General features: G+C 42.8%; 4 protein-coding genes across 26 annotated transcripts; 2 read left to right on the top strand and 2 right to left on the bottom strand.

Annotated features, from left to right (window-relative positions):
- Positions 1 to 32,531: 32,531 nt before the first annotated feature.
- On the bottom strand, positions 32,532 to 42,115 carry COPS4 (COP9 signalosome subunit 4). 2 transcript variants are annotated; one of them, XM_061479940.1, is made up of 10 exons: positions 41,881 to 42,115; positions 40,644 to 40,723; positions 39,693 to 39,844; positions 38,332 to 38,435; positions 37,336 to 37,489; positions 36,042 to 36,192; positions 35,470 to 35,664; positions 34,041 to 34,156; positions 33,613 to 33,697; positions 32,532 to 33,091 (listed from the first exon to the last, which is right to left on the bottom strand). In XM_061479940.1, exons 1-10 carry the CDS (start codon positions 41,952 to 41,954, stop codon positions 32,958 to 32,960), a joined length of 1,245 nt encoding a protein of 414 aa, XP_061335924.1. In that variant the 5' UTR covers positions 41,955 to 42,115; the 3' UTR covers positions 32,532 to 32,957. The 2 variants fall into 2 exon arrangements, with proteins under 2 accessions (XP_061335924.1, XP_061335935.1); XM_061479951.1 differs by having other exon boundaries at positions 35,470 to 35,640; positions 41,881 to 42,114.
- A 170-nt stretch (positions 42,116 to 42,285) lies between these two features.
- Positions 42,286 to 82,418, top strand: LIN54 (lin-54 DREAM MuvB core complex component). Of its 4 annotated transcripts, none has more exons than XM_061479578.1 (14): positions 42,286 to 42,560; positions 59,884 to 60,602; positions 65,282 to 65,402; positions 68,209 to 68,354; positions 69,941 to 70,096; positions 72,357 to 72,573; positions 73,307 to 73,380; positions 73,527 to 73,724; positions 75,443 to 75,534; positions 76,770 to 76,841; positions 77,753 to 77,855; positions 78,047 to 78,184; positions 78,862 to 79,064; positions 79,603 to 82,418. In XM_061479578.1, exons 2-14 carry the CDS (start codon positions 59,919 to 59,921, stop codon positions 79,802 to 79,804), a joined length of 2,406 nt encoding a protein of 801 aa, XP_061335562.1. In that variant the 5' UTR covers positions 42,286 to 42,560; positions 59,884 to 59,918; the 3' UTR covers positions 79,805 to 82,418. The 4 variants fall into 4 exon arrangements, with proteins under 4 accessions (XP_061335562.1, XP_061335585.1, XP_061335568.1 ...); XM_061479584.1 differs by lacking the exon at positions 42,286 to 42,560 and adding an exon at positions 43,035 to 43,170; XM_061479592.1 differs by lacking the exon at positions 42,286 to 42,560 and adding an exon at positions 55,895 to 56,853.
- A 2,548-nt stretch (positions 82,419 to 84,966) lies between these two features.
- THAP9 (THAP domain containing 9) lies at positions 84,967 to 87,964 on the bottom strand. Its single transcript, XM_061464035.1, has 2 exons — positions 87,863 to 87,964; positions 84,967 to 87,593 (listed from the first exon to the last, which is right to left on the bottom strand). The coding sequence occupies exons 1-2, from the start codon at positions 87,962 to 87,964 to the stop codon at positions 85,596 to 85,598; spliced, it is 2,100 nt and encodes a 699-aa protein (XP_061320019.1). The 3' UTR covers positions 84,967 to 85,595.
- Positions 87,965 to 90,967: 3,003 nt separating this feature from the next.
- Positions 90,968 to 134,761, top strand: SEC31A (SEC31 homolog A, COPII coat complex component). Of its 19 annotated transcripts, none has more exons than XM_061479636.1 (30): positions 90,968 to 91,130; positions 91,401 to 91,620; positions 92,212 to 92,294; positions 92,813 to 92,936; positions 95,716 to 95,914; positions 97,220 to 97,315; positions 98,692 to 98,832; positions 100,119 to 100,261; positions 101,072 to 101,171; positions 102,429 to 102,590; positions 102,772 to 102,924; positions 103,538 to 103,777; positions 104,353 to 104,427; positions 106,746 to 106,796; positions 107,625 to 107,702; positions 110,127 to 110,202; positions 110,846 to 111,024; positions 112,953 to 113,079; positions 114,088 to 114,233; positions 115,852 to 116,025; positions 116,574 to 116,747; positions 119,365 to 119,457; positions 120,097 to 120,226; positions 121,228 to 121,581; positions 125,483 to 125,530; positions 127,266 to 127,324; positions 129,367 to 129,639; positions 130,023 to 130,142; positions 133,133 to 133,204; positions 134,177 to 134,761. In XM_061479636.1, exons 3-30 carry the CDS (start codon positions 92,216 to 92,218, stop codon positions 134,354 to 134,356), a joined length of 3,846 nt encoding a protein of 1,281 aa, XP_061335620.1. In that variant the 5' UTR covers positions 90,968 to 91,130; positions 91,401 to 91,620; positions 92,212 to 92,215; the 3' UTR covers positions 134,357 to 134,761. The 19 variants fall into 19 exon arrangements, with proteins under 19 accessions (XP_061335620.1, XP_061335724.1, XP_061335713.1 ...); XM_061479740.1 differs by having other exon boundaries at positions 91,401 to 91,641; positions 121,537 to 121,581; positions 125,483 to 125,521; XM_061479729.1 differs by having other exon boundaries at positions 91,401 to 91,641; positions 121,537 to 121,581.
- The last annotated feature ends 7,693 nt before the right edge of the window (positions 134,762 to 142,454 follow it).

Genomic DNA, 142,454 nt, shown 5'->3' with positions numbered 1-142,454 from the left:
AGGCCAATGAGAGCTTATGCCAACCATCAGAAATCTCCAACAAGCTCTGTTTTTCCCCACCTTTGATTCATTGTTACTCTTATGCCGCAAGGAATTGAAGCACTGTAACTAGTGTGCAAGAAAAAGGATCCTGCAAGTTACATAAAAACCACTCTGCTTTGCAAGTGGTTAACTACAGAAGGAATTGCTTCTACCTCCCAGCAGCACAGCCCCTCCTTACATAGGGCTATTGTATATGAAACAAACATGTAAACACTCTTCGACCTTAACTGTGAGAAAAAGTTCACGTAGCTCTTTTTAGACCATCACCAACTGTAAGGAAACCTACAGAGGAGGGAAGAGTACTTAAGGCATGCAGGATCAGTCAGTGAGCAGATGACTGAACCTCAGCATATCTTGGCTCAGACAGTCCTTGCACAGGTGAGTAAGCAGCACTTCTAGCTTCCTTTCAAGAGCTGCACAATTGACTCATTTGATGTAGAGGTAAAAGGGAATCTATGATTGCTAGAAACAGGCACGGACTGAGCAGCAGGTATGAAAACAAAATAGCCCAAAGCTCCAAACTTCGGATTTAGCTTTACATCAAACCTGAGCTTAATGAATTCACAGGGGAGAAAGTCTGCTTCACAGGCTATCCAGGCAACACAGGAATGGGCTTCTCTTTCAAACTTCCTTGCAGGATAAAGAAGATTCAGTCCCGGCCGTAGATAGGACCACATGAGAGAAAGAAATTGCCAGAAGCATATCTTGAATTAAAGTAACTTTTAAGTTTCTGGCCTGATCTGCTTTTGAAATCTTACCTTCTGATTGAAGCACAGTCATTTTGGTAACTAGGCTAATTCCCACCTCTCAGCTAGTAATGTTCAATGACGTGGCCAAAGCTTTAGGTTTAGTACCACAGGATTTACCAAAGACTTGGATTTTAATAGTTTGGGGTTAGATACACCAATCAAACTAACCAGCACTCTGGTCTGTACATGGTGGAAATTGGATATGTCTCTGTGTTCAATTAGCAGTTTCCCTATTCTGCTGCTAAATCCAAATCCTTCCCTCAAAATGGAGAGTAAAAGGTTTTTTGGTTGGTTGGTTTGGGGGTGCTTGGTTGTTTGTTTTGGGTTTTTGTTTTTAAGATTCCAAAAGATTAAGCCACACTTATATTCACCAAGCACAGTACTATTACCATACCACTATGAATAAGGAACCATAAGGGACTTAATAGAGAAGCATGAGATAGCATAAGCAGCATTCATTTTCAACTGTCAGATTAAGTGGCAAGACTGAAATACCCACACTGTCTTCTCATGCACTTGCCAAATGCTACCTGCAGATAAATTAGCACAAACTCCCACACCTTCAGCATTTAAAAGTAGACTGGGAAGCTAAAGAAAACATTGTGTAATACTCCTTTATGCTCTGGCAAAGGGAAGGGCATGATAGGATGGAAGGGTTGGATAGAAAACCCATTAAACTACCTAATTATGTTAGGTATTTCCTGTAGATATAATGACTGTGTAAGACAGGCAGCTACCTAAATAAATAAGCTTAAGTATGAGGTTCTTGGCAACTTCTGACAAACTTCCAAGTTCTTCCAAACTTCTCCTTAGAGATGATTAGTTTCTGTTCCTATCTAAGAAAATTATTAAGCCCTATTTTGCCTGTTTTCATATATTTAGGGAAAATGTTGTTCCCTTGGTCATATCATTTAATATTTTTCACACTTCTTCAGTTTGGCACCTGTAATAGCAAAATACTATGATACTTTCAGCAAAAATAGAGTATCAATAGTACATTTGCTTGAATACAGAGCAAATACAACCTACAGGAGCTACCTGAGTGTTGCCTGAACTTTTACCCTGTATCTGACTTGGAAAGAACAGACACATCCATAAATCTCAGAGCAGTAACCAGCCAGCAAACATTCAGAAAACAAGACAATGAAAGCCAATTACGTAACTAAGACAGAAGGATGAATTGAACCCAAGTCCTTGTGGAATTCATTACTGGAGATTCTGCCTTTGCTTCAGTACAGCCTGAAGTACCTTGAAGATTTAAAAGTCAAGCTATTTTTTAGACAACCAATTTATTTCCTTCTTCCCTACCATTCCCTTCCTATTTTAAGCATATAGGACCAGCCTCACTGTGAACAGTTGGGTGGAATGATTGACCTGAGATCACACATCTCCAAGGATTGTAACTGACAACCTCTATTCAGTCCAGACAGCCTCGTAACTGATAATACAGTGCCCTCAAACTTAGGTGGTGCACATATGACTTCTGGAGTTAACAGACACATCAGAAGTATTAGTGTAAAAGAGCAGTCAGGTCCAACAATTTAAGTTGGACAAATAACTGAACAGAAACTTGAGTACCACCATGAATGATTAAATGAGGAGCTGGTGTCCACTATTTACTGAAAAGACAAATCTCAGACTTCAGTGCCCCTGAAATGTAGAATATGAAATCCAGATTGAGTCATATTTTCGATCTCCAGCCCACACCAAAACAGCACGCCAGACGTCAGTGGTGAAAATAATCATGTGCACTTGCAATTTACCCCTACCATCCCTGTTACAAGTATTAATATATTATTTTAAACTTTATAGATAGCCACCTTCCTACAGCCAGGACTCACATTAAAATAACAGATTTTTTTCCCTGTCCAATCCATTCAATTTATGTCTGACAACCACTACAGTCACACACAATATTAAACTGACAAGCTCTTTCAAACTATATCAGAGCCTGAGCACTTCAAACAGATGACACCATCTCCAATTCATTTGTCAGTATCCTGCACCCCAAAGCAGGCAACGGAACCAATTACCACATTGCTGATAATCTTGCAGGCCTACTTTTTCTCCTGTTGCCCACCTCCAATAGGAGAATTAAATCTTACCATTAGGTACATGAAGTCATTTTAAACTTCATTTGCTAGAGCTTTAGCTGCGCAGTTGACTTCAGCAGATTAATAACCAGGGCTCTTGCATTCAGGTCTAGGAGAGAGCTCAATTTTTTAAGAGTCTCATTCATTGCACAGGATGAGCTACAGAGCCTCTGAAGTAGTCCATCATTTTGCCCTGAGGGCAACCATTCAGCTCTGTCTCTGCTGTGAGAAATATCAACTGTCACATAGACAAACACAGAAGGGATCTGGCTTCTCTTGCTGTTCCTTATCAAATTTTACTGCCTACAGAAATATCAATTTAGCAGACAGTTCATGGGGCAAGAAGCCTCAGGTTCCCCCATGAAACAAGCTCTCCTGATCTAAATATCGCTTGGGTTACGAAGTTGGAGGGTTCACCTTCCTAGAGTTCCTTAACCCAAGACACAGGCCCCCAGGATGCATCTGCACCAGAACAGATTTTGGGAGGACATCTCCTTGCTGGAGAGGCTGTCTTCCCTCCAAGAGCCCCTGTGTAATCTCCAAGGCCCACATCCAAGCAGCAAGCAAGGCCCATAGAGAGGCAGTTTGTTTCTCTCCAGTCCTTCTGCCTAGAGCCAGTTTGATTGCTACTAGGGGTTGCTGTGCTGTACACCCTACATGCCTCTTCTCCCATTGCTCCCTGGAGAGACAAAGATACCATTGTCATCATTATTCACATTCAGTTCCAGCCCCAAAACGTTCGCTGCAGCTTGCTCTCCAGACATTATCCCTGAGGCACTTCCTATGAAACTTCTCCTGCTTTTTTGTGGTCCCCATTCAACCGTCCCAAATTTCCATGTTATTTCTCCTCAGGCTTTGATCTACTTTTGACCAAGCCGAAACAATGGTGGGGAAACAAGATAAACTGGAAGGGTGCATCCATATCTGAAACATTCAAAGTCTAGTCATTTAAAACATGGAGAGACATTCCAGCTAGCATGAGACACAATTTTCTGACAGTAAAGCATAAACACACGCTATTGCCAGGGAATGTTATGAATACAGATATGCCCTCCACCCTTCTTTTTAGAGGAGAAATTATAAAGTATTGCCAGCACATACTCAGTGCAACCTTGTTTAGAGCAAACCCCAAAAATCTTTGTTTAGGCTTAGAAGGCATTTATTGCTCCTCTATGATAACAAGTTAAGTTAGACTAAATGGAAAGGTTTCCTTGGTACTAGCAGCAGACAGTTTTATATATCCATGTGAACTTGTATTTTGTTATTATAAACGATCTTGTAATTTTCATGCTAAGTATACATTAAGGAGGTTCATTACTTGCAAAAAAGAAAACACCAGTATAAGCAAAAATTAAGACTAAACTTGTCCGTGCTGCATTTTATTCTACCATCATGCTCCCTTCCGGTTTTGCAGTCCCCTCATGTTATGTCACCTAATTTTATAAATTTATATTTGTTGGCCTTTGCTTTACATTTCTCAGCAGTAGATCAAAATTTCTGGTGACAAGTTTTTATTTTTAACAACCATTTTTTTCTCTTGCCTAATAAAAAAGGGGGAAACATCATAACTCTTTTTCTCCACATCACCTCTGAACTTTTTAAGCAGAGCTTTTAAAAGAGGCAATGATGCAATTTAACAACAGAAATAGTCTGTGGGGAAGCAAGCATTCAAACGCATGCCTACAAAAGCATGCAAATAGCTACTTAACTTCAAATGTCTTATAGATGATTTGTTATCAAACTTAAACTTTCAAACTGATCTGCCTTCCTTATGTAACACTCATTTTCAATTGTTTCCTACGCAAGACTGTTGCCTGTAGCAGAAAGTGCTAGAACAGTCTGAACAATCACATTCTGTGTGTAAGGACCACAAAACAAGCTCAGCTATGATAGTAGAAAACTCAGCATCTTCACACTTGCTTAAGATACTTGTTCTCCACAAGTTGAGCTGAAATTGTAGGTCTGCAAGGAGTATAAGTGACAACCTGATAGACTATCAGCTGAACATGAGCAGCTTGTGCCCAGGTGGTCAAGAAGGCCAATGGCATTGTGGCTTGTATCAGAAACAGTGTGGTCAGCAGGGCCAGTGAAGTGATTGTCCCCCTGTACTCAGTACTGGTGAGGCCGTACCTCAAATACTGTGTTCAGTTCTGAGCTCCTCACTATGAGGAATACATTGAAACACTGAAGCATGTCCAGCAAAGCTGGCGAAGGGTCTACAGAAGAAGCCTTATATGAGGAGCAGCTGAGGGAACCGGGAGCTGCAGATAAGAAGGCTCATAATAAAGAAACAAAAATATATCTGTTTAATTAGTTTTCCCTGATATATTTGTTCTTTGGTATGTGAGGTACACTTAAAATTCTAAGTTCCTAAAAAGGAACCACTGAAAAGGCAGAGATATATTCATTTGGTCAGCGACCCTCCTCCTCAACCTCAGCTTGTCCCTCCCACTCTTGAGCAGCAGTGGGGATCCACCAAAATTCCCCTTGGTCCCACAAGCTTCCCCCACTCAGCTTTGGTGGCAGTTTCAACACAGGCGGCACAGAGGTCGCACCACAGCCCAGCCAGGGCATGGCTACAAACTGCAGCTCTGAAGTTTAGCTCTGGGATGTATCTGCCCCTGAATATTTACTGTGAAACCTGTTTTCCTTCCAACAAGAAACTACATGACTCCAAGGTTCAGATCTGCCACTGCATGTCACATTTCTTTAAATCCTCGATAAATTAAGCAGCTTTCTCTTGTGAAGTTAGAGAAATCTCTCAAAAATTCAACAAGAGGCAACAGATGAGAACAAACTTGTCTTTCCATGAAAAAGAAAAAGAAAAAAAAAAAGAAAAGAATGCTTGAACTGATGCGAGCTTAGTACTGGCTCAGGACTAAGAAGCAAGAGGCATTTCTGCATAGTTTCCAAACCTCACACATCTTGAGGAACTTGGCACAGCTCCTCATAAAACAAGCCTCGCTCACCGGTCACCTTCAAGAAAGGATAGGGTTCACTGCATCCTCACACTTCACTGGAGGTGTGGGGGCAAGCTGAGACTGGGAAAAACCTGGCCACAGCAAGTTTACAGAGGAAGCAGATTAAAGAAAGTTATGCTTTACAGTCATAAACTGTAGGAAGCACCTACAGTATGCCTCATCGGAGGCTTGTTCCAAAGCAAGTAAACTCCACCATGATCAATAAGCCCTCAAAATATCTTCTGGCCAATTCTTACAGGAAAAAAAAAGTAAACCCTTTCAAAGAGAATAGCCAAACAAGATGAAGAGCTAAAGGCTGCAGCTAAACGAGTGCAGCCAGAGGTAATGTGAAAGGCTGCAGTCAAGATCAAGAAATCTACTGAAGCATCTAAAAGTGCCATTGCTATGTATGTTATACGGACCACTCTTTTTATTCTTCCTCTCCTTTACTACTTCTTGAGTTGAAGCCAGGTGCTTCCTAAAGAGCTATCAGATTCTAGAACTGCTCCACTCAGATGAATAATAGATACCAGCTGAAAGGAAATAGTCTGAAATTTCAAATTTGCTTTAGCACCACAGCAGTATCATCTTCATCCATTGTCCCCACAAGTGAACATTGACTCCTGCAAAGAAGGTGTATATTCCAGGGGGAAAGCTTCTTCCTAGAAGTGAGCAGGATTAGTGATAAGTTTTGCTCTGCACAGGCCAGAAACCTTAACCTGAGTGCAGATCAGCTGATTTCCACAGATAGCAAACTTTCAAGAGTTTAAGGCCTGTGACAGCAGTTGTGAGACTGAAAACTATTTTCTTGTTAGTATTTATGCCATATTCTTTCCCACAGATGTGGAAGCATTAGGAGAAGGCAGTCACTCTCCCTATTTTACAGGAAGAAGAACTGATACAGGCTTGACACGCAATTTGCTTTGGGTGGTGTGGCTGGTCAGTAGAAGAGCTGGCACTGTCACCAAACCACACAACCTCAGAGTGATGTTTTATATTCATTGACCACCATGGCATCTCCCTTTCCTGATCCTGATGAAAGGAAAAAACTTAGTTTTCAAACACTCTGTTTTCATGCAAAATACGATCTCTTAAACTCTGAGAGTGCATCAGATTAATTTTATCTTCTGAGCCTGTCCCATACATAATTATGACAACAGCAAAACTGACATACACAGAGCATTGCTGGGTACATACACACAAGGCACACTCTCTTTATGATCCTCTTCCTGTTGGATATTAAGTATGCCTCACAGATGTCTTGTCCCAAACTAATTAAACTCCTTTATGAACAATGAAGCCCTTGAAGTGTATTCCAACCAATACTTAGTGACAAAATAACATGTTTTTTCCAAGCAGAAGGATAGCCAAGCAGAACAAAAAAAAAAAAAAAGCTTACATAAATACTACAGTGGTTTAGCCAACTTTCTAAAACACTAAGCCTTGCAACAGAGATCTAAGTGAGTAACAAACGTCAAAGGTGGTTTAACTACTAGGTCATTTCCTACTTTGAAAGATGCACAAAGATTTTCCTTTATCAGAATCGGCCTCATGAGATATAACCTCCAAGGAAAAATCCTTGGGCAAATATCCTTAGGTGTCAACATTTTCACCAGCCTGCATACCCAACCCACTTAAGACATTACTTACATTAACAGAACAATACAAACTTGTCCAAGCAGGAACTTGAACTGTGTTACTGTTCCTTTCTCAAATATATTCCTTTTCTATTCTCTTTGTAAATACCTGGAATTGCCCCAATCATCTGATACACCTTCCCCCAGCAGCAAGCAGGGAATGAGTCCCTCTCATAGAGAACCCCTTGTCTATTTGCAAGCAATTCTGGCCTTGGTTCATCTGAGGCATTAGTACAGGATCCATGGCTTCTGCAGGAGAAACCATGCTTGTCCTTGGGGACTGCTTATTATATGAACAACTTCAGCCCTCATTTCATCCACCAGTAAACGTCACACACGCACCCCAAACTCAGTGCTTGCATTCAGCATTAACAATACTTCCCAGCAAAAACAAGGATGAGTACACAACATCTGACTCCACAGGTCAGACATTCCTTGCACCCTTGAGATCTGGTCAGTAACTGAGGTACACGCAGATCTTTTTTTTTGAGAGGTGAAGATCAGAATCCCAGATTACTACTCCACTAAAGGACACATATTGGTGTCAGGTTTTTCCTCACTATGGTACAAATCTACAACACTGGGCATTTTTCAGCTTCCAACTCTGTCTTTAAAAGCAGTATACATCTTATTTTAATAATTTTGAAAAGCAAGACTTTAGGGGAAATGTATGACTTTAAGCCACGTGGCACTTTTCTCAGTCCAACTCCTTCGAGTTATCTGCACAGGCTGGGCTGACCAGATGGGCACTTGAGCTATGTTTTTGTAATCAGTTTAGGCCTGTACTGAAGTACAGCCCATCCAACTGCTTCTAAACAGAGGGAACTGTTTGCTGAAGTGGTGCATCTGACCTAAGAGTTTATCTCATCTACTTTTGACCACCAAGTTCTCCCTATGAAGTTCACTACTGCACAAAAGCTCAGACAAGGGTGCTCAGCAATACGGCACCGGCACAACCTCCTTTTTGGCTGGGAAACCACACTGCTCCCAGATGTGGGGAAAGGAAATCTAAGCATGTACTTGTCACATCTGAATGCAAACACAGTGGTTTCTCTTGGGAAAATTCCTGCAAAGTGGATAAAGGCAATTTTACAGAAAAGTCAGTTTCAACTTCAATTGTGAAGCAGTTGCTACTGTCCAGAAAGTAAAAGCTTTCCCTAACTGGCATTTCAGATCAGGGGCCTGTAGTTGGGAGAAGCAGCAATTGCAGTCTCTTGTCCTTTATCCTGCAGGATCCTTGCCCTTTCTTTCCCCCTTTTCTCTTTTGGCTTGTTATTGGGACAGAGACAATAAACTTCACCGAGTACAGAAACTCATGCTGACTCAGTAAACCATTTCCACAATGCCCAGTCAGCTTCAGTCCAGTTCTAGCACAGCACTACTCATGCTGCTCTACTGTTACGGTGTTGGGCACGCCAAGTTGACATGACACCAAGGTATAGTTAGTAACCCTGCCTAGCAGCTGTTGCATTCCTCAGAAGTTCAGGAGCACTTCTGTTGTTTTTTTTTTTAACCCACCTGGAAGCCAACAAGTTTCTTAAGGCCCAAGGTTCAGGTCTTGTCTCAGTACCTGTCTCAGCTAGAGTCTTGGAGACATCTGAAGAGCACCCAGCAAAGCACACAGGATTTAAGGTGACAGTATTTGGACATCAAACAGATAAAGCACCAAATAAAATCCTAGCTCAGGCTGAATAAATAAATGGCTGAGAGATCTCAGACCCGGATAGAAGAGGGTGTGTCATTTTTTATCAAAGTTGGTAAAGAGTCTCCTTAGATCTTAATATCTGTATCATGCCTAGATCTAGCACAGAATAGTTCAGATTTACTTTTCTTTGTGCCTACACACCCCTTATTCAAGAGTTCTGATCTGAAGATCTGCAAAGCATCCAAACTACAAGTGAGAGCAAAGGGGTTGAAGAGAGGATTAATTACTGCTGACAATTAGTGAGAGAGTTTAAGGTTCATTGACCATAGCAGTAGCCAGACTTTTTCATCTGGCTCAACCACTGATTCATGATCATACTTCAGAATCAAGTCTGAGCTGATGCCTTGTATACATTACTGAGTGATTTTCATGGTTGGGGATTTAAATAGTCAAGTCCATGAAGGGACATCCATGGCACTACACCATGCTGCATCCTGGCCAACTGTTACAGGAAAGTAAAATCCTTGATTTCTTCACGAGGACTGGACATTGGTGGCAATAGCCTAGCAGCCAAGTGCCTCCTTAAGTGGCAGTTGACAAAATAAAGAGGGAATGACCACAATTGCCACCATGCCACAGTCCTCCTGCATTGCCAAGCCCATGTGTAGTCTTAACTGAGGTGTCCAAAATCATGGAGACTATCTTTAAGGGGATTGAAATGAAGACTCCAGTACCAAAGTGTAGCTTTGAGTGTAGCTGATAAGGTCATCCTGCAACACAATTAGTAGGATGCAAGTGTTGGATAGATTATTTCCCTGTCACTTGCAGTGAAAAATGAGATAGAACACTTGTTTTAACACAGTACAATGCAGCCCTGCAGAAAAAAGTGTCATTCAAGTGCAAAAGGTGCCAGCTTTCAAACTTCTTCAACTATTGCTATAAGGACACCCTAAAGCACTCTATCAGTTATTGTGCATTCATCAACACAGGGCAACTGCTGTCACATGCCAGTGATAGATCAAAGTGCTAATCCTTTGTTAATTTATATTTGCTACGTTAAGCCTGCATGAATCAAGTGAAGCTCAAAGATATGCAGGGATGAAATCTTACTAGCAGTGTAAAATCTGACACAAATTTAACCATTTCCCTGCTCATGAAATGTTGATGAAATTTTTTTTGTGCCATTATTTTTATTCAAACATTACCTATACTTATTTCACCATTATCAAGAAGAAATAAGGCTGAATTTTTTAAGTATTCTAGCTTGCTCCTGAGATCAGGGAGGGGAGAATTAAAAAAAGATTACCTTGCTTTAGCCTGCAATATCTTCCAACTCTGTGCTTTGGTCACATATAGAACTAATGAGTTGGTGACCTGTTTTTCCTCTCTACAATTTTGTAACTTTACTAAAGGCTCACTGGTTTGAGAGTGCCCTGAGAAGCACTTGGGGGTGTTAATTGATGAGAAGCTCAACATGATCCAACAGTGTGCACTTGCAGCTCAGAAACCAATCATATACTGGGCTGCATCAAAAGGAGCATGACCAGCAGGTCAAGGAAGATGATTCTCCCCCTCTACTGTGCTCTGCTGAGACCCCACCTGCAATACTGCATCCAGCTGTGGGGTCCCCAGCACAACAAAGATGCAGACTGTTAACGTGAGTCCAGAGGAGGGCCACGAAGATGAACAGAGGCTAGAGAACCTCTCCTATGGAGACAGGCTGAGAAAGCCGGGCTTATTCAGCCTGGAGAATACTCAAGAGAAACCTTAGAGCAGCCTTCCAGTATCCAAAGAGGGTCTACAAGAAAGCTGTAGAGGGACTTTTCCAAGGGCATGTAGTGATAGGACAAGGGCTAATGGCTTTAAAATTAAAGAGGATAGATTTAGATTAGATATTAGGAAGAAATTTCTCACAACAGCAGCAAAGTCATGAACAGGACTTTTTCCTTCACTGTTTCAACTACACAGCAGATGCTCTGCTGGACTACACCTGCCTGCCTCCAGGGTCCCCAGTATCAGTCAAGTCAGCACTTCAGGCCTCAAACTCTTGAATAACAAAGACCATGAGTAACAGTGAGAGTGCACATTCATTGAATTCCCCACAACAGTTTCTAAAGGTGCTGTACTTGAGTGTATGAGTGGTGCTCATGTCCACTTCACTTAATTTCAGTTCTGGTATCACCTCCTTGGATGGATAAGGAGCTCCTGAGGAAAATTCAAATGAAAAAAAAGGCTTATAAAAGGTAGAGGCAAGGACAAGCGGCCTGGGAAGAGTACAGGGATGTTGTCCGGGAAGCTAGGGACCAGGTTAGGAAAGCTAAGGCACAGTTAGAATTCAACTTGGCTAGGGGTGTTAAGGATTACAGGAAGGGATTCTACAGGTACATAGCAAATAAAAAACAGACTAGGGAGAATGTAGGCCCCCTCAGGAAGGTCTCAGGAGAACAGGCTGCACAGGATTTGGAGAAGGCTGAGGTCCTGAATGACTTCTTTGCCTCGGTCTTCACTGGCAAAGGCTCTGACCAAACCACCCAAGTCTTGGAAGGCAGATGCAGGGACTGTGAAAATGAAGACCTTGGGCCCACTATACGAGAGGATCTGGTTCAAGACCATCTTAAAAACCTGAACATGCACAAGTCCATGGGACCTGATGAAATCCATCCGCGGGTCCTGAAGGAGCTGGTGAATGAAGTTGTGAAGCCGCTGGCCATCATATTTGAGAAATCATGGCAGTCAGGTGAAGTTCCTGACGACTGGAAAAAGGGAGATATAACCCCCATTTTCAAGAGGGGGAAAATGGATGACCCGGGGAATTACAGACCAGTCAGTCTCACCTCTGTGCCTGGCAAAATCTTGGGGCAGATTCTCCTGGAAGGCATGCTAAGGCACATGAAAATCAACAAGGTGCTTGGTGACAGCCAGCATGGCTTCACTAAGGGGAAATCCTGCCTGACCACTTTGGTGGCCTTCTATGATGGGGCTACAGAACTGATGGACAGGGGTAGAGCAGTTGATGTCATCTACCTGGACTTGTGCAAAGCGTTTGACACTGTCCCACACGACATCCTTGTCTCTAAATTGGAGAGACATCAATTTGATGGATGGACCACTCGGTGGATAAAGAACTGGCTGGATGGCCGCACGCAAAGAGTTGTGGTCAATGGCTCAATGTCCAGCTGGAGACCAGTAACGAGTGGTGTCCCTCAGGGATCGATGTTGGGACCGGTCTTGTTCAACATCTTTGTCGGTGACATGGACAGTGGGATTGAGTGCGCCCTCAGCAAGTTTGCCGATGACACCAAGCTGTGTGGTTCAGTTGGTACCCTGGAGGGAAGGAATGCCATCCAGAGGGACCCTGACACGCTTGTGAGGTGGGCTGAGGCCAACCTTATGAAGTTTAACCATGGCAAGTGCAAGGTCCTACACCTGGGTTGGAACAATCCCAGGCACAGCTACAAGTTGGGCAAAGAAGAGATTCAGAGCAGCCCTGTGGAGAAGGACTTGGGGGTGTTGGTCGAGGAGAAAATGAACATGAACTGGCTTCAGTGTGCGCTTGCAGCCCAGAAAGCCAACCATATCCTGGGCTGCATCAGAAGGAGCGTGACCAGCAGGTCAAAGGAGGTGATCCCGCCCCTCTACTCTGCTCTTGTGAGACCTCATCTGGAGTATTGTGTGCAGTTCTGGTGTTCTCAACATAAAAAGGACATGGAACTGTTGGAACAAGTCCAGAGGAGGGCCACGAGCATGATCAGGGGACTGGAGCACCTCCCATATGAAGACAGGCTGAGAAAGTTGGGGCTGTTCAACCTGGAGAAGAGAAGGCTGCGTGGAGACCTCACAGCATCCTTCCAGTATCTGAAGGGGGCCTATAGGGATGCTGGGGAGGGAACTCTTCATTAGGGACTGTAGTGATAGGACAAGGGGTAATGGGTTCAAACTTAAACAGGGGAAGTTTAGATTGGATATAAGGAGGAAATTCTTTCCTGTTAGGGTGGTGAGGCACTGGAATGGGCTGCCCAGGGAGGTTGTGAATGCTCCATCCCTGGCAGTGCTCAAGACCAGGTTGGACGAGGCCTTGGGTGATATGGTTTAGTGGGAGGTGTCCCTGCCCATGGCAGGGGGGTTGGAACTAGATCATCTTAAGGTCCTTTCCAACTCTAACCATTCTATGATTCTGTTCTATGGTAGTATCCATGGCTTGGCTCTCACCTAACAGGGATTAGGACAGGGCCTCAACAAAGCTTTCAGACCAACCAATTGACTTAGATATAAAAATATTACCAGAAAAAAAAAATGAAATGCCTTTTCTACCATCAGGAAATGCAACAGCAAATTGGATTCTTTGTGTCACTCTACCATGCATTACCAAGTAGTCAGCAAATCTCACTAATAACACAGCAACAACTTTTTTTTCTGATACTGTTGTTATTACATTTACATTAGATAATTAATCTTTTCTATGCCTGCACTCAGTATACTTGATGTATGGCACCACCCATTTTTGGATTCCCTGATTTCAAATTTAGAAGGAGTGGATCTGACCTCCCACATGCCAGGAACACACAATGTATCTCCAGAAGCACGGAACTGCTGTTTGCGCTCACCACCTGGATTTCTCCTTCATACCTAGTCTCAAGTGAAGAACAAACCTGGATTTTGTATTGTGGAGTATCTGATTCTGCTGTGACCCAGAGAAACTGTGCTGACCTTAAAGGTTAACAGTTGTAAAATCTCAGTTAAGTAACACCATTTGCTGTGAAAACCTTATGCTACTTTTTAATGTATATAACTGTGTTCAGGAAAAAATAGTGGGCACAGCCATTTGAAGCAAAAAAAAAAGAAGTGCAAATTATAGCCCTCTATGCACTGCTGATGTGTTTACAACTTAAAAGTTAACTGTTCTTTACAAGATGGCTCTCTGCAGACTGACTTTCTACTTCTTCTTGCTCAAATGTTATATTTGGACACTGTTTACAAGTTCACTTTAGATACTTGTTTACAGCATGAAAATAAATTCACGATGCAGACAGACAGGCTTATATAAACGTTCACTCAGATTTACTTCAGGAGAATAAATTCCGTGAGAGAAATAGGTGGCCTGGGAACAAATGGTGATTGTCAAACAACAACCAGGCTAGTATCACACAGGCAGCTGAAGCTAATTTTTTAGTCACCAGAAGGCAAATGCAGCATGAGGCTATATTTCCCGCCTCCTGTTTCCCATAACCACTGCTTTATACTTCAGCTTTCAGTGCCTTTCCTTGGCCCTCCCTTTCACTTGACACAAGCATCACTTCAATTAGCTACCCTGTTGTTATTTCATCCTTTTCTAATGCAACCATTCTTTCTGTATCTGTCTATAATTTGCCTTAACAGCAGTTAGTCATGTGGCTCTAGCAAAACACATCCACAACAGATAGAAAAAAATGTATTAAGCTACCCTGGCACCAAGAGGCAGTGAACACAGCCATTGCTTCTTGGTGCTCGAAGGTGTTTCTCCACTGGTAGTTTTACTTTTCTTTATAGATGTTTTAAAAGAGTAAAAAAGAATATAAAAAAATGCACACTTCCAAAGTTGTATATACAATAACTTGATACTAATATCAAGAATTAAAAACCCCTTAACAGAGCTACTAAAGTACATCAACTATACCGTGCTATACTTAGTAGCTGTATTGCAATATGCAGGCTCACTAAAGTCTTTCCACAAATTTGGTGTACATAAGTGACAAGGTAATTAAAAAGTTCTTATTAAAAATAATCAAGTGCAGCTCTAGCTCTTGGGAGAGGTCAGTTTGAGACACTACCTGGATTCCAATATATATCAAGTAATTCATCTAGTTCTCCACAACCTTGGCAGTGCACACTAACTGCATGATGAGTAAATGAAAAAAGTATGTCTCTGTTTTGGGCTGGTCAGAGGAGGCTCTGGTAATATTTATAGCAGGCTCAGTACATACACTCAGCACTTACTGTTAGGCAAAGCTGGTGAATGAAGAGTTTTGCTGCTTACGGAGTTTCTCTAAAACATCAATGTTTGTGAGAAAGGCTATTTGTGGAGTAGGGCCAAATTAAGTCTTCCTTGACTTAATTTACCAACCAGTCATGGGTATGTGTGAGGCAGATGCTGTTCTACCTCCTATTGCAAACCACTAGTGATGGGCACTATACAGTTTGGGAGCATTTTATATAAGAGTACAGACTACAGCTATCAAATAATTTGCCTTCTACTTACCTAATTCTTCAGATAAATTTTATACTGTTATAAGAATAACCAAAAAGCAACTCAAAACTCTAACATAAGTAACTAGCATTACAACTCAAGTGAACAAATCCAATTCCACTGCTCACTGACAAATGCCAGCTTGTTTTGCAGCACTTGATTACATGCCAAGAAATCACTTTTCAGTACAAAAGCTGAATACCCATATGTCCGTTTTACAGTTGAGTTACCTAAGGCATCAAATAAGCTAAAAGAACTTAAGATCCCAGAAGGAAGCAGGGTCAGGTTGCGGCGTCAATAGATATGAAAACAGTAGTCATTCTTCCAGCACAATATGAGTGCTCACTGGCTTTTGACAGCTGTCCTGCTTGCAGTGTCCTATTTTTCAAGTTATTGATGTAACATTTTCTCTGAAATACTTTCTACGAAAGGTTAGCATCTCCTTATTTTCATGTAAGAGCCCTTATTTAAATCACCTGACTTCAGAAAACCTTGCAAGACAATGGCAGCTCAAAACAGCACTGTGTTGTTGTTTTACTGCCTACTTTGCACTAGGTAAAATTATTAGGTACTTTATAGAGGGATTTTGGTCTAATGACAGTTTTGCAGTCTCAGTGTATTATGAATTTTATCAAATCTACTAAATTAACCAGAAGCAGTTTGGGATGTTATATTTATCTTTTCTCAGCTCTTATCTTTAATGATCCAAACTAATCTTTTCAGCTGGCCATGGTAGAGGCTGACATGTTACTGTAATGTTGGAAGTCTACCCACAATGCCTCTAAATGTGCTGTCAGAATACAGAATTATCTATGACCGGCATGCAGGGAAAAGCCAAAGAAAACTTATGTCAGATTTTCACTACTGATCACAAGCACTCAATCCATTGACAAGAAATGGCTGTCTGACTAAAAACCTCTCTGCAGAAACTGTTGGGGTTTTATTTGAACACAAAATTCAATCATGAGACCAGAGCAAGAGAGTAAAATCTGTTTTTTGGCTAGACCATCACATGTTTAGGAAGATCAGACATCTGTCTTGCTATCAATAGTGTGGGACTACAGTGAGCATGCAGGGATATCGTCTCCCATCATGTGCTGCCTACCAGAGCTGTTCCAGGAGGTCTGCAAGGCTCCAGTTAACCAAATGCCATTTGGTCCTGGCTGCTTCTGCATCCCATGTGCCTTTCTCTGACCATGCCCAAACTGTCCAGGACCTATCCTCACCAAGCTACCCAGCACCCAGATGGCTTTGGACAGGCATCCCAGCAGCAGCTCAAAGGTGGGATTACAAGACTGAAGAGCCTTACTTCTCACAAGCCATCAGCAGAAAATTAGACTTGGGGTCAAAGAGGTCTAACAGGAACATTGAGTGTGGCTCCCAGACTTTGCTTGTCTCTGGCCAGCAGTACCAAGAAGTTAAGGCTTACCAGCATCACCAATCTTTGCTCTGCCAGTCAATCCGCCCCATAGCATCAGCAGCTGTGTCTGTTTCAGCTTTAATTCCCTGTTGCCCAAGGTCTTGCCCAGGGTCCTAGATACAGACCAACAGCCACAGACTGAGAACCACTCCGCAAGCAGCGATGCATACATTTCACTGAACTAGCAAGTGCTTCTAGCTTGTTTTTCCAGTCTCAGATCTCCACAAGAAATAGCAGTTAATTAGCTAAAATCCATGCATAGGCAAGTTACATCTACTTCTCCAGAAAACTGTGGATGTAAACTATATGCAGAATCTACAGGGTTGATAATTAATAGTTAAAACATAAAACAGGCAGGAGAAGCTGATACTAAACCACAAAAAAGAGCTGATCTTACGGAAAGATGATGAAAGAAAGCCTAGCTAAAAAACTATGGTAGCCTGCTAAAAAAAGAAATACTAGGTCTAATGTTTGCCCTTTAAGTCATTTCAGGCTTACTATGGTAAATCTGCTAGTGTTGTGGCCTCTAGATAACCTGCCTAGTAAATCAAAGCAAAGTAGCACATAATTAAAAACTAGTCTGGTTCAGATTATAGAATATATACTTTACTTTCACAAGTAAGAAGACAAACCCTATAATTCACTTGACATTTCACCACTGTCTTGAAATATAGTCTTTCCACTGGCGAAAACAGAATGCTCAGCAGCTGTGTTATATTTTTTACCTAAATGTATACTTAGATCCATCATGTGTACAGTCTAACAGATTTGTAGCAGTTTTAAGGGACAGAGACAGTCCCTCTCAACTTTCATACAGGCAAGTTAAAAAAGCATGGTAGTAAATGGCATTTGTGTAGACAAGAGTAGTAGAGATCAGAAGGACACTTAATTAGTAACAACTTGTTAAGAAACAGCTTTTACCTTGTTTGAATTCTTCCATTCCACCCTGCGGCTGCAAGACCCCTGTGCTCAGGATCAGTATGATATTAACAGAGCAAGTTTCACAGTTAACATCCAAATGAGAAGCCCAACATTCCTGACCCTTGTAAGCACAGGGTTTTGTACCCAGTGGGATTACCAGGCATATCAATAAAGTTGCTGATCTGTGCCTCATGCACCCTGCCAACACAAATCCTCCCCTCTAACTCACAGAATTTCAGACACATCAGTAATCTAACTGGCTCACTTTCTACTGCCTTCCGAGTTTATTTCCCTGCTCCATCCATCCCATTTAGAGGGTGTAAGTGTTGAAGGCATGCTGTATCATTCTGTACAACCTTAACTTTAGCAGTACCAATTCCATCCATTATCCTATAGCTACATGCTTGTTAGACCTGTATAATAAGAGAAGAGGGAATAGTCTCTGCACATCTTCATCCCTTTATCACAGCTCCCATTCCACCACAACCAGAAAAGTCTGTTTTACTTCCCTCTGTCATAGATGACGCCAACTGTGATACATTTTGAAGGAGTAACACAACAGTTTCTCCAGCTGCAAGCACTGAGATAGTTTCTGCAAAGAAAACAAAGCCTTAATTTAATCCCAAAATGTCCAGTCATCATCCTCATTTCAGCTGCCCTTGGCACTGCCTGTTCTCTGCTACCTCATGACCCAAGGAAAGTCTATATTACAGTAAATAGAGATAACATTTTTCCTATTGTAACTATTTCCTATTGTGACAATATTTGTATTAGCATTGCACCCCAATCACAAGACAGTTCAGCTCACAGCCAGGGATCAGCGCCTGTCATATATCTTCCAACTTCCCCTTGACAAGGAGCTGCTGGGAAGATTTCAGCTGAAAATGAGCACTTGCTTCAGGCTTGATTTTGTAGATTTTCTATGTTGCTACCTCAAAGATCTCCTTACAGAGTAGAACTCCTCAATTCTGACACTGTCAGTGCTTTTGTCCAGTTCTATCACTCAGCATTTCAGGGGGGAAAGGATATTTATGTCATCTGGACAGACTGACAGTCCTTAACAAAATTTAGTTTCTCTAAAGCATAGTCCTGGGAATCACTGAGCACCTGCAGCTCTGCTTTCGCAATAAACTTTATTGCAGTCAGGAGCCAAAGGAACTTCTCTCTAAATAGGAAGTTACCATACACAGGATCTATGAGATTGTATGCATTGAAGAGAAGGCATTTCTTCCTGGGAATCACTGAGCACCTGCAGCTCTGCTTTCGCAATAAACTTTATTGCAGTCAGGAGCCAAAGGAACTTCTCTCTAGATTAATAGGAAGTTACCATACACAGGATCTATGAGATTGTATGCATTGAAGAGAAGGCATTTCTTCCACTGCTCCCTTAGGATTAACCATATACCTGATGTTCATACAGCCACAGGAAACTAACTGAGAAATAGGGACTCAACGTGAAGGAATCCCAGTTAAAGAATCAGCATCTTTGCAACAGGGCTGCTTCTAGATCTTGCAGTCAAAAGGGCATATACACATCAACAGGCACATTGAAGTTAACTTGCCTTGCTGTACTCTCTCTAAGAAGACTGATAGTACCAGATGCTATCAATAACATTCCACTGCTTTTTACTAATCACTGCAGTATAAAAAGGAAAATTGCTCCAAAAAGCCAGACATTTGAAGTAAGAGAAAAAAAAAACCCACAATGGCTCACTGGGTGAAGTGCATTTATTCTAGTAGGTCAGCTGCCTGTAAAAGATGAAATGGCAGTTTTCCATCCATTAGAGTGCAAGCTTGGATAACAAGGAAAGCATTGTCAAGAAAATCGTTACTACTCACAAGCTGGAGAAATAGCTAGGAACACCTCAGAAAACCACACACAGAAACTTATTCAGACAAGAGGAGAAATTGCTTTGCTACATTATCTCTGTCTCGATGTGTATAAACTAGCTTTTCTCCCTTTTAGTTTGAAGTGACAACACTAGTGTACTGTCACATGTTAGTTTCACCGATGCTGTTACCACCAACACAAGCACTTTTTCCATTCATGTGAGCACATTGGTGGCTCTTTTCGGTCTCTACAGAAGAGGTTAACCAATCGGAGTGACCTCAGTATAATTCTCAGAGGAACGATTAACCCTTGGGATCATGCAGGTCAGGGTGACGCTGGGAGCGCTCTGAATATCATTTGTACTGCCCAATAAATGCTGTTAAAGAGTGGCATAAACACCGAACATCCAAAGCATATTGGCTCCCTCCACAGGCAAGCAGGAAGAACAGCGCTCTCGGGGGCATGCAATGTCACGCATCTTAAAAGGCGAACCACTCTTCTCCGGTGTCCCTCACCAAAGGAGACTGGATGACTAGTTATCCACACAATACAACAGGTAGTACTGCATGAAAAGTGCCCTCACTCCCTGACCATCTTGCAGGCCACACGAAGATGGTTTGGGACAAGCCACACTTGTCTGTTCTCTCTGGTGTTCAGGAACTCTAATTCAGCTGGGCTAGTATTAGCTTATTTGTAAATTAAAGGCAGAGGACAAGGGTCCATGTCCTCCCATACCTGAACCACTGGCATTAAGGGGGTTTTGGACTGGGTTGCATTTTCCCCTCTGAGAAATACCATGGGACTCATTTGCTTGGACATGCAAGGACTTTGCATGGCATCCCATCACAGCTCCAGGCTACTTCTTCCAAGGTTTGTCTCTAAGCCTAGCGATCCTGAAAACCTCAAATCCCCAAGGGATCCTAAACTTTTACATAACTCTTGGCTGTGTTTTGTAATTTTTCTTGTCTAAACAGATCTTTGCAATACACTGCTATTTATTCTTTTCTAAAGAGGAATCAATGGAAAAGCAAAGACTAATTTCTGCCTCTGGGTATTAGAACAAAACACTCTGGCTGAGCCTTCTCTGAGGAATTTTAAACCCAGAAGGAGCCAGGGACCAGCATAATTCAACAGTTTGCCCTCCAATGTTAGGGAAATACCTGTAGGGCATTTTTCATCAAAGAAATATAAATCCCTGGCTAAGATGCTACATGTCTCTCAATTACAGGAGGTGGGGTGGTTAAGTCATCCACACAGCACAACAGGTAATGCTGCATGAGAAGCGTCCTTACTCCCTGACTACCTTGCAGGCCACACTAAGGTGGCAAGCTGTCCTAAACATTTGGCTGTCCTCTCTAGTACTCAGAAACCGTAATTCAGGTGGGCACAAGTCACCAGCAAGACCTCTGACGGAAGAAATCAGGTTTAAATTTACTGTGTTTAAGAAAGAATTTCTGTAGCCTTTGCTCAGCAACCTTTAGGCTTTTCCTGAGACTCCCAGTGCATTAGCCTGGAGTCTCTTGCGTTCACTGAGGTGATGCTTTCTCTATGTTAATACTGAAAATAAACCATATCACCACTGTGAATCACCGTGTGTCCATAGGAGCTTAAAACGTTTCAGCAGAGATTATGAGCAGCGAAGGAGACCACCTGCAGAGCACATTAAGAATGACCCATCTGACAAAATGTCAAGTGTCTGAGCATCAACCAGTTCTTGTATGGCTAGCACTCAGGTTTTATGGCAGCAGGTAAGTTGATCAGTGTTGTAGGAAAGGGCTCAAGAGGAGAGATGGCCAGGAGAGAACCCTTCCCTGAGCAGACTCCCACTGTCACTAATGAGAAAGGAAATCAGCTCCTGTCAAGCACACAAACTGCTGGTGGCAGGAAGCAACAGTCAGGTGAGAGCCTGAAAGCAATTTATAAAAGCTTATAGCAACAGGATGCTCTCTAGAGGAATTTTCATATACTCCACAGCATATTCCCCTATGCTGTTTTTTGCCACTTTTAGAAGTGCTTGTGTCGACCTGATGCAGCCCTTTACTAGCCAACTGCCATAAGGCCACAGCTACCCTTGGAGAAGGCAGCTCATAGATGTCAAAGCAACCAAAACCCTTATTAGCCATGCACAAACTTATTATGATATATTACAATCAAGAGATACGAAGGCGAGCCTTAACTGAGCTGAACTGAGAACTTACAAGAGGTTAGCTACACAAGCTCAGAATTCAGTGCAGTCTTTTTTGTCCTGGTCTTTGACACGTAGCTTGGATGTGTTTATGGTACAAAGCCTTTTGCAGCATGGACACAGAAGGTGAGCATAAGATTGAAAGGGAAATCCACATTCTGCTACCTGACTGTCATAAAGCAAAACCCACAGGAAGTGCCTTGCAGAGAGGGTTGGCACTGCTTCCTCTCCTGCTCTTCAACTTGGAGGAATTCCCATAGAATGTCTGATGGACAGAACAAGGTGTAATAGCAGCTTGCTGTGTCCTGCACACATAGCTTTTCTCCTTGCACTGGAAACTTCCACTGTGGGATTCAGCTGCTCATTAAGGAAAGCTACTCAGTTATTTCACTCACACAGGTGTGGAGATGCAGTTTAGACATTAGGTAGCTCTCCAGGTCACCACGCGTAGCAGCCATTTCCAGGAAACAAAAAACCAACTGCATGGAAAACATGAATAAAACATACCCCATGCAAACATACCACAAGCCAAAACAATACTGCACGTGATTGATTCTTTAAGACATGCCCGAAAACAAATAATCAGTTTAAAGAGTAACTTTTTAATGGGATGTAGATCAGAGAACATTTTAGGTACTAAACCCAATGCTGTTTTACAGCAGCCATTTGTGCTAATAAGTAATCTGACAGGATATTTCCACTTGGTTTCCTAACTAGCTTCTGCTGCACGCGCTTGTGATCCATTTCATCAGAGACTAATTGCTTGCTCAGAATTAGGCCCATGATGACATAATTCTGTGGAAGTAGTGTCAAAATATGCCCCAGCACCAGCTTTGAGAAGTACAGTTCTGCTAACTCAAGCTGGGCTCTCTCCTCATGGGCTACCCCTTGGAAAAAAAGGTTAAGTTACTCTCACACGTCTGTAGCACTTTGGGGCATGTTTGCAACTCAATGAATGCTACTGGGGAAAACACAGCACTCTGTGCACATGCAGGGCACATGTCCCAGCCACACACAGCTCACCAGACCCTGTTTAACAGGAATGACACAGAACAAGGTTTCTAACTGTACCTAGTATACAAAACAGTTAGTGAACACCCAAAACTAACAACAGAGAACATGATGTTTTCACAAAAGGCTATCTACCTGGCTGAGACTGAGTACAGCAGTTGCTATCTGTGTCCAGAAACAGTGAACTTCAACCAGCTTTCTGTCTGCCATGAGGCCAACACAGAAGATCAAAGTGCCTGTAAAGCTAGACTACCCTTTCTGAAAACCTGTATTCACCACCATGAGAACAAATAGTCAATTACAGAAAAAGTCTTGCCCTGTACAGTCTTGTTCTCTTTATCCCGATGACCTCATTTTCATTGGTCTGGGTTTTTCTAAATTAGTTGTCCACTTTACAAAGTATTTCACAGAGTTAGCTTAAAAGATTAAGTTTGACTTAAAAGATAAGGCCTACCCTTCAGCTCCCCCAGACACATTTCTTTAAGGGCAAAGTCTGCAACAGTTGCTCAGAAAGCAGTTATGATTGGCATCAGATTCACTGCCCAACACTGAATGCTAACTGCATTAAGTGCCCACACTTAGTGTAGAAGAATAGTAAGACAGGTTACCTGCATGAGATACACAGGTGCTGACAGAAGGCCTGTACACCCACTACAACCTAGTTAGATTTGCTGTGAGACAGAGGCCATGTTTAGTTTCTGAAGCCCTTCAAACACAAGACAACAGACTCCCTTCCTATGCACTGCATCCAACTTGCAGAACCCCTAAGCTGACTTTGTGTTTCTCTCAGGAAATCAATCCAGCTAAGTACAAGGGACTTCCCACCAAAATGGAATATCTCTTATTTTGTGAAAATGCAATCATTTGTTCTGCTAGCCCCAGCGGCTTAGAAATTGATTGCTATGTTCTGGTGAGAAAGAAGAACTAACCATTTGCATAGATTCTCTCCTGTTGCAATACAAGCTAATGCCACAGTTGATGCTGATAGCAGCCAGAAGCAATTGTAATATGTCAACAAAGGAAGGAAATGGCTGCCAACTCCACAAATGTGGGAAATGAAATAACTAGCTTGGAGGAGGACAGGGAGCATCATTAACTATCTTCTCCTTTAACTATCATAATGGTTTTAGACCCTCAGGAGCAGGTAGCAGCTGGCTGGTCTCTATCTCCTAGCATTACATTTGAGTGAAAATAAGCCACCAGAAAACAACATGACAATTACAGTACCTTAGTGAAAGAAAGGTCCAAAACCAGCCATCTGTAGGAATCAAGCCATCTACTCAGTGCACACGATAGAGTACAGAATCTGTCCTTAACAGCCTTATCTAAAACAATTAAATACAGTGTATATGCAAAGCAAACATGACTTTAACCACCTGCAATTCTGCCCATGCTTGCTCTGTCCAATTCCTACTTCCCTCCCAGCTTCCATATGTATAAACAGACCTAAACATCCAAGTGCCTTGTTTGAAGGATGGACAGGTGGGTTTGTAATAACCCTTCAACACAAGCCAGACCATTTTCTGCCAGACCTCTTCCTCCCAGCAGCAGCCCCAAGATGACTACCCCACACGCTAAAGCAGTATTCCTCAGCCCAGGCTGGTGCACACAGTAGCTTAGCAATGAGAGATCTGTTGTCACACAGCATCGAAAGCAGGATCAGGATAAGACCAGGTCTGTCCTTGGGCAGAAAGAGGAGGAACAATTGGCTATGAAATGAACTGCATGTCAGGACATGTAATCGAGTTGTAAATTGCCCTTTTTTAATTACAAATACACGAAAGTTCAGTGTGATGAAGAATCACAGCTGATAATCCAATCTTTCTCTTTTAGCAGTCTTTTACCAGGCTGGCTCTGAAGGGCTCTCCGCATTCATGCCAGGCAGCACTATGTTGATGGGATTTCAAAGAGCAGCTGCGAAGTCATGACCAGCACCACTATTTGTAGATTACGTTAACGATATGTCCAATGCCACAGGATCTGAGCTAACAGCAGAAGGCATTTCTGAACAACCCCACCATCCTTCTAACAACAGCCCCACACATGCAAAGTAGGGAAGACTGATTTGAAAAGTCACCCACCTGCCTTTTCATTTCCCCCAAGTATGCAGCTCTGTCATTCATCAGCACTAATAAGATGTCGAGGTCACTCACTATTCTTCAGTAGCAGACAAGGCACACTTATTAGCTTCTTACCTATGTTTAATAATTCTCCTCAAGGGAAAACTCAGGTGGTGAGGGGATTCAAAGGGTTATGTACCTGTATGTATTTTCCCATCCCACACAGTTCATCAAGCATTGCTGCTTAGTAGTTGTTCTACTTTTTTGAGTGTCTAAAACCAGACATCACTGACACCCTCAATATCATCATCCAGCTATTACCCTACCCACCCAAAGGTACCTGCATTCCCTAATTAGCTGTGGCTTGTGTCTGAAAGCATGCCAGAGATACCTAGTCATTTGATGACAGCACCACAGCTTCAGCCAAATGCCTGACATCCCAAAAGGGCTTTGAAACCAGAGACCATATCCCCAACAAAAAATCAGTTATTTGCTGAGGCCAAACTCCCACATATTTAGCTGTCTAACACCACTTTCCAACCATCAGTGGAGAAAAGTGAAAACAACAAGGATGATCCCGTATCCAAAAAGAGGAACACGTCCCACCATGCTGGAGGATGCAAGCATTTGCTAAACTCCCAGCACAATCACACCACAGGCTCCTCCTGGTTCCCCCTGCATTTCACCTTCTTAGCTTGGTACCTAATGCTACTGTCACATTGCTTCTGTTTGTTCATTCACACTTGCTAATGGCTTAACATACCATAATGCTTCCTGGGACCTGTGTTCACCATGGCTGCTTAACTCCCTGCAACACCAATGCTTGAATCAAGTCTGTTCTTCATAAGGCAAAAATAGCTTATTTCCAAAAAAGCCTAAACCCCCACATTGCTCACAATGCCCAGAGTGTTCAGGATAGCCCACATCTTCCCATAGAAAAGCACCACCACCTCCTTCAGCTGAGCACCCACAGAGAACCCAGGTACCTCTTTTCTCCCAGGCCCACAGACCCCCTCAAATACTGAAAAAGTAGAAACTATACGGTTACTTCTCAGCAAAGATGTGGCATGTAGCTACCAAGAGGTGGAAAACATTTTCCTGATTGACTATAGCAAGCCACAACAGGAAAACAAGAATTAAAGAAACAAGTTTCACGTGTGGCAATATGTACTCCAGCAGTTCACTTCACTTTTCAATCAAAGAATTTAAACATGTATTTCTTTAGTTAAATTCAAACTTACAGGTGAAGCATGATTACCTTATTGGAAAACTGAATGCAACCTTCTGCTTCAGACCCAGAAGTTAATGTACATACTACTTGATGAGCTTACTTGTTTTGTTGCCTGACCAAGGAAGTCATAATATTCTACTCTCTGCTAATCCTCCCCTGTGTGCTAATCTTTATTCTGCATGGAAGAAAAAAACCATCTAATCATAGAAGATGCCTTCAGGTTCAGGGAACAGCTATTGAACTCCATTATCAAAACCCCATAGATCAAAGATATCAGTCAGTGGCTGGTAAAGGAGACTTACAAAGGTAGGTTTAGATTTCCAGCCGCATCTTTCAGCACTGCTCTAAGCAAAATGAAATGTCCTATATCAAGCTACAGCTTTTGTTATATATATAGCTTATGTTCTAAAAAAGTTTGTAGAAAAGCCTTTAGGCTTTATGGTTATGTTGAGCAACTTTTTATTCAACACACCCCCCCTTTTACTGCCTTTTCTTCTCTGTGCTAAACGAAACCTATGAACTAGGATCAAGCTTGGATATATTTGGTTTTAAGGATTTAAAACTTCTTAGCATCAAAATAATCTGAACTCAATCTTTCTGAAAACAGTTCTAGTAGCTTCCTTACATGGCAGACTTGGAACTGTGGTAGAGAACCCAGCCTCCCACTACCATATACTCTTGAACGTTGCTGCATCAACTTTTTTTTCTGTACTAGCCTTCATTTAAAGCTTAAAACTATACCACACAACATCCGTGCTTTCAGTCCCCACAGTGCTGCACAGCGGATGTGAACAGACTAACACAACACAGGTGAGAACTAACAAGCACTGCCTTTTTCCATTTTTAATATATAATTTTTCTCAGTCTCCAAGTCTTTATGATTACTCAATGTATATACTTTTGCAAGTATACACATTGAGTACATACTCCGAAAGAGGCCTGGCATCTCACCTGGGGAACAAGGGGACTTGTATCTTAGGACGCACTTCACTTCCAAAAAGGAGATGACAAAAAAGGAAAGAGCACAGGCTTGGAGCACATTCAAGTGACATCTTACAAAGACTGTGGTACTTCAAAAAACTCTCCAACTGCCCCTTCCTGTTTTGATACACTACTGTAAAGCAGAAATACATAACCACAGTTACCTGTTTCCAGGTAATAAACGCACTAGTTCAAGGAACAAAAACCTAGTAATGTTATTCCCTATAGTGCTGGAGGTTATAAGGAGCCACAACAAAATACCATACCCAACATAGCTAAACAAGGCAGTGGTAACTATAGAAAGTTACTATTTCCCATTCATCAGAGAAGAGTAGTATAGCTAGTAGGGGATTTTAACCACACGAAACAGTTACAGAATACTACACCCTACAATTCCCTTCTAATTTTATAGCGCAGCAACTTGGCACTGCTGTTCATACATATAGCAGAGCCCAGCTAAGCAGAATATGATGAAGAACACAGTCTTCTTGCTTCCTGACCTTGAAAACACTCAGTAACAATTACTGCAAATCATTACATGATGCTTTAGTGGCACTCAGGTGTGTAACTGCAGTGCAGGTTTTGAAAGCAAAGCCACACCACCAGTACGTGTTTTGATTACAGAAAAGATCAGGTACTCAAATATCATTCTTTGAAGACAAAAATGGAAGCATGTTGTGTACTCTTAAGTGTAGAAGTTGCAATGCTGATTACAGCATTTGAAAGCCAAGAAAAAGACAACCATGCCAGCTGTCACGCCGAATTATGCAGTAACTGTTAATACATGTTGTTAATACATGCTTTCCTCAGTCATTCCCCAAACCATTCCATGCATGCTATGCTGTGAAAGTATTTTACCAATTACTTGCTTTATAGCATGGTAACAAGCAAATAGGAAATAGCACTTCAGATTTAGCCCAGAATAAGTATACTGGCAATCTGGTCATGGTAGTAATATTAAAGCAAAGAGCTTCTTTTTTCATTTAATAAAAAAAAAAAAATTAAAATAGAAATTAAATACATTTTGCATTAGTGAAAGCAAAAACCAGCAAATGCTGAATGTACATATGCATAAAAGACAGCTTTCTTTGCTCTTGAACACTGAAGTTTAGCAGAAACTACCAAACTTGTGAGACACATGGTCAGCTAGCTTCTTGCATCATTTCAGGCAAACAATGTAATTGAAGTGCGCTTGTATCAACTCAGCATAGTTGATAAACTGTTCCTTAAATAGGAATCACTCACTTAAATAGCCTAAAGCTATTAAGCAGCCTACTCTCCATTGAAGACCCACCATAAAAGTCTCCAGATTCAGAAACATCCTTCCCTAGAAAACCCAAAACGTAGCAATCAACATAAGAAACAACAAACACTGAGAACAAGGAAGTTTTTTTTTCTTCCTATAATTTTAGATAAAACAACTGAATAGTTTAGGGTGACATAAAAAAAAAAAAACTAATAATGAAAAAAGATACTAAAAAAAAAATGGCTATCCTCTTTCTGAAACAAAGAGCAATATACTAACCACACCTCACTATACTTAAAACATTGTTAGAATCAGTCTGCAAAGCCCAGTGGTAGTGTTTACCCCCTTATTCTGAGTGAAATCCTATTCCTGTCATTTTTCCCTCTGCTGGAGGGAAAATTTTCTGGTATCAAGTGATCCAATAGTCGACGTACAGAAGTAAGCCTGAGCCATGCATGCGGGAAGCAAGCTTTATAATACGTTTTGAGTACAAGTAAAGGCTCAGAAATCTAAAAAGCCAGGAGGTTGATCGATTTGTTCTTCTGTGCTTGCTACACATGAACACAGTTTAATCACAAAATGGAACTGTGAATGTGCTGGTAGTCTTCCACGAGGGCTAAGGCCTCTACATTGGTTATGTGCACTTCGCTCTCCATCTAGTGGAGAGCTGCTGGTTTTGGCTCACGCATTAAGGCAGAGCTGAAGCCAGAATGATACCCGGGTCAGTAGTGGTGTGTGAGCTCAGAAGGGTTAGCACTGCCCTGTTTACTTGTTCCGTTAGCTGACCACCAAAGACCATCTTGGTTTTGAGGCTACAGTTGGCCACTTCGGCTTCTCCTCTCAGGAGTGGTTCAGTAAATCTGTGCATTGCTTTCCAGAGGTCATTCCTGGCCCACAGGGAGAAAAACTCCACAAACAGCTATGAACAGCTGTTCAGCTTTTTAGAGCAGTCTTCTCCCTTAAGTAGCAAAATGAAGCAGCAAATGCCCTAAATTGGGATGTATATGAATGGCACACATAGCTCACCTCCAACTGCAAAGGGCGTGCTCCCAAGAGCAGAACTGTGTGCAGAGGTCAATGTGACTTGCTTTTCAATATATATATAAAAAGAAATAATCTGTAAGTAAGAAGAAAAACAGCAGGCTGTAGACTAATAATGACTATGTCTGTACTTCCCTTGAAGGGAGAAAAGGATTCTCAGCCAGTACCACTTTGAACTAGTAACAAGTAATTTCACTTGAAAATATGTGGTAAAAATACTCTTCAGCCTTGAGAAGGAACACCATTTATATCACCATTTTGCTTTTCCATTTCTGATGCTGTTGGACCAACATATGCAAGAATACTTGCATAGCAAAGAATAACATAATTGAGACTCACTTCAGTTTCTTAGTAATAGTGGCAAGGTGCCCTGAAACAAGACACCTCTTTATGAATCTAGACAAGTGTAGTAAATACAGCAAGTGTACATGCTCTCTGTGCTCTTTCCTATATTAAAGAATTTGATTTGATAGTAAGCACTTGCTTCTGTAAAATTAGTTGAAAAAACAGTGATGTGATATCACCTGGAGCCTGACCTCCTGAAACCTTATGAATTCCTTTCTTGAGGGATGCTGCCTTGTCATCCAACCCTGTTTTCGTAATCAGTTAAAGAATTGAAAAATGTGAAGTTGCTTCAATCCAAGGTATGCAGCCAGATATGCACTCAGATGAATGGAGCTTCCAGCAGAATGGAGATGACGAAGCACAATTAACCTCTGAAGACTGATGTTTTTTTAAAACATCAACAGCAGAAATGGAAAAAGAGTATCTAAATCTATTAAAATTCTGTGAATGTCAGTATCACTAAATGCTTCACTTTTTTTTTTTTTAAGAAAGTTACATCAAGATATTTACTAGTAGCAAATATAAAACTTTCAGGGTGCTCTCTTTCCTATGTCAGTTCCAGTAATAAGCAAATCCTCCTTGTTTGGTTTTGTTTAGGAAACAGCGGTTTCCTCTACAAATGTTGTTTTCCTATTTAGATGATTCTGAAAATGTTTTTTTTTCTCCCTGATTGGATCATTGAAATGAGGGAAATCTTGGCAATGAATATTATATTGCAATCAGGCTAAATTTCTGTGATTGCAAAACCATGAATTCATCTCTTCGTAGGAATCAACAGATGAGAGCCTGTGCATCCAACTTAACCCCAAATCCATAATAACGTAAGTTTCATTGATCACTGAAGCATTCCAGAGTAAAAGAGAATATAAACAAAGTCAAAACATAAGCAAATTTCTGGCTAAACAAGGAAAAAAATGAACCTGCTCTGAAGAAATGAGACAGAATGTCTGAGCCTCTGTAGAACTGCTACTAACAAAGGTTACACTGCGAATCTCAAGATGTAAAGGTATGACTAGTTAAGGGAGTGAATTTACCGCACCACTTAAAGTCTATTTTAATTATGGTAAGTCCCTGCACTTCAATGAACTGATCAAAAGCCTAATTACAATTTTTTTGATTATTTTTTCTGCTGATACTAGATTAGATTACTAAAGTAACTACTACTCAGATACTGTGTACAGAATCATAGAACCGCTTGAGTTAGAAGAGACCCTAAAGTTCATCTAGTTCCAACTCCCCTGCCACAGGCAAGGACACCTTCCACTAGACCAGGTTGCTCAAAGCCCCATTCAACCTAGACAGTATCTGTCTTACACTGTCCGCATATGTTTTGACTCTGTAGTTGCCTTTAAAGTAACTGGGAGAGTTGAGAGGAAAAAAGGTCATCTGGAAATAAAAGAAGCTAGCCAATGAACTGCCAAAGCTAGCTCTGAGCTTTGACACAGTTGCCTTGGAAAAAGCAGTACAGCAAAGATATGTACAGCACACTCAGGACTTGCTGATGGTCAGCTTGGCCTTAACTGCCATCTACCAGCATCTCTCCCATTGTCAACAAATCATTCACAGCTGCTGTTAGAGAGTAAGATAGAGGCTCTTTAGTAAGACATATGACCCTTGTGGGTATTTGAGGTGAAGGTCCAGTGCCAGACATCATTCCTAGTAGACAGAGACCCTTATACTGAACTATGTTAGCTCACACTGAAGGACAACAGCCACCCAACCTCTGTGTGTAATAAGGACCTGAAAAATCTACCCCTGCTCTTTTACTGCGAACTTTAGATGTCTAGAGCGGGCAGCTCCTTCCTGGTCCCACAGCTGCTCTGCCACCACTCCCTCTCAGAGAAACTAGAAGATGCTACCAACCAGGAGTAACTTACTTGGTCAGTTGTTTCAGGGCTCAGAAGTGTCACTTGCCAGGTTTACAGAAATGCATCTTATTTATGGATGAACCACCTGTCACATGGCTGATGGCTTTTCTAAATATCTAACAGCACTACAAACCTAAATTCTAAATACATCAACAGGATGGGGAAAAAAGACATCAACATCCTCCAAATTTTGAGACAAAAAGACCAGGATGAACCAAAGACTGAAACCTCATTAATAGTATTGTAACTTGACTGAAATGAAAAAGGAGCCAAGGTAATTCACATCAAAGCTGGAATTACAACCTGAACAGAATGACCTCAAAGTAGAACATAACCTCTAGACAGTAACAGCTATTGATGAAACTCTGCCTTGGCTCTCCGTTACCACAAAAGCTGTGAAAACCTCTCCAGCAAATCACACAAGATTCATACCTGGCAGACCGTAAGGATGGGTAAAGAGTACACAACTCCAGGCTCACAAAATCAGAGAGTCACTGTGATACCTCCTTCCCGTGCATAAACTTTTCACATTAGCCCCACTTATGCGATATCTTTACCTAGTTGTAAGTAATCTGCACAGTATTCTCCAGCCACTCGTTTCAGGTGTTTAATCTTCTGTAGTGCAGAATCCCTACCTGTTAAGTTTCTTAGACCCCCAGTTCCAAATAAACCACTACGGATACTTTTGTTAAATTACCAGTTCATGCTGACCTAGAAAATAAAACGAAGAGCATACTCGGCTTACCTCATTTGGCATGTGCTATGCTCTCATCACTTATCATGAAATTGCAACAGCAGGGGAAAACTGGTCTTTACTCCATCTCTCAGAACAGGTAACTGTGCCCTGCTGCACTAATGCATAAGGGTATTTTATCCAGTTAAGACTTCAGACTTAAGTTTTATGAACAGAGAAGGAAAAAAGCTGGTTTTCATTTAACACTTTCAGGGGCTAGAAATGATAATTCCAAAAATTCAACTTATTTCAAGTTACTGTTTAAAGGAAAAAGAAAAAACAAAAACAAACCCAGGTCCCTGCAACACATAAACCAAGAGGCTCATTCCAGCCTTTATTAGAATAATTACAACTAAAAGAAACATGGCACTTTCATTTTCACAGCAGAACAAGCATTTTATGAAGTAACTGGGTACAAAGCTATAGCAATACAGTGGAGAAAAAAATTAAATAAACCAAAACGAGAGTTTGCTGTAGACACCACAGCTGCTGTGTAAACCACAGCTTTCAGGACAGCAGAGTGCAATGCAGAGGCAGCAACAGCATCATTCTATGCTCAGGGAACCGGGGGACTGTCACACCAAACATGGTATCACCTAACTGTGTCCTAAGCCAGAGTGAAAGTAGAGGTGTGGAAATGAAGTGGTTTATTCATTTGGTTCACAGTCCTAATCAGTTTCCCTCTTCCAGCACAGCAGGTGGTTGAGTGCCTCCATTCAGACAATGGCTGTACAGTCACTGAGCCATCTGTGCCTCCATTGCCTGCGCTGTCCATTCTGGAGCTGTCTGACTTATCTTCTCCAGCAGGTTGTTAACCTGGAAACACAATGACTGAATCTGCTTGTCCCAAGTTGGCAAAGCTTCACGAGCTGGAAAAAAAAACAACAAAAAAACCCCAACAACAGCAAATATCAAACAAAAGCCATATAAAACAATGTAAAACTTAGTGATTATTTTGCCTTTTCAACTGCAACATTTTCTTCTACCACTGCCCCCACCTACCTCGAAGAGGAACACTCCTGGCAGCTACATCACACTAATTTTTTTATTCAAAAGCTATAATGATTTTGGCTGCCTGCCAGAAGCCTAACTCCTGCATTGCAAAGTAGAACTGAACAGGAAACTTCCTGGTGAACCTGCTCTTACATGGAGACTGATGGAATGAATTCCCACTTTCCAGCGGTTAAGAGAATGCATGGTAGGAAGGGTGGGCAAAGTGTGGTCCTCCGTTAAGGCAAACTCTGCCACCTCCTGGCCACAGCAAGAGACAGCAAGCTCGCTTCAGATAGAAGATATTAAGAAAGGCAGTTTTCTCACCCTGTGAGGCAACAACTCAAAAAGCTCACTCTGTGTGGTGCTTAAACAAATAAATTACTGTGGTGAAGCTTACTCTCAAAATGAACAATTCCGTCAATCTGATCAATGAATCCATTCATGCGACCCTCAGTTATCATCTGAGATGCTATCTTTTCTGCCTGAAACAACAGAAGAAAGATGTTAGACACTTCTTCCACTCTGAAACAAGTTTAAAATTATTAAGCCTTAATAGCCCTTATGGGTTTTTCAACATCTCCACATGCTGGGGTTGGGGACCCACCAACAACATAAATTATGAAATGATTAGACGTACTATCAGTGGTTCTAACTCCTCTATTGTTCATTCCACATCCTGTACCTTTCCTTCTCATAAGGTGCGCTAGATGTTTAATCTTCCTCATATTATTTCTTAATATTTAACTTGTTTACCTAATATCTACTACAGCTGTCTTCTCATGTCTCTGATGCTCCCCGTTTTTACAAGATGCAGAAAACTGATACCTTAGCTGCAGGGATCTCTAGTAATGCTCCAAGCTCTTCAAAAGTAATGTTATTGTAAAGTTTGCTTGCAGATAGTAAGTTGTGTTCAATAACAGCTCTGTCCAGGATACTGGAACCTTAGGGGTTAGATGAGGGAAAAAAATTCATTACTGTATGATTAAAATATTTGGTTTATAGTGTAGAGCAAATGGAAAACAAAGGGGTTATGTGTGCATAAGGTCCAGATGCATCTGCCTTGCATCAATGTTCTGCCATGCAGAGGAAAGAACAAAAAATGGATGGTGGATAACGTGGCTGATTTTAAGACAGGCAGCTTAAACCCCTTTTAATTTCCAGCAGAGCCCTTGGTTTTCCTACAGGACTCAGCATCAGAATTGAGGGAGTTTTACCTTCTGTGATCAGGCCCTAGCTTGCCAAATGGAAAGACTATCACATTCGGTTTATTCATTAAAGTACTTAGGAGTAAAATTAACCAGTCCCTTAGTATGCTTTTATGATGATAAACCTTCATGTAATTTCTCTCTTCTTGATTTAACAATTTAACTCATTTGCCCTTTAACCTTCAGTTGAAGATAAGCACATTATTAAATACCAACTAACCTGCATTCTTTAACTTACATGGACAGCCACAAATTGACCCAAGGAAAGGACTGCAGCTTACTGTTAGTAAGCACCTTTAATCGGTTTTCACCTCTGTGGTAGCACAGTTGTTTATTTGTCCTTAATCAATGAGCACTGTTCATTAGGAAGGATTTCCTGATTAAGAGGTGCTTCATGCTTATGTATTCTTCCACTTCAATATTCTTCTAATTCAGAAAATTGAGACCAGAATGTTAAAGATTTCAGTGAAGTCACTACTTCACATATTTCTCACTGTTCAGAGGTTCCAAGAACAGAGCTAATATGTCACTGAAACAGACCAGAAAAAGATTTGGAGAGTGCAAGGTCCAAGTCACCCCCTCACTATTGGTCATCTTCCAACCAAGTCAGGAAGCAGTCCAAATAAATTTATGATCTGTACAGACCATTTACGGCTTCATGCATATCACATGTTTCTAGGCATCCTATTTATAACAGTGCCTTAGAATTGGAGAAGTTCAAAAGGACAGAGACTCAAAGTATGAGGCAAGGTTAGAAACCCTGGAAGGTTGTCAGTGAAGAGGACTGTACATGGACAGAGAAAACACCATTTCACAAGTTATCTTCTAGAAGAATACTTCAAAACCTTAATAGCCAATCAGAAAGATCAACCATGGCTAAGAAGCTTTACTATTAAACTATACTGAGGGTAACATGTTGGGAAATAATTTTAAAATAACCATATAAGCAATAATAAATTCTTTTCCATCACACTTCTTGACTGCATTGGGCAAATCTAACTCCTGTGGATGATAGACCTAGCACTACAAGCCTTTAGAGAAATATGTACCATCAGCTGTAGTTGCTTTCTGGTGAGGCATTAGCATAGCTGCAAACTCTTGCAGTTGATTTCCACGAATAATTCTGTCAAGATACATTTTCTCCAAGATCCCATAGGCTGCCAGCTGCTGGCATCTCTCATCCTTGAAGAGTGTAGCAAGCATGCGAGAACGCTGTTGTCCTAGGAGAGTCAAGTAGAATCCTCCTAAATGACCACCGAAGTATTGAGTGTTTACAGGTAAACAGAGAGTTATCATGATTTTTTCCACAATAAATGCAATTAACAACAAAGCTCTACCAAAAAAGAAACTCTGCTGTGTTCAGTTCAAAAACAGTTTGCTAAAACACTGACCATCTTTTGCATCTTTAGCCAAGATGCCACCAAAGACACAGAACTAATCCAAATCTGAGTTAACAGTATGCCAATAGGCAATTCTGACACCATATTCACAATTCTGGGTTCCTCATCAAATCTTAGCTACAAGATCTCTCCCTACAAGTAATGCACAAGCTGACTTGCTTCACGGGATATGAAATACCTATGTTAGGTCTTTCATACAAAGATATACCACGTTTTTTTACCTGCTGATGCCAAAATAGTACAATGCAAAGCATGCTTTAATGCCTCCAGCCGCTCAGTTTCATGGACTATGCTCTTATAGGACAGCTCATTGTATCTTTGGGCAGCCTCAATGAACTTTCTTCTATAATCAAGAACTCGAGCATAGCAAACCTAGAAAGAAAATACGTCTCAGAAAAAAGTAACAGGGGTGGCTGCATAATATAGGGGTGTATAAATTGACACATTATCAAGTGACAGCTCCCATAAATATAGCTTCACTGCATCTTAGGGAAATCTGTGAATTATTAGCTCAACTTGCAAAGCCCTTACTAAAGCATCAAGGAAAGGAACTGAAAAGTGCATTTCCCAACACTATTCACATGTTAAACACTGCAAATGTCTAAATGCCAGAAACTAAGTAAATGAAATATTGTACAGCTGACACTGTACTTACATAAACTTCCCCTTCACTACTGACATTGACAGCTAGCACTTAGGTAGCAATTTGTAGGTTTCAAGTGTTTGCTTTTTCCTTTCGGCACTGTAACAGCATCTGATCTTTCTTCTCTCCCCTCCCTTAAGCTTTCTAAATGCTTACAGAAAATATTTACACTTCCAACTGAGTGCATGCTTTAAAACACAAAGTGGGAGAAAAAAAAAAAGGAAAAAACAACAAACCAAAACACACACCCCACCCCTACCCCCCCAAGTTACAGCTCATGAGCTTGTGGCACATCTGCTTTGTGCTGTAGAATTTTAAAGACCACCACTACCCTCCTGATCAGTACTGTCACACTGGAGTTATCACTGCTCATCCCAGTTACTAAAATGCTTTGAGAAATTAGTGTATGAACTATGTACACAGTAAACCCACAAAAGGTTAGCAATTACTTCATTACTTGAGACTTAAAGCTACTTTTATGGATGTGACCTACTACTTAATTATGCGGGGGGAGGGGGAAGTTTCAGTCGTTCCTAATATTGGATGCAATTTATTTCCCTACTTAGATTTACAGACAACAGTGAAGGCAAAACTTTCAACAATGTTTCGGACACTTTGAAGCCTAAGTTTTATTTGCAATAATGCCAGTAAAGCTGGCATTTAAATAACCTTTGCAGACTTATCTTCAAATCATAAAGAATGAGCTGTTTAATTATTGCTAAGATGTGGCTCTCAAGCTCCCGAAACCACTTAGAAGCTTTTCCCTTTGTCTATTTTCTCATTATGAAAGTTTTAGCAGCACTATATAAAAACAACTCAATGTGGAATCACCTCTCTTTAGAAAGAGAAAGCAACAAAGCAAGTTAGACAACCTTATAATGGATTTGCAGCTGTTCGTTAGTTGATTCATTCTGAAGCAGGGAAGCTCGATTAATATAAGCTTCTGCTTGAACTGGGTCATCATCCTCCAGATACAGCCTGGCAATTTTCAGGTAGGTCTCCAGTTTATAATCTACATTGTACTGTCTGTAAAGAAACAGAAAAGCAAGTACTCAGAGTCGCTCCACAACTACCCCTGCTCTTAGCTGTTCTAAACATATATTATGATTCTTAAGCATTTGGCAACATCTGCTTTACCTTGCTTGCTTCACCCCTAACAACAAAATTAGTATGCTCTGTTCAGGGTAAGGAAATCTGAGATGAATGTCAATATAGAACTGGCTCCTACGAACAAAAATAATGCTGTCCACCAAGAGACAAATGTACACTCTAATAATGTGGTTTTAGTGGACTAGTCTTTTAAGCCACTGATTGCTTCAGTTAAGAAGCAATCTTCAAGTGGAACAAATAGGTGCTAAACATGCAAAAGCTATAGCAATTCCTTCTACATGCACACAAAGAAAGAGGATAGAAAGGACAGCCAAAGAAAAGTAACAGAAAGAGTTCTAGACTTAAAAAAACCCAACCAATCCACAAAGAAACAAAACACTACAAAACCCCTCAACTGTATTTGTTAATATCCAATTTCAAATTATGTCTTCATTGAGAACTGTAAAGGCAAACTCACAGAAGAACTGCCACCTTCCAAGACTCTTTCAATAACTTAGAAGCAGCTTTGTGAAATACTATCAAAAAGGCTGTTTATCAACGAGACTAATAAACATTGCAAAACTTCCAGTGCAGTATTTTGACCCACTAAACATGCTGTCACATCAAGCTATGCTTTCGTCATCCAACAATAGTTCTGTCATCAGCTACTGAAACCCTGGGATAATATGCAACCCAAAAATTCTCCTCACTGTTCTAGTTAAGTACAAAGGGAGCAAACATACTTTACAACCCAGAACTATGTCTAGCACAGCACTTACTTTTGCCCTGTTTCCAAAGGGATCCCCACCAATACTTGTGCTGCATTTCTCCAGTCTTCTTCTTTCTCATAGATTGATGCAAGATGTTGCCTTATTGAAGCGACCTCAACAAAAACAAAAGTAATAGCAAATGCTATAGAAGTTGCATGGCTCTGTATTAACCTGCAAAGTATTTGTTCTTGTTCATGAATCCCCTCAACCAGTACCCTAGCTCCACAGACACAGCAACCTGCACACACGCAACTCTTCCCACATGAGAAGTCCCATGTGGACTCCTGGATCAGACTTCAATACCAAGCTTTTTAAATGAGTGCTAGTTCGAAGCATTTTCACTTAGCTTGTGACAAACTAAAAGGAATTGATCTTCAAGGACCGATAGGTATTAACCTTTTATAAAGCTTTTTAAAAGATGAAATGAGGCTTTCAAGAACTGGTGCACCAAGATTCACAAGCCATGTCTTGCAGTTATACCTCATACCATACCTGTAAGATATGAATGAGGTGAACTACGATTAGATCGTAATGAAGAAACTTCTACTTTGTAGAGCATCTGTCAGCAGGTAAAATATCAGTGCTTATAATCTGGGGTTTATATACAAAAGTGTGGGTAGAAAAAAAAGGAATCATCTGATGTCTTGGATTTAATTTATGCATAATCATTTTAACATATAGGCAAGCGTGTTCAATTAATACTTAAAGCTGATTAAAAAGATAGAAGATAAAGAGAAGCAAATACAAATCATGGCAGAAACTGCCTTTTCTTCTCAAATGCTAGATCCTAAAGGCTTTTTATGTAAACATCATCTGTAAAAACTCTCAGATGATGGTGAATGCTCAATAACAAAACCGAGGACTGAACTGAAAAGCAACTGCTGCATATTCAGTAGTTAACTAGAACCACGACTCAAGAGAACATTTTTTTCTGGTAAAATTATTATGGCTGAAATGCACACATATTTATTTTGAAACAAAAATTATTTGTCAAGATGCTTCTCTCTTTACATCACCTGCCTGTTCCTTTAGCTGTGTAAAATGCAATATAGTAAGAACCAGTATGCCTCTCAACAGTACTCCCAGTAGCTCAAGCATTGTTTCACTTTAAGAGGCCATTTTCCTATAGCAGAGGAATTAAATGCCCAGCATCCTGATGAAGTAACAAAGTCTGTACTCTTTGCAAGGTCCTAAATACTCTACATTTTGCTCAGGTTTTGCATGTACAGGAATGCAAAACTGTACTCTAAGTAGGAACATTTGTTTTGAACAGTTCTGATGACTTAAAATCATAAGCAGATAGATAAGCAGGAAAAAAAAAAAACAAACCAAGCCTGCAAACAAAAAATTCCTTGTCACTGATCTCTCACCTGCTCTTCAAATGAAATAACTCTAGGCTGTATTTTTTCCAAGGTGAAGTGGTAAATTTCTTTGGCTGTGCTGTCAGGAAGACTTGGAAGATGTGTACAGAAGTCTGTCAGTAGCTGACGTGAGATCACTAGACTGACATTCTCGTTCACCACTGGTTCAGAGACACATGGAAGAAAAACACAAGATAGATGCAATGTTTGCCAGTGCCTTCACTGTATGCAATAACTTGCTTTTTTAATTTTGAGTAGTTCAAATTTCAAAATCTGTATCTATGTGAAATTTGGGGGGGTTTCTTTGTTTTTTTTAGAGGGTGATTGTTTTTTTTTCCTTCTTGGAAAGTTTATTTACACTAGAGGTCACTAGAGTCCTAACCTGACAGATAATTAATTTCTCACTGATTCATAGTTTAGAGATGCTTCATCCTGAATCACTGTTCTCAGTTGCTGAAACATCTCAAACAAAATAAACTATTAGGCTAAATTCACTAAGCTTATTGTTAACTTTAAAAAATCGTAACTGGTATAATTTATAGAGGTATACTACTAACCAAAAATCTAATACAACACAAAAAAAACCCCAACACAAGCTATCATTTCTTCTTGACAGTTTTCCAAACCAATTTGAAATGGGAAAAGAAGGGGATTGTTAGTTTAAATACCACCTGGCATTCGGTATCAGTTTTAGCATTTAAGAGATTACTTGATGTTTTTACCTTCTGATCCTGTCACACTGTCAAGTTAGAAAGCTGTTACCACTTGCAAACCTTACAAGCCCATTCTCCCTAAACTTCTGAAAGTGGTGATGATGGCTCCTCCTTTATTTGTGTTTGAGTTCCAACAGGACCAAAATACCACTTATTTAGGTAGCCTCACATAGAGTTAACAAATACTGAGTCCCACAGACCTCTGGCCTTCACTTAGTGTGCAACTGACTACACTAGATGCACTTACTTGCTTCTACAAAAGCTTTCAAAGCTTCAAGTTGTTCTGCACCCGACAGCTGAATGGCTTTTTCCAATATTTGACGATATCTGTCCACAGATTAAAAAAAAAAAAAAAAAAAAAAAAAATCACTCATAGGGCACATTTTTTCACTAACAAATTGCATTTCTTTTATTAAATTTTCTATGTCAGAGCCCTACTTATACTTTTATTTTCTATATTCTTGAGGTAGCAATTTTCCCAAGTGTTTTTGCTCAAATGTCAAGAACATTCACTTGGAATTGGTATCCCAGAATTAGATTCTCAGATAACATAGTTATTTTCTTATCTAAGAATATATACGTAAATTTTAAAGTTAAAAAAAGAAATCATGTCCCTAGAATAGTGCACAGAAAAAGTAATAAAAACTACATCCCTCAGAGATTAAGGTTAATAAAGTTAGTCAAATGTTCAAATTGCCATACTCAATAAGAATGAGAAACAGTGATGGGAATAGGATATAAATAATGTTACAGCCACTTGATATGAGCATAGGCACAGGCTCTGCATTTTTAAGTGTTTATTCCTGCAAAAAATGACAGCTCCAGTTTTCACACTCCATGAAGTTAATTCACTTTGCCTGGGCCATAACCTCAGCGTGTGCCATACTGCTTAAGTACTACATTCATGCTGAAACCACATTTTGAGAGGATTCTTTCCAAGTTTTTACACGGAACTCCTAAAAGCGAAGAAATTTCTCTACAGAATAAGCAACTGGACTGGGGAAGAATTTCTGTCTACTGACGGACATCTGACCGAATTCTCAGGGGAAAGAAAATGTACATGACACATTACACTGTGAGTAGCTCAAACCCCAACGTTTGATATTTAAAATACCCACACTAATGAAAATAAGAACAGTGGGGTTACTGACATATCTACAGAAAACGAATTCCCTGGCCTATCAGTTTCGCGCAGCCGATGGGCATGCAGTCGAGCTCTGAGGTGCTGCGGGCACACACACGAGGTTGCTAAGGCCTCAAGCCTATGCCGAGACACCGCCAGCACAGACTAGATCGTTGTTACAAACGATAAATAAACAAAAGATGACAAATATCACGAAGCGAAATCTTTCTTCTATTGAAAAAAGGGCGGCCGTGGGGCAAGAGCTGCCTCGCCCGCTCAGGGGCCTGCAGCCTCCTTTTCACCTCTCCCCGCTCCCAAGGGCCACTCGCCCCCCTCCTCCCTGCCGGGAGCCGGCACTCACTTGCCCGCCAGATCCTTGTGCGAGCCACTGGAGTTCATCAGCTGCGCCAGGTCCTGCCTCACAGCGGCCGCCATCTTCACCAACCCGCCGCCGTCCCCCTGGCGCGACGCGCGCCTCCTCTTACCATAGAGCCGCGCCGCCCGCAGGATAGACGGACCGCGGCGAGGTCACGTGGAGAGCAGGGAGGGCCGCACCAGGCAGCACTCGCCCGGGGGGAATAAAGCTCAGGCAGACCCCACGCACACGTCCCCCTCAGGGCTGCGAAGCGGCATATATATAAATATACACGTACAGAACCACGCTTTTCGGCAGCCTCTAACCCAGACCAAGGCCTAAGGCCAACCCAATGTAGGCCGCGCCGGGCCCTCCTTGAGTGCGGCGAGCGGCCCCGGAAGCTGGCAGGGAGGCGGTCCCGGAAGCGCGGGGTGGGGCGCCGCGCCGGCGGTTGCCAGGGCGGCGAGGCGCAGTATTATGGGATGCGGCGGGGGAATGGCGCGGGGCGCGTGATTTTGAACAAACACGGCGGCTTCGTCCCGGCCGCTACCGCCGCCACGGCCGCCGGCCGCGGTAGCGGGGGGTAGTGGACCGGCGGCGGCGCAAGGCGCGGGGAGCGGGCGGTGAGAAGCATTCATAGCAATAGTGGCGGAGGAGGAGGAGAAGGAAGAGTGCCCGCCCGCCCGGTGAGTGCGAGGGGCGGGAAAGCGCCGGCAGGAGGATGAAGAAGCGGGTGGAGGCACAGCCCCGCTGACGGGGGGGGCAGTGGCGAAGCTCAGGAGAGAGCAGCAAAGCACTGACAACCTCCTCCCGCCTGAAAGGCAGAGGCCCGGCCCCGCTGGCCGCGCTCCCTGCCGCGGGGCGGGCTCCCGGGCGGCCCCGCGGACCTCCCCGGGCTTTCGGGCACAGGCATTCCGGTCGTCCCGCTGCCGCGGGGAATGCCCGCTCGGCGGGTCTCATCACCGTTGCTCGTTGAGATCAACTGCGCCCAAAGCTGCGGTGGGGTTAAAAAGGATCCGGGGAGCGGCGGCGGGGCGGCGGGAGGAGCCGGCGGGGGGAGGACTGCGACGCCGAGGCTTCCTCCTTGGACGGGGGGTCCGTGCAAAGCCCGCCGCCTTCCCTGCCGGTCCGGAAGCAGTTGGTGTTTGGCGGTGGGGCAGATCGGGGCGGGGCGGCGGGGGCAGGTGCGGCGGGGGCGGGCCGCGGGGACCGGTGGTGACGGGATGAAAATGGCGGATCTTTCGAAATACGGTGGCGGCTGCTGGCGGTGCCCGGCTGCTCTCTCCCGCCGATGAGGTGAGGCCCCGGGGGGCGGGCGGGGGCGGCCGTCGCTGGCGTCGTGCGATTCCAATGGTGGCGGTTGCTGGGGCTCGCCTCGCTGGGCCCGGGGCCGGCGGGCCCCAGCTCCTTTGGCCTACGGGACACCGCGTCGGGCGGTGGGGAGCCTTCGGGGCCGGTCCCCGGTTGTGGCGGCGGCCGGACGCGGTGGCAGCTGGTTTAGGGCCGGAGACTCTTCTCGACAGGTTTTTGCTCTCTACAACTACCTGAAAGATGGTTGTAGTGAGATGGGGTTGTTCTCTTCTCGCCAGTAACAAGTGACAGGGCAAGAGGTAAAGGCCTAAAGCTGCACCAGGGGTGGTTTGCACTGGATGTTAGGAACAATTTCTTTACTGAAGGGTGGGCAGGCATTGGAACAGGCTGCTCAGGTCAGTGGTGGAATCACTGTCTCTGAAAATGTTTATAAACTGGATGGACGAGGCACTTAGTGACATGGTTGAGTGGTGGCCTTGGTAGTCCTGGAATAATGGTTGGACTTGATGAGTTTAAAGGTCTCTTCCAACCCCGCTAATTTTTGATTTGCCGGTGTGGCTCGTTGGAGGGACCAGGCTGCCCCCAGAGGACCTGCCAGGGCTGTGCTGGACTTGGACCAGGGTGATGACGACCTTCCTTTCTCTGCGGGGATGCTCACTCAGGCTCTGCTTGCAGAGTGGGGTACGGTGAAAACGGCATAGTCTGTTTTCTACACTTCTTAATTCTCCCAAGTACGGGGATGTACCTGCGCCTTCAGTGTGCTGCAGCACAGCTGAGGGCAGCTGTTGATTTTGAAGTGAATTTAGCTGGACTGTCTTTTGGAATAGTCCCTGCTTCAGTTTTCATTGCTCTTTTCATGAGGTATATTGGTGATCAGAATGTGTTACTAATTATTTGTGGCTTTGACTTTGAAGCACGTCGTGTACTAATTACGTAATGTTTGGGATGGAGGTTTTGAGTTCTGGAAAGCACTGTGGCATTGAACAAGATTGTGAACAGGAGGAAAGCTCTCAGACTTAAGACTTCAGGTGAAGAAAGAAGAGATATTTATATGGTCTTCCATTAGGTTCATCCTTCTGAACAGTTGCTTGAAGTATATTGCAGTTATTGTAGAAAATACTGAATACAGAAAAGTAATTTAGAATATTCTTGCAACATTTACATAAAGTTGGCAATAACAGGCAATGTCTTGTGTGTGTGGTTAGCTTATTCACAATAACTTTGGCTGATCAGAGACAAGAAGAGCAGTAAGGTATCAGCTGAGTATTTATTCTGTTAAGGGAATCCTTTTGTAAAATAAAATGCATTAGACTTGTCTTTTTTTTTTTTTTCCTCAAGATACCCAGTTTACATATGTGTCAGCAAGTGGTTACATATTTTGTACAGACTTGTATCAACCTACAGGCAGATGTAAGGCTGTATTACTCTGTAGGTTAGGCACTTTTAAACACTGGCTTGGAAAGTGTATTAGAAAATAGAGCCTAGATTCTCAAATGGGTTTGAAAGTACTTCATGCTTGTTGTAATGCAATAAGTTTCAAAAGTTTGTTATGCAGGGTTGATTGTTCAGTTTATGTATCCAGAACTATCTGTTGTTTGACTTGGTTATACTTCTGTGATATCCAAACCTGATAGTTTGTAACTGCATGCTCTGAATGCTTCAGCTAGAATTCTCAAAAAGCTTTAACTGGTTTCAGGTTTGGTGTCTGATAACCACAGGAAAACGGAGTGTGGCAGCCAGATTTCAGCGATAAAGACATTGTTGTCTCATATGTTTGGATATAATTTCTTTTTGGTTTTGAAAAGCAGTCAAAGCCTCTTAGGTTCTTTTCCTTACATTTGTTAGAAAAATCATGTAGGGGGGGAGTAAGGTAGATTGGAGGTGTCTGGTTTGATTCTTGCTTCAGCAATGAGCTGTGCTTTCTTATCTATCACTTGGCCTGCTTGTGCTTCTGTTCCCTTCCTTTGCTACAGAGGTAGTGCTTTCTTTAGGTGCTGTTAGAAACACATCTCAGTGTCCTGTGGAATTTATATGCTACAATGATGGGATTCATAACAAGCAACTAGGAGACAAACTCAGGGTTCTGGGTGGTTTTGTTGGTTAGTTGTTTGATTCTGTTGGGGGGTTTTGGTGTTTTTTGGGGGAGAGGCGAGTTGGGTTTGAGTGTTCAGTGTTTTGGGGGGGGGGGGGATATTATTATTATTATTAGCTGAAGGATCACCCAACAAGAACTGTAAAACATTTCTTGAACTCTTGATTCAAGGGCTTGTATTTTGCCAGGCTCTACATTTGAGTGGTTTCCTTTCTGCAGTTGCTTAGAGAACTGGTAAGCAGCTGTTATGGTTTAAACCCAGCTGGCAACTAAGCACCACACAGCCACTTGCTCCTCTTGTGGGAGGGGGGAGAGAATCAGAAGAGTAAAAATGAGAAAACTCATGGTTTGAGATAAAGACAATGTAATAGGTAAAGCAAAAGCCTTGCACACAAGCAGTACGAAACAGGGAATTCATTCACTGCCTCCCATCAGCAGGCAGGTGTTAAGCCATCTTCTAGAAAGTGAGATCCATCCTTGTCTCTAAATTGGAGAGACATCAATTTGATGGATGGACACTCGGTGGATAAAGAACTGGCTGGATGGCCTCACACAAAGAGTTGTGGTCAATGGCTCAGTGTCCAGTTGGAGACCAGTAACGAGTGGCGTCCCTCAGGGATTGATGTTGGGAACAGTCTTGTTTAACATCTTCGTCACTGACATGGACAGTGGGATTGAGTGCGCCCTCAGCAAGTTTGCCGACGACACCAAGCTGTGTGGTTCGGTTGATACGCTGGAGGGAAGGAATGCCATCCAGAGGGATGTCCCTGCCCATGGTGGGGGGTTGGAACTTGATCTTTAGGTCCTTTCCAACCCTAACTATTCTATGAGTCTATGATTCTATTTTTAACAGTTAGTTGGGAGCACAGTCACTATGACACTAAGCATTCCCCCCTTCCTCCTTCTTTCTGCAGCTGTATATACTGAACATTGTCATACAGTATGGCATATCCTTTTAGTGAGTTAAGGTCAACTGTCTCAGCTGTGTCTTCTCCCAGCTTTTTGTCCTCATGGAGTGAGGTGAGAAGCAGAAAAGGTCTTGACTCTGTGTAGGCACTGCTCAGCAATAACTAAAACATCCCTTGTATTTTCATGACTGTTTTCAGCACAAAAATCCAAGACATAGCCCCATACCAGCTACTGTGAACAAAATTAAGTCTATCCCAGCCAAAACCAGCACAGCAGCATGTGTCTTTCACTACAGCCTGTGACTAGGCTTGCTTGCTTGACAACACTAGAAAACATAGAAGTTTTTATTGTGCAAGACTGCTAGAGTAACCCTTTGATCTGTGATGGGAGTGCATAGATACATGATGCAAGAGGTTCAGGCTTCTCATGTTCCAGATCCAGATGTAGATTAGTGGTTCCCTAACTCTTCCAACTTGTGTGTCATTCCTCTTTGCAAGCCATATTACTACAGTTGAACATGTTGCTACCCACATGAGGGTTATGTCCTTGGTTTTGGGCTCTGCTCTGATCTGTCATACAAGTTCAACTGTCTCTGTGGTCTGGCTGGGTTTTCTTTCTTTGGAGTAACAGCAGTTTCTGCTATGGACTCAAAAAGCCAATCTGAAGAATGTTTTAGCAACATTTTTAGATGAGTCTGCTGTGAAAAGTTTTTTGGGTTCTTTTGGTGGTTGGTTGATTTGGTGTTGGAGTATTTTTTAGCGTTTATATCAAAAAGTTCCCAGTGATCTCAGGTCTGGTTACATTCCTTAATCTGCTCTTTCCCCCAAAAACAAAAGCTCTGAATGAAACAGGAGACACAATCTGCAAGCAAGTGAAAACTTTCTGGTTTAAAATCTAATTAAAGTGTCTGGACAGAGCTTTTCTGACAGTTTTTGTAGTTCTGTACTTGCTGTCAATGTTTTTTTCTATTTTTTTACTCTCATATATTTGGGAGAAGATGTGGCTATGCACTGCTATAATCCCATGTGCACTTGTTACTGCTTTGCTGGTGAGGAAGATGGTTCCTCTCTTTTCTGGCAGCTTCGTCCTTTTCCGTGCTTTCCCCTTCTCTTCTGCTTTGTAAGCACTTAAGCAGCTACACATAGGCCACATTTAAGGACTGATCTGCATTAAAACAAACCTGGCTTATGTCTAGGTTACAGTGAATCAGCACAAAATGGCCTGATGGGTTCTGCCACCACTGAGAGTTGGTTGTACTCTTCCCCTTTCCTGTGTGCAGGGAGTATAAATGCCAAGTTGGGACAGGAGAGGGAGGTTCCTGGGTTTCCCCAGCACTATGCCCCAGGTGGATTGTTGGCTGTAGTGTGATCCCTTAGTGCTGTTTGGGTGCTTATAGACTTTGAACTGAGATATCTCAGCACACTGGCCTACCAGAACTGGCTCACTACTTTGTGGGGTAGTTTTATTCCAGGGTTGAGCACCATCAGCAGCGTGGAGAAAGTGGCCTGTGACAGCCCACAGTTTGTTTTGGGTGTCTAACCCACCTTGGTTTCTTCATCTGAACTGCCTTTGCATCTACATAAATGCTTGCTAGCATAAGGAGGGCTGAAAATGTTTGTATGGAAATGAACAGGCAGATGCCAAAGGATTATAGGGAAGCTTTAGCAGTAGTGCTGGCTTAATACACACAGGGACTTTGAGTATAAGGAAAGTAATGCTGCTAATCATGTGCACACAGTGTTCAAAGTAGCAAAGGATGCTTTTTGAAATAACAGTGCAATAAAGGTATTGCTAGGATGTTTCTCACAGTGAAGCCTAAAAAAAACTTAGCAGGTGCTTGTTTTATTAGTATGTAATTACCAATTTGACACAGAAAGTTTCTTAATTGGTAGTTCTCCTTTTAGAATTATAATAGAAGCTTAAATTACCGCAGACTTGCCAAAGGAAGAATTTCCACACAACTGATATGGGAGCAAGTGGTTGGTTAGTTTGATTGGGGTTCTTTGGGTTTTGTTTATGGGTTTGGGTTTTTTTTCCTCCATCATTCTTTAAAAGAAAACAGCTAGCACCTCTATTATAAGCATGGCAGTAGTGACATGAGCATAATTTTTCTTCCCATAGAGAAGAAACAAACAAAAAACCCCAACAACAAAACCCTAAAACTTTAACTGTGTAATATAAAGCTCTCATGTCCATATCACTTGATAGCTATTACATTAATCACCTTGCCTGTTCCTTTGATATGCTGTTCACAGTTGTATGTATGATGCATCACATAGGGAGTGTTCACTTAACAGAATGTGGAGTAATAGAAAGGGAATGGTGAGTGTTGCTTGAGCGAATTATGGTTGCCTTGGGAACTATTACTTTGAATTTTGCAACTATAGATGGTTAAATTTGCAGTAAAGAACACCTGGTATTTTCTTAGTACTCCTTGTAACTGATAAGAAAAAGACGGGATACTTGCACTAGTTATGTATTGAGCATTTGATAAGGAGGAGTACAGTTGGCTTTTTTTTCCTTGCTATGGTTCTCCATTGGTATTATATATGATAAACCTAGAACCATGATCTTCTGGGAAGTGTGCAAGCAAACTGCCTCCATACCTTGTCTTCTGCAGAGAATGGGAAAGAGAGTGGAAATTATTTTGTCAGTGTTCCAAATGCATATTTTGTTACTGTGTTAAAGTGATCTGTTTTCATTTTGCTATTACATGTTCAAACATAGTGAGTTTGCAGTCTTAGATGATTAAGCTTTCCATTTTGTGGGGCTTAGCTTTCTTATGGATTAATCTTTTTTTTGTCTCATGACATGTATTATTTTAAGGCAATCTCCAGCTTGGTAAGCTTAAACAAAAGACTGTTAAAAAAAATGCAGTGCTGAGTGATTTTGTGGTTCTTTGGTTTACAGCAAAACAAGTGTTTCAGTTTTAGAGACAAAATGTAGAGTGTCAGAAAGTAAAAAAAAAATGTGTAATGCATAAAATGAATTAAACTGTTTTACCCATTTTTGAAATGGGAGCAAAATTTAAGAATGGCACTTAATTAGGGGAATTTTAGTACAGTAAGATTGCCTATGTGCAGTTGTGGTCTTTCATTTGATTATATGTCAGCAGTAAAGGACGGGTTTTGGGTATCTGTATGCTTCTATGAAGGCTTTTCTAGCAAATGAGAGAAAATGTCCAATGTCATGACTTTGAAGAACTGCATTTCCTATCTTTTTGTGCCATCGATCTTTAAATTTCAGCTTTCTGGAATAGTTGATGTGCCCTTGTATGTACTTAGTAAAAAGGAATGGGAAAATGCAGCAAACAAGGAAATGAACTAGTGTTTTCTTTGTTTTGGTTATAAAATGACCCAGTAAAATAATTTGTTTCTAAGATATGTCCGTCGTGTTCCCCCCCCCCCTTGAAATCATCTAAAGCAGACAATTGACCTTCCCTTTCTTAACTGTAGCTTGTTTCTGCTTTGTATAGGTGGGTGTTCTATGTCATTTAGACTAGCAAGCAGTCAAGAATCTGTGGGAACCATGAACCTTGTGTTTTTATGTAGCGTATTCAGTCTTCTGTTTGCTGGGTTAATGTCTGGAACGTTAAATGAAGAGTGTTTTTTTTCCACTTGTGAAGAATAGGTCTGGTGCCAGTGGTGTGAACTGGCAGTAGCAGAGGGACCAATAGGGCTGTAGTCAATTCATCAACTACAGTGATAGCAAAGGTTGTCACTTCTGTTTCCTGTGAAGAAAAAAAAAGTAATTGCATAGGATGCTTCCAGGAAAGAAACAGAAGACAAGACAGAGGGAGACTACTTGTGAGGTTTTACTGTTATCACTGGGAAAAATAAGAGCTCATTTTCTCTGTTGAATGGGAAGGTGAGTTTGTGTCATGTCAGCAATAAGATACAGGTTGCATAAAAAGCTTTCACAATTTGGATTTCCTGGATTCTTAACAAATATTCTTAACTTCTGTCACTAGCTGTTATATTTGCTTCTACTTCTAATATTTGTTTATGGCTGCAAAATAAGCTTTATCCTTGAACAAAAGTTATCTCTTAGTTGTCCTGATATTAAGAACCTAGACTACCCTCAACAGTGCAGATGCTATACAGTTTTCAGAAAGTTGTCACTTCTAAGTTACATTGCTACTGCTTTGTTGGTTTCGGAAGACTGCTCAGTTAGCCAGGGAGCTGTTTGGGTGCATGTCCCGAGCTGGACGCTGGTGGAACTTACTGAGACAACCTCTGATTCAGGTATGTCCAGCTCATTGTGGATAGGTGGCACTTTAACATGGCACAGCAATTGACTAGGTCAGCTTGAGTCACAGCAGATAACCTGCCATGGCTGCAGGTCAGCTTCAGTGTCCCATCGTATATAATACTGTTAAAGTCCAATCCCCAAAATTAAAAATTGATAGTTGACAAAAGCTTCTTTTGTGTATACAAATTAGTCTTAGATGTAGTAAAGAGGGAAGCTATAAGCTAGGTGATCTTGCAACATTAAAAAACCTAACTTTTTTCATGCAGGAACACATTCAAGGCTTTGCATATGATCATTTCTTCTCTTATTCATTCTGAGAATGAGATGAGCTCTCTGAATCCATTACAACTCAAGACGGTGTAGTGGTGACTTGTCCAACTGGTGGTAGAGCATGTTTGCCATGGAAGTCAAATTGGGAGAGTATGCTCTAAGGACAGAAAGGGATATAGTGAACAGCATGGAGGGTTCATGCGAAGAACCCTTCCTTCTAGGTGATATTGGTATGCTGTCTGGAGTAAAGCATCTCCAGGAATACAGTAAGATACAGTAAATATATCTGTGTCACTTACAGGATATTGAAAACAAAGGTTGTAAGGGATGATGTGTGTCCTAGTCTCTGAAATGCTTCTCTGGCTAGTTCTCTCTGTAAGATTTTTGTGTGTATGTATGTTTATCCAAAAGCTTAACTGTCGGTTTTCTTATGTACACCTAGTAAAATTTAACCAGTTTGTGTTTCAGAAGCTCTTCAACCTTTTGTGTTAAGATGAATGAGACTTCAGAGATCTGAGAAGCCTGCATTGGAAGTGGCCCACAGGATTCTGTGATGAAGATTGCGCTGAAATTCCCATTTCTCCTATTGAATTGATCTCTTGACTTAAAATCTTAATGTGGAATTTCATTCCACAGAAGTCAGTCAGCTATTTCACAGTCCTGGTTATTTAAATAAGCTTTCCCCAAGAGGAGTACAGAGGTGCTTTATCTAGAAATTAAAGTAGGAGGAAGGGGGCAATAGTGTTTTTTGGCATCTGAACCAAGTCACAGTTTGCCTGCAGGCGACCTATTTATTTAAAGCTCAGTCCTTCTGTAAGTAAATATATTCTCCTCTTGTTAAGTGTTGCCATGTTTAAGGCCAGTAGAGCTGTGGAGATCTGCAGCTAGACACGGTTGTGGCAAGTCACTGCAATTTAACTGTTGAATCTATTTTTGCTTTTCTTAAAATGCTCCACTAGACTAAAAAATAAAAAAAAAAAAAAAGCCCAACTTATAGTTCTACAAGGAGCTTAAAAAGCAATACTGCCCATAATAGCTTTCACTGCTGTCCATATCTTGACAGCACTACCCTGAAAGCATTAGTTTATGGTCTTAGATTTGTATCTGTTTTTCTTCTCTTTGTTGTTCTAAGTTTTGAAAAGAATCGTATGTTTGCATAAGACACATAAGGAATGAAGTTTTTAGGTCAAAACTTTTTTCTGTCCTATGTTAGCATATGTTTTAGAAAGGAAATACCACACTAAGTGCTGCATATGTTTTTGTTAGAATGAACTTCTGTATTGTACCTTCTGACTGGCCCGCACTACTGAAGTATACATGTAATGCACTGCATAGTCGTTGTGCTTCCTTATTTGCAGAGTCTCAATAAAATTGCTAGGCTACAATTCTGTTGTGATGAACCTTTGCTCATACAGTGCTTAAATGCACTCTTGCTGAAATTGCTGGCAGGAAGCCCAATCTTACAAGGTGGCCAGTATGATAACACCTGTCAAAAGTCTGTGGGGAACTCTGTACCAAGCCTATGATGGCAGGTTTTGTGCTTGTTTGTAAGAGTGTTCTTGGTGTGATATCACTGTGTGTTCTGAATTCTTCTGTAGCCCCACATTCAAGAGGCATTTGGAATTTGGAAAGCAAGGCTTTTGTTTCAAACTATATTTAAAAGACCAAAATCTGTGTTTCTTGGTTCTAGTGATAAGTACTCTTCACATTTAGAGTTTGTTGGGTTTGGATTTTTTTTTTTTGGCGTGGGTTGTTTGGGTGGTTTTTGGTTTGAGGTTGTTTTTTTTGTTTTGTTTTGTTGGGTTTGGAGGCAAGCTAAGTTCACTGCATCATTTTAACTTCAGATTCTTAATGCTTTACTTTTGGCCTCCTAAACACTGCAGAAAATAAAATAATTATACAGGTTATTTCTTTTGGTCTTACCACAGATTTTTCATAGAACATAAGGTTAGAAGTGCTTCATTAAATGTAAGGGCCCTGGAATCTACAACCCCAAACACTGGATTGTTCACGTCAGTGAACACTTTCAGAATATGTTTAATGATCCTAAGAACACCTGTGCAGTTTTGGTTTTCAGCTTTAGTGCTACTGTATGTTGTGAAAAATGACTGAAATGGACATGCAAATCAAGGGAGAGGGCGAAGGGAAATGTTCTGATTTTTTTATTTCTACTTTATTTTTAGTTTGCATGAGACTTGCTAGAAAGTAGAACGTTGTTTCCAGTTACAGAAAGCAGACTGAACTGCTTTGAGGTTTTCTGCTGCAATGAATGTTATTTCTAGTTCTTTTGTGGAAAGTTGCTATAAGTAAGGTGTGTGCTAAACAAGCAGTGTTTAGGACTTTAACCGTACCGTGATAAAGTGACCTTCAACACTCCTTTTTAAGAGATGTATATGGAACCTCTTTCTGTAGTCAGCAGAATGTATTTGTTAGTAGTTGGAACACAAATGGCTATTCCAATCGCTTGTCTATTTCTACCATCTTAGCCTGGATATACCGATCACTTGAAAAATACACACGTATTGATGTTCTTTTTTTTTCTGCAGAATGTTGCACCATTAGATTGGCAGGCAGTGCTCGCATAATAGTAATGCTTTTGCTCTTCAGCACACTCTGGAATTTATTTAGCACTGGTGAGGACTAGGACCTTAAAGGGCACTAAGTAGTTCTCAAGAAGCAGAGTTATCATCAGTTTGCTGATCCTACTCTGTCTTCACAATGATATGCAAGTCTAAAGTTTTCAGCTTTCAGTGAGCCCCAAATAGCAAATGCTTAAAGTGTTAACTGGTGGTTGAGATGGGTATCTACTTATGAAATGTAGACATGGCTTGAAATGTAGACTGATATTAGTAAAATGGTATGGTTTTGCCCCTTACTTAATGGACATATAACTAGCATGTGAGAGCTACGTAACAGCTGAGCCATGCATGGGTAAGTAATTTGACCTTCAAGTAGCTTAGTTTTCTAGATAGTAATGTTTCTGGGTGACTGCTTGGAGTTTTGTTGGTTCTGGGTTTTGTTTTGTTGTAGAGTTTCTTGGTTGTTAGGGTTTTTTTCAGTAATACTACTCAATACCTCACAATAGCTAGAATGTTCTTCTTTACTAGACTTGTTTTGTAATTAATGGTACATTTGGGCAATGTAATATTTTCTTCTTGTGGTGAAAATGCGTTATCCAATCTCGAGTTAGATATTTGAGTGTTTTAAAATGCTGTTTTTTCTATCAAGTAATGCACTCAGATGTGCATGTGACGTGATTCAACCATTTACAATTCATATGACATGCTGCTTTCATCAGGGACTTGGTTGTGGGTTTTTTCCTCTCTCTCTAGCTTCTGTTTTTCCTGAAAGGTTCTCTGTGATGTGTGGAGATTTGTGGTGATGTGCTATATCAAAGGTCTTTGCTAATTTGATTGTAAAAATTGCTTTTGTATTCAGTGCCTGTAATCTAATTTCTGTGGTAGCATGCTGTGATTCCTTGTATGTGAGAATTAATTTTGATGAGAAGAAAACATCTACAGGTCACAGGATTGCTGAGTCTTAAAGTATGTTTGTTATAGTGGTTGGGGTGAAGGAAGAAGATGCAGTCATGTAGCGTGCATTGCTTCTGAAGCTTTGCGTATGATCAACTAAAGATTTTTGTGGTGATGGCAGTGTATTTCTTATCAATATGTTGGTAAAACATTTCTGTTTTGAAGACAATAGGACAGGAATTGTTGGAAACATAAATGAAAGATTGTTTTTCTTTACAGCATGCCTATGAAGAGCATCATGTCTTTGTTCCTCTGTGGGTTTTGGTTTTTATTTTTTGGCTCATTGTGTTTTAACTGTCCTCGTCAGTATTTTGTAGTGTTGTATGTCAACGATAGCAGCGTGGAAAGCTTAGTAACTGTTCCAGACTTGAATAATTGCAAGATATTTTGGGTTCCCCCCCCATCCCAAGAGCTGGAATATTTGAAAGGGGAATGAGAGCAGGCAAATGAATTGGTACTGCAGTGTTCCAACTGGATCGTACTTGGAACTCTGTGTTGTGGCAGCTTCTAACCACTCAAGGCGTGGTAATTTTAAACTGCTTAAACTCTTAAGACCCCCAAAATCATATTTTTTCAGCTCAACAGCCTTCCTGAGTTTATATATTGCCTCTACTGGAGAGTGCAGATAAGCAGAAGCTGAAAAATTTGAAAAGCATTTAAGCACCTCAGCTTTAATTCCATATGGCTGACAGCATCTCTCTCATCCTTCTCGGATAAATGATCGAGGATCCATTCTGTATTGCCCTTCTTCCTCCTGCTTTTACCTTTGTTCTAATGGATGGATTTAGGGGTTAAATAAACAATGGTTTTAAAACTCTTTACTAGTTAAGAGAAATATGATGATTTATGAATATAACTTTATGTAAATATTGTGAGACTTTTGCATTTTGAAATCCTCAAATCTGAGCTATAGCCTGCTGACAGTCCCTTGTTCCACCTTTATTTGAAAGAAATATTGGTGCCACATTTTGTCTCAGCAGAGGAAATGCCAAATCCCTTTTGTATTACCTAACTGGTGACACTGTGTTTTGGTGTATACATGCGCACACACACGCATTCACATTTAGAGTCTGTTTTACTCAGTGAACAGTTACTTGTTTGGTTGTCCACTCTTGCTTTCTGGCATTCATCTGACCCAGTTTCAAGCCTCATTTCAACCCCCCTACACTCCCGCTTAGTAAATCCCTCAGTAGTTATTATAACTATTGGTGTTCTCCCTTACACTTTGCAAATTATTAGGTATGCACCTTGATTCTCTTAAATGCTGATAATGTTGCCTTAACATTACTGATCTTTGCAAAAGATGTGGCCTTTTGCAGCAGGAGGTGTGTGGAGATGCTCGGGAGTCCTTTAATGCAAGTATTCTGACTATCTGTTTTTCTGAAGCTGTGAAACTGTATCCTGCATTATATTCCTCAGGAAGAAAATTATAATAATGAGTAATGGTCACAATTCCATCTTCTCATAGTGATATAAAGCTAGTTTTACATGTGCTAGACATGCATGTGATTTGTCTCCTGGACAGTTGCACCAGTGGTGACCTCTTGAGCATAGGGATTTTTTGTGGTGTTTGATTGTTCCTCTGTCTACTTCTTTTATAAGGGTTTTTGCTGTTCTTAGCTTAGGAAGTTTGAAAGTATTTGTCTTTTCTGGCCCTTCATAATGCTACACTTCAATGTGTGTATCTGCTCCAGCTTTAAAGAACTACTGGCTGCTCTATCTGGCAAAGATACTTGGTTTCGGTTAGTATTTGCTTAGCTTACAGCAACAGTTTTACTGATCCCAAGATAATCCCTGCTGTCTAAGGGGCTATGTTGGACTTAATGTATTTATGAGGCTTTTGATTTTGGGGTGTGGTTTTTTACACTTTGAGATAGGTGCTTATATAAAAGTTGCTACTGGTTTGATTTATGTATTTTCTAGTGAAAATGACACTTCAGAATTAAGTTTAAAATTAACATCGCTGATGACTGAAGGCAGGCCTGGCCAATGCTCTGTCAAGTTATACCAGAATCTTCCCATGGTTGAGTGTCACTAGCCCTCTGCTGTGTACTAAGAAGTGAACAGGAAGGGGACTGTTAATGGGGCCACAAATGGTGACAAGTCCCTTGGTCCACTACTTCATTGTGATGACCTTGCTAACTTGCAGCACTATCTCGGGCCATCCTGTAAAGTTGGTCAGCAGCCTTATTTCTGTGTAATCTGAATTCTGAAGAGTATTCCTTGCAGTACCTACGTAGCTTTACTGATGATTTTGTAACATATACTCATGTAAGTGCTGCACTCGAGCTGCTCATGGGTTTGGACTGGAAGGTTGGCTATTCTTATCTTAGTGAAAAGGGGGCATTTCTGGAGATGTAATAAAATGCAGTTAGTTACTGTAAAATACAGGCATTGTTATATCTTGCATTTTGCTCCATTGTTTGCAGATCAGTATGCTTTATTGATTATTTTGACTTTTTTTTTTTTCCTGTTTATTGTGGCTGCTTTGTGGGGTTTTATCAACAAAGGTGGTGGTGTAATGAATCCCAACACTTTAACAGTGTTAGTTTCTTAAAGATTCTGCACTGACACCTAGTGACAGAAACGGAAAAAATAGATCAAAGTTCACAGGTACCTGTCAGACACCATTCTGTATTTTTGCCAATAACAATGGCATCCTTTATCCTCTTCCTTATAAATACCTTTTATCCTTTATGACAATATATGTGTATTTTTTGTGAATATGAGAGATCTGTGCTATAGGTAAGATGATCAGAGGTGCTTCACTTCAGCTGAGCTTTTGTCCCCATCTTCCTCCTAGTATTTTTCAAAGTTGTTGCTCCAAGACTTTGCCGACAACATGCCTTAGTCCCTAACTTCTTTGTATGTGCTTGGCTGGTTGCAAGCCTTGAGCTATGCTGGAATTTAGTCTTTTTCTAAACAAATCTTCATAATGTGAATACCTTTTAGTGTAGTTGTATGGCTATTATTTTGTAGGATAGATTTTTCTATTTAGTAATCTGATTCGAGAATTCTGGGGGAGTTTCCCCTCTGGTATACACTTAACCTGCTTTCTTTGTTGAGATTGGTTTTGAGCTAAATGCATGTAAACATTTAGTAGTGCATCTTTTTTGGGGGGGTGTAGGTACAGCTCTTACTTAAAGCTGAATTGTTGAAGCGAAGGAAACTTTCAAGTTGTTTTGTTTTTTTTTTTAATAGGTAAAATAATTTACTACCCTGTCTTAAAGAACTTGAAGTTGTTTACATTTTAAAAGAGGTTGGCATGCTTTTAGTGTTGGAAATCACTTTAGTAGAGGAGCTGGAAGAATGGAAACTGTGTTTTGTATAAAAGCATTGGGGGAGTGGAAACCCACACAAAAAACAGCAGCTGTTGAGAGATCCTGGCTAAATACATATAAGTAAAATCTGCAGGGATGTTGAAGCTGCCTTTGACAGCTGTCTGTCCTATAGCTAGGATGAGATTTTCATTGTTGCACTTCATGTATCTATTTCAGTCATATCCATTATGCAGTGAAGAAACAGAACAACTGGCTTGTGTTGCGTTTCTTGCTGCTGTTGATGACGTGCGCCTGAATGCGTTATTAGAAGCCAGCTATAAATTGATGATATCTAATAGCTGTAAGATGCTCCAGTGTGAGGGCCATAATCTTTCTTTTCTTTTAACTGGTCAATTTCTTATTCCAAACGTGATGTAATTGATGTATTTCTTTTCCTTATGCATTCTGACTTGCAAGTGGTTTGTTTGAAGTCAGAATACTGTTTAAAACTCTGACTCGGTGCATCTTAATATAAATATCCTTTCAACTAGAGGTATTTAATATCCATTTACTGCTGTGTAACCTTAAGAATGAAGAATATAAATAACTGCTGAACTGTCTAATATATTTAAATAGATGTAAATACTTTGTGGCCATGCTGTTAAAATATAACAAGAATCTGTGAAACCTGATATGCCTTTAACCAATTTGACTTTGAGAGCAGTGCGATACTATTACCAGTGTGTCCTTAGGAGTAAACTGTTTTGTCTAGTGCTAGTTACTAGGCCTGGCATCGCTGCAAGCTGTACTGGCATTACTTTGGGACAAATGCTTTCCAAAGGAGGTATTTCTGGCAGTGGCATCAGATAATTTCGTATCTTTAAATGCCTGCCAATAAGTGAGCTGTGTGTGAGTTTGACTGTCAGTCATCTGGATGATTTCTTTCATAGCTTGGCTTCTAGAGTATCACAGCATTTTGATGTGGCTCGTACCCTGGAGGTGAAGGGAATCAGGATGGCATCCTTTATAATCAGGAAGACCATGGGCTGCCAAGAAACATGAACTCATCAGCAGCCTGCTGAGCTTGGCATGGAAATTAGATAGATTATAGAAGGGTTTTCTCCTCATCCTCCTACCTCATGGGTGAAATGCAGCTGTAGTTAGCTGCTGTGCAAAATGGAATCACAATGACTCTGGAGAAATCAATGTCACCTGAGCATTTGTAAAGTGGTTTTAGTAGCACAGTTCCTTAACTGTAAATGTCGCTTATTATGAGTAACTCAGCTCTGTGTTTCTTAGCAAGTAGGAAACTTAATTTGCAAGGTTCTTGTCATCTTGAGCTTATAATATTACTCAAGAATATGTAACCATGCAGTGTGCTCACATGTCCAGTGCCCAAGTATGCTGATGGGATTGATCAGCAAGTTGGGAAAGTGCCTTATTAAGCTGATCAGTTTTCAGTCTCTGAAAGTGATATAGTTCTAGTGAGAATGGTAGATATGACCATTTCCAGTCTAAGGTTTCTTAAATGGGAAGTTATTATGGCTTTGAATCTTGCTGAAGGCTTTTTTTTATATATATATATATATATATAAGTCACTTAGCTTAGAAAATTCTGTTTACTTTCACAGGGGTTGTTCATTGTTTTGTGTTTAGAACACATTTCATTTGTTTAGACATTATATTTTCTTGTGAGTAGTGAGGGGAAAAAATGTTGAGCTGCACTTTTCATGGCCAGTATAGAGGAATTATCTGTCCGTCTTGGAAGGGCAGTGATTTGGTGTGGTCCTGGGGTAGGCAGGCTGCTGATTGAGCTTGTGGGGGAGTTAAAGCATCACTAGACAGCTCTTTGTTTTTTGGAGATTTCCAAGGTGAGAATTTTGAAAAAAGTGAACCCATTACATCAGGTATCGACAGCAAGTGTCTTGAGGCAAGATAACCTGCGTGACAACCAGTGTTGACATGTGTGAGAAAAGTAATTATCATCTGTTGGAATATTAAAGCTGTTTAGCTCTTGCTTTATATTTCAGTAAGCTTGACTGTCTCAGAACAAGGTACCTGTACCTTGCAGGGGATGACGGGCACAATTACTGCTTTGTGTACTGTGTTAACAAGAGTGAACTGGTAATCCACAGCAAGTCAGTGCCTTGATTTTATTGCAGTGGATGCTTTGAAGAGGTTTGATATGAGTTCGGAGAGTAGATTCAGCTGAATGTGTTATGGTTTGATTACATTTATTTTTCATTATATCCCTTTTGTGCATGCACAGTACCTTTAGTCTGAAAAAATTTCTCCTACTGTATTTTCTTCTTTGGTAATATTATTTATAAAGCTTTGAAAATGTATGTTTTCTGGAAGCCAATAACTCTTTAAAATATTGCAGTACCTGCTCCGGTCATCACTGCCACAACTGCTAAAATGGAGGTGGTTTCAGCGGAAGTCAACAGCTTGCTCCCTGAGGAAATAATGGACACTGGTATAACTCTGGTGGAAGATGACAGCATCGAGGCGGTTATTGTGTCGTCGCCAATGGGAGACTCTATTCCCATGGAAACGGAACTGGAAGAAATAGTGAGCATAAGCTCCACCAGCGACTCCCCAGCTACAGCCACAGTCACTACAGAATCAGTTACTGCACCGAGCAATCACTCGAGCGACACAACAGCGAACACAACCCCAAAAACTGATGTGAATGCAGTAGTAAAGCCTACCTTTCCAAGTGGCCTACATAAACTTGGTGCTCAGACCCCCGTCACTATATCAGCCAATCAAATTATTCTGAACAAGACTGCTGATATTAAAATAGGCAATCAGAATATTAAACCAGATGGGCAAAAACTAATTGTAACAACTTTGGGCAAGTCTGGCCAACCTATTGTTTTAGCATTACCCCACAACCAGCTCCCACAAGCACAGAAGGCTGTGTCCCAAGCTCAAGGTGGAGACTGCAAGGTACAAGGCCAGCAGATCAAAGTTGTTATTGGAGGTCGATCGGAAGTGAAACCTGTTGTTGGTGTCTCATCTTTGACGCAAGGAAATCAGTTGGTAAATACTGCATCCCAGCCTTCTGTTTTGCAGACCCAGCCATTAAAAACAGTACAGGTAAAGTGAGCTGTGCTGATGAAACATATTAAAAACAATTTTGTTGATGCAGATGTGGTCCATTTCCTTCACTGAACTGACACCTGGTTGCTTTCAGCTGTTGCGTTTATTCCTTGTATTAACAAATACAATGCTACTCTTAGCCTAAGCTTTTATCTGTGGATGCATTTACCATTTTATGCCCTTTTACTTCTAGCTACTGTCTATAAACTTGGGATTTGCCTCTGAGAAAGTGAGCTATTAAAATTCAGTAAGTTGAAGAGAATTTTCCCATTATTAGAATTTTATAAAAAATTTCGACATGCTTTCAGGAAGACTGAATTGGACCCTATATGCGTGTTCTTTATTCTGCTATTTCTCATTAGGAATTCTATAGCTTCCTTAATAGAAGCTGTTACAAATGGACTTGCATCTAGTTAATTGCAGTTTGAGTGAATTAGTTGTGTTGTGGTCTCTTATTAAACCTTCACTTGTATTTGCAAAACGAATTGTTAACACCCTTCATTGCTTTCCTCTTATGAGGAGAAAGTAGAAATGAAAAGCAAGGCTGGTTATAAAGTTGGTTCAGTTGGTAATAAGTACATGATACTGCAGGAAGATTATTACATTAGCACTTCCCAGGCAGTGCTTTTCCCTGTAACAAATTATAGGGAAAAGTGAAGTATCAGAGGTCCATATTATATGGAGCTAGGTGTGAGATTCATGGTCTGCCCTATAATGAATGGCATGCCTTGAGTCCCTGGCTTAGAAAATGAAGTTGAGCATTCACCCCATCATCTTGGACATGCCTCTTAACCTTTCAGCGAGTAGAAAAAGGAAGCTGTGAATGCCTCCCTAACTCCCAATGGTCTTGTGTATCGTATCTCTTGTGGCTATGTGAATGGGGTATTTTGGATAGAAGGCAGCACAGCAGTTGGACTTGGTGTTGAAAAGTGAATTGGTAGAAGATTAGTTGACAAAGACCTCTCTTCAGTTCTCCTTACATCAGCACTGTTGCAGGGGCTTTGCTGATCATTAGAAAAATTCAGTTAGCCTTGCTCTAATTTAATTACGACATTTGAAATCTCGGCACTTGAGAAAAGGTATTGATAGAGTTGAGCACATGTTCCTTGGAATCTGGCTTCTTTGATTACACTTTTAAAGGTATGAGGCTGTGAGATGTAAAATGTGACAGGGCCGTGGGCTTCATCTATATCCAGAGGTTTGTTACTGTCCCTTGGCAGCTTGTCCTGATATAGTGGAAAACACTGCCTTGGATGTGTGGCCAAAACTATTGAGTAAGTACATCTGCTTTCAGCCTATGGATCCTGCCTGTGTACAGGCTTAAAAACAATGATGTGCCTGCTGGTGTACTACTTCAAGTCCAAGTGCATTAAGCAGGAGTTAGACCTTGCAGGTGACTGTAAACCAGATTTCCAGACCCATTGCCATTGCTGTCAGTAAGCTAGTCTAACTTGAACTTGTCTTGATGTGGTAACTGGCTCTGCATTTAGTAGTTATGTTTCCATAGTATTGTTGCTAACATGGCAAGACTACCGGTTGCTACACCATCATTTTTGCTTTATGTCATCTTTGGAAAATGACATCATGCACTCCATAACCTCAAAGCAAACTCCTATTCCTAGCTCAATTTCTTAGTTTTCTCTGAAGTATACCATTCTCCTATTTCTAGAGTCCATGATTTTTCATATTATGCCAAATATATATTACATAGGGTGTGGTTACATTGACAAGCTCCCATGAGATCATCTAGGGAATGCATTTATAGTATGTTAGCTCCTTTGTGGTAGCTGACTGTGCGGGTATTCAATCCAGCAGTAATGCAAGATATGCGTGTTCCTTTTTCTGTATGAGCAGAACATGGTTTGACAACAGAAAACGAAGACTGGCTGTAGAAACTTGCTACTTCATCTTGTTCTGTGTAGAGTATTTAGGAAGACATGAATTTTTCCTTAAAATACAGGTGCTTGCAGAAAAACCTCTTCTGAAAGGGGAAGAAGGTTGGTGTGTTCTTTTAAATGTAATAATTTTCTTATAGGAGAGCTTGATGCCCCATGACATATTTTTGCAATCTTAATTGCATGGGCAGAGAAATAATACTAAGCTTCCTGTGATTAATACAAGCAATGGCAAAGGGCTCTGGAGAACTTGCTGTTTCTGAAGTATCAAAGGAGCAGTCTGTCATCTTGATTATTTCCTCTGGTTTCTCCAGTCTGTACTGAAGTGGGTAGCAAGTTTCCCGCTGATGCCTAGAAGGCTTTCACAGGTGGCTGGGGAGTTATAAGCTCCAGTGGCAAAAGCTTCAGAAAGGATGGCTTGGCAGCAAGTAAGGGCAGGAGTACATTGCCTGCACTTGTGAGCCAAGGGGGCTATTCCTCACCTATAACCAATCACATCTGAGTTTTGCCATGTTTTCTGAGCCTGACTCAAATGACTCACTCATTTGTTAGAGCCCATTCTTTTTAGACAGTTTACCCAAAAAGTAGGAAGGAATTTATCTGAGGATGATATTGCAAATTGAGTCTGAGGGAAGCAGGGCTACTTGCCGTGGCTTGGGATTATTAGTTTTCTTTCTGAAGTACTTCATGTTAACAGGTGGTTAATATTTTATATGTACTCATGTAAGTCATTTAAACATATTTATTGACTGTTACTGGGAAATGACTGCTGTTGCCCAGAGCTGGCTGTTGCTGCTGGATGTTGATCGTGTTCAGAGCCAGACTTTGCCCTTCCTTCTGAGAGTAAAAGCAATAGCAGTTGAGTTACAATACCTTATGGCAGGGAAAGATGAATTTCAGCAGAACACAAACCACAAATCAAGCAGATGAAATGTGGGGAATTTGTCAGGAATTAAGACGTGCAAATTTACAAAAATATTTGCTGATAAAATGCCTGCTCACCTATCAGCTCTGTACTAAGAGAACTGAGTCCTTGAAACATTAAAATGGCGTTGAGTAAAATCCGCCGACTGGGCTGTGAATGAAACTTCCATCTTCAAAGAAGTTACGTCTCAAGGTTTTAGTTAATATGTTTCCAAAAAGAGTATCTTTTTTTGTTCTTGTTTCATTTTAAGCCTTGACTAGTATATTACTTGACTTTATTTTAAGCCTTGACTATATTATATTACCTATAAAGCAGCTAATGTGGCTTGGGTGCAGCATATTGGGGTAAATCACCTGCCATGATCTGAGTTTCCTCTGAGGACCACTTACTAGTACTCTTTTAATTGTGAAGCAGCACATGGTTTTCTTTAAATTAGGTCTTTTTTTCTGTCACTGCTTGGTGTCAGAGCTGCTCATTGCTGGCTTCCCTTGGCTGAGCGCAGCTCAGGTGTGCAGAGGTGGTGTTTGCGTTACGTGGCAGGCTGAAGGGATCCAGTGCCATAGCATGAGGGAGCCCTGGCTTCCCTGTCTGTGCTGTGAGTGTGCTGCTGAGAGCTGAAACAGCCTCATTTGCTCTCTTTGCCAGGCAGCTGTGGAATTTGTTATGTGCTACCAAATACTTCAAATGTTTTGGTGTTACTCTGCTGTAAAGTAGGTGTTTCAGTCAGCAAATTCTATAAGTAGAATAGGGTTTTTTGTAGGATACCGTAACATTCAGCCTGCTCAATTGCTTCATTTAAGCACCTGCAGCTTTCTCAGGCTGTCATCTCTATATCTTTACATGCCAGTGAGATTTCTCCGGTTTAGCTACTTGATTAACAAAGGTGGTTCTGTGCCTTTGGGAGGTTGTTTACCACGTGGATGCCCATGTCATGCCTCTCTGATATTGCTTGAGTTGGCAGCTGCTGCCCCTGGGATGTGGCTGGGTTGTGTGGTGGAGGAGAAGCAGTATGGGCCCGACCTATGGGCTGAATAAGTGTAAGGGCTTCAGTAATACCTTCCAGTACTCACCTGGATTCAGGGAGGATCCTAGTGATAGTCTGCATTGGCAGGCAGCCTCTGCAGTTATATAGAAACTATTAGGATAAATGCATCTGGTAGTTTATTTCTGTCAGTGTGAAAAAAGGGAAAAAAGTCTTGTTTGCGACTTTTAAGACTAACAAAACCCTGCTTACAGACATTTAAATTAATCTGTCACATTAAATTGCATGTTATGTGCTTCTGGGCCAGCTGTGTTTCAGGAGACTGGATCACAGAAGTAAAATTTAAAAAAAAAGAAACCCTTGTGCCTAGATGTAACTGATTTGTTCTTGACCAGTGAGTACCCAAAACTTTCAGGGACTGATCCACATATTTTGAGAACTGCTTCCCCATTCTCAGAGTAGAAGTGTGCTGCTATGTCATTATAGGCCAAGAGATGTTTCAGACTGCTAGTTGTCATATTTAAATAACTTAAGGAACAAATTTTGTCCTGTTTGGCTAAAAAGTAGTAACTTTTACAGTTTGAAATATTGAGAGCTGTGCTTTTGAAGAGGGTTGCACAGACAGATATCTTAGAAAAAAAGCTGTAAGGGATTTGGCTATCCTGCTTTAGTGGCTGGTTTTCTAAAGTGGTGTGGATGATATCCTTGTTCTCCCCATAGTGAGAAATGGAGGTGAAATGTGAGATAAGCAATTATTCTAATTATGTGTGCAAGTATTGCCCTTTCTATTTTAGGATGTACTTGGCAATGCAATAATTCACATCCAGAATGCTCAAGTTACTTTAGATTATTTTTTTTACCCTCTATCTTTCAGATTGCAAAGAAGACCCGAACCCCAACTTCTGGCCCAGTGATCACCAAGCTGATCTTTGCAAAACCAATCAATAGCAAAGCTGTTACAGGGCAGACCACTCAAGTGTCACCAGTCATTGCAGGTTGTACTAGTTTGACTTGTTTTGCTTTACCATTTTTAAGAGCTGTTCAGAGAGATGATAACTGTAGAATTTTTTCTGTCTCAATGATTTTAGTGCAGTTTCTGTTGAAGTACCTCAAACAATTGGAGGGGTGGAAATCAGCAGAGAATTTGTAGGTAGAAGCAGATAATGTAGGTTTTGGTACCTTTACAGTTATTTAGAATTATCTTTGTGGTTGTGGAATTTGATCATTTTGCTTTTACTGTAGGATGCCTTTTGTTTCCAGATGTTGGGGAGGAGAAAAAAAATACCAAAGGCTATACAATAAACAAAGTATTCATAGATAAATTCTGTAAATACACAGTAGGGAAAAGGAGGCACCTGCTTGTGTATTACTTTAATCTGCTTTTTGTTGGTCTTAAATGTGACAAATGTAAATAAAAGGAAAAATGTTTGAGTGGAAAAAAAAAAGTGACCAAAATCTGTGTTTCTGTTAAGTTGCTCACCTACTTAAAAAATAAGCATTGCAGAAGAGTCTAAGAAAATAATTAAGGCAAATAAGAAATGGGTTGTCTCTTAGGAAAACAAATCTGTTTGTGTCCTTTAAAGAAAAAATCCCACAGTACAGTCATTTATTATGTCAGTGGGACTGATGTGTCCCCTGTGAAATGCATCATTGCATGTATGCAGGTAATATCTTAGACATGTCTAAATTATTTGAAAAAGACAAATGTAGGAAGCCAGAGTCATCTTCAGAGCTTTGAAGGATGCCTCCACCTACTTCCATATTGACTGAACCAAGTAGGCCTAAATTTTTTCCACATATTTAAACGGGTTTTTTTAAGCCTCTAAGAACTGGGATTTGAGCTGGTTTTAGAAAGAATGCAACTGTCTCCTTATTCAAAACATTGATGGGCACATAACTGAAACATACTCTTTTCCTTAAGTTGTCAGGCTTCCTTGCACCCTGATGCCTGACTTGTGTTTCAAGTGAAAGAGGGATTCCCTCTCCCACTCCCCAGTTTTTCTCCTTTCTGAAACAATTCCCTACTAAATGTACAGACCTGTGAATAAGAAGATTGGTTCACTGTGTTTATAAATATCTGAGTTCGGCAGTTTGTGTATTTGAAAAAAATACAACAAGCCAAAGCAAACAACAACAAACTAACAAAAGAAAAAACCCTGAAATGAGCCATTTGAAGCTGCATTACATTTTTGTCTGGCAATACGTGAAAATTGGTAAACAGGAAGGAACCACAATAAAAATAATACTAAGGAGAGCATGTTTTTAAGTTTGTTGCCTCCAGACTGAAAGGAAATGTGCATAGCAAAACATATCTACATAATACTGACAAGCAGGTATGTTACAAAATAAACAAACTTCCAGCTTTTAAATCTTGGAAAATTGAGAGTACAGGTTCCTGTTCCTGTGGGAGAAGCATCACCTAGGAAATGCTTCTAATGGAGATGGATGTCTTTTTAAACCTCTGCCTTTCCTCTTGCCATCCTGAACAGTCATCACAGTTTGCTGGTTTTGAGAGGTTGACATTATTTTGGGGAAGGTGTTACATTTGTGTGTTGTGTTTTAATTTTTGTGTGCATGCTTTTATGAATCTGATAAATATTTAATTGCTCTGGAATTTTTGCAAACTGAGGTGGAAGTTGTAAATTTGAAAGACTTGTCAATATAAGCAGCCAGGTTCTGTTTAGGAACCTGATGCCAAAGGGTACAGAGGGGACATAGTAAGAAAGGGAAAACCGTCACCAAGACGTAAATGGTAAAATTCCCACACTGACATTTTTCATGTTACATGTGAATTAACAGAGCAAATGGTTGCCAGCAGCTGCTACTTAGGTTGCATAAAAGTGAAGGTTATTTTTGAACACATAGACTTCAGAGGAAGGCAGCTTTCCGTAAGGATAGTGCTTTCTCTTGTTAGTTGTAGTTGACTTAATTGTCATGCCACTGATTGGATGAAAAAGTTATGCTGGTGTTTGTTTCTTATTTTGATAAAAGTAGTACAAGAGAATGGGTTACAGAGAAGCTGTAATAGAAATGAGTCTGAGCTGAAGTGCAGCAGAGCAAAGCTCAGTCAGTGGTCAAGCTGGAAGTATGAAAAATAATAATAAAATAATGATAATTAAAAAATGTTTCCCACACTGGGAGTTTTGCAGTATTCCTAAGACATTTCATGATTGGAGCCGCTGGTTTTGATGTTTAACCTTTTTCGCTGTTGTAAAAGCAGATCGTGTGTAGAGTTACACCACCACCCACATTTTCATAGGAGTGTCATGTTTTCTGTTAGGCAGTGAAAAAAACACCAATATGGAGAAGACAAAAAATACTTAGATTTGAGCATAGACAGATCAAACCCTTTTTTCTTGGTCACTGTAACACAGCTCGTTTCTGATGGCTGAGGATTTTAAAGGAAGTACCCCCCACAGATGCTCAGTTTTTCTGTACGTTGGTGTTAGCCCAGAAGGTTCCTAGGAAACTGTCAGCTGGATGGGTGTTTGGGCACAGGGCAGGGTCTTTGGAAGGCTGTGTGCCTCAGTATGCTGTCCTGACTTTAAAGAATTTTCGACTTAGTATCACAGAAAGATCAATGTATGTTTTGGGAGTTTTTAAGAACAAGTGGAATGTCTTTTTATTTTCAATAATGGCAGCTATTTTATTCTTTGTTGCTAAATATTGCTGGTGTTCTTCCTACAATGTGATACGCTCGCCAGAGTATTAACAACTGTACAATATGCAGAGAAAAACTTTGCTTTAAAAATCAGTGTGAACAGGGATAACTTGAGCTGATGATATCTTCGTTATTTATAGGTAGGGTTCTTTCACAGTCTGCTCCAGGAACACCACCAAAGACAATAACGATCTCTGAAAGTGGAGTCATTGGATCATCTTTGAGTACAACTACACAGCAGACACCAAATAAAATAGCTATTTCGCCACTCAAATCCCCTAATAAGGTAAGGGTCTGATTCTGGCTACAGCCTTCTATCCCTCCTGCACAGTTGTCTGAATGGAGCTCTCTTTGTCTTTGCTACAAGCTGTTTATGATCCCTCTACTCCTGTCGCAAGCCATAATGCAACTGGGTATCTGTTGTGCATCATAATGCTCTGCAGTAATGGCTTAAGCTAAATTTTTGCAGTTGGCTTCCTTACTGTGTTTTTTAGTAACTGTGCATTACTGTGTACTTTCCCATTCTTACCCTGTCTTGCCATTCCCTAAACATCCATTCCAAGAGCAACCGTTCTCTCTTAACCAAGTGCTGAGAGTTTTTGTCTTTTTTTCTTAATGCCTTCATAAAATGTCAACAGGCTGTTTAGGAGGAGGCCTCAATGATGTTAATAAGTCAGCACATAGTAACCATTCCCTGCTACTGCATAGATAGTTTAGTCTTCCTTAATCACGTCTGAAGTGAGAGAGATTTGTGGTGGTCCTTGACAATTACAGAGCTGGAAACTGGCACAAGTGGGAAAATAGATAGGAAAGATAATTTATCCGTTATAAGCTCCTTCACAAATAAGTGTCATGGTGATGCTGGTATTTTAGGCTTGGTAAAATTGTCTTGAGAAGAAGAATATTTCTGGAGAAAGGAAAAGTTGGGGCAGGGGAAGATGCATGGTGCATACAAACTAAATATCATGTATAAAAATTAGCATAAGAGTAAAGAATTCTCTTAGTTTGGCAATGTTTTAGCTATGTATTGTTATACAAATGGAATGAAGGACTTGTGTTTGAGAGTTATTACTGAGGGAAGCAAGACAAGCAAGAAGTTTAAAGCAAAAAATCTAGAATCAAGATTAACAATGAAAAGACTCTTTAGGGTTCCATCTCAAATTTACTGTGAATAAGTAATTTTAAGTGTCTTTTAAAAACAAATGGTTTAAAAAATTGGAAGTTTTTTTAAAACATGAAGAAGGGAGTATAGAACAAAAAGTAGAAAACCAAACTTGGAAGGGATGTGGCTATATAGAATATTCAAACACTGCACTCTGCAGAAATGTGGTCAGATTGGATTTCTGTTGGATACTGGAAAGCAGATTTGACAATACTGATATTCTTATGCTTTGAATGATCAGTAGCATAAGGTGAGATTTTGGGGTTTGTCTTTTTTTGGGGGGGGGGGCTAGGTTGTGGTTTTTTTTTCATAGCTCTCCTTTAAAACTTTTTATGATGAAGTAGTGTGGTACTGATTGTAAAGCTGTTATTCAGAAAACCCATTCTTGACAATGCTCAGGCTTCAGTGGGCAGGTTTCCGTAAAAAACAAACCAAACAAAAAACCCAAACCAAATAAAACAGAAGCTGTACTGGCTTTCTGCAGGGGCCTTTTGGCACTGGAAACCAGCAATACCTTGAAGTTTCTAACATGTTTGCTGTTGTTGCACATACAGACCTCTGTGAGTCATGATTAAATACAGTGCTCTTGTTCACAGAAAGAACACTTTGTACTGGTGGAGATCTGTACTTTCATGAGGAGGGGAATGTATATGTACAGGATCTTTTATCCTGTGCAGAGATTTAAACTGCATCTTTGTTTTGCCAAGCAGCTAACAGTGGTGTCAGTGGCCTCCCAGCCTCCCAACTCCCCCCAGAAGACGGTGGGCGTCCCACTGAATGTAGCATTAGGACAGCAGATCCTCACAGTGCAGCAGTCAGCACCCTCCTCCCCTGGGAAGGCTATAGTCAACCACACAACTGCCCAGGTACAGACTGACTTTCCTTTGTCTTCTAGCATGTCTCTGTGTCATCACTTGCGGGAAACTTGAGGTGTACCGCAAATTGGCAATGGTCAGTCCCAAGGTGTTCTTGTAATGGTGTCTAGTTAAGAATTGGCAAAAGGGTGCAAAAAAGAAGAGCATCTTCAGTCAAGGGGTGCAAACCGTTGCAAATACATGCAAGGGTGTGCTGTCAGAAAGCGGCTTTCCAGCCTGGAAAGCCCCACTTGGTGCAGGTTCTCATCTCTGTATGCTGAATCTCCCAAGTCAACTGAAAGGCTCCCTATGATATGAGAAAGAGTTCTTCGGGTGGTTCTACCTCTTGTAGCAGGGTTTCTATGCCACTGACTAGGGCTGCTTTCAGGGAGTTTCTGAGGTTTCCAACAGTTGAGTTGCAAGAGTTCTTATGGCAGAGGTCTGCATAAGCAAGATGCCATGGTCTGAGACCTACAGAATTCAAAAATAGTAATTTCCTGTGTCCCATTTCCAGAAAAATGGGATTTATAAATTGATTTGCATTAATGAATGACTAGATAAAACTGACCTTTCTTGAAAACTACAGTTTTTACATTTTTCCTCTTTTGTAAACTGAGGAGAATCTTTTTCTGTCTTACTTGTTTGCATTCTTGTTTTGGTAAACTTGAAGTGATGCATACGAGTATAAATAACCAGAGTGGATATAGCAGGGAGTAGGCATGGTTGCATGTACAGCACCAGACCAGAGACTCGGACAGGTTTTGCCAGTCTTGTCTTACTTTTGCAAATGACAGTTAGAATGCTGATATGGGGATGTGGACATGAGTATGATTTTAATTTATTTTGGAGTAAAACTAGCAAAATTGTCTCATTGACATAGTTGTTAAAAGGTTAAGTCATTCTAATGCAAGCACCTGAAGTAAAAAAAAAAAAAGAGGTAGCTGTGGGGTATGCATACCAAGGTCTGACACAACACAATGATTTCACCTCCCTTCCCTGGGCTCAAGAACATGCCTTTGGAAGACCTGGCATTCCAATTCTACAATTTTCTGGGTTGTCCTTGGACTGGAGCCACTAGCTTGTGTGGTAGAGGGAACTTTGGCCACACTGGTCTCCCTCTGATAACACTTAAATTGCGAGTATGCTTACAGATAGTCCTTATTTTGAATTGCTCAGGGTTGTTAAGGTTTCAGTATATTTAAAAAAAAAAATATCACAAGAAAGAGCTTTCTTTTCAAATACTGGGCTTATTTCCAGTGAAATATGTGCAAATTGATATTTCATTTGTGTAGCTGTTGAAAGCTGGGGAGCTGCGAAGAGCTTTTACTATGAAGTCACATCATACTATCAATCAAATTTAATACTAAAACTTAATGGCCAATACAGTCATGTTTCGTATTGATATTAAAAGATACTGAGAATAAAAAGCTGAGCTCCAAAAGAAGTTGGGTGGAAGGATAAAGAGGAGGAATAAACCAAGGTTTGAGGTTGTCAATAAGGCTAGAAAAAGAGGCTGTTATCAAACTGGTAGTTTTGAATGTGCGTAAACAAAAATAAACACTTGATTATTATCAGTTTGTAGTTTGAGAGTGGAAAGATACACATTCCAGACATACTGACTTCCAGCTGTGAGGTAGCACAGGTCTGCCAAGCTCCCTTTCTTTCCCATCTTGGCTTTTTTAATTAAATTTGTTTTCTTACTCTACACTGTTCTTGCTTCTTTCGTTTCTCAGCTGGTACCATCTTTCTCATGTCTTCAGCTATCAGCTTATGGACACTGTTCCATTTGCTTCTCAAGGGCTGCACAGTGATTTCTGTATGTTAGTCACAAACTGTCTTAACAGGACGTATCTATGTACACAGTGATAAACCATGCCACAGTCCAACACTAACAGTTCTGCAAGTTCTTACCATGTGGTTTTATTAGTAGGAATGTATTTCTAGGCTTGATTTTGCATACAAACTGAGCGATGTTATCTGTACCTGAAGTCTTTTTAGCAGACATTATATCTGGGGAAGTGGACTGAGTCACCCTACTCATGTAAATATTGGTTTATTCTGGTGTTTTGTGTAGAGCATTGAAAACGGGAGTTTCTGCTGAGCTGTTGAGAGGCATTTAATCTCTCTGCATCTGTTTTACTTCTGAAAGTGGACGTAACTTGCTTCGCAAGGATACAAATGGATCAAAAAGTTACTAACTAAGGAATAAATGTGCTGATGTTTTCTTTGCCTTTGTGCGAGTAACTTTGTGCTGTCTGTGTTGACTTAACAGGCTGTGAAATCAGCAGTGCAGACCATTACTGTAGGAGGAGTGGGCACATCTCAATTTAAGACAATTATTCCCTTGGCAACTGCACCCAATGTTCAGCAAATTCAGGTACCTGGAAGCAAGTTCCATTATGTCAGACTTGTTACTGCCACAACAGCCAATAGTTCAACTCAGTCAGCCAGTCAAAATCCCAGTACAAATACACAGCCTCTTCAACAGGGTAAGTGCTAATATATTGTCTGAAGTTTTTCTTGGGTTTTTCATGTTTGTTTTGTAAGGATTAAAAGCAGTGCATGATTGAGATCTATCAAGACTGACACATGTATTTGGTTTTGTGGTAAGACTCCTATACATTTCATATTCTGTTATCTCTGATTTGTATGTGGAAATACTCCTCTGTGACCAAGTGCTCTGTAGTTGGACCTGAATCCTTGAAGCATTTTATGTTGCTTTTCCCTAATATGTCAACTTTGTGGGTGATGTGTGGCAAGTCCCAGATCCTCTATGTGAAAAGCATGAAGCCAGGACAGTCCACAAACATGTTGCCAGAAGTCCTGCAACTTGAAGATCCTTACATGTAAAATTCTTTAGAAGCACCAGATTTTACTGCTGGTTTCTGTCCATGGTTTCTGGAGCTGTGATGGAATAAAGGATTTCAAGCCAGGCTGTGGTTTGCGTATTCTCCTCTTGCCAAGAGAAATCCAGTGTCCAGAGGAGGTCTGCACTCAAGCTGTTTTTTAGCTGTGAAATGTGTGTGCACTCTTGTGCCAAATAGCTCTTTACAAAAATGTTCTTTAGACGTAAGTGTTTTGTGCCATGAGTCAGGTCAGTTAATCTTGGTGCATTAGTTACAGTTTAAGTATCTTTGCTTTAAGTGCATGTGAAAGTCTGGAGGACTTGTCCGTGGAGTCTGAATAATGTTGTGTTAATGTGATGTTGTTTCTTGATACTAGCAAAGCCAGTGGTAGTGAATGCAACCCCAGTGCGGATGTCTGTCCCCATAGTGCCAGCACAGACTGTGAAACAGGTGAGCTAAATATAAAAGGTATATTCCTGACTTAGTTTGGCTGGGTGGAAAAAGAAAGTGGTTTCAGTACTGTAATGAAATGGTCTAATAGAAGTACCTTTTGAATGAACGAAACAATGATTTCATTAAGATCTCTTTCTCCCCAGGTGGTACCCAAACCGATCAACCCAACTTCCCAGAGAGTTACTACTAGTCAGCCCCAACAAAGACTTATTATGCCAGCCACCCCACTGCCACAGATACAGCCCAACCTCACCAACCTCCCACCGGGCACTGTACTGGCACCAGCACCTGGTACAGGAAATGTTGGGTATGCAGTCCTTCCAGCTCAGTATGTCACACAGGTATGCTGTTAACCCAGAGATGAAGAAGGAAATAGTGCTGTCATGGAACACACTGCCTTCCTCTTAAAGTTTCTTACTTCCCTACTGTCACCTGACACGTAAGGGGACAGACAGTTTCTTTTAGGGATCCTTGGCAGAATGATGGTGGCACTAAATCATAGTTATAATTTAAGCTGTATTTTCTTAACAGGATTTTTTTATTAGCATAGCATAGGATCAAAATAGTAGAGAATTTCTATAATCAGGGTGAGTGTAGTACAGTGTAAGTAGTGTAGTACAGAATTTATAATGTAACTTAGCTTATAATTTCTCATCACCTAGACCCTCTGCAGGTCAGGTCAGATCTTAATACATGGTTTGCTTTATCTATATAACAATAGTAATCTGGACTTGAAAATCATACAGAAAAGTGCAAGTCACTCAGAAAAAGCAGATGTCAGTGGAAGCATCCCTGGCTGCTGCAGAGAGGGTCACAGGTCTCACTGTCCAGCAGCAGTTCTGGTTCAAGTTTCTCATTTAGGACTTGTAACTGCTTGATTTTATAGACAGTGCTCTGTGTGCTGTTACACTTCCCTGATCTGTGGCAGGGACTTTGTTGTCTGGGCGCCTGAGACCTTCACAACCAGTAAAGAAGGGAGTGCCCAGGACTCCTGAGACCAGTAGCGAGGGGAAGAAGAAATCTATTTAGTTTGTCTACTTGGTTCACAAGACTTTCAGGGCCTGATAATGAGGGGAAAGGGAACAAATATGTGACCCACTTTGTCACAGAGAATGGCTGCTTGCATTATAAAATTGTGTTAGCTATGGTAACCACATTATCAAGGGTCAGGAGCAGGTGGTACTGGTCACACCAGCCCCAAGATTTGACCAACACTCCGAATAAAAAGGAAAATAAATTAAACCTTCAGCTGAAGGCTGACCAGCTAGTCTGTACGAACAGTGACTCGTGGCATTACTGTTACCAGTGTCACTTCTGGTTCCTTTCTGGTTTTGTCACAGCTGCAGTTTGACCCTGAAGACTCTTACTGGGTCTTTCCACTTCCACAAATTTTACCTTAAACTAAATACCATTTGCTGGACCTATCCTCAGAGGTTTTGTGTTCCAGACACAGTCTGTCCCCCTGCGGCCTGGCCCCAGTAGGTTCATGTTTTATGTGCTAATCTGTCTTCAGAACCTGTCCCAGCAGGAATAAATAACTGCATGTAGGTAATACCAATGAAGGTAGCCCAAAACAGCATTGTTTGGCAGGTTTATTTCAAGGTTTTGTTGGGGGGGGAGGGGTTATATGAAAAACAAACTCTGGGTCCAGGTATATAGAGAATGTAAATCATTTTATTTATTCTTATTTAATTACATAAGTGGCTTATATATAAAGGAAGCTGTTAAAGTATTTGTGCAGGAAGCAGTCCTGCTCTATTGGGGCAAAGCAGGGAAAAGGATTTTGAGCATGTTTTTAGGGGCTGGAACTGTTTGTGGTGTGAATGTTTGTGTGTGTAGTCTGTTATCTGCGTGGCTGTAGCACTGTAATAGAGAACAAAAATATCTAAAACAGTGTTTTTATGCTAAGTATGGAAGCAGGAAATTGTTGCCTTGTCCAAATTCTACATGCGTCTGAAACTGTGCTTACAGCATATATTATTTTTGTAACAAAGACTAGCTACACATCCTCTTGTGTATATTCTAATTTCCTTTATTACTTTATTAACCTTTTTCTTAGCTACAGCAATCATCATATGTATCTATAGCAAGCAACACTGGCTTTACAGGGACACCTTGTATCCAGTCCCAAGCAAGGCTACCATTCAATGGGTGAGTGTTTTGCAACAACAACAACAAAACCTGACAAAACCGAAAACTCCTGCAGTGTAGACTGCTGGATGAGCATCATCTTTCAGTCCCATTGTAAGGAAGGGTGGGAGCTGAGGTGTTGGAGTTTGGTTTGGGATGTGTTCCAAGAAAATCAAGTATACTGTGGTATGGTTATTACCTCTGAATAAAGAGCATGGATCTGTCTGACAGTTGAGCCTGTTTCCTGATGAAAGCTGTGTTTTGATTTATTTTTTTAACTCAGTAGCAGGAAGTTGACCTGAAAGTTCCCTGTTGCTCATTCTTCATTTTGCATCATACTTGGGAGCTACAGGCCTAGTTTTTTTCTGGGCATTGCTGGAAAAAGATGGTAGATGGTACAAGAGCTAAATGGTTAGCATATGCAGAAATCAAGCTGAACAGCAAAATGGGACTGAAGCCTAAAGTGGGTCCTAGTAAGAAGGTGTTGGTGGTTTTCAGCCTTGTATTTTTCCTTTAAGGATGAAAATAACGGCTAACACATATTATTTTCCCTTTGTCAATCCAGCAGGCTTAGATGTTCTGCACAGTCCTTTTGTGTTATTGTTTGCTGAAAATTGTAAACAACAAAGTGCTTTTTGTTGCTGCAGCCTCAACTAATACAAACTAATCCCAAATACAGATGCCACTATTCAAATGAATGGGTTTGATTTAATCTCTCTGATACTAGATGCAGAAATTGTTGGATAGGGATGGAATGAACGTCATCAAAAGTGATTAGTGACACAAAATCTGAGTTTTAAGAGCAGTTAACAGGCTGTGTGTGATATAAAATTTATCTATAAACCACTTTCCCATTATTCCAGAATTTTTTATTTGTTTTTAATTCCAACTAGAACACAATGAAAAGCATAATTATTTTGAGTGAACCTTGTCCCCCTGCATGTGGAGAAGTTCTGGGGAAGTTTTCACTGATTCCAGTTTTCAGTTACAATGCTTCCTCTAGCTTTAAGCCTCGTTTCTACTTCAGGCATGAAGCCAGATTTGTAGCAAATAACCCAGGTCTTTGAGTTTGAAAAGCATTATGTAAAGGTAGTGTGTATAATAGTTACTTAAACACATTCAGCCAAAAAAGTAATGCAAGGGAAATATAAAGATTTTTTTTAAGCTTTTATTATGAGCTATTTACTTGATTTTAAAATAGGAAGAAACTGATAAAACACTGTGCATGCATCTAAATGCACTTTTTTCCTACACAGAATAATTCCTTGTGAATCAGCAAACCGCCCCAGGAAGCCTTGCAATTGTACTAAGTCTCTATGCTTGAAATTGTAAGTACAGCTTGGGTTTGGTTTGGCGAGTGGTTTTAAGCCTTATTTTTGACATCACAAATTTATGCCAAATATCAAAATATAATGTGTTTATGTCAGAAATGTTGTGTTTAGATGCTAATTTAAGGTTGCTGTTGATATCGGTGAAGATGTTGCAGTGCCTGTGTAATTTTGCAACTCCTGTGAGCTATATGGACCCTAACATTTAACGATTTTTCTAACTTCACAGCCTTGTTGTATGGTGGAGCCAGTTCCATGCAGCAGCTATAGTTGTGTTGTTGCTATGACTGAAATGACATCCCATGGTATCATCAGTGGGCATCTACTATACTTTGGGAAAGTGCATCAGTAATACCATGCTGCATCAAGTACTTCAGAAAAATTGGGCCGTGTTTCTATTTTCTTAAATGACTAATAGTCAAAGGATTCTTCACTGATAGGTCTGAGTCTTGTTCACTCTGAGTTATTCTGTTATTTCATTCAGTGTCTTTGTAAGAATTGTAAGAATTTTAAGGCCATTGCAGCTTGTAAAAGGTTTTGGTATAGTTTATCTCTGAGACCATTCAGGATGCTGAAAATGACCAATGCTTTTCTACCAACTGAAAGGCTGTAGTGGACTCCAGGGCAACCCTAATCTAGTTCTTGTAGTATTACCCTGGGCAAGCCACGGGAAGTCAACCACCTTTGAGTTATACCTGTATCTTTAGACAGCAACTGGACCTGCACTAGAGGATTTAGGCCTTGCAGTAAGGCTGATACAACTTGCACGCATGAAGTTGAGCATAGGGTGACCCCCTTACCTTATTGGTGCGTGTGCATATTGTCAGACTAGGAACTTGTGCTGCTGCCATCAGTACTAGCACCAATGTAATGGTCATGCTTACAAATGCCTTCTGCATCTTCTGTTTCAGGTACTGTGATTGTTTTGCAAATGGTGAATTCTGCAATAACTGCAACTGCACAAATTGTTATAACAACCTGGACCATGAAAATGATAGGCAAAAAGCAATAAAGGTGAGGGGCCTCTTCCTCTGCCCTGGCATGAAAGCCGTGTAGCTTCTATCTTCTGAAGCTATGGCATGGGGCAGAGCGGGTGTATAATGCCCTGATCTCCTCCCACAAGTGGAAGGCTTAAATCCTTTTATTGCACCTCTAAATTCTGCTCCCTGCATTCAGTGACTGACCCTTTGGGTCTGCATTGACAGGCCTGCCTTGACAGAAATCCTGAAGCCTTCAAGCCCAAGATAGGGAAAGGAAAGGAAGGAGAATCGGATCGGAGACACAGCAAAGGGTGTAACTGTAAACGCTCGGGATGTCTCAAAAACTACTGCGAATGTTATGAGGTACAAAGCATTATCTCTTAAAGATACTGGCTTTTTCCCTTCAGTGCTGCGACCTCTCTTATTTGCTCTGTCTCTTTGTATTACTATCATGTTTTCTGTTCTGTTCTTTTCTACTGCTGTAATGTTATATCTTCTCCCAGCAGCTTGCACATAGAAAGACTCGTATATGGCAAAACTGGCTACTTCTGCTTTATAAGCTTAACTGTAAACCACATAGCAACTTTGAACTTGGGCTTGAATTTGTCCTTTACTGAGGAACAGGATTTTCTAAAGAAATCTGCCTCTCCAGTTCCCTAGGAGATGTTGAAGCAGGATCCAACAGACACTCTGAGATAGAACATGTCTGTAGAAGACGAGCAAAAGTTGTTGCATCAGCTGACTAATCAGTCTGTGGATGTGGCAGACTGACCTCTCGTAGCTCAACAATGTAAATTCCACTGGAAACAGTAGATTAGTGAACAGAGGGATGAGTGGGTAACCATTGATTTGCCTTTGATTCAAGTATGCATTCTGAGAAGGCATCTCAGTTTGAGGTGAGAAGTTAGAAAACTAGTGCTTGGGGATTTCTTCTCATGGTTAATTGATGAAAGATGAAAACAAGATCTTCATTTTGTTGTGGCTTGTCATAAAGGGAGTCAGTTACACGAGGTTTCTCATTTTTTGTTTGTTTCTTTCAGGCAAAAATCATGTGTTCTTCCATATGCAAATGTATTGGCTGTAAAAATTTTGAAGAAAGCCCAGAGCGAAAGACATTGATGCATTTAGCAGATGCTGCAGAAGTTAGGGTTCAGCAGCAAACTGCTGCAAAGACCAAGTTATCTTCCCAAATCTCAGATCTGCTGACAAGGCCAACACCAGCACTCAGCAGTGGTGGTGGGAAGTAAGTTATGCAGCACCCTCTTTCTGTTGCTTCTAATGTGTTTTTTTTTCTATGTGACAGGTCATCTTTGAATGTTATCTGTGTAAGCTGTAGAAGCGCTCTCATGAATGGAACTTTTTGTTCACACAACTGTGCTTTCTGTGAAACCTATAGTATGCCAAGCTTACCTGTGTTCAAGCACGTAACTAAGCTAATCTTCTCATGGTTGCCCATGTGCTCACAGAAAGCATGAAGTACAAGTGTCCCATCTACTGAGAGGATGTAATCCTTGAGTTGCCCTTAAAGTAAAAGTTGGAGAATTCTATGTACTTGGGCATTTCTGTTTCAAAATGTACATCCATGGAGGCAGGCACCAAGGCACTATGGCCCGCCATTTGGCTGTAACTGGGGTTTATTCACTCCCTTTTGGTTGCCTGAAGGCTTCTGGAAGCAATAGGACAGATGAAATCTCATCAGTCCTTGCATTAAAATGTTGCCTAGCCCTGGAGTTAGGCACATTGTGTGTTTTTGCTGAGAGCAACTGAATCTTTCGTTTCAGGTTGCCCTTCACGTTTGTAACCAAGGAGGTAGCTGATGCAACCTGTGAATGCCTTCTTGCACAGGCAGAGCAAGCAGAGAAGACAGGCAAGTCAAAAGCTGCAGCAGAGCGCATGATCCTGGAGGAGTTTGGACGCTGTTTGATGAGAGTTATTAACTCTGCAGGAAAGTCCAAAAGTGACCCCTGTGCCATGAACTGCTGACTCGTGCACATGAGCCACAATGAAGTGGACAGAACAGAACACTTAAGGCACAGGGACACTTTTGTTTGGCATAGAGGATTTAGTATTTGTTAATTTGGTGCTTATTGTAAATTGACCTGCATAATATCGAAACATGCAAATCTTTTTATAACAATATGTAGAGCCTTTGAAATCTTAGCTAAATCCTCTTCTACTTAAGACAATGCTTAATGGTCAATTTTCTTCCTGGTGTACAGCTTTTACCTTGGGTTTCTTAAAAATTAGATGTATTCTCCTCTTTCCCCCAGAATAATTACCTGAAGGGCATATATAAATTATTATAATATATATCATTACAGTGTATGGAGTTGCATTACTTTGTGCATACAGGAAAACACAGGTGATGTCAACAGATAGGTGATGCTTTTGGCAACAGGCCCATAATAAGGAGGTACCACTGTATCCAAGATAATTCTGAAAGGAAGTGTGTAAAAGCATCTAAGTAGAAGGTAGTACTTGTATTTGGGACCTGACACAGAATATTCCATTAGCGCATGGAGCACTGAAATACACAGGCAGTAATACAGAGGAGTGGGTTGCATATTTAGCGTTGGACAAGTGATGGAGAATCTTGCTGGAGTAGGCCCAAGGAGTTTAGAAGCTAATGGAATTAATGGGAATTTTTTGATAGGAATGTGGCTGAGAGCTCATGTTGGTTAAGCTGGAACTTGAAGGCTAAGACAAGTGAGTGGCCTGTTCTCAGAAGTGAGGAAGGGCAGCCACACCACAGTGCCAGGTATCTACTTCAGTGTACAGTGTTACCTAACCATGCAGCCAACGGATGCTATTTCTTAGGTGTTTATCTGGTTTTTCAGAAGTCTGTGACAGCCTAATCCCTCACTGGAGATAGGGCTGTGCAGTCTGTGGTGTTTTTGAGGATCAAGCTGTAACCCTGGAAAGCGTTTAAGCCTAAGAAGCTGAGGTCATGGGAAGTATTGGAACCACAGTTGTCTTAATGAGGACTTGAGAAAATCTGCATCCAAATTGACTTGCAAACAGAGGTAGGGTCATATTCAGCCTGGTTGCGGGTCTTCAGGGTGCTGCTTCTCTGTATATTGTCAGCTTAGTTGGCAGAAGGGATATTTAAGTGTTGTTTAGAATGACTGAGAGCATGATCAGAGAGGATGCTAGCACAAAATCAGGTTTGCTTTCAAAACAGATACACAGATCCTTTTACACAAAGCTGGAGGGGGAGGAGAGCAGGGGCAATAAACTATAGCTGTGTACAGACTTAGGGCAGGGGATATTTTTCAGTATTTGTTACAGGCAATCTCGGATCATGTTTCTGGTAGCAGAACATATTTGCAAAATTAACCTAGTAGATTATTTACCTACCATGGGTGTCTAGGTGTCTATATATTTTAATCACAGGCATTTTTATTACCCGTCTCACTGCAGTCTGAACTATTTAGTTTTTTCAAAAAAAGATTTAGTATTCCTCATGTAAAAATGTAAATACAGAGAAAAGCAGCAGAGCTCTTTCTCCAGGTTTTCTAGCAGGGCCAGGCTGGAGAAAGGTAGGGGTTAGGCAAACCAGCAGCAGAGCTAAGTGCCTACATGTATGATGGCAATAGGGTGGGAGGATGCTTCCCCTCCTGTCTTCACCCCAGTCTTGTGCACTGAGCAGAAAAGCCCTTGACCCTTCTCTGGTGCCTCCTCAAAATGCCTCAGGGGCTTGAAGGGCCTGGGAGGTGGCCAGCAGCAGTGACCATTGAGTCGTCTTTGCAAACAAGGTTTGACCTGCCAGTCACTGTCTGAAGGGCCCTGTCTGCTATTAATATTTCCCTGAAAATGAATAGCAAGTCTCTGAAAAGGGACTCCACCTCTTATGTACATAATTTTTTTCATAATTAGGACTTGGATTTACTAAAAAATCAGTGCAGTAACTTTACATGTAGATAGCGCGGATATTCAGTTTACTTCTAGTGACCTACTATAGTATGTCCAGTAAGATTTGTATAAATGTAAATTAGTGTAAGTGAATAAAGTAATACCTACTTACGTTATTTTCCAAACAGATTGCAATATGCCTTCTTTTGTTTAGACTTCAGTCCATGTTAATTTTGTATATATACCATGTCTTACTCTAAATTGCACCTTTTGTGATGTGTATTTATATACAGTGTGCAAAAACACTTGTGAAATTTAGATGACAGTTGTAATTATGTATGATGGTATTGCTTGAGAATATTTTGCTTGTAAAGACTTTAAAGGTGCAATCAAATGCTCCTAGTTCTTCAATTTTGTTTTGAACAAGCTTTCTCAAATATTAAGCTTGGATTCCTCTCTCCCCTCTCCTTGGTGTAGAATGTGTGAATTGGATTTTGTACTTCCTTAGCCATTTGCATCAAACTGCTGGACAAGAGTTACAGTCAGGTTCATTCAGCTACATAAAAAGTAATTGGGAATGGGGCAAAGGGTTCATTTTCTAGTTCTGTTTACATCTGAAAGTAGACAAATTAAATTTATATTTACTAGACCTATTCAAAGAATACACTTTTCTATACTGTACAAATGAAACAGTCCGATAAATCACAAAGAAAAATAAACCTTTATACTATTCTGTAAATACAAATCTTTTGTACTGCTTGCCTTCAGCACTGAGTACTGTTCGAAGGTGACTCTCACTGAACTATCAAAAGACAGTTGTTAACACCAGGCCTGTTTCTGATGCAAGAACTGGCCTGGATTTTCAGTATGAGATCACATCTTGTCAGAGATAAACCCTTGGTTACTGGCATACTGTCATGCATAGTAATTTGTGTCACGTGGTGGCATAGTTCATAAAGGGCCAGAATGTGTGTGTCAAACCAGCACCAGGTAGCTGAGCCCACGTGATAGTTTCTTCATTTCTTTTAAACTCTTTAATGAGAAAGCGAGGGGCTTTTTATGTGTATTGGCTGGGTAATAGCTAGGCTCAGACTGAGCAGAAGGACATCCTAGGCCATTCTGCAGTGCCCTTGAAAACAGCATGGTGCTACAAAGAGCTCATTGAGGACCACAGGCAAAATGTTGAGGCAGAGCTTTGTGGAGAGCCTTAGCCTGCTTGTTAGCAGGATACAATGTACTGGTTTCTTGTGGCTTTTGTGTCTTTTGCAGAGATTTGTGAGCAGCTCTTGCAAAAACTCTATTACTACGTTGCATTAAGGAATACAAGTCAGCTAAGAGAGCTTGTGGTTTGTTTCTCAAAGTGAAGCCTGGTTTTATTTGTGTGCAGCCAATTTCCATGTTCAGCTAAAAAAAAAAATTAACAGTGTGGCAAAGGTAGTGTACAGTCAATGCTGAGGGAGTCTTAAGAGTGGTGTTAGGATGCTGAGGGAACAGAAGATGTTACTGGACTGAGCTTTTCCCCCTTCTACACCAGCTGCTAAGAGAGAAGGCTCTCTGTTACCTTAGGGTGCAGTTAGAAGACAGAGGAGGAATGAGGTGCTCAAAGTGACTTGGGATAAGTTTGTATGAAGGGCATGGTAGAAGCAAGAGTGAGAGTGTTTCAGAGATGATGAATGTCTGAGCAAGGAGTTGCTGGGAAGAGAAAGCACTGTCCAAAAGACACTGTGGGAAAGGGAGTAGTGTGGAAAATTACTTGATTGCAATTGTGGTGTTAGGAATGCTGAAAGACTCCACTGAAACTTGACAGCTCCTGTGGTGCAAGCCCAGTCAGCACTATCTGTGGAGGGCAACAGAAGGTATGTCTTTTTGGGAAATAATGGCAATTGGTACAGGGTTCGTAATACAACTGTCAAGTTTCCTTTAGAATATCTGACTAACTGGGTAACTGCCACACTTCTAATTACATGGTTTAGCTCAAACTTCATCCTACCAAGCCGTGTAAAACTTCCTCAGCATCTCTTGGAAACCTCTGTCATCAGTATTTCAGTGAATTACAAAAGGATGTGTGAACTGTGGCAGTCATGGGTATGGGCAGGTCAGCCACAGGAACACACAGCTCGGTGTCAGCCCAACTGCAGCAGTCTCCAGCTTAGTTCACTGGTGGGCAGCACAGCACAGCACAAAACCCAAAAGTTCAGAGGTGGGGAAGCTCTGTGCACAGCATGCCTGCCACATTCACACCTTCATTAGTGGCCATGAGCTCATCCACATCTTTGTGGATGACCTTCCCATTCAGGAGGAGGCTCAGCGTGAACTAAGACAAGCTCCTCCATGTAAAAAGAAGGCGGCAGCAGGCTTATGTACAGCTGAAACAAACGCACAGTGAGGAAGTGCCTGTTCCCAATGGCCCAGCTCATATTGCAGCTGGACATGTAAGCAGTACAAGTGTTACATTATGTGAGTGCAACCAATCTGCCACTGGGATTTCAGCAGTGTTGCCGGTTGCCCTAAAAATCACATATAAATGAGAAGGAAATAGTTTCCTAGAGTCTCTTGTAGCTGCAATGGGTCCATGGCAGTGACAGCTTCAATATGGCTTTTTGCACAGGTAACTGGACTGGTGGGGGATGGAACTCTGGAGGTTTTGGTTTGCTACTCCCAGCAGAGATTGCATGAAGTTCTGGGGTGCTGCTAATCTCAAAGCGGAGCCTGAGGAATTGAGTGCAGCAGCTCTGCTCCCACCATAAGTAGGACTTAGGGGAGGAGGAAGAACCCAGATTGACCAGAGCCAGTTTTGTCCCTAGTAGGCAGAATGTCACCTTGAATATTATTCCTGTCCTGAGACATGATGGATCCCCTTTTTTCACTCCATCTCCAGCATGTGGCTTGAAAGTGACTTAACAGCCATAGTTTTGTGGGAAATAGTTGCCTTCCAACTCTATGGCTGCAACTGCTGTTCTGCACAGCTAAGTCTAGCAACAGTTATGCCAAACTTTGCTATTCCAGGTAAAGCACTGCATACCAAGGCAGCTTCCTTGCCATGGAAATTAACTGAACAATTCAATCCTGCCTGGTACCACCAAATCTGTTTCAAGTAATCAGAGGAAACAGTATCTGTACCCTGGGCTGCAAGGGACATACCAGTTCTGGGAGGATGAGGCCATTTGGCACAGTTGGGGCCACGAAATGGGACTTGAAATGCTTGCCCTGCTGCAGCACAGCCATATGCTGGTGCTTGGGGCTCCTTCCCAGAGAGGAGGGTGTCAGCACTGCTGGGTGCAATAGCCTGGGGTTTCGGGGGTGCGGTTTGATATTGTAATTTCCCCCTCCAGGGGATCTAGACTAAACCAGCTTCTTTAGCTGCTTGATAAAACACGTAGGAGTGGAGGCTTCTGTACAACTTAAGTGCCATTTTCTTTTCACATCTTTATTTTCCTTTTTAAGTAAGAGCTCTGCCCACTTTCTTGCTTCCAGCTTTTTTAAAGCAGACTTACTTTGGTGATATCAAACTTGCCAGCATGTATGATTCTCCTCAGCCATGTGGAAGACCCATCAGTCTACTCCTGGCATGTGCATTCATAGCACTAAGCTATCCAGTGCCTCTAGCGTACACTCTGCAGTGTCCCCTGCCACTTCCCCAGGCATCTTGAGCAACCATCACTAATCCTGGCCTGCCACATAAGTCATACAAACTATGTGGCTGCTTTGCAGGATTGCTAGATGGAGCACAGGATCAGATGTGCTTCCTTGCCTTGCTCGGCCAAATCAGGTGCTTTGCAGTGGCCCAACACGTCATGCTTATCAACACCAGTTTTGCCAGCCAAATCGTGAGAAGATACCACATCACTTCCTTGCTTGTGTTGCCTAGATCTGGCTATCACTGAGCCTCAGAAGCAGCCATCCTTGGAACAGCACTGAGTACTCATGATCCCATGTGGGTTTGGCCTGACTGACAGCTACCCAGTGATGAGGGAAACAAATGTTTTCCCTTCACTGTCTTCAATTTGTGCCTTCCACAATGGTATTTCAACTCCAGGTGTTTGGCATAGTTTGTTTTGACCTTTAAATAACATCGTGTTATTTCCTTTACTAAGATTGTGTAATGATTGTTGACGCACACCTCCCCATGAAATAAATGGTTTGTGAGAGTGGGGAAGATGGAACTTTCTCCCAGGAGCTCCTGGAAGATTTTCTGTTCTAGGGACAAGTGCCATAGCTTGGTGTTTTTGTTGCTGTCTCCTACTTTGCCGTACCAGTTTAGGACTTGTTCTGAAATGCTTGTTATGTGGTACACACTTGCTGAGGGCAGACTCACCCCACCTAACTTTTTTATGTAGAGGACTGACCTGCATCTTAGCCTGCTCTCATCTGACTCAAAGAGGGAAGCAACACAAACTTCACACTGCAAGTCAGAGGCTAATTGCTCAGCAATGAAGCCCGCAGTGCAGGTGATGCTCTGCACATGCAGGGATAGGTCTGTCAGTGCATTACCCAGTGTAGAGCCATGCAAAAGAAGGCCTGCACAATAGGGGTACTCTGTTGCCAGTGTCCTCCCATGAGCTGGGTTATACTGATTCCGAATGCTGCCAAGGGTCAGATCTCTCCTGCGAGACAGGGCTATGTTCCAGGAGCTTATACTGCCTGTGCCACTGCTGTATGGTGAGCCTGGTGCCAGGTTGCAGCCAGCCAGCAGTTTGTGATAAGCAGCCTGGAACACAGTGCATGTGGGATTCCCATTGCCACAGGCTTGCTGTAGAGTCCTTAGAAACAGCTCCAGGGGGTCGAGGCTGAAGGCGTAAGTCAGGAGGTGGTGGGAAGAAGAGCCTTCTGGAGACACGTAATTGGTGTAAAGCCACTTGAGGCTTTCAGCATTAAGCAAGAAACTCAGAAATCCTAGTTTCCGTTTGCTCTTAATAATGTATCTCCCCATAGAGTCCGTGAAGGTAATAAAGAAGCTCTTGGCCTCATTAAAGACGTGGGTTATTTTGGTGTGATTTCCAACTAGCAAAGGCCCCATCGGTCCCATTCTATAGGGACCTCTGCCATGAAATACATCACACAGATGGCTCATCAACCGCACAAACTTGACAGTACCGCTGCAGTTCTGGAATGAGGCCAGCCCCAGTTTCTGGAGGTGTTCCAGTGCATCAGCAACACCCTCGCTGAATAACGGAGTAGCAAGGTTGACCTTCAGGTAGTAACTCCCCTTACTCCCAGATCTGCCTGACTTGGAACTGCACAGCTCCAATATCCTCTGCTCCCGCAAAGCTGCAAGCTCCACCACATGCTGCCACCGCACGGTGTCACCAGGCCACTCTATCTTCTGGAAGCACTGCAGAGCATTCCTTATCAGCTGGAGGGCATGGCAAACATCAAAGAAGTATGTGATGCTGTGAGCAGAGCCGGGCGGATGCTGGAAAGTGCACTGAATCCTTTCAGGATCCATCCTGATCCCTAGAGCTCTGGCAGTCTGAGCACCGCAAGCAGTGGCACCTGACGTCACAGCCAGCACCCTGATGCCAATGTTGTTCAGTTTGTTGATGGCCTGACGAAGCAGCTGAGCAAGCAAGTAGCCAGTCGTGCTGTTCACAAAGAAGTAGCCAAGTGGAGCTGCCCAGGGACTTGAGGTGCCAACTGCCATGAGGATTATTGCTTCTGAGGCCAGCGGAGCTTCATCAGCATCAAGGATGCCTGCACCCAAGTCAACAAAGCCTGTCAGGCACTGGGTTTGTGGGTCCCACTCCTGCTGTTTCTGCAGGGACATGTCTTGTACCATCAGGGCACAGTAGCAGTAGTCCTGTTCCCCTCTCTCCACCTTTTCCTGAAGGCAGAGAAAAATGTTGTTGCTGAAGCCTGCAGCAGCCTTATTAGTAGACAGCCAACTGGAAAAAAAGGGCAGGGTGCGATTAGGAGATGTGATCTAAGAAAAGGGAAGCAACAGTCACCACCTTTTACCACACAGGACTTAGTCAGCCATGTCTGGAGCTGTACAGCAGGCTAGGGCAGAGTAAACCCTGCCTTTCTTAATGCATAGTCTGAGTTTCTGTTCTCACACCCTAGTGGTGGGAAGCAAAAATACCGACCATGAAGGGAATTAAAGCAGCCTCCTGCCTTTCCAATATATAGAAGGTCAGGACAATTAAAGATCAGGAAAAATTAAACCAAACACAGAATTACAAATCAGGCTACGCAGGTGGCCAGCAACACCAGGCTACTCTCCTTCCCAACTGGTTTTCTCCACTCTGCACATTGTAATCCAGTTTGGATGATGTGAAACCCTCGGCAGCCCATGTGGAATGCTGTTGTCCTCAATACACTCCCTTCTGCTGCTCCTTCAAGCAGGTTCTTTGTAGGAAGCTGTGTGAAACACCCCAAGGCAGGTATGGTCAATGAGTGTACCTGATGAGCATCCACCAACTGCACTACAGGAGTCTGAGACTCAAAATCTGACAGGGAGAGTTTCTCCAGCTTTTGTTTTGTGTGTTGTTACAACTTCACTCTTGGTAAATGGGTCTGATAGCACTTTAAAGTAATAAATTCTGAGCCTACATAACTACTTGTGTGGGTTACACAACTGAGTTATGTGATACAGAAGTATCTCCCTTCTGTAACTTTGAAACAGACACTTGTTGAGATTCACTAACTTCCCAGAGTCCTTGTGGGACAAGGTGAAAAACCCCAAAGCTCTAGTCTTAACTGCTTTATGCAGTCCTTCTCTTTTCCCGTGTTCCCTTCTTGACTTCTCCCTCTTCCAGAAAGAGGGCCAAAGCTTTCCATGTATAGTCCTATTGGTTTTGATTTCCTCTACTGACATTTACTCCTGCCCATGTCTCCTCATTCAGTTCCTGCTGTTGGTGGAGTACTACAGATGCTCTCGTAACACTGCCTCCTGTGGTTTCTTTTTAGATGACCTTACTCATAATATTTGCCCTTCCTTCAGTATTTGCCTCACCTCTCCCTTCTCACAAGTCTACACTGCACATCACAGGGCAAGAGCATGTGCCAGTGTGGTAAAGCACATGTGCTTGTTCGTATTCCTCCTTCCTCCCCAGTGAACAGTAAAACACATATAGACTCTGAAGCAGTTGAGGCCCTAAAATAATACCTTTTTTTCACACCTATACTCACCTAGGAATACTTAGGAAACTCCACACTTACTCTAAAATTGTTATTCTCATGCTCTGCCGCACATGCATGGACACAGAGCAGATCTCCAAGTTGAGGAGTATCAATATTTCTTGATGCTCGCTTCCCACTCTGCTTCTGTTACTAAAACAAAGCAGGGAAAAGCTACTGAACATCTTCAGGGCAGACCCCGTTACACCTATTTCTACAGGAGTACCTGCAAGTATATTCAGAACGAATGAGTAAAAACTTGCTTTGTCAGACTGCAAGGATGAGGGAGAGGAATAATCTTCCGTAGATAATTGTAAGCCTTAATATGGTAGAGGTGGAGAATACAAGCAAACTGCCTCATTTCTGGAGAGTATTCGGCCATCTGCCTCCAGCTGTGCAACTCACAAGGCAAATCTGCTTAAAAGAGAAAAAGTCAGCTTTAGTGAAGCAAATAAACAGCTGGTAACTTAAAAGGGATATATAATACAAATGCTGCAGAATACAAGGCAACAGGGTGGCTTTAGGAACCAATCAGTCCTGAAGCTTGGTGTGTATAGCTCAGCAGTATTACCACCGTGCCTCAACTCTTCCTAGAGATGGGCAGTGGCCAGGAAGAGTGTGTGTCCTACCACGTTAAGGCCAAGACCCCAACACGTCTTTTCCTATCTAATGTCATCCCACAGTTTTGAGTAATGGCTGTGTCTATGTGGGTGCTGCTTAGAAGCTGATATTACAGAAGCCATTATCTTATGGTTGACTGCAATTTGAACGGCTTCTTTAGTTTTTATCAGTAATGTTAATAGAACTCATTTCCAGACAGCATAAAAGACAAGGCTTTCCTAGTTAAATAAACTTTATTCTTGAGTCATCCACCAGCTGAATGGTGTCATGGATTGGTTTAACAGCTTTGGTTATGTGTCTGACCTGAACACCATAACCAGCCTCAAGTAATTTTGCAGGGAGATTTTAATTCCTTGAAGGACTTGTTGTATTCCTGACCTGCAAATCTCAACGTATTTATGCTATAGCACTGGACCTAGAAGTCTAACAATCAGGGATTTCTTTTTGGACAACACCAATATCATAAAGTTAAAACACAAAACTGTGGCGAGGGGGTGCATACCCTGCAGCACTCTGCCTTAGAAAACGCCCCCAGCAGTACCTGAAAACTGTGCCTGCAGCAAGCTTACGGTTTCCTCAGAAAGGTGCTGCTTTTCCACCAGCTCCCACAGGACGCTCAGCACCGTTCTGGCCGCGCAGGTGCGGGGGCACCTCCCTGCCGCCGGGAGCTGCTGCTGCTGCGAGCATTCCAGCGGCGGCCGCGCCTCCTCGCTCCCCGCCTGTCCCCCCTTCAGGCTGTAGTTGTGGTCCCCTGCGGAGGGGCTGGGGGGAGGCTGCTTCAGAGCTCCGACGAGGGCTTTGCTCCTCCGGCCGGCGCGCAGCGGCTCCTACCGGGGAAAGGAGAGGGGAGGTCATGGCGGCCCAGCGTGGCGGGGAAGAAGGGGGCACGCTCGTTCTCCACACGCACCGGGTGCGGGAAGCGGGAAGGCACGGCGCCCCGCCGCAGCTTCCGCCGCAGCCCGTAGCGCTCGAAGTCGGCTTCGGCAAAGTGCCGCGAGCAGAGGATGGCGCCGGGGCCGGGTCGCCAGGCCTGGCGGCTCTGCGGGTCCACGCGGTTCACGGCGCGGATCCACTCGCGGCGCTGCGCGGCGTCCACCGGGAACCTGCGACAGATGGAGAAAGGGAGGCGAGGCACGGACGGAGGGAGCCCGGTCGAGGCGCGGGGCGCGGCCGCACTCACTGGTGGAAGGAGATGCCGCGCTCCCGGCTCCGCCCGTTGTCGCGGGCAGTGCAGCCCAACGCCGAGCAGCTCCGTGTCATGGCCGCCACCGCCGCCGCACGGCACGGACAGCGCCCGCCGATTGGCTACCACCGCCCGCCGCCCACCGCTTCCTCCCTCCCCATTGCCTAGCGAGCTTTCCTGGCCCTCGTCACCGCTCCTTTTACAGCACTGCTGCAGTTCCGCCTCGGTTCGACGTGAACAGAACCGAGCCAACCGGTGGCAGCGATAGAGGAAAAAGCAGCCAATGGCAAACGGCGATCCTCGCAGCCAATGGGAGCAGCGCTTCCAGTCCCTACATATATAGCGGGGCCAGGAAATAGGGCTCTCTCCTGCCGCGGGGTGCTTGGCAGTGGTGGTCGGGGGCCTTCGTGCGGCCGCGCCATGCCCGGCGGCGGGGCCTCTACAGCCGCGCCATGGCGCTGGGGCAGCCCCCGCCCCTGGCGCACCGTCCGCCCTCTGAGCGGCGGCGGAGCTGTGCTGCTCCGACTGCCGTGAGAGGTGGGTCAGGGGCTGTGCAAGCCGGCGGGCCGCAAACTCAAGTGTGTTAGTTCCGTTTCCCCGCCCCGAAAGGCGGGAGAGCCCCTGGCTCGTGGGCCTGGCCCCTGTCCGGTGATGAGCCTCACTGCTGTTCACATCATGACCGCCGTGATTACTGTCATGGAGCTGAGGACAGCCGGCACCAGAGCCCCGCGTTGCAGGCTCTTTTCCCCGGCTCCTCTACACCCCAGAGAGGCGACCGCCCCTAATGCCTGTCTCCCTCTTTCCCAGGGCTGATCGCCGCTCCTGCACCGAGAATCCCGGAGGACAGCCCGAGGAAGGAGGCGGCTGCACGCCCAAGGCTATCCCACACCCCCGCCGCACTCCTTCCCGCGTAAAGGAAAGGTGGAGTCCCGCTTGCCGCCGCCCGGAAGGCGCGGGGTGCGCCCGGAAACCGGTGGCGGGCTAGAGGCGGTTCCGCGGCTGCCACGTTGGAGCGGGCCGGGGCTGGGTGAGCGCCGGGGACGCAGAGGTGAGGGGGGAACCCGCTTTTTCCGCCTTTTTAACTTCTGTTCCTGTCGGAAACGGGGCGCCGGCGCCCGCTGACCGTGCACGGTGTTTCCGAGGCGGGGGGGGGAGCCCTTGAATGTTGAAATAAGATCCAGAAATGAGACGGTGGAGGCTGTTATACCGTTTTTCGTCCTCAGATCTGGCTGGCTGCTGATGGTGTTCGGCAGCAAGGGTTTTCTGGAGGATGGATAGGCTTCGTGGGTTAAGACTGAAAGCTGCTGTAGGGTGCCTTATGTGTGTCTTGATGCTGCTAGAAGAGGATTTTTCGGAGCAGTTGAAGTTTTGCCCAGATTTTCCTGTGTTATAGTTTGTTTAGCAGCCATCGGTTTCCTCTGTGTGCCCACTGGGAATTATTACTCCCCTTCTCCCTGAGCGTGCTCTGCAGAGGGTGGATTTGATGTCTGTGGGATATCTTTAGGAGAATGAGCACTCTAGCAGCTTCTGCCATGTCCTAATGCAGCTGCTGAATCTGTGGCACTGCAGTCTCCCCATGCTCCATTTAAGCATTATCTTTCTTCTCTTTATTTTTCAGTGAAATGAAGCTGAAGGAAATTGATCGTACTGCTATGCAGGCATGGAGTCCTGCACAGCAGCACCCCATTTACCTGGCCACAGGTGAGTTTCTGGGAAGCATGTGCTAGTAGGCTACATGTGGGGGCTGCCATGAAGCAGTCATGATTCAAAGTTGTAAGAGTTATTTCGTGTCCTGAAGACTGGAACTGGGTATATGGTGCAGTGCCTTTAGTGGAGTTATCCAGTTGTGCCATGCATGAAAACATGGTTTGCTTTCTGCAAGTGACAGCAAGCATCTTCTTCCTTCTGCCAGGGTAAGATGACAGCAGTCTTAATTGCTGGCTGTCCCTTGCTGCTTCTTTGTAACTAATCGTTTTCTGTGCAAATCAGAAAGGGAGAGGCACTTGCCCAAAGCTTTTCCTATTCCTATTGGCGAAGAAACCCCCAAAGGGGGAACCATGGGGAGGGCAGTTACGTAGAACTACATCTAACAAACAGAAACCTGACCCCATCCCAGAGTCTTTGTGCAAGCATTATGTTTTTATGCCCCTACTTATGTTGCTTTTTCAGTGACTCTTGTGTGTTGTGGCTTTCTCACTGTGAAGCACACTTTTTTGCAGGTACATCAGCTCAGCAGCTGGATGCAACCTTTAGTACAAGTGCTTCTCTAGAAATCTTTGAGTTGGACTTATCAGACCCTTCGCTGGATATGAAGTCCTGTGCCACCTTCTCCTCCTCTCACAGGTCAGCAGTGGGGTTGTAGGGGAAGAGTAATGGCTGTGCAACTGTTAAACGTGGTGCATGTGGAAAGGCCACTTCATGAGGTTTATCTGCAGTTGTTAAAAAGAGGAGCAGAAATTCAGTGCTGAGGTGTGGAGGCATGTGAGTTCTATTGATGTGGAGTAGTGAGCTTGGACTCTGAGGAGTTGCAAGCAGCTCATAGTCTGAAATAAGCCTAAATCTGACACTGGTAGGTTTGGATATGTGCGCAGACTGTTTACTTCGGGGAGCCTCTGGGATTCTCTAGGCAACAGAAGGAAATGTGAAGTTACGAAAATGCAGTCACAACTTTTCACATTTTCCCGTCCTGTTTGTGTTTTAGGTATTTCAGGGAGATTTCTGTAAACTGAATCATGTTGTGTGTGTAGTATCATACCTTACCCCACAGCTGGGAAGCCAAGTTCCTGACTGCAACTCAACTTAGCTCTTAATTCCTTACTGTGCACTTGTCCAAAGAAATATTAGTGTCACAGAGTCCAATTTCCACCTCCCCAGCACTTGTAGCTGCTCTGGCGGCTGGTCCAGTGAGTGCTGCTGGTTTTGATGAGCTGAAACAATGTAGCTGCAAGTGCAAGATGCCTCTGTGGGTAGAGAAGCAGGTGAAAATTTTCACTGTGGTTGGATTGGGTCCATACTAGTTACAGTGACAGCATAACCACTCTTTCATCTGATCATCTGAAACAACGTGACTGGAGGTGCAGACACTTGCAGCATTTTGCCGTTATGTTCAAGTGAGAATTTGACACTTCTTTTGAGGCAATTGCCATCTCCCCCATCTCTGGCAAGAGTAGAAATTAATTAGACGTGAGCCTTCATTACTTGTTCTAAAGCTGTAACTTCAAGACCTAAGGGCCTACAACTGTTTCCTGAAGTTCTGGACCAAATGCAGTTTGCTGGGTTTCTAGAGTTTCGCCTATAAGAACTTGGGAGTGGTTGAAATTGTGTGTCTTTGCACTCAATAAGGTCATGACCCTATGTAGTTTTGCTCTCTTATTTGGCTAAATAATGGTTGTGGTAGCTTTTGCAGGAGGAAGAACAAGGCATTGAGCTGCTGGCTTTGTGCTGTGTCAGTTTTTGCCTTCCCCCCCCCCTTTTTCCCCTGTGTTTGTCTGCATTTTAGTACATGGAGCTTGTGTGAAATGGCCACAGTCTACGTTTAATGCCCTGCATTGTGGGCAAAGCTGATGGTAACACATCCAACTTGCTGAGAGCAGGGAAAGGTGTTTGATCTTTTTGATTCTAAATTTCCTTAGTCTACCTCATTTTAGCTGACTGTGTTTTTCCACCCTCAGCATGTGACATTTGCTTAGAGGATTCCAAAACCCACTCCTTATACCCAGGATGCAGTGCTCCTTTGCAAGTACTTCCCTTGGAGAGCAACACAAGAGTTTGACTTTGCCCCAGAAAATACATTACAAAGGAGGTCAATTTATTTATTTGTTTAAATTGAAGATGACAAGAAGTGTCCCAATTAGCTTTATTTTAGTGTGCAGTGAATTAAAATGTCCAGATGATTAAACCCACAAAAGATAAATCCTGCAACAAGCTTTGTTATTTGTTCTTCAAGGAAAGTAAGGTGTAATACTAGTGCCCAGACAGCCCTGTTGCTCACTCTGTTTCTCATAGCCTTACGTAGTTTGGTACAGAAGGATAAAATTGTACTCGGGGAAAGGGTCTGTCTGATATCACAGACCAACTTCTGTTTGTAACGTTGTTTGGTGAACCCCCACTGTCAGCTGAACACTGCACTAGGGAGACTAAGCACTTGGCTGTTACGGTATTTGTCACCCAGCATGTGCTTTTTGTCTAGCTTTCTAAAGTATGCATTTTATCTTGCTGAAGTTACCGTGATTTAAAGAAATTACTTGAAAGTTGTCCAAAGATAATAAAAGGAATTAATAATAACACAGCGAATGCTGAAGTAACTCGTTGCCACCTTCCAGTCTGTGTTGTTTTGCTTTGTGCTTGCTTAAGAGCTGATATGTGACAGTGTGTCATTTTGCGTAGAAGTATTCATCCTTTGCATGGCTGAATACACAGGAATGCTGTTTTCTTATGCAGCAAGTTCATTTTGTTGAAGGAAATGTGGGTATTTGCAGCTAGACACAGTGGTGTGAAAGTACTTAATTTCTGGAAGTGTGTTTAATTCCTCTTGATTTAGCCTGGAAAATAGACCGTGGTCCAAGAGACAGGTGTGCCTAATGCAAATAAACTACTTGCTGAGCTTTCAGTACAGCAGATGAAACATACATCCAGGAGCACAGTTATGGAAAAGGATTAGCAATGTTTATAGTTCCACCTTTTTCCTCTCTTTGTGAGAGCTGCTCACAAATAGCAGAGGTTTACATCCAGGGGTTTTTGGTGGGCTTATAGGCCTTACTTTGATTACCTCTATTGTTTTGCAAAGCTGAGCTCAAAATCACAGTGCAGTAGCGAGCACTTACCTGATTTTGCAGCCAGGAGATGAAAGGAGTTTTATCAGTTTCTCAGTTATTGATTGTGTATGTTGTGACCCTGTGTTTTGATAACAAGCAGAATTGGAACCTGTGGCCTTGCTGATAGAAAGCGTTGAAAGTACAGGGACTCTTCTTTAAGGAGAAATGCCTGTAGTGCTTTGATGTGTCTGCTCTGCCTGTTAGTAACAGCCTGGAAGGTTTATCTGGTGAGCAAAATGGGGTGCATCAGCATGCGTGGAGCTGGTGGTGGATAGTTGTAGACTGGAGGGGACCTCTGTGTCTTACAGGTACCACAAGCTGATCTGGGGGCCGCACAACATGACCTCAGGTGAGACGATCTCTGGAGTCCTGATTGCTGGGGGTGAAAATGGAAATGTCATTCTATATGACCCAGCCAAAATCATAGCTGGAGATGCTGAAGTAATAATTGCCCAGAAAGACAAGCACACAGGACCAGTAAGAGCGCTTGATGTCAACATGTTCCAGGTTAGTTTTCTGCTGTTCTTTATTGTGTACCATCATAGATGGGTGACCTGTCTTAACTTGTAACCTCAAACGTTTCTCTCCTTTTCCCCTTCCCTGAAAAGCATGAACTGAATTTGGTGTTTGAGCACCTGTATTTAGTAGGTAAAACCTGTCCTGTTACTGGTGTTTCAGAATGGGAAATGAAAGAATGTAAGGTGTCTGGTTCATTCCTTCTCCTTGTCAATTTACACTGTCAGTTTGGTGGGTCTTTAGCTCAGCCCATGTGTAAAGTATGGGTGGTTTTATGTGGTGTTTTTAGCCAGTCTCTATTTCTTTTTTTTTTTTTTATTTTGTTCCATGTGCCAATATTGCTCTCATCACGTGGGAAGTATTTACATGCACTCACTCATGTTTCTGGTGACATCAGATTTTTCTGTCTCTCCTTTAGAGGTTGGGTAGGCCCATCTTCAAGGCCTCTAAGTATTGTTATTTGTGAAGAGGAAACAGACGAAAAAACATGGCCCTGTATCCTCTTTAGCACAAGAGCTCTCAAAACCAACAAGCTTTCCTCCAGCACTAATGAACACTTGTTTACTTCTAGATGCATTAAGTTGTTTTTTCCTTATCTTTACCAGCTGTGTGAGAATTCAGTTTGTTTCCTAAATAGTACTTCTGTCCCTGCACACTTGCTTTCAGCAAGGCCGCCCTGGGTTCATTTTGTCCTCTGAATCAATTCCTTTCCCTTTCTGCCTGTTGCAAAGTCAGGACTCCCTCGGGGTGTGATCAAAGGGCTCTCAGTGCCCTTTGGCTCATGTCACCCCGCCTGGACTTTTGCATCCCAGATGCAGGATTGCTCTGGGTGATTGCACTCACTGTTGGAGGGTGCTGTCCACTGCTGTCCACTGCTGGACAAATGCTACACTCCTTCCAGCCTGACCCACATGTTATGGTCTGCTCAGAGTAAAGCTGTGTGGTGCTCTCTAATAGCTGCAGCACTGTTTCCTCATCTGCCCTCTCCCTGAAGTGTCACTCCTTTCCACTTACCTATCAGCGTTTGCCATGCAGTGCAAGGAGCACTCCACAGAACAGGAATTTTGGTCATGGCATGCCAGTTTAGTGCAGTGTAGGGACTTTTGTATTTATTCAGCTTTACCTGCAGTCTCAGACTTGCTTTTTTCACAGAGCTTATGCTCTGCGAGCCAAAGGCTGTATCCTGAGCCAGCAGTAGAAATTGGCACAGTCCTGAGGATCTGATGCCTCCTAGCAGCTAAGACTGTGAAAGCTGATGCAGAAAATAATCTTAACATCTCTTAATGTGTCTTACAGACTAATCTGGTGGCCTCTGGTGCTAATGAGTCTGAAATCTATATCTGGGACTTGAACAATTTTGCCACACCAATGACACCAGGAGTGAAGACACAGGTACCAGATTTGCATTTGTTAAATACTGCAGAGCAGACTAATGGAAAATATGCATGTCACTTAAGTTGAGAGCTCTTTGAAACCTACAGTTTTAAAGCTGTCTCACGTAGGGGGGTGCTTTCTGAAGTCTAACGTGGGTAGCAGTTGATTATAGTTGGCCATGAGCTATGTTTCTGGCAATGTTATATACCGGCCTTAAGGGGTGGTACAACAGGTATCTCCTGTTCCTGCATTTTGTTCTCCAGTGGCTTTCCTGAAGGCCAACAAAAATAGGCCTTCTATTGGCACTTAAATTTTGTAATGTGCTTATTAAACTGTGGGTCTTGAGATATTTGTCTCCATGTGACATGCCTGTGACTCAAAGCATGTTTCACTGCATGTGTGAATCTGAAGGTCATGAAGGTTCAGATTGAGGAAAATGAGAGGAATACAAAAAACAGCTACTGAGAAGTCAGAAGATGAGGCAGTAAGTTTAGCAGGGAGTGCTTAATTGCTATACTTAAGGGACAGCGTTCAGCCCGTGTGTCTTAATAGACGATCTAAGGGAAACAATAGCCTTTTGTAGTTTTTGTCTTCTGAAGGTGATAGAATGGGAGGAGGTTGTTTCAGTGCATGTATGTTTCTGTAGCTGTTAAAAAATTGCATAAGCAGTTTGTGGTTACTGGAAGATGGATTTGTTACTGCATGATAATTTAGAGACAACAAAGTGTGGAAATGGGATGAGACATTATCTTTGTTTTAGAGATTTTTACTTTAAACACTGGGTTTGGATACTTGGTTTAGTCTGAATTGTTTATTACTGTGTGGGCATTTTGGAGGAGGCTCACCTCAGTTAAACATCCCTGTGTAGGATTTTTTTATATCTTATACTAATTTTTTAGTCCAGAAAATCTTTTAGTCCCTTAGCATAATGACAGCTGGAAATAATAGGGCAACAAGGGCTGGGGTAACATTGCTTTTCATTCTTGGAGTAAAAATAAGCAGTTGGGGGAAGAATAACAAAAATAAATATAATTGCTTGAAGGAATTTTGTGGGCTTTTTTAAGTCAAATCCTACTACAAGGCAAAAGGACAATTCATGTACCCGGGTATACTTCCATGGAGTAATTTGCTGGTCTTTAAGGCAGTTGTGGTTAGTCTTCTTTAAATGACTAATGCAGCACATTGTAAAGCTGAAAATGCAGATACTAGTGAAATACTATCAGCTGATAGTTTGGGGTTTTCTACCCTACAGCATGTATACATAGAAAACTAGAACACATGCAGTACCTGGGGTGATCTCCCTGCAGATTTGTTGTTTAGCAAGTCCTGAAAATAACAGGCTTTGAGTCTTGGATTTGAAAAGGTTGTGAAAGGCTGTTCTGTGTATGCAACAGCCTCTTGAGGACGTCAGCTGCATTGCCTGGAACAGGCAAGTCCAGCACATCCTGGCATCCGCCAGCCCTAGTGGCCGAGCTACCGTGTGGGATCTCAGGAAGAACGAACCCATCATCAAAGTCAGTGACCACAGTAACCGGGTGAGTTGGCTCTTGCACAGCTGCATGGGTGCTTTTTGGGAGGCGTGGCATGTGGGGACAAGTTATAGCATCCCTTGTTTTATGACTTAGAGATACTGGTGCCTGGCTCAGTTTTATATGATCTAATAAGTATCTAATGCTTTCTCTTAAAAGGTTATGGATATGCAGGGGTTTTGTCATCAATTTAAACAAAAATAGGCAGATGCAGATTGAAGCAAGGCACTCTGATTTCCTATTAGAGCAATAATTTAGTTTGGATAATGCCATTACCGATCTGGTAGGAACTACCACAGAAAGACTTTTATCCAGCTACTCAGAAATGACATGTTTTTTGTGCTGGAGAGATGAGGTTGCAGCTGACGTGCTCTGGGTGAGCACATGTACTTTTGCAGAGCAGGTAATGTCATGACTTAGTGCTTAGGCAGAGAGGGCTTACTCCTTAGTTTCACTGGTGGAATGAGCACAAAAGGGCTGAGCCCTGGCAGGACACTGATGGAGCTGGGGCCTGTGCTTCTGCAGGTCTAGACCTGGAAATGAAAGCAGGCTGCAGCTGAGCTTGGAGAGGGCATGGTCTGTGGCCACAGAGGGGTGTTGCCATTGAGTGGGTCACAAGGGACTGCCCTGCCTCGTATAGTTACAGCCACCATGCATGCTCCTCAGGCAGTGTAAATGTAAAAAAAGATCCTGGCAAACTTGTAGAGAGTGACATATCTCTGTATAATCCTGTATATTTTAAATGGAATATTGCTGTAACAAATTTGGAAGATGTAGCAAGAGTTCAAAATGGAATTTACAAATGGATGCTCCTGAAGTAGCTGCTTGGTCACTGCACTAATACTCTGATAAGCTGTGTAACTCTCAATGTTTTCTGTATTTGTTGCCTAATGTAACAGTAGTACAGTAGATTGTCTTCATCTATGATTGTATTCTAGTGATACAATATTTGCATGACAATAACATCTGCCTAATGATGGCTTTTATTATAAAAATATTAGAGGAAAAGGTTTATACAGAAGGCTGCATGGATTTCTTACATTGAAATGTCAGGCTGTGTACAAGAAAGCACAAAGTCTCTTATTTGAGAGGACCTTTGGAAACTAACTGCAAATCTCCTCACCCGTGAAAACAAGGAGAGTATCATAAGCTACATGCAATCAGAAATAATGCCCAGCAACAGCTGCAAATTTCTTTGTTTTACCATGCATGTAGACATATTTAGGCTATTTGTCTTTTGTCCTTTAGTGCTGCTTAGTTATTTTATGCTGTGGCACAATGTTGTCCCTCAGATGCACTGCTCAGGCCTGGCATGGCACCCTGATGTTGCTACCCAGATGGTTCTGGCTTCAGAGGATGACAGGATGCCTGTGATTCAAATGTGGGACCTAAGATTTGCCTCCTCACCACTTCGTGTTCTAGAAAGCCATTCAAGGTAATGAGGCTTACGTGGCCTGCTGCTTCTCAGTGTTTGGTGATTGCATACAAGTTTGTACATCTCACTTCTTGCTCAGTCTCCTGTGAAGATTCAATTGGAGGCAGTGATTCCAGCAGCAGCAGTGTTACATGCTTGCTTGCTGACTACCCGGTCCTGTGTCCTGAAAGGCTTGCCTTTTGGAGGCCTGCTGATTTGGAGAACAGGCCCCAGAGTAAAAAACCCACCATCCTGCTGAGATACTGAAGTTGCTAGTTTGTTTCTAAATGCCTTAAATTTGGGTACAAGGAAATATTTTGTTCAGTCCTTGTCCCTCCTCAATTGCTAGTGAAACTTTCTTTATTGCCCAACACTTGGATTTAAGGAGGGAGAGCAGCAAGAGGTCAGTGTTGCAGCTTCTACCAAAACTGCTGCCAGTGGTTCTGCTGACTTTAGTCTTCTGCTAATAAAAATCAGCTGACAAACTTTGTACTCACCTACCTTAACTACAGGTTTACACACTGTATGTTAATGATATCGCAGGCAAACAAGCCCTTTTGTTACATTGGTGTCCAGGTTCTGCATGACTGCTGCATTTAATTTTCACATGCAATGGCTGCACCTTTATACCTCTTCATGCAGAAAATAGGAAGCATCTATTTCAATAAATAAAGTGCTGATAACTTTGAAAAACTTTATTTGTAAAAGGAAGGAGTGGGGAGAATATTTTGAAGTTAAATGCTCAGGTAATGTAGAAATTTCAGTTATAAATACGCTTTATCATCATTTTGTGTTTACATTAAACTTTTTTGGTTGTGACTCTTCACACAGGGGTATACTGGCCATTGCTTGGAGTATGGCAGATTCAGAGCTGCTGCTTAGCTGTGGGAAGGATGCTAAAATTCTCTGCTCCAATCCTAACACAGGAGAGGTATTGTACACACACCATTTAAAAACATCTTTGTTCAGAGGTGGCACAATAGCATATGCAAAGCAGTGTTGGTATGCCTGCATTCCTAGGAGTGATGCTTCTGTGGGATGTTTCTCCATATCCTCTGTGCCTGTGCTTGGTATATGTGCCTTCTGAGCTTATCCTGGTGGTGCAGGATTCCTTCCTGGTATTCCAGTATTACATATTTGTCCTTACTGCTTCTCTCCTAAGCAGTAAGGTCCCTGCTCATTATAAGGGGTAGAAATGGCCCCACTTACACGAAGTATTTGCTTCATAGTCTTTCAATTTGGGCCTGATGTGGCTGTTTTACTGTTACAGTTGCCTTTTTCCTTCTGTAAGTGTTAAGAACTTTTATCCAGACTAAAGAGATTTTCTACTACAATAGTGGCAGATCAGTGAAAGCCACTTCAGTGTGTTCTCACCCTGCCCTTTTGGGTCTGGGGATACCTTTCAAAACGAATACAGATCCTTTTTTCAGACAACTTTAGTGTTTGCCCCTTGAGGGCTTTGGGCACACTGGAGGGCTCCTTTCCTGCAGTGGGCAATAATCCTGGGCGACAGAATGAGAAGTGTTGTAAAATTCAGACATAAGCACAAAAGTGAAAAAGCTGTGAGGTGGTAAATGAGTTATCTGAGCTGGATCCTCTGCTATTGGGAAAGCTTTACAAGTGGATGAATCATGCTACATATTTTGGTTAAAAATGAAAATCAGTTTCCTGGGACACAGCAGGACAGTTAACATTTTGCTCCATTTCCTAGTTTATGATTAAATGCCTGCTTCAGTGGTGGGCTTGTCTATTCCAGGGCAGCAGAGGCTTTCTGCACAGAGTGCAAGTTTTAACGTTCCTAATTTCCTGCAAAAACAGACTTATTTTGGAGCCTGGACATGTCTCTGTGTAGTGTATAGAGATACACAGATTAGCTCTGAATTAGCTAGCATGAATATCAGCAGCAGCTTGCAGTGGGACAACACAGACATACCCTGCCTGCATAGTTTGTCCTGTGTGGATTAAACAGAAGATTTAATGGGAGGAGGAGAAAGAAATTAAGTAGTGGTGTGTTACAATCTCCTGTTTGGGGATTGTTAGGGCTTGCCCACTGTTAGTGTGTACAGTGATGTGGAGGCTGTTGGGAGCAAGAAGAGCAGACCAGTCTCAGGGCAGGCAGAAGAATTCTTGCTGTTGGACATGGTGCTCCATAAAAGCCCTAATTTGTTGGACTTCTTTTGCTGCCCAGGTTCTGTATGAGTTGCCCACGAACACACAATGGTGCTTTGATATCCAGTGGTGTCCTAGGAACCCTGCTATCTTGTCTGCGGCTTCTTTTGATGGACGGATCAGCATTTACTCCATCATGGGAGGCAGCACAGATGGCTTGAGACAGAAGCAAGTTGACCAGGTATTAAAATATGTTCAGCTAAGAATATGGGCAGAAAGAGTAGGGGACAAAACATGGGCTTATGGGAAGTGTTTGCATGAGCTGGCAGGAGCACCAATCTGGTGCAAATAAATGCTTATGTTTAGTTTATTGGAAATGTGTCACTTGTCACACACTCTTTTCCCCCATTTTGTTATTGAAGCTTTCATTGTCATTTGGGAACCTTGATCCATTTGGTACGGGACAGCCCCTCCCACCCTTGCAGCTTCCCCAGCAGACGGCCCCAAAAAGTGTTGTTCTGCCCCTGAAGAAACCACCCAAATGGATCCGGTGTCCTGTGGGAGCATCATTTTCGGTAAGAGGAGACAAGGATGGGCATGGTTGGTCAGGCAAGAAGGGAAATAATGGTGGCACCTGCAAAACACTTTAGGAAGAGGGGAGTTCAAAATTGTGCTCCACCTTGGGAGAAATTCCCTTGTTGGTCATTGTGGGGGGATGTGCTTGTGGCAGCTTCCAGATGGGGCCCTTGGGATAGCAAGCCAGCAAAGGCAGACAAAAATGCTTGGGGAAAAAGAAACAAAGTGGTGGTGTGTTGCCAACAGGCATTTGTTTCTTTCTGTTCTGGAATTAGTGCTTGCTTTGGAGTTAACAAATATACATTGGGAGGGGAGAATGGGACCAAACTGAGCAAATATCTTATGGTTTTCCAAGAGCTCGCTGTTAGTCTTTTTTGTGGCTAGGCTTTTTGCCTTGGTGACAAGCCTCTTCTGATTTTTTTTTTTCTTCTGTTGATTTTACTTCTCTCCAAATGATGACGCAACTTACTGTCCATTTCTAAGTAGGTTTTTAAATGGTGAACATTTGAGCATATACTTAATCATAGAATGCTTAGGGTTGGAAAGGATCTTGAGATCATCTAGTTCCAACCCCCCTATATTTTATATACTGCATGTGTGCCTCAATTCCAGTTTGGAGGCAAGCTGGTTACATTTGAGAATACCAAGACTCAGCAGCAGCAGCCAGGCGTTGAGCAGCAGCAGCAGCGTCATCATGTCTACGTGAGCCAAGTTATTACAGAGAAGGAGTTCCTGGCCCGCTCGAACCAGCTGCAGGAGGCTGTGCAATGTGAAGGCTTTGTCAACTACTGTCAGAAGAAAATAGATATGGCCCAGGCTGACTTTGAGAAGAATGTGTGGGCCTTCTTAAAGGTAAGAGGTTCAGGAGTTCCCCACTGGAAAGTCACTGGAGAGGTGGTTCCTTTTGCACAATACATGTTTTAGCAGAAGAGATGCTGGGATCCAGAAGTGTAGGCTCTGGGAACAGTGCTCATGAACCCTGTCGTTGGAAGTGGCCCACCAGTGGAGAAGGGGTCCTTAGGATATTCACGGGGTTCATGAGAAATCATTGCAGAAGCCAAGATGTGGGGGAAAGTATCCTGTGTTTTTTGACATCCCCCATCACTACACCTTTTTACAGTGAGTTGATGAGAAGGAATAAAGCTTTGGGACATTCTTAGATGTGCTTTTCACTGCTCACTATGAACATTTAGAGGTTTCAAAGTGAAGCAGATAAAGCAGACTACCTACAATAACCAGATTGAAGCCTTGCCTACCTGATTGGGTGACAAAGTCACTGTAGGCCTTTTCAGTTCTCTCTATTACACTGTCTCCACTGTCATTAATTCTCACTGGGTAATCTGTGCCAGTCAAGTAATTAGAGCCAGTGAGGGAGGAAATGGAAAAATTGTTAATTGCAATATAATCTTTAACTTTCATTTTTAAAGGTGAACTTTGAAGAAGATTCACGTGCTAAATACCTTGAGCTTTTGGGATACAGGAAAGATGATCTCAGGAAGAAGGTAAGTGTGCCTGGAAGCTGTGCTTGTGTTAAATGCATTACTGATGGATATATCCACAGAGTAAAGCCTAAAATGGTGATTTGTGGTTGAAGTGTTCATTTACTTGAGACTGGAATAGCAATTACCAGTATATCCACAGGCTATTCAATATAATAAAGTTTTATACAACATCATTTTCAGTGTGTTTCCCAGCAGATGGTAGTTGTCAGTGCTGCAGCTCTCCTAATAGCCATAATACAGCTGTTACCTATGGTGCTGAATCTTCTGTTTGAGTATGGCTGATTTGAATAGTTCTGTAATTTAAGGGATTTCTTTGTTCCTTAGGACACTAGAAATCTTCCTCTGTTCTTTAAACTTTGTCTAGATAAGCCACTTGTGACTAACTTCAGAATTCTTACAGCAAGCAGTTTGCTTGGTTGGTGTTTTCCTATTAGCTGTGTCATCTTGGAGTGTGGATGTCTAATGAAAATTTCAAAGCAGGCAACAGACTTCAGAGGCGTGTCTACATTTGACTGTCCAAGGTTGATCTGAAATTCTTACCCATCAAGAAGCTTTGATATTTGCTGGTTCAAGATATTCATGTAATTTTGCTATGTGTCATCTTTCTACTGTAGCATCATCAAATCTGATCTGGGTTTAGCCTTTCTCGTTGAAGAACATGTTAGCAGTCTTCAGGGTTTCATTAACTACCTTGGAGAAACTAAAATAGTCTTTTTTATGCATGGGACACCATTCATTTTTAGGAAAAAAAAAAAAAAAACTATTGGAAAGGCAAAGTTTGGATTACCAGGAAGCAATTTGCACATCTTAAGTACAGAGCTTTCTTCCAAGCTGGAGGAAGATTCTTATCTCGATGTTACGGGGGGATACTGCTGTGCACTTTGGGTCTTTGTTGCTTTCCGTGCTGTACCTAGGAACTGTCTGGTATTTTTTTAGTTCTGATTCAGTGGATTTGAATGTTTGACTCATTTTCATTGTATTAAACAGAAGTTTTCCTTTCAAAGGCTGACTTCATAGAAATATTTTTATGCTTATGCATTAAATGGCCTCCAGGGCAAACTTACTACTGTGACAGAAAAAAGCCTGTGGTTTTGCTAACAGTCTGTCCTCAGGTTCTGTATTTTTGTTGCAAGACTCAAAGGCAATCACAGCAAGGGCAATCCTGGTTTTGAAAAGCAGATCTCAGTTAGAAAATCCAGTTGAAATTTAGTGGTAATCCTGCAGAGCTGCTTCATGGGGCTCACTGCCATTCTTGTCTGGGTTTGATATGTCTTGTGCATGGGGAGAAGCTGGGGAAATAATAGAATCACAGAATGGTTTGGGTTGGAAAGGACCTTAAAGTTTACCCAGTTTCAACCCCCCTGGCATGGGCAGGGACACCTTCCACTAGACCATGTGGCCGAAGGCCCCATTCAGCCTGGCCTTGAACACTGTCAGGGATGGACCATTCACCGCTTCTTTGGGCAGAAATGCTGAGCCTACCCTATTATTTCAGTATTTGAGGAACAGATGAGGGGAGCTGCAAGGCCATGTTTTCATGTACCTGTTTCTCAACAAAGAATTCAGTGTTCAAGTTGAATCCGTGATTTTAGTGTAAGAAAAAAATTCAGGACAACTTGTCTGAAAATTTGATACCCAAATGATAAACTCACTAAGCCAGAACTAAATCAGAACTAGGCTCAAGGGTAAAATAAAACCTGGAATACTAAAAGCAGTAGATAACATGAGCAGCATTAGAAAACGCAGTCTCCCAGATGCCAAACTAATATCTTTCTGCGTGTATTCTAAACTCCATACATTAAATTGGCATTTTTGAGGGCCCTAACTGAATCTGGAGTCATGATTTGCTTTGCAAAGTTGTGAAAGCTGGGCATTTTAAGTCTTCTGTACTTTGGAAAATCCTAGCCCACACCTATATGCCTGCTGTGCTTGAAACCATGGCTTCCTGACAGGCCCACTGCTCCGCAAGAGTTGCCACTGCTTCATTTTCCCTGACTAGAGCAATTGGAGTGTTTTGTCCTGCATGTTCTGATATCATGTTTATTACTGTGGTTTCCAGCAGCTCTAGTGAGTTTTGAGGCCCTTGAGTTAACAATTAAAGGTTTAAAGGCATAGAGTAGCTGTTGTTCCCATCAAAGCTTGGGATACAGAGGGCTTAGCAGTAAATCCATTGCCAGTGTTGGAAAGGAAATAGCTTTGGTTTCGTATTAAGTGTTCTGTAAGCAACATATTAACTACATGTTCCAGTTTTTCAGTCTGATAGATCAGTGAGTGATCTGCCTTTCTAAAATAGAGCACTGCTTGTGGTTGTTTTCTAGATTACGTCCACTCTGAATGAAGAGAGTCTTACAGATGGTGATTTGGGAGAGGTAAGCAAACACATTTGTGTACAACTCTTTAGTTTTATAATGCTGTAGTCATATGCAAAGTAAGAATAATTTTGCTTTCCAATTGGTAGCTGTTCCAAAGTAAGTCACAAATAACCCAGCAAATGACAAGTTCATACATCCAGTAGGATGAATGTACTTCTGAAGAAAAGCAGCCACTTTTTTTCTGCTCAAATGCCTTTCCCACCAAAGGGCTCTCAGTTAGGGATCTTGGTGATGTCCCTCCACCTTTACTCTTTGCTGCCTGTTTCTTGCCTGCTGTGACATTTTGTGATTCCTGCTGTGACATTTTGTGATTCCTGCTGTGACATTGTGATGTCTGTGAGATATAGATAGGGCAGCGCTTTGCTGACCAGCAGCTTCTTTCAAAAGTAGTACCTTCCCCAGGCTGTAAGAAAATCAGCACTGAGAGTATGGTCCTATAACTCTTCCCTGCAAGACTGATAAATACAGTTCGGCCATTGTAATTGCAATGTCCTGAGTCTACAAAGGGGAGCCTGCGTTGCATTTGTGTCATAGACATTTCAGATGTCATCTATATTTGCTTAATGGGGAAGAAAAAGTTTGCTGCATGTTTTCAGGCAGCTAAGATGAAAACAGCACAAAGTACTGTGTGATGACCGAGAGTAAGGAAATGGAGGGCCTCTACCATGCTTCTTGTCCTCAAGCATGTATTACCAATGCCTTTCAGTGATTAGCGGTCAGGGTTTGGGTGTTGTTGGTGGGAAGGTGGCTATACTCTGCAGTGCAAAGTATGTCTTCCTCTTTTGCTGGCTTTTTTGGTTTTATGGCATCTTCTCTCTGCTGAAGGCTTCTGCAGAATCTGATGAATCTGTGCCAAATGAGGGAGGCGAAGGCCAGGCTGCAGAGGAGCAATTCTTGGGAGAGGTATCTGTCGCCCTCTAAACTAACCCTTTTGACCTTCTGTGTATTTACTTTTTTACTATATTAAGTTTGTTGGCTTTTCCTAGTGCTGAGGATATATGGAAATCCAAGAAGTTATTGAGAATGAGTAAAACATGGGCTTTTATTAAGTTGCTTGAGATTTTTCTCATCAGCCTCAGATAGCATGTGAATAGATTTTGGTGGCAATGGAGAACAAGCTCATTTTCTAATAGTCGAGTTGTCACCAGACTCAAGGATTTTATTCTGATGTAATTTTCATTCTGACATTTCCCTAACACATATTAAATGATCTTCTGCCACAACTGTAATGCATTCCTTTTTTTTATTTTCTTTCTCCCCCTCCCTTTCCTCTTTCTCCTCTGGTTGATTATTATGAAGCTGTCACCTTATTACTGCCCTGTTCCTAGGAATAACCCTTTGCAGAGGTGGCAGCTGTGATACATCAAGGCTTTGGTAGCTAGCTGCCTTATGAATGTCTGTTGCAACAGTGCAGCCACATTCATCAACAGGCAGCTTGTGCTCCACCAGGTCTGTCTTTGGGATCCTACAGCTTTTATTCATTTCTGTCCATTTCAGCAGCATTTGTTTTCAGCCCTCTGTTTTAAATATGGGGACAAGTCTCTCCCCATATTTAAGGACACAGCCTTTGCCATGTGAAAGTACTAGTACCACTGTGAACAGGCCAGCTTGATTCTTCCCCATTCTCTCAGTCTCTTTTTGGTTAGAATTTGAGCTGTTAGCCCAAAACTACCTGTGTTCCCTGTGCTCAAATCTGTGCTTAATGCTTGTCTGCAGTTGTCTGTGAAGGTGAGGATGATGGTTTATAGCTCATGCATGTTGGAATGGTGCACTTGCTCATATGACAGTCTGTTAAGGGCACCAAAATAGTGATGTCTTAGGCTAGGTGCTTGATTACTTGCTAATTCATTAGACCCTGTAGTGGCAGACACTTGTATTTGACTGCTTAAGGCTTTTGCTGTATGCAGTCATGAAGATGTTAGATATCTCACAACAAATGTCTCCTCTAGGAGAGCATTCACAGCCAAACATGATGTCTGCCTACCAGCATGGGTCGTAAATATTTGTGAGGTTGGCCTGAAGCCACTGGGGATTGCTGTCACACACATAAAGTAACTGGATGGGGACATTATTCCTGTGATAGTCACAACATGCTCTTAACTCATACCAAACACACATCACACATTATCTGACAGCAAAATAATTTTCTAGGTGCTGCCTCCTTTCATAAGTCAAACCGACTTGTTTCAGACTCACCTTCCCATCCTATATGCTTGTTCTTGGTCGACTGTGTACTTGTTCTTCATCCCCTGAAGTACAGTTTCACTGACTAGCATTTAAGCAGGGTATTCTCAGCAGACTCTTGACCTCCCACTGCATGTACTACCATACTGGCTTATGACAGAGAGGGCAATTTGTGGGACAATTTCTGCACTCTTCTTAGTCTTTACTGTGAGAATTGGTGATGGAGAGAGACTTCCCTCTTGGGTTTGTTTTGTTTGTTTGTTTAACTGTAAAAAGATTTTGTTTGAAATCTCAAAATCCAAGTACTTTCAGGGAATGGTCTGTAACTTAATTCCTGGTGGAGCTTTATAAAAAAGTAGCTTCTGTCCACTTCTGTTCTCAATACAAAGCACTTAAGTCTGTGTGGCCCACACTGGTCTGTGTTGAAAATCAAGGCATGTGTTCATGTGCTTTGCATAATTAAACTAGGGTGTGTGCCAAGTGCTGAGTGTTTCAAGGATGAGCTGAAAGTCTTTAAGCGGAGCACAGTGAAACTTAGGTAGCATTATGGTAGTCTGTTCTTGGTAGGGGTTGAAGGTCAAAGAGGAGAGAAGGGAGGTGGTTCCTGATTTTATAATTGTAGCTGTTGTTTGGCTTTGGGGGGTTGTTTGTGTATGGGTGCAGATGTGTGCATGCAAGTCAGTACCCAGGATCCAGGCATCTGGTTGTGGTTATTCGTGATCTCTGTGTATGCACACTTGTGCTTGTATAAGCCTTCCCTGGTGGTTAGAAATCTGGGGCTTCCAGTACTTCTTCCACTTGGTAGCCATTTTAAAAACTCTCATCTCTTAGAACAATTATTTTATAGTGGTATGCCTACATGCACTGGAGGTCCTTTGATAAGCCCAGGCCTTTCCCAGTGTGCATAGGGATGACTTTATGCAGGCACCAAGGGAAGCTGATTATCCCTGTGCTGAAACAGTGACAGGGATACTCTTCCCTTCTAAGTTAATGATCTCTTAGGTGACTGGCAGTCTGAAGGTCTTTTACTTGTAATGCAAGATATGTATGTTTTTAAATGTGTGTATATAGTCTGTGTATATATTTTAAATGTTTACATAATCTCAGATACATAATCTCAAAAAATTATTTCCTTTTTCTTAGAGGGTGAAGGACCATAAACAAGAAATGGAAGATTTGGGAACTGCAAAGACGACATTTAACATCTCTGTTAGTGGAGGTAAAAAAACCCTTGATACTGATTTCAGTGTAGTGCTGATATTTATAAATACTGATGTTGATACTGGTGTTCCAGTGAGAAGGCAATTTTCATGCAGATTGGACAGATTATCATGACTTTCCATTCACTTCACAGCAGTCTCAAAGCACATGAAAATACAGCTTCTCTAGGGAAGGAAAGGAAGTATACAGCACTCGCATATCCCATAATTGAAATGCAGCTACTCTGAGTGATTTATGATATGAAAGAACACACACCTGATTAGGCATGAAGAGCTAACATTTCTGTTTGTACAGAAACTCGTAGCGGATGGTGAATAACACAGAAGCCACTGATCCCTATCTAGGCTTGACTGTTTCTGGCAGTGTATGCAGGGTAGTTGTTTCAGAGATTATTTAGACCTCTAGCACGTTGCTCTGGAGCAGGTAAGTGATGCTTGACAGTGCCCCACGTGATGTTGCTGTGACCGTAGAATGTTTGAGGCTGAAGACGGACCTAAGCATCCCTATAAGTACGTGCCTGGAGCAGGCTGATTTGCAGAGAAGTTTGCACAGTGTTGTACATTTGAACAGTATCACGTGCTGTTACATATTTTAGTGACTGTTGTGCCATCTTTTGAAAATGCACTCCTCTCTTGTTGCAGATGTGGACGGTTTGATTACTCAGGCTTTGCTGACGGGTAACTTTGAGAGTGCGGTAGATCTCTGCTTGCATGATAACCGTATGGCTGATGCCATTATCTTGGCCATCGCAGGCGGACAAGAGCTGCTTTCTAGAACACAGGAAAAGTACTTTGCTAAGATGCAGAGCAAAATTACCAGGGTATGTTTTTTCAATTAAGAAACAACATGCATGTTGGCCTTTGGCAACTACCTTTTTCACCTTAAAAGTTTTCTTGTGATTTCATGGGTTTATTTCTGTGAGAAAGAATACTTATAGCTGAGAAGCTATTTAGTATCCAAGTCATCCACAAGATTTCAGAGCAGAAGGATTTCAGTTTTCTGGTTTTAATGCATTGATAAGGAGAGAACAGGCACATTACCTGGATATCAATATACGAGACAAGTATTCTTCACGTTGTCTCCAGTGTCTGAGTTGCATATACACTAGTAGATTTTCACTGCTAAAGATAATTATCTTAAGCAGCACACATTCCAGTCTCTTGTGTTGTCCCGTTTTTCAACAGTTACACATGACTCATGTTCCATGCCAGCAACATTGTGTTGATTTCTGCCTATCTGCCTATGATTAGTCTTAACGCATTTTGCAGATGCTTCATTGCATTGCATGCACAGAAGAGAGCAAAGTATGCCCAGGGTAGGTCAGTCACCCTTTGTCTAGGAAACAGTGTTATGGCCAGCTGATTATTATTCTTTTCAGGTTTTTGCAATGCTAGGGATTGCTGATGCTGCTTGTTCAAATCTTTCTTCTTTACTATTGTGAGAAAGTAGCAACAGGGGGATATGAAGCAGGAGAAGCAGCCTTAAAAGAGCACTTAAAAGGACAATAGTTTGGCAAGTATGGCCACTTTTAGAGGAGGGGAGAAAGTTGCTCATGGTCACTTTTTAGCAGTCTGTTGCCAAAGAAGGATGTTTTATACAGTTACCAGGAAGCAGCCTATAAAAATGGGCATGTGCTTAAGTGCTTTCCTGAAGCAGGGCTGAAGGCTGCAAAGCGTAGTCATTTGGGTAGTTAGGGCACACAGCACCAAGGGCTGGGGTCTGTAAGTGGGATTTTGCTGATCATCGCCTGTGATCCAGTTCAAGATAGGAACAGTTTATATTTGTAGTAGTGGACAAGTGAAAAGAGGAATGTCTCAAGTATTAAGACTGCAGGATTTCTTCCCCTTTGCTGTCTCTGGCCTAATCAGAGAAAGCAGAATTTTGTTGTGCATGGGGAATTTCTTCACTGTAGTTCATCCTCTGGGAAAAGGTATTTTTACAGAAGGCTGACCAGTTATCTGTGCCTGTGCTAATATGTGAGGGTTAACCTTGTAGTTAGGACCTTGCATTTGTTGTTCAGGTGTGGGTTTTTTTTTTATTTTCTGGTCCCAAACTGCACACTCTGAATTGTTTAACTGTTTTCTGAGCTTGAAATCTTGGCATGACAAGGGCTCTGTTCACTAAATAGCACAGCTGCCAGGTCTCTATTGTCTGAAGCAAAATAACTCCACAGTTTGAGGTGAAACTGGACTTTCATTCTGAAGGCCTGTGGACAGGCAGCCTGTGTTTGTGGGTGCAGGGTAGGGATACTGCAGACAGCTCAGGCTGGTAGTGCTGCCAGGTTGCTACTGCTTTTCAGGCAGCCTTTTCCACTGCCCCTCACTGATCAGCCTGAAGCCAGGAACTGAAAGCTGAATGAATCAGTTTGACAGATAAAATTTATACACCTTTCTGGGCGAGATTTGTAGCTAAATACTGGATATGTTACCATTGTCTGAAGACAGCGCCGAAAGCCATCTGCAGCAAGCCCAGCTTTCAGAGATTTGTACATTCTTTTCTTGGATGTTTTGTAGCAAGAATAACTGGCCTGTCTGTTATCTGAGCTTGTTTTGTGATTTTCACTGATATCCTTTTGTAGTAAAATGTACTCTTATGTGGCTGTTGAGTTGTGGTGCAGTACCTTCTGTGACCCTGGATACAGTGAGGATAAATACACTTTAATAGATACATATTGTACTCTATACTAAAAAAAAAAACAAAGGAAATCCTACCAGGATCTTAACTGCAGTCTCTCTCCTTCTGGTCTAGCTCATCACTGCAGTGGTAACGAAGAACTGGAAAGAGATTGTGCAGTCTTGTGATCTGCAGAATTGGAGAGAGGCTTTGGCTGCAGTGCTCACTTATGCCAGGCCAGATGAGTTTGCAGCCCTTTGTGGTAAGGATACTTTACAGACTGGATGTCACTTATTCCACTTACAGCAAAACTGCACTTTGCCAGATTGTTTTCCTTCAAGTAAACTATTGTAATGCCTTTATAGATAGCTTCTTTGATGGATAATACAGTTCTTTGGTCCTGTTGCAGAAGAGGAGAGGAACCCCTGGGGTGCTGTCTTCCCAGTACGTTCCCTGATTGTCTAAGCACAGAACCCAGACCCTTGCATGTAGCTGTGTCCTGGCATCGCCTGTGTAGTGCACGGCTGCTGGTCTCTTACTGTTTTCAGATGGATAACAGTGATGTTTATGTGATAAATGTTTCAGCCAAGGGACCAGTGTCTTGGAGTGTGTGTGGAACACAAGTGGAAATGTGTTCAGGAAGCACTTCACTCTTATTTCCTATGAGCAAATTTAACTTATTGGAAGGAGTCCTTTTTCACAGGCAGTGTGCATGACTGCCCTTGTGTTGCATGGCAGACAGCTGGCTGGGTTTTTAACCCTGAGGGAAGTTATATTGCCAATAGGTGTGTATCTGACATCCTGTGCCTCTCAGACACCAGCCATGGTGTCTAGGGAGCTGTATAACTCATTTTCCACACCTTGACCTGGAGCAGTACTGGGGATTTGTTGCTTACAGTTGCAGCGTCCAGTTGTGCTCCTGAAGTGAGAGACTGCAAAAAATGGGTGGCAGAGAGGAGACTCAAACCCTGGCCTCTTGTCCTTTGTCAAGTTGGCAGATGGGCTGTCCTTTCTGATGTCTCAGGATTACAGACATTTGGCAAGTTCTTGCTGCCATGACAATAACTGCCTCTGAAATGGCCTGGGCTCCCATGAGATTGTCTGTGCTGGATATCAGAGTATATCCTCACCAGTGGAACCCCTAGGCAATATCCTTTCTCCACTGCTCTGAGTAGACACAACAGGCATTGCAGGCTTCCTCTGCCTTGGCAATGATGGAGGGATTACCCAGGTGATTCATCAGTGTCTTCGTTGTTCATGTTTTTCCTAGACCTCCTGGGTAACAGGCTGGAGAACGAGGGGGACAGCCTTCTGCAGACACAGGCTTGTCTCTGTTATATCTGTGCTGGCAATGTGGAAAAACTTGTTGCTTGTTGGACCAAAGCTCAGGATGGAAACAGCCCCTTGTCCCTTCAGGTTGGTAATTCTGTAAGAAAGATGTTGGAAGTAATGCACTGCAATCATTCTACACTTAAATGATCTAGTATAGAGCTTTGGTGCTGTCATAGATGCATGCGTCTCAGGATGCCAGGCTTTTCGTTCTGGAATGGGTGGCTTTCACAGAAATACCATAAGGTATGGTATGGGGAAATGTGTCATGAATCACAATGGCCCTTGTCTGCTCTGCTCTTTGGGTAATTGTGCTAATATGCTGCTTGTATTAAAAGGTAGTTGTAGGGCTTAGGGGGTTTTGGTAACAAAGGAGCAGCTTTGAATGCTTGTATCTTTTGCAATAAGGGAATTCTTGGATATTTTTGCTTTTGAAAGAGATGTCATGGATGTTCAGGACAAGAAATCTAATGAATTAGAGTTAAATCTGGAGATAATTTCTCGTGTTAGGAATGTTCTCATGAGAGTTTTCTTTAGGGGGTTGCACATACATGCTTTGGTTTCCAGCGGTGAAATATATTGCATATAGCAAGTATCTTGGGGGAACAGGATTGATGGCAGTGAGATGAAGGAATTATGGAATCATTTATTTTATACTCTAATCTTAGGTTTTTCCATCTGTTCAGGGCCTTTGAAGGACCAGTTTTAGAAAGTACTTACCGTAATGTTACCTGGTAGTGCTGTGAGTCTCTCTGTAGTTAATTGAAGGAACTGGAATATATGTGAGCTTTGCTTCACGTTATTAACTTCCCTCAGTTTTGAATTATCAAAATTACTTTCTAGTCTCTTGATTTTGAGGGCTCTGTTTCTACATTTACCTTTCAGCTGAATTTGCATTTTGATTTCATGGCTTTGCTTGCTGAGACACTAAAATTGAAAAATATTGTTGGTGTCATTATCAGGCTGCTTGTTTACCATGATGTGGAAGTGCTGAAACTTGTAGAAGCTGCTGCTTTGAATTGATTTGGGTTTTTTTCTTGCATTTTTTGAAGTGCTGATTTGTTGGGGAAAAAACAAAAATGTATTATTGAGCAGTCAGTAAACTGCCCTTATTAGTGATGTGTGGTTGGAATCCTGTGTGTCAGACACTCTCACTAAATCTATTACAAGATTTTAAAGAGGGATTGCATGTTAATACTGGCAAATGAATATTTGTCGTGTCTTCCAATAAAATGCAGTGAAAATAAGAAAACCATGAGAGAACTGACCAGGAAATGTTCCTGGAATTTAGTACTACGAGAAAACCCAACCAAGACCAGCTCTGGTATTTGGGGATATGCAAGGAAGGCACAGATATGGAGTATTCCTGGTGAATACCAGGAAAACCATTTTTGCAGTAACAACTGGAAGACCATGGACAACCTCTCCCATGGGGTTGTGAGATCTTTTTGATTAACATAGTGAAGAAGTGACTTACTAAAACACTGCAAATGAATGTGCAGGACCCTTGCACTAATACCAGTGATTGGGCATGATGTTTCTCTTCACTCTCATTTCTCTCACCAGATATTGTTATGAAAGCATACTCTTTTGGTGAACATGCTCAGTGCTCATAGGGCTTTCAAATCCTGATTAATAAAAGCAGTACTTTTGGCTTTGGACTCCACCCAATGTGTTTGGTTTTGGTTTCTTCTTTCTCTTCCAGGATTTAATAGAGAAAGTTGTAATCCTGCGCAAAGCCGTGCAGCTCACCCAGGCTGTGGACCCAAATGCTGTGGGGGCCCTTTTGGCTGAGAAGATGAGTCAGTATGCCAACCTTCTGGCTGCCCAGGGCAGCATTGCTGCAGCTTTGACTTTCCTTCCTGCAAACACCAACCAGGTACAGGCCATTTAGGTGTTTAACTCCCTCTCTCTGTGAGCAAGTGTGCTTCAAGCAAATGTCTGTATATGTAGGTAGCCAGCAGGACTGCCATTCGAAATGCACCTTGGGATGTGACAGTCAGACTGTTTCTCCGCTCCCTGTGTTGGCCTCTCTGAGCTGGCAGAAGTACATGGGTTTGTTCTCCCTCTTCATTTCACACCCTTGTCCTTGCAGCTAGTGGCTTCCAAAGGGACATCTGTCTCTCCTGCAAGCCAGACACAGTGAAATACATACCTTGACACTTGGTTGTTTTCTTCTGATTTCTCATCTTCAGTCAGCTGCTATTCTTCATTGGCAGGCTATCTTGGGAATAATGGAGCCCAAGATAGGAGGCAAGCAGTTCTAGTGGCACCATGTCTCAGGCAGAAAGGGCTTATTCCAATCAAATAGCCAGAGCAAGCTTCTGAGAGAGCTCATCACTATGTGGCCAGTCAGCCTCTTGATGTGATGCGCTGGGTGACAGGCAATGCAGTTAACCTTCCTTCCCTGTCCTTTTCTGATTGCAGCCAAATATCATGCAGTTACGAGACCGGCTTTGCAGAGCCCAAGGGGAGCTTCCACAGGGACAGGAGTCCATCAAAGCGCCATATGAGAGACAGCCCATGCCCAAAGGACGAGCTGGCCCTGTGGCTGGACAGATGCAAGGGCCCCAGGCTCCAGCTCAGCAATATTACCAACAGGTAAATGGCTTTTGGCAGTCAGTGAGGAACATGGTGTTTGAGTTCTGGAGAGTGATGGGATAGAGGAATTTGTCTTTCTCTTGATATGAACTGGAGCAGTATGACATGCCTCTGCTGAGAGCCTTGTGGTGGAAGTCATTGGTGCTGCTTTTCAATCAGTACAGTTGGCATCCTTTACTCCTTATCTGGAAACATCTGTTAAACACCTTGTCAAGTAGCCTGCTTCTGAAGATCAGGCATTTTCCCCCCTTTGTTTGAAAATGTGCTTCAGTGCCAGAAATGACTGTGGGAGAGCTCTGCAGGATTTTTCTGTGCTTGCACTTTAGTTCCTGATGTTGTCCTATCCCTGCAGACCTTGGGCTGCTCACTGGCCTCTTCTGGGGCTGTTGTGTTTTCTCCTCCCAGCTTTGGTGTTGGCTGCAGAAGTAGCCGAGCAGTGGCAATAGCAAACTGCGGGCATGTTTCAGCAGTCGTGGGTCCAACCTACTATGAAAACACCTTCCCAGCTGGGCATAAGGTGGCATAGGCATGGGCCAGGGTGGGATAGAAGTGGGAAACTGACCTAGGCTGAGAGTGATCTGTTTGAGAAGAAACACCTGGTGAGTATGGGACTAAAAAGGGAGCTGGAGGCTGTGCAGGGGGTAGAGGAGAAACAGAGGAGGCAGATGCCCTGGTTTTATCTGTAGCTTGAGGATGACACTGCACCAGACCACACTGGCACATCAGAGTGTGGTACAGCGGGCAGCCTTGACTGTGTGAATGTTTGAGGACCATCACCAAGTCTGTAATCCCTCAGCACAGAGCTGGAGCTCATCTGGCCATGCTTTACACAGGAGCTCTGGGATAGGCTTTCCTGAGAGCAGAGCTGTGTTAGTGTTGCTGGTGTTTTCCTTATGCAGAGGAGATTGGCACAAGCAGAAGCATGTTGCTGTCAGTGCTGCCTTTCAAACACTGCCTGCCAGAAAAATGGGGCAGGAGAGAAGAAGAACTGAAAAGCTAGGGGGTTGGACTTTGTTCTCCCCTCTTAATGTTAAGAAGACATCCCTGAAACAACCACAGAAGAGGGAACTGCCCATTTAAAATGCATCAGTGTTATTGAGAGGGAGAGATGCCTTTAGCTTCTCTTCAGGGTGTTCACAAGGTAGTTTTCAGAAGGGACAAAGCCTTCGTCCTGTTCATGCCAGATTACCTTGCTAACACCATTGCGTATAACTCTAAATGCATCATTGTCAATAACTACTGTTTCCTGCATCTGTTGCCTTCCTCCTTGTAACTGGTGAATTTCCTTGAGAAGCAATGCTGCACTTCCCGTTTGGCTGTGGAAAACAGCAACTGTCCTGTAGGTGACAATGCCTTTTAAGCCGGAGTTCCCTCTCCTACTGCTGTTTCAGGAATGCCTGAAGCTATTATTCTGAGCAAGCCCTGCTCATTTATAAAAGGCTGGGTGTATCACAACCCCACAAGCACACTGTGAGTTACCTCTGTGTTCTTGGCTTTCCAGGGAGCACATGCTCGGCAGGAAAGGCTTGAAAGAGACAAGTGCTGTGTCAGGTGCCCAGCAGTATGCTGGTGAACCAGAAGAGAAAGAAATTATATATTTGAGGAAGTGCGTACACAGGGCTTGTTCAAGCATGAGGCAGCCTTTTTTAAATTGCTATCTGAAATAGGACCATGTACTTAAAACTTAGTTTCCTTTCAGCAAAGTTTTTGAACCTTCTTTTTCATCTGAAAAAAAACAGGCATGCAAGGGAATGGAAGAGTCTTCTAGATGAATCCAGTGATGACTTATGCAGACATTAACAGTGGTTGTTGTACAGCTGACTGCACCATCAGTCCAGCACTGTAAAGGGCTTAGAGACACATATACTGAAGTCAGCTGGGCCAGCCAGGACTTTAGGTCACAGCTTTCCCTCTGTCTGCATTCCATTGTCAGGCTCCTGACCCTCACTGTGCATGCCAGGCACGGCACATCTTCTTCTTGCTTGGGAATGTCACAGGCATAGGAGGTTCCTGTCTGATTGGAAAGGTAGTAGTGGTCATATGAAACTGAAAGGCTTTGGAGTGGAAAAGAAGTAAGGTAGAGGAAAGTTGCTGTGAGAGACTGCCTGGGAAGCAGTTAGCATTAAGATGTTTGTGCATGTGCAAGAGTTGAATATCTACTTTTAACCTTTTTTTAATTCATCTGAAGCTCAATCTAAACTGACTGCTTTTGTGTGAGGCAGTACGTTTGAACTTAATATGGAGCTTCCGACTGTGGTTAGCAACGCTCGGTGTCCTGCAATAGTCTCAGGGGAGCTTCCGCCATAGGAAGGTGTGATGAAAGAGGCAGAACTGGCTCACTGGCACGTGTAACCCTGCACTTGCTCCACAGCCTGTTGTAGCTGCGTCTCTGCTGTGCTTTGTCTTCACTCTGCAACTCACTTCAGTTCCAGCGCACAGTGATTTCATCTGTCTTGAATGCACTTTTCCTTCTTCCCCTGAGATTTTATGGCTGTGCTGCAAGTGCCAGCATGCAAACCTCTTAGTGTTCACTTCTTTGCATATCATTCTGTTGAAACCCTTTAGAGTTATTTTATTGTTTTGTTTTCCATGATTGGTATTTCTTTGTTCGATTCAGGTTAGAATTGCCCCTACTGTCACTACCTGGAGTAACAAAACTCCTACTGCCTTTCCCAGCCATCCTCCTGCAGGCTGTCCCTCTGACACACAGGTATAACCTTCATTATTCCTCTCTGAGCCCCTGATCTACCCCAGTATGTCCCCTGCTGTAGTCTGTGTGCTTGACACAGTCTGATATGGACAGATGGAAAGAGCAGCTTCCACGTGGTTTTGCTCCTCTATGTCTCTTTTTCACCAATGCCCAGATGAGTGGCTCTGCGAAGCCTTGGGTGGGAGGTCAGTGTGACCTGAGCCCCCTCAGCCCTTGCCTTACACTGGATGGTGTGGTAATATTTTTCTTTTCCCTCTTTCCCATGGAAATTAGAAGATTCAGAGTTAATGTTTAAGTTTTTTGGTTGAAAGTTGTGGATGGCAGAGCACTCTCAGACTGCTTGAATAACAGGCAGTGCTGGCAAGGACCTCTTCCTTGTGCAGGAAGGTATGTGCTGCCCTGCTGCTGCTGAAGTCACTGCACATACAAGCTGTGCTTTCAGTGTTACGCTGAGCACCCTAAGGCACTGGGGTGGTTGGAGGCATTTGTCCCTGTGCTGGTGGTTCTTCCAGGGAATGTGGTTTCAGACCTTGAAATGTGAACTGATCATTTTGTTACAGTTCTGTTTCACATTGCATTGCCATTGCTGACTAAATCTTATCTTACCCTACCCTTTTTTCCTGCAATCTTTTTCTACAGGGAGACAACCCACCTCCTCCAGGGTTTATCATGCCAGGTGCCATTAACCCCAACATGCCACCTCAGCAAGCCACATCTGACAATTACAGCATGTACTCACAAGCAGGGACCCGGCCAACGTATCCACAGAGTGAGTAGCAGCAGCTCCCTTCTCCTGGGTCAGCCACTGATGAGGTTGCATTTACTTGGGGGTAGCTAAGTTGGAGATGGAAGTGTTCAAACCATGCCAGTTCCACATTTCTTGGGTGGGAAGCTCCTGAGATAGTATCTGGGGCTTGTTGTTTCTTGGTGGGGTGCAGCCATCAGGCACCCTCTGTCAGACCTTGTCTCCTCTGCTGAGGTGTCCACCCATGGCTCTTAGACTCACTCCTCAGCTGGCCCTTCCCAAGGGTGTGTTGGGATCAGAATCCCCTTAGTGTGAGTCCTGAAGAAGCAGTATGGGCCTTGCAAAGAGTGACCAAACTCATTTGTGTGTGTCTGGGCCATCCATTTCTCACTGGGATTCCATGAAGATGGGAAGAAGGATGAGGAGGGAAGGGCAGTAGTAGAGGTGGGTGAGGAAGGGAGTAGGGCACTGACTGTACACTCAAAGCAGGAGACTGAAAGTACAGGCACCAGGGAGGAATAAACGGGCATAGTTGAGCAGAGAAGAGGCCGTGAAGTTAACTAAGCTGCAGGGGCCCACGGTGAAAGGCTGTGAGCTTGAATTCACTTCCAGAGGCTGCTGTTCACTTCTTTGGCCTAGGCTTTTGTTTTTTGCAAACCGGGGGTGGGTGTTTCTCTTCACTGAGAGGCATCGTGAGGATTGTAGTGGTCCAGAAAACAGCCAGAGCATCAGCATTCATGTGCCCCAGTCTCAACCCAAGTGGCATGGTGGGTCTGGACAGAAGAGTTTGTGAGGTAGAATGGGATTCCTTGCTCTGGCACCCCACTCCCAGTGCAGGCTGAGGTTTTGAGCAGTTCTGTAAGTACAGGCAGAGTTGTGGGAGACAGATTTGGGTGGGCAGGTAAGTGGTTTGAGGGGGAAGGGGCAAGAAGAGAGGAGAGTCAGGTGGAGAAGGAAGCAGAGACAGATGAAACTTGCTCCTCTTATGAACTCACTGACTAAATGCCTTTTCTCCCTGTTTGTAGCGTATCAGGCCGCACAGCAGTACTCCCGTGGAACAGGGGGACTAGCTCTCTATCAGCCTCAGCAGCCTACTGTTGCCCCTACTTCAGCTTCTTACCCAAACCCTGCTCCTAATACCACCCCTCCTTACCCGCCCTCTGCCCCTGCCCATTTCATGTACTCCCCACTGTATCCCAGGCAGCCCCAACCCTCCCCAACAAGCTTGAATCCCTCTTCCTTCCCTCTTCCTCCTTCGGGCGCATCCTTTCAGCTTGGCAGGCCGGGACCTCCAGCAACTTCTGTGGCTAATGCATTACCTACTGGACCAACAGGTACTCTGCCTGCAACCAGTGACCTTCCTGCATCCCAGAGAACAGGTCTGCGCTTGGACAGGGGTGGGCAGACAGGGAGGGGGGAAGGGGTTTGCTTCACTACTCACTCAAATATCCACCTTTTCCTTGTGAATGCTCCGTACCAAGTTTGCTTTTGCTTAGAGGTCAAGTTAAAGCATTTCTAAACCACATCATCTTCCTTGTGAATCTAGCAATGATATAGCTATGTTGCTGCATGAGCACTTGCTGAGCAGCACAAGCATTCATTTTTCTCTTGCGAGTCAGACCTTACCACAAACTCAGAGCTTTTCATAGCATCATAGAATGGTTTGAGTTGGAAGGGACCTTAAATCTCATCCAGTTCCAACCCTGCTACCATGGGCAGGTGCACCTTCCATGAGACCATGTTGCTCAAAGCCCCATCCAGTCTGGCCTTGAACACTGCCAGGGACGATGCAGACACAAGCTTCTCCGGGCAGCCTGTGCCAGTGTCTCACCACCCTCAGTAAAGAATTTCTTCCTAATATCTAACCTAATTCTCCCCTCTTTCAGTTCAATGCCATTCCCTCTTGTCCTGTTGTTACATGTCTTTGTAAAAAGTCCCTCTCCAGCTTTGTTGTAGGCCCCTTCATAGGAGAGGTGCTCCAACCCTGTGATCATCTTTATGGCCTTTCTCTGCACTCACTCAAGCAAGTCCACATCCCTCTTGTCTTGGGAGCCCCAGAGCTGAATGTAGTACTGCAGGTGGGGTCTCACCAAAGCGGAGTAGAGGGGAGAATCACCTGTTCATGCTCCTTTTGAGGTGGATTTTTGACCACTTTTTACTTTTGATTGTAACTTTTGACTTGCCCAAGACAGGGTGCTACAGCATTGTTTTGTTATGAGGCTGTCATATACTGTGGGTGGATGGTGGCACAGTTTTAAACTTGTGAGGCTGGTGTCAAAACCTATGTGGCTGAAGAGTAAAATACAGAAATTAGCAAGTTTTCCTCATTGCTGCAGAGAAGTTGATGCCAATTCTCCTTGCAGAACAACTTTGAAATGAGATTTGTCCCTGTGTCCCTCGTTTGTGCTTTGCATTTCAAGCCAAGGGTTGGCAGCATTTTTAATTCTAATAGCATTTCCTGTGGCATCAGCTCCCACTATTATTTTCCTAACCACTTAGTGTGATGGGCTATAATGTAGCTGTGAATGCCTTAAAAGATAGGAAGAAGTGATCTAGAAATGCTTTTACATGTCTCTTTCCTGAATATTAATTAAAAGCATGTGTGTGTGGCTGACACAAGAGCATGTTTGAGCACGCATGGTGAGAGAGCATGCACTGAGGTGGGGCTCAGTATCTCCTTGTGACTGCCTGGATGTGTAACTGCCTTTGCAATGGGACAGTGACCTTGCTTATGATGACAAACCTGCCTCTTCACTTAGTGGTCTCTGAAACAACAGTTTTGCATATGTCAGACTGTATGAGCAGTCCTTTTCTAAACCTGCCCGTAAACATACTTCACATTTGGGTGATCCAGTTGGAGAGCTGTGTTCCAGATTTGGAAAGGAGGGAGTAGAGGAATATTAGGCAGGATTTGAGGGATGTTCCAGAGGTGCTGACTGCTGACAGGCCCTAAGGACCCCACTGTGACTCCCTGTCTTACTTTAAGTCTGCTAGAGGTGATGCAGTGCAGAAAAGGCATATTACCTTTGTCTTTGTCTTGGCAGCAGCAGCAGTCCTGTGAGTTCTGCTGGCATCTGTAAGGGTGGGAGCCCTCACCTCTCCAGCATTACCTACAGACAGGCAGACTCTCTTTTCCCCACTCTGTTTGCAGAGAAAAAGGGTGTTTTGCTCTGTCAAAAGATAGAGAGGACTGGTATAGCGCAGCTGCCAGAGCTGCTAGTAGAAGATCTTTCAGCTCCATCCTGCAGCCAGATTCAGTGTCCTCTCTGTTCTTGGAGATGCTGTACTGTGATCTCTCCTGACCCTGTGGTATGAGGCATGTCTAACTTGTTTCTCTAAACCAGAGGAATTTTTGGACAGAGGAAGAGATGTTGGATAGGGTTCTAAGCCTGGGGCATGAAGGAGCACATTACAATGCAGACAGCATAGCTTCTGCACCTGCAAGGAACAAGAAAATTGTTCCTTCTTGGACATTTTACTACTTGTGTCACTGGCAGGCACTTCAGATCTGTCACTTGCTGGGTTTCCTGTGTTAACATTGAGGTGATACAGTCCATGCAGCGTACTCAAAAGTGGGTGAAGGTCTGTACTCCGAACAGTAGAAATTAGGGACACAGGGAATTGAAGCAGTTGTTACCCATGTTGCCTTCCTAGATTTCCTTTCAAAATTAGAAGTTGCTCATACCAGGCTTTTTGAGAGCTATCAGTGCTGCCTATGCCCTTCCCAGCAGTGGGGGTGAGAAGGTGGCCAGTGCAAACTGTCAGACCTTCAGGAACCCAAACTTTTGTCGTTGCCTCTTATTCCTGGCAAAACACCAGCCTTGCACTGAAATGCAGAGGTGTGGACTCCAGGGCACAGTGAGGTGCTGAGGCCAGATGGTTTATGCAAGTGGGCTATTGGCTTGCAAATTCTGCCTGCAGCTGGATAGCTATGGAAAAAAAAGAGGTACCTAAAGAGCACACTGTCCTTTAGATCACACTTGTCAAGAAAACAAAACAAGAAGGAAAAAAATGTGCTTTGTAAATGCAGAAATGACAGTGTACATGCTTAATACGATTAACCATCAGCATATTCTCCAGAGTAGCTGCACTGCTTAGTGAAGGATGCCTTAGCATGAGATTCCACAGAACCACAGAAATCTGCAGCCAGAAGTAGACAGTGATCTCACCTTAACTCTGGGTGTTGCAGTACAGAGTGTATAGTGATGCTGATCTTGGCTTTGAAGTGGTGTGCTTTTGGGTGTGGTGATGATCTAATCTGGGAACATCATGTTTCACTTTGCAAATGTGATTCATTTCAAGGTGGAGGTAAGGGAGGACAGAAAAAAGATCTCAAATTGAAGTCTTGAAAAGCACCTGATCTTTGAACTAGCTTGGATTTAAAGATGCACTTAGAAATGGTTGTATAAACATGTTTATTGCAAACACATATAACATCAGAATTTTAAGCTGTGCTTGGAGCTCCAGTAAGCAGGAAAAGCCCACGTTTCATTTTCAACCTATCTCACTTTGTCTTGTGAACCTGCTGCCAAGGGAGTTCTAATTTTCAGTCTTGAATCTTGTTTGAAATTGTGATAGAGCAGTTCTGAGCTAGGGGAAGGGTTTGCACTATATGTGCATCAGTCCAGCCCCAGCGATGGGAGTTATCTCATCCCCAAAGTTGTTTCCTATGAAATGGCAAAGGCTTTATTTGCTGCACTTTGCTGTTTGGATTTGTTGCTCAGTCTGAGCAGGCAGTGTGTCTTTTCACATGCGAATAAAGCTGCTGTGTGAACACACAGCTTGTTATTCTAGTGGGCTGGATGCAGTCAAGAGTGCACCTTGATTTGGGAGAATACTTGGCATCCACCTTGAGTTCAAGTACTTTAAGCACCTCCTGAAAAGCTTTCTGGAGTGGTAAAATGATGGTGAGAAGATTGTTGCTAAGAGTAATGATCTGTTGTCTGTGCTGCCTGGTAGGAATAAAAAATATGAACACCAGAAGAGGTAAGAAAGTGGGCCAAGACTCTGCAAGATTTCTTAGGAACAACCAGAAACACAGATTTACAGCATGGAAGGACCAACAGGCTTGTTTTCACAGAAGGCAGACAAAAACAGTTCCCCAGGGTGGTTTGGACAAATGACATGTCTCAAAACTGGCATTGTAATTAGGTTAGGTGCTTTTCCCCATGACTTCTCGTGCTTATTGAAACTAAATTGCTCATCATAAGCTACAGACCAATTGTTTTGTTATTTCTGAAGAACATCTCTGGTTTAGTTCTCTTTGCATTTTATCTGCAGAAAACTCACCAACTCAAGACCAGGCCTCTCCCTTCACAGGTGAACTAGGTACCACCTAACCTGAACATAATTACAGCCACTACCTGAAATTAATTGAACAGGCGTCAATAATGCACATGTTCTTCAGAGAACATGAAGTGTGCAATGCTGTTTGCCAATTAGACTTTAATAAAATCCATTTTTAATTCCTTAATTAAAACTAATAACAACAGATCTGGAGTTTTTAACCACAGAAATAAATGCTGCATTTCCTTTTTTAAAGTAAATTATCCCAGGAAATTCACAGCAGTAACAGTCTGGGAGATTTTCTTAACATGTTGCCACCATCAGCACTGCAGAAACTAGACTTACTGTATCAGAAATACTCTGGGATATTCTGGATAGGTAGGAACCTAACTGTTGGCAGAGGGCAGATTGGTTCAAAATGAAGCATATGTGAAAGGGGTTTTAAATTGTTTTCCATTTACCCCTTTAACATGCATTTCCCTCTTCTACATGCATTTTGTTTAAGAAAAGCTTGAAAGCAAATGGAAGTTTAGATAAACAAATTCTGCAGTGATGTTAAGCTCTGCTGTCTGAGGTGAATTCATCATCTGCTAAGTGAAAACACTGTGGTGAAAAAGTCCATTGAACAAGGATTTGTCTTGTTGGCTTTTTGTGCAATAAATGCTGATTACTGGGCAAGGTAATGCTGTGGTTCCAATCATATGCGCTTCCTGATGAAATGGGGAATTACTTCTAATGCACTAGTGTGAGCTTTGATGTACCAGTCTTGCAGCTGCACAGAGAGTGCTTTCCTGGGAGAGCAGAAGGTTTGGTACAGAACAACATGCTGGACTGTGAATTTGCTCAAATATCCTCTGTGCTGCTTTCAGTTTCAAACAAACTGCCCCTGGTGCTGAAAGCTAGATTTTGCCACCTTGCTCTAGCAGCTCTGCTTTGCTTTTGGAACACAGCACCCATAAGTGCTGTAGCTGGCAGAGGAAACTTGGTTTTATGGCTCTTCTGTGTCTCCAGGGTGCCTGGGTGAATCTTGCCTGAAGTGTTTAAGGCTCCTTTTGCCTCTTATGCCTTCTCTGTGTGTGATGTTGCTGCGGAACACGTCTTCACTGTCATCTATAAATCTACCACAGAACACAATCGCAGCAGCAGCAGCTCTTGGGGGAATGGATGCAGCTTAGTGGTCTTTATTCACCCATGGGTTCTGACATCTCTGCTGCTGATTAATGGCTATGCTAATGTTATGGTGATGATTAATGGCTATGATAATGTTATGATGATGATTAATGGCTATGATAATGTTATGGTGATCATGGGTGAAAAGAAGTTCAAAACTGGTTCTTGTTCTCATACTATACAGATCGAAGGAACTTTCACTGATAACTGAAGCTTCTCTTCATGTGTACAGTCTGTGTAGCAGAATAGTCTGTGTTTTGGGCAACTGACTGCCTTTTCAAAGGTGTCTGCTCAAAGTTGCTTTCATGCAAGAGAAGAAAAAGTTATGACTAAAGAAAAGGAAGCTACTTCTTTCAAACTTGGGAACAGTTGGTCTTGATGCCAAATATGCACAGTGGGCACAGAGCCCAAAGGGACTGATGGCTGGGATGTTGGGAAGCTCTGGCTGGCACAGGAGCTGTGCTGGCCCCCAGGGAAGGGCAGAGGAACAGGCAAGCAAGGGTTCTGCCAAACCCCTGCCAGTAGAGCTGTGGCAAGGAGCTGAGCTCAAGAAGACACTGCTGCGCTTATCCAAGGTACTGAAAAGTCTGTTTTCTTTCTGTCCCAGGGCCTCAGAATGGCTGGAATGATCCTCCTGCCCTCAACAGAGCTGCCAAGAAGAAGAAGGTACTCCAGGAAATTCTATCTTAACACATTCAAGTGCTGACCACTTAAAAAGTAGTAACTTCAGCTGCTCATGGGTGGGAGAAGGACAAGGAAGGGTTAGCAGCAAACAAAAGCTGCACCTCATAGGAAGAAATGGCCTTTATGCTTCTCCAATATGCATTATCTCTCCAAGTATTTAAGCCTTTAAAGAGATAGTGGGGTTTTGCTAAAGTTGTGGTTGTTAATAACATTGATCCTGGTTTGAGGGAAGAAAATACCTCAGGTTATTTTCATTTGCAGTAAAGCAGATGGGTTTTGCAGGAAATGATACTTGCACGAAGTGATGAGGCCAAGCAAATTGTTACAGATTACTGACTTTGGTGGAGCTGAAAGCAATTTCTCCTGATTAAGGGTCTGACCCTGAGAGATCTACTGAGAGTATTACAATTTTCCTGATGGAGGCAATGTAGTTTTCTAAAACGCATTTAGATTGCAGCAGGACAGAATAACTGGGGACATTTGGCACAGAGCAAAGGGAGCACTTGCATCCTTTGGTGCTGCTGTAGTCTTGTGCATCCCCACAGCAGTGTCATCGGTGCTCTCTGAGCCTGCTGCATTTGGAAGCAGGAGTCAGTCTGGTGTGTGTGAAGTATGGGGAGAAGAAAAGAAGTTGCAGCAGGCAAGGTCTAAGTGATGGTGAAGGCAGAAGTCTCCCTTTCCCTTTGGGTTTTGGTCTCTGCAGCTCAAGATTAAGAAGGTTTTGGAGAATGGATTAGGGGTTGCTTTGTGTGCTGCAGACTGCCCCACTGCTGGGACATCTATTGCATGGCAGCTGGGTTGCTGCCTTTCAGGGCTTCAGGCTCTTAAGTAGAAGGAGGAAAGTTGTCAGTGAGAATAACTGCTGCAGCTCAAGAAGCAAACAGTTTTGCTACTGCTGTGTGTGAGTCACAGCCAGAATTTCTGCCATAGCAGGGGCTTGAAGGTTGGCTCCCTTCTAAATGAGGATCCATGTTTGTTGCATTACCTGTTGGGTATTCAACAAAACTCTGTCAGAAATGTTTGTGTTTGTTTCTCTTATGTCCACTGTATGAGGCAGTGGTTTAGGATATTATGAAATGACTCACCGCATTGCAAACCACAGCATAATTTGCAGCTGTCTTCCACCTAAGAGCATATTCACTACTCAAAAAGTTTATTGCTGTGATTCATTGCTTTATAAATGACTTTTTTGGTGCTGGATTGGGAATGTTTTTCTTGCTGTGCCAAACCACTAGTTTAATTCTGGTTTCTTTAATTCAGGGTAGCATTCAGTGTTCTGTAATATTTCCTTTCTCCATGCACACCCAAAGAAATGTGTGCATTCCCATGGGAATTTTCCTTTGGATTCCTGTATGATCCACAGCAGAAGCCAGTAGCTCATTTTGTTGTCTCTTCCATCTGCCAAATGCTTCTGAAATGTCTCTGTGTAAAAACTGGCAGATGCTTAGGGATAAATCTGAAATGCGCTCATAATCTGTTTTAGTAAAAACCTGTTGGCCAGAAGCTTGAAAGGCTTTCACAAGCTTTATTGGTGCATGCAGCTAGCAGTGACCTATGTACTGCATGGACAAAAACATACCCTTAAAGTGAGATGAAAGAATCTAAATATAATCACCCGATAGTAAGAGTAGATGTAGGTGTGGGTAAGTTTCCATTACTGAAACTCTTCTTCTGTTAGTGCTGCTCTGCCAAACCTCTGTTTTGTGCTCTTAGCAGAGGGAGAGTGGCTCTGATTTGAGGTGGCTGTACTCAGCTCTTGTGCCAGGCAGAGCACTCAGGGCTAGAAATCCTGGAGGATATTACTGCCCCTGAGTACTTGCAGTTGCAGCCAGAGGAATGGGTTTGTTTAACCAGACTGAAATCCTGCATCCCTACCCCTGTTACTTCTGTATCCTGGGGGCTAGCACTCTGCTTGGCAGAGCTCACAGTTGCTTTGGGTTGGCAGTCAGTCAAAGCTGGGTGTTGTGCTCTGCCTGCAGCCGACACAGCAGCATAAATGCACTGTTTGTTGTTTCTTTCCCTAGGTCCCTGATAACTTCCTGCCCCCAGTTCCCATCACGTCCCCCATCATGAACCCGCTGGCAGATCCTCAGTCCCAGATGCAGCAGCCTCCAGCTCCAGCAGCACCGGCCGGTGCATCCAGCTTCCAGCTGCCGCACGTGTCTGCAGGGCAGCCAGTGCTGCAGGGTGTCTGCCCACCTGCTTCCCAGCCCCTGGGGCCAGCCAGCATGCCACCCACTGCTTCCAAAACCAGTACGGAGGGGGCCCCTGGGGCTCCCATTGGCAATGCTATCCAGGTAACATAGCTCCATCACTGCACCCGTTTGGTTTGTTACATCAGCAGAGGCTGTTGGCCTGGTATTTCTTACACCTCCAAAGTGTAATGCAGACTTTTTAGTCACTAGCTTTGCACCACGCTGTCATTTTGCTACTGTAATCACCTAGGCACTACCTCTTGGCAGTTAATACTCAGTATGGACCAACAAGCTGTTTTCTTTTGCAACTTCACAGCTCTCCAAAGGGAGTGACAGCAGATGCTGATAACGTCACCTCCGCACTCCCAGAGGGGAAGAAATAGAAGTTGTGCCAAGCTGGCTAATAATGCCACTTGGTTTAGTTGAAAACCACATGTGGTCACAGTGACCTGGAAAAAGCCTCACCTGCTCTCTGTGTTTCTCAGCATGTGCAGGCACTGCCAACAGAGAAGATCACCAAGAAGCCCATCCCTGAGGAGCACCTTATTCTGAAGACTACGTTTGAAGCTCTTATCCAGAGGTGCCTGCTGTCTGCCTCTGATCCAGTAGGTCTCTCTGGTGTTCCCAGAGCACCCCTGTGTTTGGGTGGATAGGCTGGTACCCGCAGCCCATCCAGCTGTCAGAGCCTCCCCTGAGATAGCTGCTTCCTTCTGACAGCTGCTTTGAGCACCACAAGCAATGTACAGGAAAGCTGCATGCACATAAGAATATGGCAACCTGGGGCTAAAGCACAGCCCAGCTGCCCAGTCACTTTGAGTCTGGTCCTTACAGCCCTTAGCATGGGCAGAGCAGGATGCTGTTCTTTATGGGCAGGAAATTAACCCACTGCAGCCCTCTCTGCTGTTCTTTTCTAAAGAGGAGGGTTGGAATTGGTTACAGTTGAGGTTTTGATGTTGATGGTTCAAAGAATAAACAAGTACAAAGGGCTGTCCTTCCTTCTGTTAGGTGATCACTGTGGAGGCTTTACCTGTGCTTAACTGCTTCTTACTTCAGAGCAGGAAGCAGCTGGTATTATGCCAGGTGTGAGCCAAGGCTCACATGATAACATGCCTCAGATTTTGTTCCGTAAGCTGTGATTTGCAACAAACTCATTTCAAAAGGGAACAGTAGGTATCAGAGAAGTGGAAGGTTATGAGCTTTAATGTGACCACTGAAGCTGGATAGGAAAAACCTCTTCCGTAGCAGTCAGTACTTTGTAAATGAGCCGTCTGCCTCAAAGCTTCTCATTTCTTTACAGTGGTCAGTAAATAACACACTGCCCCAAAGCCCAGATGCTGACTCTTCAGTTTGTCCCTGCCACGTGCTGAAAGGTGGATGATGAAAGACAGGCTGGTGGTGTACTGAGGGCTTTGTGAGCTAAATGTGCTTGGTCAGCAGCACAGACTCTCACTGTTGTTATGGTGACTGGGAGCTGAGGGCTCTGTGGCAGTGGCTGTGGGAGTATATTGGGCATAAGGTGTCAGTTCTGTGTTATGTCTGCTGTACAATACAGCTGGCTCTGTAGTTTAGACTTGGGATCTGCATATACATACTTCTTTTCCCTGTGGATCTCAGCCCACAAGTTTCAGGGTGGACTCACCCACGCACTCCTTTACAGAAACTTTTTGAGGCCAAAGACCTTTCTTTGGACAGACATTACAAGGTTCAGTGGCCTTTGATTACTCAAAATTCTTTCTTTAAAGGTTAGGCTGTTGAGTGCAGGGATAGAAGTCATATACTGTGTGGACACATTCACCTGTTTTTCCTCCGAGTGCCCCTTCTCCCAGACACAAAGAAGGCAAAAGCATTCAGTTCACATCTACACCCAAGAGTTCTTTTCTGCTCTGTCAACACTTTTTGCTTGCTTCTTAAGTTTGATTTTCTTAGGCAGAGCAAGTGCTTCCAGCATGCAGCAGTGAGAGAAACCACTCTGACTGTATACATAAGTTACTGTCAGAACAAACGCAGGCACTACTCAGTTAGAATCATAGAATAGTTAGGGTTGGAAAGAACCTTAAGATCATCAAGTTCCAACCCCCCTGCCATGGGCAGGGACACCTCACACTAAACCATCTCACCCAAGGCTTTGTCTAACCTGGCCTTGAACACTGCCAGGGATGAAGCATTCACAACCTCCCTGGGCAACCCATTCCAGTGCCTCACCACCCTAACAGGAAAGAACTTCTTCCTTATATCCAATCTAAACTTCCCCTGTTTAAGTTTTAACCTGTTACCCCTTACTACAGTTACTACATTCCAAAGGGGACAATGGAAACAGGAAGCAATGAGTGAGGAGAACTAACAGTTTGCACTTCTTTCACCTTATTTGTTTTGGCTGGATAGATGTGTTGCTGTTTACTAAAGACAATTTATTCTTCTTTGCCCTAGCTGGCCATCTGTAAAATGAAAATATCATGTACACCCTTACACAGGTTTTGAAACGACTGTTCCAAAGTCATGTACCTGAGAAAGTTGGCCAATACAAAAGAATTAGCCAGTTTCTTACCTGCTTCTCCTGGGGCACAAGTAAAAGTACAGTTTCTTCTTACTTGTCTCAGTTTCTTGGCAACATAACTACTGCTTGAGGGGTTTTCCACACATGGCCGGAGATACACGTGCATGTTCTCCTTTACGCCCTTTGCCATCTGAACAGCTTTCTTAATTTCCAGCACAGCAGACAGCCACCAGTCCGTCTTTATCCCGAGCTAGAGCATTCCCTTAGGTTTTGTTATTTTCTCTCTGGGCAATTATTTAATCCGGGGAAACATTTCCAGTTGCCAGGGGAATGGCACTGTCCTAGAGAAGATGGATTGATGTGTGTACTGATTTAGGAGTGTACTTGTGCACTGATGTCATTTCTACTGTTGTTTACCACCAATTTTTTTGTGCTTCTGTGATTGTAACCTTGATGCTTTGTTACTGTTCTATTATTCTGGATTTAAATCTTCAATTTTGGTAGCTTTTTGTTTAAAAAAACATGGAAACACCAAGGATCTATAAGAACAGTTTGGGTTAAGCTGTTAGGGTTTTTTTCTGTTGACAGCAAAAGCTTATAAACAAACTCTGGGTTTTACTAATCACATAATGAAAAATATTAGGATTTGCCATAAATGATGACCAGGTTGTACATACTTAGTATTCAGTGACTGCATGTGCCTTTAAGCTCTCATTGACATTGCTGGATACTTGATTTCAGTAATAACTTTATTCATCTATCATGCTTTGCCAGTAAGCCATAGAAAAAAATGATGGTGGAACTTGGAATTCTGTTACTTTCCATATCTTATATGCCAGTGGCTTTTGGGATACCCTTCCACAGTTTACTGTTCCCTGTAGCTAACTAGAGCAGTTAAATGTGGAGAACTACAGTGATATCACGTGGGGTTTTTAACTAGCAAAATCAGGAGAGAAAAGTACAGTGCAAAGAATTCAAACTATGTGTAGGGAAAATGTTGTTGAGAAAGGACTTTATGTTCTGTGTGGACCTTTTGCAATGATACCAGATCAATATGGTGTTCATAAAATCACTGTGGTTTAATTTACCTATTTCTTGCAGCAAACCAAGCGGAAACTAGATGATGCAAATAAACGCCTGGAGTTTCTGTATGACAAGCTAAGGGAACAGACAGTAAGTTCTGGTTTACTTCCTTCTCCTCTGCACCCCCAGCCTCCCATCAAATACTGCAGATACGGTCAAAAATTTCATCAGTGGTGCAGACCCCTCTGCAATATGTAGCAGGGGCTTGTTCTTTCTTCAGAAGTGTGCTTCAAATCCATGTATTGTATGCTTCCATGGCATGGGGTTTGGAACTAGATAATCTTAAGGTCCTTTCCAACTCTAAATATTCTATGATTCCGTGTATTTCCCAGAAACAGCTATGTATAGTACTTGCTGTGCAGACCTTAGTGTTTTGGGGTTATGTCATGAGTTTTATGTTGCTGTGCAGGGACTGTGCTGAGCCAGAGAGCATTGCTCCTTGCAATTGGAGGCATTAGGTGAATGCATCCAGAGGGTCCCTGTCCCCAGGTGCTGGTAGAATGAGCCAACACAGCAAGTGCCCCTGCTCCCACCAGGAAGTGAGGCATGCAACATGAGGTCAGAAAGAAACAAACCAGAAGATTTAGGTGTTGGAGGCTCCCTGGCTTCAGTGGAAGGGAGATGCTGAAAATCTGGTAATTTTTCCAAAGTGTTTCTGGAGGTCTCTGGCAGAACAAAGGGCTTAGAGCTCTTAGTACCTTAGGATTAGATACTTGTCAGGCCACCTTTGCTGAGCAGTGAACCTTATGTAAAGGCTTGAAAGCTCAGTAGGTCTTTCATGTGCCAGAGTCTGTCAGGGCAGGTCTCATACCTCAAGGAATTGCATCCAGGAGCTAATAGTGAAGGCTAGCAGGGCTTTGCAGTACTGCAGAGAAGGTATGTTCTGGTTGAAGTCTGCTGTTACTGTACCCAATATGGTACAGCTCAGGAGATGGCTATCTTTAATAGAACCAATTGACGCACTTTGCTGAGGGCCAGACGTTACAGTTGGGATTTTTCTAGCACTCATGTATGTACTGTTTGTTTCTTTCTGCTGACCTGCTTTGCCTGGCTTCCTTGCAGCTCTCTCCAACCATCGTTACTGGTTTGCACAATATTGTGAAGAGCATCGAAACCCGCAACTACCAGGAAGGACTGAACATCCACACACACATAGTCAGCACCAGCAACTTCAGTGAGACCTCTGCTTTCATGCCTGTTCTGAAAGTTGTCCTCACCCAGGCCAACAAGCTGGGTGTCTGAAGGAACCCTGCATTTGCAAAGCCCTGAGGGTTGCTTGTCCAAAGAAGTGCATTTCTACAGCAAACATGCAGGAAATGGACCAAATGCTAGTTCCTCATGGCACGTCACAGTAGAGCACTGACAAATGGCATTACACTCTCCCTGCAAAATACTTCGTTCTAGGAGGGCCATGGAGCCCTGGTGCTTTTCTTTTTATTTTAATCTTTTTCCCCATCCCTAATGATTCTTGTCTACAAATAGTATATTTAATGAATTATGCCCCATATTGTCAATTTTTAGATGCATGTTATACTGCTTAACAGTGGCTTTTAACAACAGATATATGTGTTAAAACAACCAGATAGGTTGTGTATCAGACCCTAAACCAGATTATTGCCTTCCAGCAGATTAAAGAGTCTGATTGTATTATAAGTGTATTTGGTCTTTCATTTTATGAAGCTGCTTGCAGTTCTGTTATTACCGTTTACATGTTCAAGAGCTTAATTTTGCACTGGGGCAAATGAGCAAAATAAAGGCTGATGTGATATTTTCAATAAATGTTAATTTATTAAAATGTGTCTTTATGAAGTGCAGCTTGGAGATTCTGAACCCAGAGCACAGTGGGCAGCTTTCTGTTGCAACCTGAGTATGAGGATGTTTATTTTTTTACCTCCATGCTCATCACTAAAAGCTGTGTTTAACATTTATACTGAGTAAGAGATTCACATTTCAAAGAAAGGTTTAGCAAGGACTCCAAACACAGCTGTGTGTTCTTTAAAAGCTCAGAGAAGAAATAATGCAGAGTGGCTTAAGCCACCCGTACAGACACATGGGTATTTTGTGTGTAAACAAGGTGCAAATTGTTTCATGCAGTCTCCTGAACCTGAAGGTTGCTGCCTCTGCTTCACTGTTAAACTGTTAGCATGCTTCTGATGGCCCTTGGCAAGTTGGGTCAGGTGAGTTTCACAGTGTGTTGTCCTTTCCTGTGGCACAGCTGGAGCTGGCTTTAAGTCTAAGAAGAACAGCAGCTGGAAGAAACTTCCAGGTTTTGGGGCCTTTTTTTGTTTTTAAAAAGGTAGTTCTGCCCAAAAACTACCTAAAATATCAGTGCCTGTGGCATGTAGGTTTGGCAGTACCTACTGGAAGAAATATTATAAATAACAATGCAAATCATTGCTGGCTTCTATGATTTAAACTGATTATGAGCTACAGATTTGTCAGGCAGAACTGTTCCATTCCTCTGAGAAAATTGAGCTTAATTTTATTTCCTTCCAGCCTTTTCTAAATAAGCTTTTATAATTGGTGAACATAAAGAACCAATTTGGACTGGCTTTGTTTCAGGAGTTTAAAAACACAATTGGAGTAATTTTTTCCCTTCAATCTAGACTATAGGTTTCTAAACAGTGTTATAAGTATGTTGTATTCCACTCCTGTTATGGGGAAGGTTTGAAGATATCCTTTATTCATCTTTGCTCCGCAGACTCTGGTATTGGCAGAATCACATCAAAAACGCAAGTTTGTTAATGCTGCCAGAAACTGGTAGTAAGGAAACAGCAGACTACCTCAGTGGGAGAAACTCACCAGCCCCACTCCTGAGTACTCAAACCACATAATTTACTCAATGTTGCAGCACTTTCTCGTGCAGATGAGAAAGGGTGCTCCACCTTTCATCCCCTTGGACTGCATCCTGCATGCTTGAGATGAAATGCTGGGGCCCTGATAACAGGGAAGACAGGATAAAAGCAGCTGCACAGAAGCAGGAATGTTACCATCTGCAGCAAAAGCAGAATTCCAATGGCTTAGTTGCCTGGGATCTCTGCACGCATGGAAATATCTGCTCCTTATGAATATGACCTTCAGTATTGGTGCCTCAGAGCAAATGGCATGGTGCAGCCACAGAAACTTACAGCCTTATCTCAATTCAAGGTGAGAAAGAACAACTTTTAAATTAGGGATACTTAAAAGGTAAATGGGAATTTAAAAAAAAAAACCTCAGTAGGTTTTGTATAAGCCTTCATGATACTTCCATCCATGTAAAAGGGTATGCCAAGTGAGAAGGGACAAACAAGGCAGGTAGATGCTGGTGACCAAAGAGTTTAACAGGAAGAAGCTAAGCTGCTTGTTCAGCTAGTGAAGAGCACATGGAAATCAGGCTGACTGGAACTAAAGAGCAGTGCTAGCATGAGAACAAATGTGGTATGAGCTGGCCACAAGTAAGCTTGGTCGGGAAATTGAAGTCAAAGTCAGAAACGGTGTTTTTTCAGTGGGGTGATAGTATCTTTGGGTACTGTGATGATGCACCACCTGCCTGGACTCCATACATCAACAATCACCGTCCTCAAGAGCTTGGGACTGGACAACTGCACTGCCTAAGTACGTAACAGGAGTGGATGTGAAAATCTGCTGCTTCTCTCCTCAGAGCAGGTGCGACGAATAATAATAGTTAACTAGTTATGCTGCCGTCTGTTCATATCTTCAGGGAATGCCAAGCAATTAGCCACCCATCTGATGTTATAAATGCAAATGGCCATCTTTGTTTACAGAAGGCAATGAAGCCCTGCCAATTTACAGTGGTAAAGAATTTGGCCCTGAAGCCTAGTTTTGATCTCGCTGAATGAGAAGATTTATACCATGGTGTTAACGCCAACCGAGCTACTCCTCTTTGCGGCCCCCCCCCCCCCCCCCCCCAAGGCTGCAGAATTACCAGAAACGGGGATGGAAGGAGATTCAAGGATGTAATCTGCAGCATCGTGGGTCTTGTCCAACAGCAACTGGCACAAGGAGGTATCTTGCTACTGCAGTTACCACCATCGAGGCAAAAGCACCAGGAGGAGAGTTTGTGGGAAGGGGCAGTGTTAATGCAGTTCTGCTGCTAGGGCAGTACTGTAGAGCAGGCTGTTCTGTGGGAAGAACATCTAAATACAGTACTTGAGTGAAAACCTTTTTCTGCCTGTAAAGCTTTGTAATGGATTTACCTTGGTTTTGCTGGCGGAAGCCCAAGGTCAGCATTATACATGAATATTAAAGATTGTATTTTAATCACTGCAGCATTTCTAGCCTGTGCCATGTTTACCTCAGGTTTGTTCTGTGTTGCGCCTTTTGGGTAACACAGTTCCCTAATACACAGATTGGGAACGTGGATTTACTGTTTAGTAACCTTGTTTTCTCTGCCCAGAAGCAAGCATTACACTAGATTGATTGAGCTATTAAGAGAGAAGGGAGGGAGATCGTGCTGCCATAGCTGTTTATCCCCCAGAACTATGGAGGGGAGGGCACGTGTTTTGGCAAGCATAGCAAAAAAAGAGCAGTGGCAAGTCTCCCCAGAGTCCTGCAGGCTTCCCTCAGCTCTGTCATCACCCTCACCACTATGCTGGTGCTTTGCTTCAACACCGCAAATGTCACTGTGTTGTCGGCCTGCCTGAAGCCTGTTATGCCTGAGTGGGGAAAAGAAAGGATCTCCTGGGACAGATGTTTCCCTCTTCTATCCCTGCACCACATCTGCAATCCCACGTGACTCGGCACCCATCAGGGCTTACTGATGTGAGCTATGTTGAGCATCCATTGTAAAAATGTGGCGGCATGTATAGAGCCAGGAATGGCTCAAAGCTAAAGGGTAAAACAGGCTTATATGGCCAAACATCTGCCAAACACCTGATTCTGCCTCCCCTGCAGGGGATGCTGAGCATCCCGTTGGGGTGCTTGTGCCAAGATGAGTCGCTCAGCCTTGACTGAAAGCCGTGTCCACTGTCAAAGTATAGTGAGGAGCGTAGCGAATAATGTACTGATACCAGGAACAGCTTCAAAGTGTCCAACCTTAAATGGGGGAGCCCTGGGTAATCTCCCAGCTTTGATTTGCTGCATGCTGAGTTGGTCATTCCTATGTTTCCTCTGCCAGTGGGACGAATCAGACAGATGTATCACCAAATGGCCTGGCAGGATCTATGTACATATAATGCAATCCTTGCTCAAAAGAGGCTAAAGCCAATTAAAATTCTTATAAGCTTTAGGGCTGCAAGTTAGGCAGGAGAGAGTCTAATTAAGAGAAGACTTACTAAGGAGCACCCTTAAAGGCAATTGCAGCTGACCTCATCAGTAAATCTGTGCCTGCCTGGACAGCACAAGGGAGACTTCTTGGGAACCTGTTGCTCAGCTGCTTTTCCAAGTGCACATTCACTATGTGAATTCACTTCAGTACATAAACACTGAGCACATATTTCTTGTCCCTCTGATATTTTAGGCTTTGTTTCCTTCTTTACCACTTAAGGCCTTCATTTGAAAAATGCTTTGGGGTCATTACTTTGTTTTTTATGGCAAGAGAAAAGAAAAATAACCAATTCTTGTCAACATTTCAAATAGCTTTGTGTTGAAGTGTGATAGTAGCAGGCACCAGTCACATTAAAATGATACTCTCTGTGTTCTCATTGAGGCCCTTAGTGACATGGTTTAGTGGTGTACTTGGCAGTCCTGGAGTAATGGCTGGACTTGATGCCTATTAAGCAACCTGGTGCAGTGTTTCAGCCAGGTTCAGAAAGGCACTCTGTTCCAGGAGGAATCACACCCTTCCATGCTGCCTCCAAGTGGATTTGAGCCCATAGTCCAGTCCTCTCACCCATCAGTGAGATTTGGGCAAGAGCTATGCTGGAACATACAGTGAAACGTCTTTGAAATTAATTAGCTATAAGCTAACTAACTTATAAAGGTAGCACCAAGGGCTACATACAGGTAAACCTAGACCACAGCTAAATATCAGGTGCCTCTTTCACCTACACAGAAAAGGCATTATTGCAGCAGAAAAGGGCAAACCTAGCAAGAAGACAGACATGCACAACAGTGGGAAGTCCATCTGGGATTGCCAGAAAAGGCAAGATGTGCAGAAATGAGAGGGGCTGCAACCTTTCTCCCCAGACACTGCCTTGAATTCTCAGTTCCAGCATGTCTGCGGTCACTACACCTTCACTGCTAAGTGCAGCAGTCAAACCCAAGCAGTTTCCAGATCTCTGAACTACGCACAGGCATTCTTTTTTTGGACTCAATCCTTCACTTTTAGAAATATGAACCCTGGAGTGTTTACTGAGAAAACCTCCTTTTGAGTTTGTTGCTGTTTTGGTTGCAGCTCCTCAGTTTTTTTTCTCTAGGAGATTCTGGCTCACAGATTTATTATTTTTTTACCACGGGAAGCAGGAGTCAGATTTGAAAAGTCTTTTCTTTGAATCTCTGGTATTAGCAGTCCAGATCTCTGTCTGTGGTACATAGTCCTGACATCATGACCTACACAGCTGGGTAGCTTTTTAAAAGAGAGATTTTTTCATAGCATCACATCCCAAAATGTGCTGCTGCCCACAGCCACTGCAGCCAGCCTGCAACAAAGTGATGTTATCACTGAAGTGCCACTGCCTGAGTGGTGATTTCTGGGGTCAGTGGAACAGCAATGGGCTCCATTCATGAGGAATGACACTGTGCAATGACCCTCTCAAAGGGGTGACTGGTCTGGCTCGGGCTTCACGTGCTTCTCCACTGGGATCCGCAACTCCATGAGCAGTGGGGACCCCTCTGGTCCCAGGTCAGGTGGGCTGGGTACAGGACAATGCCCCCCTTCCAGTTTTGACAAGCTTTCTCTGCATGCTACCAGCTTTGCTAGGACAGGGGCATGAGAGCTTTTCTTTCACAGAAGATACCAAACAGTGCCACCCTAAACATCAGCACTCCCTGCACCCAAAGGATATCCAGCCACATTTGTCATGTCATCTTTGTTCACCTGCTTTCCATGCTGTGAACTGGAAAGAAAAGTAGGGTACTAAATTACAGTACTGCGTGCAAAGGTAACATTGCATTAATGCACTCTGGTGGCAGAGGGAGCCTTTATGGATGCATTCATCAGTGACACAGATTAGTTGGAAATCTCATTTCCACATGTGTTTGCCTCTTGCCATGCACCCTGGTCTCCTTATTTCCTTGTTGCCTCCTATTAGTCCCATTTCACTTGCCTTGAGCCTTGACCTTCCTCCACTAAGCACTTCGGGCAGCATGCCTGTACGAGTCATGGTATACAGAAGTGAACTTGGTCTCTGCTGTGTGCTCTTGTAAGCCTGAGGGTCACCCATGACACAGTGTGCCTGGGAGCAGCCAGTGTGTGAGGGATGGGGGCCTTTTTCTGCTTTCAGACATTGAGAGATGGAAGTCATTAGATGTCTCTTCACATTAGTCATTAGTCCTCTCTTCTGCCTGCCCCCAACATTGTATTGCAGAGTCCTAAAAGTAAAGTGAGTATCACATAGTAAATTGGTAGTAGGTACACTTCAACGTAGCCTGACAATTGACCTTGAGTGTGTGAAGTCAGAGTTAAAACACCCCGCAGCAATGAAAAGACACTGCAGGCTATGAATCATGGAGGAGTCAACCTCCCGAAGGGGAGGAGGGGTGCTGACACATCCGTGCTGCCCCCTCCTTCCCTCCTGTCCTCACAGAAACATTCAAAGCTAAACAAAATGCCTTGTGGACAGATGTTTTATCTAGAGTTAGCATCTGTTCCCACCTAATGACTTTAAATCCTCTGCACACTACTGGTGTGAGATGTTTCCTGCTCCACAGCAGGTAAACAGCCTCACCAGTTTCAGTGAGCTACTCTATGCCCACTGCTCCTCTGTGCATCTGTGTCATCCTTCAGACACTGGTGAACTCACCATGAACAAACCCCATGCTGGCACCTCAAGTAACATGAGGTCCTTCCTCTCCCACAGCAGCTTGCAGCAAGAGGCTGCAGCAGCATCAGGGGGAGAGCATCCCCAGGAAACCACATGCGAACACTAAAACCTCAGTCTGTGGTGGGGCAGATTAAAGAAGAAGTGTGGCATACTCTTCATTTGGGTAGACACCGGTGGTAAAAATCTTGCTGTTATTTGGCTTTCAGTGCCCACGTTGTTACTCCCAATGTCACCCAAATCCAGGAAATAAATTCCCTAAACAGAATGACAGGTTAGAAAGCCAACATTACTTTATTACAGTACGGGTTCATGGGGGATTGCACAGCCTATAACACAGGCCAAAGAAGAGACAGTTTACAGCTTATATACCACTATTATATATATACATTATAATTCCGTGAAGCACCCAGCCAATTCTCGTTACCCATCACATATGGTAATTTGGGTAGCTAAGGTGCGGTGCAGGCGCTGAGAATTTGGGTAGTGGTCTCTGGGGGTTGTGGTGGTCATCTGGGGAGAAATAACCCTGCTCATTTTACTGTTTCATGGAAATCCGTTAGTTTAGGACATTGGAAACCATGTTTAGTCTTGCCAATTAATTAAATGTTCTTGTTTGGGTTCATTTACAACCCCGAGAGGCTCCTTGAGCCGTTTTCTTTTGCAGCTGTTCACCCATTTCTCAGGCCTTGTCGACAGGAGGAAGGCCCACACTGAACATGAGCCAGCCTCAGTGTGTGCTCACATCCCAGAAAGCCAACCGTATCCTGGGCTGCATCAAGAGGAGCGTGACCAGCAGGTTGAAGGAGGTGATCCTGCCCCTCTACTCTGCTCTCGTGAGACCTCACCTGGAGTATTGTGTGCAGTTCTGGTGTCCTCAACATAAAAAGGACATGGAACTGTTGGAACAAGTCCAGAGGAGGGCCACGAGGATGATCAGGGGACTGGAGCACCTCCTGTATGAAGACAGGCTGAGAAAGTTGGGGCTGTTCAGTCTGGAGAAGAGAAGGCTGCGTGGAGACCTCATAGCAGCCTTCCAGTATCTGAAGGGGGCCTATAGGGATGCTGTGGAGGGACTCTTCATTAGGGACTGTAGTGATAGGACAAGGGGCAACGGGTTCAAACTTAATCAGGGGAGATTCAGGCTGGATATAAGAAAGAAGTCCTCTACTGCGTGAGTGTGAGGCACTGGGATGAGCTGCCCAAGGAAGCTGTGAATGTTCTATCCCTGACAGTGTTCAAAGCCAGGTTTGACAGAGCCTTGGGTGACATGGTCTAGGGTGAGGCATTGGAACTAGATGATCTTAAAACTTAAGGTCATCAATTAGATGGTCTTAAGACCCTAATCATTCTATGACGTGAAAAAAGACATCTGGTCTTTTTGTTGCATGTTTTTCTTTTCATGAGAATCCTTGCAGCCT

This window comes from Pezoporus flaviventris, unplaced genomic scaffold (genome assembly GCF_033815535.1).
Source record: "Pezoporus flaviventris isolate CSIRO_AGI_PZ_B2104156 unplaced genomic scaffold, CSIRO_AGI_Pfla_v1 ptg000002l, whole genome shotgun sequence".
Taxonomy (NCBI): Eukaryota; Metazoa; Chordata; class Aves; order Psittaciformes; family Psittacidae; genus Pezoporus; species Pezoporus flaviventris.
Note: the sequence above shows the minus strand (reverse complement) of the source record. Positions and strands in the feature narration are given on the sequence as shown.

What these genes read in the sequence shown, in the direction of transcription:
- SEC31A (XM_061479636.1), top strand. Translation starts at nt 92,216, where the DNA reads ATGAAGCTGAAGGAAATTGATCGTACTGCTATGCAGGCATGGAGTCCT. An exon ending in GTTCTAGAAAGCCATTCAAG is followed by an intron (nt 100,262 to 101,071) that starts GTAATGAGGCTT and finishes CTCTTCACACAG; the next exon opens with GGGTATACTGGCCATTGCTT. An exon ending in TTCCTGCAAACACCAACCAG is followed by an intron (nt 116,026 to 116,573) that starts GTACAGGCCATT and finishes TTCTGATTGCAG; the next exon opens with CCAAATATCATGCAGTTACG.
- LIN54 (XM_061479578.1), top strand. Translation starts at nt 59,919, where the DNA reads ATGGAGGTGGTTTCAGCGGAAGTCAACAGCTTGCTCCCTGAGGAAATA. An exon ending in TACACAGCCTCTTCAACAGG is followed by an intron (nt 72,574 to 73,306) that starts GTAAGTGCTAAT and finishes TCTTGATACTAG; the next exon opens with CAAAGCCAGTGGTAGTGAAT. An exon ending in CAGCTCAGTATGTCACACAG is followed by an intron (nt 73,725 to 75,442) that starts GTATGCTGTTAA and finishes CCTTTTTCTTAG; the next exon opens with CTACAGCAATCATCATATGT.
- THAP9 (XM_061464035.1), bottom strand. Translation starts at nt 87,964, where the DNA reads ATGGGCTGCCGAGGGTTTCACATCATCCAAACTGGATTACAATGTGCA. An exon ending in TGGTGTTGCTGGCCACCTGC is followed by an intron (nt 87,594 to 87,862) that starts GTAGCCTGATTT and finishes CCCTTTTCTTAG; the next exon opens with ATCACATCTCCTAATCGCAC.
- COPS4 (XM_061479940.1), bottom strand. Translation starts at nt 41,954, where the DNA reads ATGGCGGCCGCTGTGAGGCAGGACCTGGCGCAGCTGATGAACTCCAGT. An exon ending in GAAAGCTTTTGTAGAAGCAA is followed by an intron (nt 39,845 to 40,643) that starts GTAAGTGCATCT and finishes TCTCTGAACCAG; the next exon opens with TGGTGAACGAGAATGTCAGT. An exon ending in TACTATTTTGGCATCAGCAG is followed by an intron (nt 35,665 to 36,041) that starts GTAAAAAAACGT and finishes GTGGTCATTTAG; the next exon opens with GAGGATTCTACTTGACTCTC.